This window comes from Tauraco erythrolophus, chromosome 13 (genome assembly GCF_009769465.1).
Source record: "Tauraco erythrolophus isolate bTauEry1 chromosome 13, bTauEry1.pri, whole genome shotgun sequence".
NCBI classification, from domain to species: domain Eukaryota; kingdom Metazoa; phylum Chordata; class Aves; order Musophagiformes; family Musophagidae; genus Tauraco; species Tauraco erythrolophus.
Window position 1 is genome coordinate 23,425,855 of NC_141477.1, and position 116,284 is coordinate 23,542,138.

Consider the following 116,284-nt stretch of genomic DNA (forward strand, 5'->3'; position numbering starts at 1 on the left):
AGGGAAATCTGCTGCCCCACAAACCTGTGGCAACCTGCAAGGCACACGTGGCAACACCCAAAATTGGCACCTCCCGCGCCTTAACGCCCTCACCGGCACCTCGGGGCACGCGGCCGGCTCCTGGTCCATGGCACGGTGACAACCAGGGTGCAAGAGCGCGTTCCCAGGGCAGAGCCGAGCTGCTCCAGCCCCGCTGCAGCCTTGGCCACGGCCAGGGAGCAGCTGAGCCCAGGACACCCGTTTGGCAAGGGTGACCACCAGCGCGGGCTTCAACGAAGGGCCAGCTTGGTGCCCAAGGAGCAGGGACATGGCTGTGGCCCTGCCTCTGCGCCAGGGCAGGTCACGGCACCGCAGTGACGGTCTCAGCTGGGACTTGTCTCGCTGCTGCCGACACCGACAGGATGGCTCTCCACTCACAAAGGGTCCCCGGGCCCCCCGAGGACTCAGCTGGAGCTGCTGTCCCGGTGCCAGGCAGAGTCCCCAGCGGGACACCTGCACGGTGGTGGCCCTCCTGTCCCCCATGGCACTGCCAGCACCAGCTTCCACGGCAACCCAAACCCCGGGATGCTCGGCCAGGCTCACCGAGGAGCACGGGTGATCCCCAGCTGCTGCCTGGTGGGCCACAGCAGCGCCCTGCCAGTGGATGGGACATCCCATCCCAGCTCCTCCATCTCCAGAGCATCTTTCTCCAGGAGGGTCTGGTTATCCACAGGCTCCCTTCCACACCACACACCTCCTGCTCCTCCGCGACCTGGCTCTGCCGCTGCCCGAGGGGTCTCTGCAGCTCCTGACCCAGCGGGCACCGGCTGCCACCAGCAACTCCTTCCCTCCCCGCAGCAGCACCGTGGTGAGAGGCCACATCCAGGCTCGTGGCTCCCTCCAAAACACGCAGCCATGGCACGGGAGCCCCTCAGCCGGCGGCCGAGTTCCCGCTCCCTGTGCATCGCCTCCCCGTCCCGCTTTGTCACCGAGCACAAACTGGTGCTGCCCCACACGTCCACCCCAAACGCTGCCACAACAAACACCACCTGCTTTGAAGAAGGAAGGAGGAGGTCACGGGGTAGCCATTTCGTAGCCATTTGCCACTGATGAGTCGCTGGCTGACATTTGTGAACGCTCTGGAAGTTCACTGCAAGGAGAGCGAAGCCCCGCGGCAGCGGAGGACGTGGGATGGAGCATCTCCTTTCCTGCAGCAGCACCGTAAGGAGGTGAGAAAAAGCAAGCAGCAGGGCCACGATTTGCCCATAAAAAAATGTTTATTCCTTGAAAATACAAGGCTCACCTGCAGCGACACAAGTGTTCAGAACATTTTTTTAGAAGGGTTTTCGTCTGTTTCCAGCGTCAGGAGCAAGGAGAGCAGGAGCTGCACCATGGGCAGCCCGGTCCCCACAACGGCTCCTTTCCCCCATCCCAGTGCCCGCACCCAAGGGAGCCACCCTCAGCAGCAGCTCCGGCTCCCAGAGGCACCCACTCCCATGGCTCCCTCTGGACACAGAGCAGGTTTGGCACCTGCAGCGGCATCTCACTGGCATCCTCGCTGTCCAGGGAGCCCATCTGCAGAACGGATTTCTCCTGGTGGCAAAGAGCACACAAGGTTTCAGGGAAACCTCAGTCCCTCTGGAAGGGCCTCGGTAAAGAAAGGCTGGAGCAGGGAAAAGCAGGACCCAGGACTCATCTGGCCCCTACTTGCTTTTACAGCACAGAGCCATCGCTCCGTAGGTCCCAGCTCCACTCCCTCCTGCTGCCCCCCAGAACAACCACCACGAAACTGCAGAAGATGGTCTCAGCCACACCAGCTCCTGCAGGACGGGTCTCTTGCTGGCCAAGGTGGCCTGTCCAAATCCCAACTCCCACTCTGCAGCAGGAGGACTAACGCACGCAGCACCTCGGCCATCTCGGCTGGGGCAGAAGATGGAGGATCCACATGGCAGCAAAGACACAAGGGGTGTCGATATGTCAGAAACCACAGCCGTGTCTGAGAACAGTCACGTAAGAATTAGGGCTTCTCTCCCCAGAAGGTGCTGGGATCAAGAGTCCAGCTGAAGTGTGGCTACACCAACGCACAGAGCCATTGTGCAGATGGAAAACTCCGACAGTCACAATCACAGAAACCTGGTGGGACAACTGGTGCAGCTGGAGCTCTGCAGTGGACAGCTGTAACCCCTTCAGCAGGGACAGGCGAGGGGGGGGCTGGTGTGTTACAGAGCATTTTGACTGTCCAGAGCTGACCATCCCCGTGGAGCTGGTCACCAGCGGTGCTCCCCGGGGCTCAGTACTGCGGCCAGCTCTGTTTGAAATCCTCACCAAGGATCTAGAGGAGGGGACAGAGTGCACCCCCAGTAAGTCTGTGGACAACGCTAAACTGGGCAGGAGAGTGCTCATCTGCTCAAGGGAAGGAAGGCTCTGCAGAGGGATGTGGACAGGCTGGATGGGTGGGCTGAGGCGTTTCACCCCACACCTCACCAACCTCTGCAGAGGGCTGGGGAGCAGCCGGGCATCTACCGAGAACACAGCAACAGCCTTCGGGAAGATTCAGCAGGAGAACCCCTGTGCTGCTTGTAGCACTTCCAGAAGCTCCGTCTCCAAAGCAAAGCGAGCGGAGAAATTTGGTGATAAGCCAGTACTAAAAGAGAGGTCTGATGGAGGCTGTCTGCTCCACCCAGATCCATAGAAAACGAGACACCCTTCCCCCGTAACGAGTTATTTACAGGCTGACTCTGCAATGCACGGACCACCAGTGGCACTGCCGGAATCACCCCCGGCTCCCGGTGACATCGCTGTCCTCTTAACTGTTAAACCATTAGTAGAGAAAACAGAATGAAAAAGAACAAATTGTTTGGCTCCGAGAACTCTGGGCCATCTAAATCTTTTTCTGTTCAAACATACCTCAGTTTTTAATCATAGAAATGGCTAAAAAAATGCCCCCCCCCCCCCCCCCTCCTTTTTTCTCCCTTTTGGTGGTTCTAGAAACCAGAAAACGCCTCTGTTGTTGCTCGAGGGGACAGGCTACGGCTGTTCTACCAGTAAAAAGAAGGTACAGAATGAGAGATTTGGGCACACAAAACACATACGACATTGGCAAAACATATTGTCAACACGCTTAAAAATATCAGACAGGAGCTTTTTTCACAAAATATATTGAACAGCACTTGCCCGTTAACAAATAACTGATCAAAGAAGCTGCAGAACTTGAAGTCTCCTCCAGTGCTGCTCTGGTCTTACAGTTTCACCTCCACATTATCCCACCCGAGCCTGTGAGGTGTGCAAGATCATCACGACGAACAGCAGCAAGAGGCATCCCAAATTTTCTCGGCGTACGTATCGTGCTGCTGTTTCCAGCTTCAAGTCAAAGCTCAAGTCATTTTCAATCCATCGAAGCCACAAAACTTCCACCTTTTCTCTAGGCTGGCCCCAACCCCACTCAGCTCCTGCCTGAACGTGTTCTGGAGTCGAGTCATGAGAACTTCTACTTCCGCAGTGCAAATCTGTGAAAACAGAAGGAAAACGTCCTAACAATGAAGACACCTTTGGTTACGGAAGCCCCGTAACGACTGGTGACGTCCAAGCTCAAACACATTGAACTGCTGCAGCACACCCAGGCCTTCCCTGGGCTCCTGCCCCAACACCCATGGCAACAGCCCTGGGACAGCACGAGTCGGGCTACCGTCACGCTTCGGAGTGAGACGGCTGCGGATATAACAAACACTGGAAGTAAAAGTTTTTTCCACTGCAAAACACAAGACAATGGATTAAAAACTCCCAAGCGTTGATGTAACAACAGCAAGTGCTTTTGCTGCTGCTGCAGGAAGAGAGCTCAGGTGTTGGGTCCAGAAATCAGGGACACGAGGAATTTATCGTGACATTCCGAACGGTCACAAACATCCACCTACAGCGCAGCTGCCGTGTCCCCAACGGCACCGGAGCTGCTCAGACGGAGCCGAGACACAAAACCTGGAGGTCACACAGCTGCAGAAAAGAAACCAAAACGCAGCAGGTGGATGGATTTGCCAGAGCAGGTGAGACCAGAGGCTCGTCGAGCCAGACTGTTTCAGGTGGTGACCCACGGTGGACAACGACCCACTCCCTTCCCGCCCTAACCGGACCCGAGTGCTGGCGCAGCCCCACGACATCGCTCTGCCCCTGTTGGAGGTGACCGGTGCCACGTTCCCAGCCCGTGCGCTCGGCGTTGAGCTTCCGCAGCACAGCGAGCGGAAGGAAACACGACGTGTTGCACGGTTTTCTCGCACAGCTGAGTCCCACTTCTGAAAACACAGGCAGAGTCACGCGTGTTCTCAACGCTGTGCCCGGGAGAGCCGAAACTAAAGGCGCTGCAGCGGGGCACGGGGCTGCCAGCGGGGCACAGGGCTGCCAGCATCTTCGCCCCACACGCCCCAGCTGCACCAGCAGTCGATGGCACGGAGGTGGGCAGGCCTGTGAGTCTGACTGCTCGGGCATTTACTAGACACAATTAAAGTTCAGCACATGAAAAAAACTCTTAAGATGCTGCAATTTCACAGTTTCAAGACACAGTGCAAAGGCTGTGCCTACCTGACATTCGATTACCTGCAACCGTTTTCCGACAGCAGCAGAAAAATTCAAAGTTTGTGATACTCACAAGAACTCAAGGCCCTGCTGTGCATTTGGGACTGCTCTGACATACGTTCAGAGCTCCCTGCACGATAACCTCACCACCTGCCGGTTAGGTAGGGCATTGGGGTGTATTTTTGGATAAAAACATGGCTATTTTCCAACAGCGCAGCACAACATGACATCCTCCCTACACGTTCTGTCGGTCTGCCGCAGCCACCGTCTGTATTTTTAACTCCCTTCACAGCTCCGAGCCTGCAGCTCCGTGGCTGCAGCACTCCCAGGGGCTGTGCTCCACGCCAAGCACCTATCGACCGTGCGCCCCCGCCGCGCTTCCTCCTGATGACGTTTCACTTTCACTCCTGCCACGGCGGATTCAGTTTCCCCGTTCTGTGGCGTCAAGCCTGATCCCACTTCATGGTCGCCGATACAAACCTGGATTTTCCAGAGGATGATCTTGAGGTGCTTCCACTACCGTCCTTGCAAACTCACCTTCGATTCCGACCTTCTCAAAGAGGCGTCGCATCGTTCTTTTGATTCCCTTGTTTTCTGTGTGCGCCAGCACGAATTAGTTTTCGGCTGGCACTTCGCTAGGGAGAAAAGGTTTCTACTTCCAAGAGCGCAGAGCACCCATTACCACCGGGAAGACAACACACATGGAAAATATGTTCACTGCTAAGCCTTCATCAGCGCGCGAGTGCGTTCCTCTGAAAGCCCTTCGGCAGCAACTGCAGGTCCCAAGTTTTCAAAACGTGCCCAAGGTGTGACACAGACCAAGAGCAGCCACTTTGCAGGATGGATCTGCAGGTGATCAATGTGCTCTTGTCACCGCGCTGTTCTGCAGTCAGCGCAAACAACGGTCCAACTTTTGAGAGACAGAGAAAGCAGCAGCGCAGGCTGGCGATGGGCTTGGTAAGGCAGAGGTCCAACCTAAGACACGAAACAGGGAGTGGACACCCCGGGAGGTGCATCATCTACACTGCCCAGCACCTGCGACGCTCACAGTGCTGCAGAGCTTCTGTAAGGACTGCTTCATGGCTTCCAACCAGCTCCCACCTTAACTGCTGCGCTGTCTGCTGGCCACTTTGGTGAGGCTGATGGGCAGGGAACAGGGAAACATTCTTCTTCCTTTCCTGCTGGCAGCTTCAAAAATCCAGGTTCTGCTCTCAAGTGCTCCCCCAACTCCTACCCCACCTCAAGCCCAGATATCTGCTAGACGTTAAAAGCCATGACCCCAACTAATACCTGCAATAACCAAGAAGGAGACAAAAGAGCTGAGATGTCACCTGAAGAACAACGGGGAAGACCTCCTTCCAAGCGACCAGGCACAAAAGACCTGTGCAAGTCAGCAGGGTGACGCGTTTGCCAACAATAAAAGCTGCAGAGGTTAAAGGATGCACTTTTCACAGGGCTTTTTTTCCACTACACCTATTGTAGAAACCTTTTCCTCACTGTCGATCCCAAAAAGGAAGTGTCAGAAGTCTGAGGAATGACATGATGGCATTTCTTTAGAAGCTCCAAAGAAAAACAAAGGCAGTTGTTCGCCTCAGACAAACTCAGAACGAGAAGATAAACTACTAGATGCCTTTAAAGGGCTGAAGTGAGCCTGAACACACAGGCCAGCGAGTGGCACTTTCTTAGAAATGGGAAAATTAAACAGTAAGTCACAAACAAAAGCAGCTGAGAGATCCACTCGCAAGAGACGATTCCCATGCTGGCAAGTCTCCTGCCCCGGGGCACGTTAAGGAAGACGACCAAAGAACAGTAGAGCAGAGGAGATGCTGTTTCCTTGAACCTTCAAAAGCCTTTGCACAGCACAGTCCCTCCCCAGTTCAAGTCCCTCCTCCCAGTTATAAGGAGTCCGAAGGCGGCGATGCACAGAAACACCGCAGGAAACAGCAGCTTCTTCTTGTACCAAGGAAGACACATGAGCACTGCTCTTGCTGCTGCCCTTCCGGACCCCTGCACCCCGGCCTCCAACCCTCCCCCAGCGCAGACCCCGTCAGCGGGGACTGGGCTCAGTGCTTGTGCTTCTGCAGCGCACAGCGCCCTCCTGAACATGACTGCGCTGACAGCATCAAAGCAGAGACAGAAAAGGCTCAGTGAAGGGCTACACGACCAGAAATAGAGGAAAAGTGCTCGGAGACACAAAAACAATGTGACTGTTCAGTTTAGAGAGAATCTATCCAAACAGTGGCATGGCAGATGTTACAATAAACAGCAGGGAGGAGGCGGGTTGTTTGCTCTCTTCTTTGGTGGTCATAAGGATAATGGAAACAAAGGCAGCCAACTTATCAGAATAAACAAAAATACATTTTAGATGGAGATTTTAACGATGGAATTCACTGCTGCAAGACACAGCTACCATCACAGCATTTTCCTGAACGACAGGCAGGATACGCAGGAACACCTGCAGTGAGAACATCAGCTTCAACCCTCTGCTTAGGGTAATGTTAAGCCGTAAAAGGGCTAAGCTAGAAGCTGGGGTGTTTCGAGCAACCTGATCTAGTGAAAGATGCCCCTGCTGCTGGCAGAGGGGTGGACTAGATGATCTTCAAAGGTCCATCCCAACCCAAATGGTTCTGTGATTTTTAGAAAGTTCACCCCTTCCCTTGCCCTCTTCCAGCAAACCACTGCAGTTAATAGACACCAGCTCTTACTGCCCAGCCCCGCACCGTCCCCAGGGAGGGAGCGAAGCTCTTTACCAGCCACACAGACCAAACACCCTCGGGGCACAAGCATCCCACCCAGGCTGGCTCAGGGAACTGGAAGTGTTGGGACACCTACTTTGCTGTCCAGACGCTGCAGGTAGGAACAGATGTACTCTATGCTTGCTCCAAACGGGTGCACGTGGAGAAACGTTGAAATTATTCCTGGAGAAAGGAACACCACAAATGTCATTCCCACGAGGCAAGAGCCAGCTGAGAACACCAGCCCTCTGCCACTGCTGGCACAGCACAGAGGGATCTAACTGGGCAGTGTGGGGTTCAAGTATAGTGAGGTTTGGCTCGTGGGCTGCAAAGGACACAACAGGTAACCAACGCAGCGGGTCAGCGCTTGAAACAGACCTCTCCTCCAGCTGGACCATCGAAGGTCAGGGAGCAGGAAAAGACAGAAGGCAAACGGGGACAGCAGCAGCAGCACGTGTGTCCCATCCCAACGGTTTGGCAGCACTCAGTTAAACAGAACCCCCCCAGGTCGCACCCTGTCGCAACGGGACTCCTTTCCAGCTCACGGCCAGGACTGTGTCAAACAGAGTGACTTGCATTTCTGACCACCATCTGCAGAAAAACGCTGTGCCTTTGGTCTGCCCCAAAGTCCCTTCCTTCTCAATGCAGAAATCATGATCTGGCACAAACAGGTCCATCTGGATAACAATAAATGATTTATTTTTGATGTCGTAGCATGCCACGTTGGGTTATTTTTCAATATTACTGGAAATCGGCAAGGGGAAAGGAAATAAAAAGGGTAGCAGACACACCTGCGGTGTATATCAGAGATCACCAATCCCTTTGTGAGCCATCACTTGGAAATTCTGGCAATACTTCTCATTCCATTGAGCCCAGCCTTCTCTCCCTGCCACCTTTCTCCATCCTCCCTTCCTCTCTGGCTACAATTTCTAGAGTTGGAAGAGCTTAATCTGCTCGTGGTCCATGGCACACCATGCCTGACCCAATGGTGTGCCTTCCTGCTGCGTGGGTCCACAAACATCATCCACACTGTGAGGTGCTGCGACGCTCCAGCTGATTAAAGTCCGAGAGCCTGTGACACTGCTTAGGGTCCCACAAGGCTGATTAGGCTCTAACCAAATGAAGACAGACCCTCCTCTGTAACTTACTACCCTCAGTGATGCCTCCCAGAAGACAAACTGCACTCCAGAACGTGCTGACCCGGACTGTCACCACACAAAAGGCCCCTTTAGATGTGTGTGGGTTTGACTGAGAGGTGCACAGCACAAGATTTCCACGTGAGCAACGCACAAGGTTAAACCCTCACCCCACCAAAGCTCGAGGGTTTCCTTGGTTCCAGGACTCCCACCTCCATAACCAAAGGAACAAGAGGCGGCCAGCGGGAGCTGTGAGGCCACCCTGAGGTCAGTCCCACTCAGTTCAGGCTTCCAGCATCGTCACCAAGCCCATCAAAAGAACTTACCAACTAACAGAACTTCTCGTTCAGATTTCACAGGACTGTTGCTCAATGTCTTCTCAACTGGACATTCCTTCTCCTGGCTGCACACACAAACTCTGGACGCACTGCTCTCCTGCAAAACAACCCACAGGGACCAGTGCAGGCACCAGCAGCACAGCAGGCACTCTTGCACATGGAGCAGCAGCTCGGTCAGACTCCACACAGTCTGTGTTTTTGTTTTCCTGTCTCTGTGAGTCACTGCACTGGCTGTGCTGCTGTAGCTACTGCCCATTTCGCTTCCAACAAAGCCCAGTTACAGCCACGCTGCTGCCTCTGAATTACCACGTCAGATCAAAAGCCCATGAAGTCAAGCAAGATGCCACAAAACACACCACCAGCCCTGGTCACTGGTAAGAGGCTGCTCTAGAAGAGCCTTATTATCAATAATGAAAGGGAAAACAGACTAGAAGGAATGCCTTGCAGTGACTAATTCAGATGCAGATGTTTATTTTTTAGATGCAGATGTTTATTTTTCAGATGTCTAAACAAAGGCAATATGATTAACCAAGGACCCAACAACTGCCGAGGGTTTAAGATCAGACTGTCCCTGACTTCAGTTTGTGGTACTGAAGCAAAACAGAATTTTGCATAATTTATTACCCCCAAAATAAACACAAGACTGCCAGTGATGCAAAGACTTGGTGGGTGCACTAAAAGCAGGACTTTCTATTATTCCTAAGTTTTCTGTGGAATTCCAGTGGTGAGAGCTACAGACAGCTATAATTGGAAACAGCCTCCAGTCACTAGTCAAACGGACTGGACTCGGGCCAGTAACGGAGACAGAATTAAATGGTCCCTCGGGTTTGCTGGCTCCTTACGCCAGTGCAGTGCGAGAACGTAAAGGTCTGCGGGGTGGAGACGGAGGCAGCTTCAGGCTGACGCAGGGACTGCCCCTCAGCCAGCAGTGTTATACTGGAAACACTGACTGCCTTCTCTTGGAGGTCCGACAGATATTTCTGAAGGTCAGTTGCAACAACAGTGCAACAGATTATCTTGCACAGCAAAACCCTTTTCTACTCCTCAGTGCTGCAAACGCCTGCTGTTCTTACAGCCAGCAGCTGCTAGCAAGGGATAACCTGATCATTTTGATTTGCAGCTAAAGACAGTCTGTCTGTGCCACCCTTATACACCCCACCAAAAACTGCTCATTTCACAACGACGTGTCATTACTTCCCTCAATAAGATATTCCAAGTAGCCGAGAAGAAACTCTTAGACTTACATTCCCTTGGCAATCCGCTGCATCTCTCTCCTTGTCCTCTTCGTCTGCTATGCTCTGCTGTGAACAGGTGAAGAACAGGAAAGATTACTGATGAGAGGCTGTTACTTCTGTTCTTCGGGCTCAGGCACTGAAGCTCCTGCACTCAAGATTACTGCGACACAAAGCCATTTCAGATACTAGAAAGACGTTCACTGTCTTCCCTAGCTCATGGCACGAAAACCTGGGGTCAAAGATGGAAAATCCGAGACAAGACCTGGCATGTGGCCCTATGGTCCTCAGTGAGAAGTGCTTGTACTGTTTCTGGCCTATCCTGCATAATTGTGTCTGTGCTATAGAGGAGAGGATGAAGTTTAGATTCGTGCATGGGTCCACAATCAAAAGAGAGTGGATATCACACCTGAGAACAAGCAGTATGTATGTATGTTTAGAACAAATCCAGCAAGCGTAAGAATATTGTAAAACTGGCAAAAGCTTTCAATTCAATAGTGGTTTATGGAGGCTGGAACAAAACACATCCCTAAAACGCAAATCTAAAAATCAATGTTAGATAATTGAGACCCTTTTTTCTTCTCTTCTAAAGCCCAGGTTGCAGAAAAACACATTTCAGCTGCAATATCGCTGTACGCTATAAAATGAGACAAACTTTTATTTATACAGTTGCTTATGTAGGTTGTCTCACTGGTACATGAAGCAATCAGCAAGTTCACTACTGATGTACATCCTCCAATTTGGCAGGAAGTATTTTCCTGCTTTCCAAAGCCAACTGCTCCTAAGCCAGGGCCAGGCATCTTCCACACCCTGTCCTTCGCTGTGCTCATGATGGACCATGAAATCCAGGGACTGCTTTTACTACTGAGAACAACAAGGACGCACTGGGACAGCACATACCTGCTCCTTCAGGTTTTCTAATAACGCTTCTATTTTTAGTTTGTCTTCTCTCACTTTTTCTAGCTCAGCTTCTCTCTTTTTGCATTCATCTTGTACTTTCAGAAGATGCTGGAAAGGAAAAGATAAAATCAGCTCTTAACCTGCCTTTCACCTCCTACTATTTAAAGAAAATAAAATGAGTAAAGGCTTTTCCATGAAGACCAGACAGATCATATTCAGAACTACTAAAAGGCTTAAGTACACAAGAAGAATAAATCCTTTCTACAACGTGCCTTAGAAACATCTTTGCCTATCAGCATACAAAAAAAACATGGCTTTATAAACACAGGGCAGTCATTCCATCTTCAACAAACCTTCACTGTCCCTGGAACAATGCATGTGCTGTGTGCCAGGCTGCAGGTCTGACCCACGTGAAAGCCAACTCTTCCTCTGCCCCAGTCTGGTTCACGCTCTGGCCGTACAAACGGTCAGCACATGGGACAGAGCGTGCTGGTAACCGGGATCTCACAGGGTTACGGGGCGGGGAAGCACAGACTCAGTGCTTCAAAAGTCACAGTGTGGTCAAGCAAAAGGCACACAAGGAATCCATAAGCTATGGATTCTTTCCCTGTGACTTATCAGCTCACACACAATCACTGTTTAGAATGTTGCGTGGTTTGGGGTTTTTTGGCAACACTGGAAGTGACAGAAAGTTGCTCCCATTTGCCAGTTTTGATCCCACTGAAAAACATAATGCCTTTGCTTGTGTTTCTGCTCCACATGACAGCCCCTTTGCCCCTGTCGCAAGGCTGTAGCTAGAGAAGAGCCCAGGCCCACCTTCTGCATGCCCTGCAGAGCCTGCTGGAGAAGCTTCATCTGCTGCTCCTTGGTTGTGTCCTCGTCCCTGCTCGCTTTGCCTTGCTCCTGCTTCAGCAGCTCCACCTCGTTCCGGTAGGCATCCAGCTGCCAGCGCAGACTGTCGTTTTCTTCTTTCAGGGCTTCCACCTGCGACACCAGCGCTGGAGAACGCGGCAGGCAGAGACCAAAAGTCAAAGGATCAGGAGCAAGAAGTCCCTGGGTGCTCTCCCCCAGCACACAGTTGCTCTGTAGCTCCCAGCCACTGAAGAGACAAGTACTTTGTTTATGAGCTGTAAAAAGTGATTTTACCTGATTCTTCTGTTTCTTTCATCTCTGAAGGATCTTCTATTTCTTCATCAGACATTTCCATTTCCTCCTCTCTTCGAATACCCATTAGTTCATCATTATGTATGTTACGAATTTCCTAAGGTTCAGAAAGTAGAGATGTTTTTGAATACAGATTACAAGGAACAGGCTGGTTGGATCGAAAGACGCTGAAATCTAAGTCTGCAAAATGCAACTCCATGATACAAGGGGAAATGACTAAAAAAAAAAAATCTGGCACAGACTATTAGATCAAGGACAATATCCAGCAGGAGTCAGTCAATGCTACTGGTATTACTGACTCTTCCATCTCCCTTCTACTCCTTGCCCCAGGGCAGACACCGAGCCGTGCCCGCAGCGTATTTCTCGGTGAACCCTCTCCCCTCATCTGCCCTGCCTGACATCCACACGCCTCTGCTACCCCCAGCACTGCCCACCCTCGTACCCTGGGTCACCACCTCGGGTCTCCTTGCTCGTAGCACACATCTGGAGCAGCAGCTCTCCACTGCCAGTGCTGGCCCCTGCCCTGCACACCTCAGGGTTGTGCCACCCTTACCCATCTCTGGCATCCTTATGCCCTGCCCTTTCCCTGCCAGGCTCCTGCCCCACGCTCTCCTGCTCAGTGCCTCGGTTCAGCCACCACCAACACGTATGCCTGACCGAAGTCAGCCCTGCCATGCAAACCGTCAGAAATTGTGCCAGGCTGTATCTTCTCAGGAGCCAACGGTGCCAGCCTGAGCTGGGACCAGACCAAACTAAAAGCACTACAGCTGCACCCCTGCACATACCCCAGAGGGGGTTTGACTTTGAGCCCATCACTTGACACTATAAATACGTGCAGCCCCCTGGGAGCCCCTTGAGCTCGGCTGTATGGCCGGGCAGGGACAGCTCTCAAGGTTACCCCCCAAGGCTGAGACAGCCCTTACCCAGCATCTGACACCTGTAACGAGGTAAGCGACATTTTACATTACACCTAAAAGTGCATGACATACTAGTAACATTTATATAGAGAGAAATACATATATAACTCCAGCTATAGCTCAACTATTAGAAGTGCAGTAAGTAGCAAAGTGTTTGACGGCCACCTACGCACGCAGCGGGGCCAGGCGTGGCTGGGCTGCACAGCCAGCTGTGCCACGGTGCACCAGCACCCTGACCAAGGACGAGCCCTGGAGAGGAGAGGAAAAGCTTTAGAGAAGTCAAATACTTGAGCCAGACCCTTCCTAAGCAAGGGAATACGCTGGCTGGGAGCTACCGTGGGGTGGTGGTTCACCAGGTCTCAAGATTCCACAGCTTCTTCATGAGCTGCCTGCAGCTATAGGACCTGCCTGGGAAGACCACCTCAAGCCTCCATTGATAAAAACAAACCCCTGGCCTGGCCTAACGACTCTCCAGCCCAGACCCACTCCCTGAGCTGCCTACTGGGCCTTTCTCCAACGTGGTGACCAACAGGATTAAATTCTGCCGAAAGCTGTACCAAGATGATGCATCTTGTGGGTCCACCTTCCTTTAAGAGAAGACCCTAAGCTGGGGGAGACCAGCGGGCTGAGCCCAGCAGCAAGTACTCCTGGAAGAGGTCTCACCAGAGGTCTCACAGCCTCTTCCCATCGGGAGAACTTACCTTGGAACAAAAGACAGCTCCAATGGAGAGAGTGCTCCCACCCCAGCCATAGTAAGCAATCTCAGTAAGCAGGAGAGGAGAGGAGCGCTAGGGCTCAAAGCAGAGGCATTATCTCAGACTCTCCATCTGGCTCATCAGGTGTAAAACGAAACAACAGCTCCTCCTTCAGCTACTGTGAAAGGTTTGACCCAGTGGGATTTGGAAAGAAAGTCCCAAAAGTGCAGTCCCATGGGGAGATCACAGCTGGAAACCTCCCAGGAAAACAGAATCATCTGGAGCTTTCCAACACTGTGAAGGATCAATCATCTGCTTTTTCCCAGACGGCCTCCAACCCTCCAGACTTTTCTCAGGCAGTGGCTACACGGGCAGGTGGCCTGCACGCAGCCAGCCTGGCCGTGACGCCTGCCAGCTTTGCCCAGATCTACTTTTAATGTTAAATATTCTGACAGGTCAAAGGCGACTTCTGGCTTTGCTGAGCCAGACGCGTCTTCCGAGTTTGTAATAAGGAACGTGGCACCTGGGAACACCACCGACCCACCTTCCCAACAGACAGGCTGTCTTTACCTCAGCTTTATTTTTTCTGACATTGTGCCTGAATCCAGTAAGATTTGGTAAGACCAGATAAGGGACTGAGAACTGTTCTTCCTCCTGCAGGAAGGGCAGTTGGAGTGGCATGCCTTCTCCTGCCAACCTCCCCCTTGTCGCCGCCTTTAAACCCTGCATTTCCCTGGCAATGGCACTGCACGGGACAAACACACAAACACAACAACACCCTCCCCAAGTTTTCCAGACTGGCCAGCTGCAATTATTTCCACCTCTCAAGTCTGTCAATAAAAACGTGGTAAAACAGATCTCGGCTGACACTTCGGGTTTGCTGTTTATTTTTTTTAACATCCCTCTAGAAACCCCTCTTGCTTTAACATTAAAAGCAGCAGAAGGCAGATCAATAATTATTCTCACTGTGCACCACGTCAGCCGGCGCACAGATGGCACCGTATCGCTACTGGCAGCACAAACACCAAGAGGAAATTCGTTACCTGCAACACGAGAGACGACCGAGCAATCCCCACCTCACGCTGTGAGTTAAGGTGGTGCCACCCACGCGAGCATCGCGCAAACTTAAAATCAATGTCCTGACAAGCAAGAGACCGTGCTGGAGGATCTAACACAATAAAAAAAATTACCAACCTCTGCTTGTTTGCACCACACGCTGATGTTCTTACGCTGAGCTTTCGTGAAATGGTCCCAAGCCTTTTGTTTGGAGGCAGAATGGTACACGGCCACTATCTGCTCGACTGTAGTATCAAATCAGCAGCCAAATATCATCCAGAGAGGGCGAACAAGAGGAGTAAAGGAGTAAAAAAGTGGAATCAGGCAGGTGGTTTGGCTAACCTTTTCTTACAACACTGTACGGCGCTGAAGCTACGCTCAGGAAAGGGACTCTGTGCCTGGAAGGAGAAGCGTGGACTTCTCCAGGACAGTGTCAAACGCTCACAGAGTAACGGTCAACCGGGAGAACGGCATCTGCTCTCAACTGGGAAAAAAGGCTGGCACACATTGGGCTGAAAAATATCCAAATACGCTGCGCAACGCTGCCGGGGAGCCTAGCAGGTACGCCCAGCTGGCGCTGGCTCTCTGAAACAGGGTGGTGGAGTGCAGCCGTGGAAGGTGGCACTTCGGGTGCTCTTCTGCCCAGGAGGTGCCATCCCACGGAACAGTGCCACAGCCCGAGCACCACCGCATCCCGTCCCTGCGGCTACGGAAAAGCATCAGCCATCAACCTCTCCTGTTCCTGAGGTTTATTCCTTCTATTTTTCTAGCAAATTTGCAAAGGTTTTTGGAAATACAAAGTTTCTCTCCTGGGACGGGAGCTCACCCAACAGCTGCAAGCACATCTACCCGATCTTTTGTTTGTTTGTTTGGGGTGTGTGTGGTTGGGCTTTTGTTTGGTTGGGCTTTTTTGGTTTGGTTGGTTTTTTGTTTGTTTGGGTTTTTTTGTCTTTGTTTTTTTTTTTTTTAAATAAATTGGGATGTTGTAGTAGGCATAATTCTTGCAAAATAAAATCAACTCTCTTCTACTTAGATCAACCTAAGAGCAGCTGAGATACCAGCGGGGGTTTATGGAGCGGCGTTGCATGCTACTGGCTATTACTACTTACTCCGCAGTGCTTACTGTATTTCCCTCTGGACCGTGTGCCCATATTTTTTTTACCATGAACAGAATTTTTAAAAAATAGTTATAATTAAAAAAAAAATAAAATCAAGTATCAAACAAGTAGCAGTCAAAATTATTGAATATAAACCCAGAAGTTAAGAATGTTCGCAACCTAGTCAAGGTGCTCAAGGAGACTTAGTACAATTGTGGAGAAGGTACTCTGAAAAGTACTAAAAAAAAAGGGAAAAATAATAATATTCAGACTTACTAAAGAAAGGATGTGTAAGAGGCAATGAATTGTTTGAGGAACTGTTATAAATCACATCTTGGAACAAATACAGCCCATGCCTCTTCCTTGATTTCATAGTTTATTAAAGTACTGGGATTTGAAAGAGCCAGGTTGGAAATGCTGTTCTGTAACTGGTTTTCAGTTCCAGTGACTGAGAACAGGGCGTTGGGAACACTCTGCTGGATCCTACCTTTGGCGAATAAATCCTCTACACTTGGCTCAGGCACCAGATCACCAGGAACTTACCTTGTCTGTGCACAGACGTGGAGTTGAAAAGATGACAGAACTACTAACAGACTATAATTAAAAGAGGAAAAAAATTGAGAATCCCTTCTCTCCTCCCTCTGATGTGGACTCTTGCTCCAATAAAAAGCACAACAAGAAACTTTTGCCAAGTTAACGACCTCTGCTTACAAATTAACTGTAGCTGCACAGAAGCAGTTGCTACTTCTTTTCCTGGAGCCCTTTTCGTGTGGCCTCTCCAGACTCTATGAATTAAGCATCTTCCCTACAACAACAGACAACCAACATCCACCGCGGAAACGCTACTCACACTGAACCAGAATCCCTGAGAGCGCAAGTTTGAACTTCTCTTTAGCTTCTTCCATCTCCTTCTCATGAGCCGCTTTCTCGTTCACCAGCCTGCGAATGTGGCTGTTGGCCGACTGGATCATGGAGTAGAAGTTGTTGGCAGTCCTCCTGTTCACTTCTCCACGCTCTATCCAGGTCAGCAAGGTCTGTATGGCTTCCAAGAACTTTGTGTCATCTGCGTCAGGAAAAGACACCTTTACACCACGGAAGCACGGGGCTGCCTGCGCAGCTTTGGGATCCTTCCCCTGGCACTGCTCTCTTTCAAAGGCCACCTTACTGCGGGCAGCTATCACAGTTCTTGGAAGCACGGCGTTACCTGCATACAGGCTAGACAAAGGAAGGCAGGTCTAACATCAAGCTGATGGACCAAACCATCTGTTAAGGCGTGACAAGAGGAGGACCAACTGCCAGAAGCCTACTGGAACACTTCCCATGCCTGTTCAGATGTACTCTCTCATGACAGAAAACATCCTCCAGCTCCAAGTCAGGCCACACATGGGTCTTAAGCTTCAAAGAAGGTCTCAGGACTTACACTAGTCCTTTGAACATGAACAAAAATGATTTGGAAGAAACTGTTGTACTCAAGTTTGGGTCTGTTTTTACAAAAAGACAATTGTGAAAGAGAGGTGGCTGGGAGAGCTGCTGCGCGCGGGCTGAGGGCTCAGTCTCAAACGGGCTCTGCCAGATCTAACGGCACCATCACCCCAGCTGGGCAGGACGGCTGCTGGAGAACACAAACCTCTGCCCAGCATCTGCGCAGGAGGGCGGCCGCAGCCCACGGAACCACTGACCTTTCAGCTTCTCAGCGACAACGCTGCACTCGTGGTCGGAGTAATGCACGACAGGAGGTGGGGAGGGCGGGCGGAAGCGCTCCTCTTCCAGCCTCCTGCGATGGCGCTCCTCCCTCGCCAGCATCCGCTGCTTACACTCCCACTCGTACAGATCATCCCGAGCCTGGGCAAAATCCACGTGCAGGCGCCCGGTATCCTTCTTGTCAGTGCTGGAGCCCAGCCGGATGCGATAGCCTGGCATGATGACAGTGCTCAGACAGGACAGGTGACTTACCTCCGGCTCCAACCACCCACCAGTGCCCACCTCTCATTCCTACAGAGCCAGAAAGCCCCTGAACAGGAGGGTTTACCAGACAGTTTAGTGCACAGAGAGCGACGCTGGAAAAGGAACCATCGTCAGGGGGTTTGCTGCCATCTGCCTGTGTTTTGCACGTGCTAGGCGAGATCTCACGTGGGCTGCTGCTCCTCTAAACACCAGCACGTATCGGGTCTCAAATAGCAACTGTTGAATTGCACCTAACCTCTCGGGCTGTGGGACTAAGCCCAGCTGTGCACAAGGGGAAGGCAGAGCTGCCTCGGCTGCTTCCACACTTTCACAAACTCCAGCAGCTGGGGATGGGAAGGGGGGAATGAGAAGAGAGACCCAGCCAGGAGGGCAGTAGACGGATGGTGGTAACCTTTGGAACAGCCCCCATCATCTGATGGGAGTGGGAATAAGGTCAGCAAACGTGCACGTCCACTGTCTGGGAACTCTTCTCACCAGCACGGTTTGCAGGACTCCTTTTCTGGAGTTTCCCATCAAACATGCCAGAGGGCTCTCCGCCGTGACCAGAGAAGCACAGGCAGGGTGCCTGGAACAAAGCCTGAACTACGGAGAGACTTTGTGCAAAGAACATCCCAGAAACAAGGTTTGCGTGTGGAGGACACCGACGGCTCTGCACATGACCACGGCTTCGGGCAGGAGGGACCATACGCAGAGAACACCTACAGCTACAGGGGCTGTACTGGCTGTGCAAGGGGTCACTGCAGACACAGCTCTTGCTAACGGGGCACTGCCAGCCCAACTCGATGTTAGCGAGAAGCAATGCTCGGTCACTCAGAACAGGCTACAGAAAAGTTCCCACTATTTTAAACAGCAGAGAGTGTTTTCCTCACTTATCTCAACAATCTCATCTCTCTGCAGAGAGCGTGGGCTTTGGAGGATTTTAGCACGGAAATACAAAGTATTACTGTGTTTTTCTAGAATGGTAGATGGCAGAGTCAGGTGGGGAGCCCAGGCTGCTCAGGGCAGATGTAACCAGCACAGCAAAGGCAGGCTTGGCTGGAAACGCTCAGTCTGCAAACACCAGCCGTGAGGTCTCTGTCCCCCACAAAACAAACCTCTTAAAACCCCACAGATGCAGAACAGGGGCTCCCAAGGCAAAAGCAGCTCAGGTGTTTCAGCTCTGATGAATAACAGGGGAAAAAATACTGATGAAAGTCAAGCACACTATCCAATTAACAAGCGATTGAGAGCAACTGCCAATTTTTGTAGGACCCTTAAGCATCATCTACAGCATCTGCTGGACACTTATCCAGGTAAGATGGAGATGGCCTCTGATCGTACCTCATCCCAGTATTTTGTAGAGGTCTGCGGTACCCAAGGTAACGAAGCATTGCTATCCTTCCTATCAGGAGCTGTTTTCTCATATTTAAGCAGAAATGCAATAGCAGCAGAAAAAGAGGTGAACTGGCACAACACAAATCTTCCAATTGCAGCAAAGCCTATCATGATAACTATTAAGAAGTCATGACACCCCTGCCCCAGAATTTTGGGCTGCAATCTGAGACAGAAATACACCTACCAGAAAGATACAGTGCCTTGTCCACCATGAACTCCTCAGCGAAGCGGATATGACAGAAATGCTTCTTACTCTTCCGAATAGCTATGACTTCCCCACACTGCTCAAACACCTCCATGATGATCTGCTCGGTCCCGTTTTCTGGCAGCCCTCCAACAAACACCGTCTTGCATCCTGGGGGCCTCTCTCTTGTTGCTGGAGGGGGAAGATCTGAAAAAAACAACAAGAGAGAAAGCAGAGCAGGTCAGCCGGGTTTGTCAACACACATTCCTTTTACCTTCCCACCTCCCCTTCCCAGCTTCCTCCCAACACACACCTCGCTACGGCGCGCTCGACTTTACCAAGCAGGTCTATGGCATTGCTGAGGTGCTACATGAGAACGAGCACATCTACCAGCCTGTTTCAAGCAAAAGATCTCAGGAGCCCAAAGCCTTCCACACTCCCATACAGGCAGAAACATGACAAAACATAAATAGATGGTTACGTGGGTTCGGTGGGAAGAGAGTGCAGCTTTTGCAGTGAATGATCTCCTTCACAGCAGGCATGTCCGGAGGGATGGGAGGTGGGACTATCCCCAAGCCCGGCATCATGGGGTTGATTGGAGGGATTCCAGTCATCATCCCAAGAGCAGGATCAAAATCTAAACAGGGAGGAGAATAAGAGAGTCAGGTAGTGGTATGGGCTCACAGTAACTGTTTATTCAGATGGCACACAGAGTACTCTCCCCATGTGTGCCAGAGAAGATCAGCTGAATAAACAACACCAGAGAGGGAACATCACAACACAACTCACTAGAACTTTAGATTTGTGCCCTTAAAACCACTTTTTAAAAAACTACCTCATTGTTGATTGCCTCAGCCAAATAAATTTCCTCTGTTCAAATAAACTACTTCCTTTTCCACTCTGTAGACACCATCTCCCATCTAGTGTCAAAAACACCCCCAGTAAGGTTTATCCACATGAAGAAATCCGTGGCATATGGAAACAGAGTAAAACCCAACCCAGCTCGGTTTCATTATGTAGTTCAGCAGTGCAGACAGCTTGTGGCACAGGGTCAAGGGCATCACCTTGCACTAGGCAAGTGTACCAATTTCAGCAGCTATGGACGTGCCAGAGTAACTCTGGGTAAAACACACAGAAGCATTTCAGGAAACACCTTGCTGCATGCCTTATCCTGCTTAACTCGTTTCTAGGCTGTAGGTAGCACTCTGACTATACCTAAGCAGCATTTTACTTTGATTTTGCTCTTAGATTTGCCTCTAATGCCAAAAAAAAACTTAATAGATCTGTCAAAGGAGCGGTGGTTCATCTGTCCACAAGCCAAGAACCTCAGGGAAGCAAAACCTGTAGGCAACCAAAATGGAAACAGCATGCCTGGATGGCTTATGAGAAGGCTCATGAGGCAGAGGACGCCAGCAGCTAAGCCGTAAGGACCACTGGCACCAGCAGGGCCAGCTGGTGCTGTCGAGGCGAGATCTCAGCACGAACCCCCTCCCGCAAGCGCACAACATCTCTACCCTCCACCACCCCTGCTCTCTGCAGCAGCTCCGAAGAGCCAGGCAATGCCCCAGTGCCACGGGATGCCACCACGGAACACGCAACCCCGAGCCCTACAGAGCCTCTGAATCCGGCCGCTCGCTTCAGATGCGGACGGGCAGAATTAATTTTGCAGGGCACAGACGGACAGAAGCGAGTGGCACAGAGGCAGCATTTTCCTTTGATCCCAGGCTGGCATCATTTCAGATGATGCCACTCGTATCCCCAAGGCACACCAACACCTTTGTATTCCTCTCTTCACAACCGCTCCTTACAGTGATCTGGAGCCAGACAACCTTCAGTGCCCAGATTGGATGCTTGAGTTCGGTAGATGAGTTTTGTTTTCCTTTGTATTTTGAAATAATTCACCTGGGGCTACGCTTGTGCACAGTTTAGGCAGGTTGTGCCACTTGGCTAATTCGGATTTCCTTGCACGCGGTGCAAGTGCCGCTGTTCGTTCAGTGTCACACACAGGGTCACAGTAAAACAGATCCGAGGCAAATCCTCGGCCAGGAAACAGGCGTTTCAGAGGAAGGCACAAGAAATCTTCCTGAAGCCAACTGTGAAATACGGATGTCGGGCACTCTGTTCCTACAGGAGCTCTGTAACAAATCCTGGATAGGGTGACCCACCCACGCACAGGTACTCTGGACCACAAGGTGGACATTTCTGGAGCAGAATTACCCATTAATTTCTGCCATATTCATTTTACTGCCCTACTGCTTTCCTTTATCTCCCTCCCCCTCTTCCTTTTAAGCAGTTCCAGTTCAGTTACCCAATATCACTGGTTTCCTGAACTCTGCGTGGGACCCTCCTCCTGCTTGTCCACTGCAGAGTATCTGGAGGTACCCCACAATAACCATTGTTTGCATCAAAAAACACATATCCTCATTTCCTCTGAAACCAATCATAAACCACTGGCCTCTAAGTAAATCACTTGCAAACATCAATGCATTTCAAACACAGGTTATTAGTGTTTGCGTATGCAGTAGGCATTTATCTAACTCAACTGAAATCGCTTCTTCCCAAAGACATGTTTTGAAAGAAAAGGTGGGCACGGCCTGGATAAGCTCACATACCAGGCAGGAGGGGCTGTCCTGTCATCCCCATGGGAGCCATCCCCAGATTGTTCATCGCGGTGGCCCACGCAGTTGGATCTGACATTGGCAAGCCCATCGGAATGGAGTCAAGGCTTAGATTTCTGCCACCATCTGCTGAGAGGAAAAAAGTGATTAAGAGCTTAGTGTGTATCTTAACTCTTCTGCAGGGCACACGCTGCCCAGCAAGGCTCTGCAGTAGCAGCATCCAAAACCAGATCTGAACCTAACACATAGGAAAGAGCCAAATGAAAAAAAAAAACCACCACACCACAAAAAATAACCCAGTTCTGTCTGTCTTGAGCAGACAACATTTTAGAGAAGCAAGGTCTATGAAAACACTGCCTTCCAAGAGCATCTAAACCAAGATTTATCCACTACAATCAACAGCCCTCAGGGGCCTTAAAGGAACACAGGTTAAAGGTAAGGGGAACGCTTTGATTCCTCCCAAGAGATTTATGAACAAAGGACAAACATGCAGCAGGTATCAATTGCCATAATGGCACTGAATTTAACAGAGATGGCCAGTCTGTTCCAGCAGAGAGAACTTCCACTGCCATTCTGAAGACGTTTCTCTTAATGAAGCAAAGAACAACATCGTGCTGCTGACGGCAGCAGCACCAGTGCTATTTACTCAGGGTCTGGCAGAGTTATCTGCAAGCCAGGTGGAGCCACGAACATCACACAAACATGTGGCTTAATTAAGCATTTGAAACTTCTTCAGTGATTTAGCTGGGTCAACCCATGCCCTTACATGGTTACTTCCACGTACCACCGAGACACACGCTTGTTCTTTTTGTTTGCACAGGTTTTAGCTAGAGGTGCCCAAACGCAAACATATCTGACTTCAAAAAGGAAAAAAAAAAAACACTTAGCACAAGGTTAACTGCACAGGAAAGAAAAAAAAAAATCCACAAACCCAAAACACAATTCCAACAGAAATTTTTTTTCTTGTGGAAAACACACAGAAGGACCCATCCCGTTCAAAAAGCCAACAGCCAGTGCCCAGGGCATTCTTCTGCTGAGGGGAACGACAGAGCTTGAGACTGCTGCCCGGATCAGTGCAGGGACTCCCAAAGCTCTCCAGAACATGTCAGCAGGAGGAAATTTATTGACCATTTATCTCACCCTGCGAGCTAATGATTCAGTATTTCCATTTCCCAGCCCGTTCCACCACTCCTCTCCCCTTAGCTTCAGACAGGGGACGTGAGATCAGTTCACCTTCCCGAGATGCCACCTCTGCACCCCCAGTGAGAAGTCTCCCTCCACACTGACCCATCTCCTGCATAAATCTATTGGGACCGGTGTAGAGATTCCACAAAGCTTAACAAAAAAAACCCAAACCTGCAAAAGCTGCTCTTGTTTCACACAGAACCAGCCATGACCACTCACCCAAAGCCACGCACGGAGCCACGAACACCAGTCTGACTGCCAGCAGTACCAGAGCACCACTGGTACCTGCCCCCGCCTCCGCGTTAACACCTTGCCCTCGCAGTTGCTTTCGGTCTGCACCCACGTGGATGCCTTCGCTGCTGCCAGGCACCGAGCAGCTACTCGGCTCACCTGGAGGAACGTCTGCTCGCTTCCTCTTCTTGCCCGGGTCGCTGCCATTCTCGGCCGGGCTCTCCGACACCCGCGGGCCAGCAGCGCTGCCCAACTGCAGAGACTTGTCGTTGCTGGCGGGAGCGAAGGACAGATGGTTTAAGCCTGAAAGAGCAAAATACACTCAGAGACTTTCCTTCAACTGGTTCACGATGCTCCAGGATCACAGTAGAAAGAGAAATGCCCGGTCCCAGGTGGAGGAGCTGTGCCTCCTGCTTGCCGTCCCCAGCGACGCCCGATCTTAACGTCACACTGACACCACTTCAAACGTTCCTCTCAGACACTAACCCCAACACCCCCACAAACCAGATATCCTAAACCAGGGCTGCATCTCCCCGTGTTGCACAGGATTTCATGTTTGGGAACTCAAGAGGCCCCATTCCCAAACACGCCCATCCCAACACAGGACAAGTTATTTCAGTGTCGAGCCCAAGTTCCTCTCCACCAGGAGAGAAACTCAAGTGGGGAACCAGAACAGCCACCACGGGGAGCAGGAAACCTGGATTTCGGTCTCTGCTCCCATCTCCTCTCCTGTGAGCACCCTGAGTGCAGTTCCAGGTGTCTGTAACAGCCCTGAAGCCCAGTGCTGCTTCCCAGCATCATCCTACTACAGCCAACTGGTTGCTTAAATAGTTACAGGATCTCCCTAGATGGTCCTAGTCGCCCAGTAATGAACATCAAAAGATTTATAGGAAAACTCAGGGAGGAAATAAGTCACAGAGGAACAGCGCTTGCTGACGTCGTAGTTGACACGGTGGAAGTGGGGAAAGGAGTAAGTTTTTTTGACACAAGAGGCATCTGAATGAGACACGTGTAAAGGAATGAACACTTTGGGTTATCAAAAAAGACACATTTGAGGAAATGCTGTTTGGAGGTTTTTGTAAGACCACAAGAGACCATTTCTAAGCAGGAAAAAATAGAGAGAGGTCGTGCCCAGCAAAGAAACAGGGAGAACAGAAACGGGGCATTGCTTCTTCAGTTTTCTAATTTTGGATGAGAACAAAGAACCAGAGCTCTGCAAGACCTTCTCTACAAAGGTGCTTCCCAGCAGCTTGTCCCCAGCATGCACTGGAGCACGGGGCCATTCCTCCCCGAGGTGGGGGCACTCTCATCACAGGAGCTGCCCAGGGGTGACAGTGACACCATTTAAAGTTCAGTGGAGCACTTTTTGGGAGAAGCCAAGTGAAGCCCAGTGTGAGGTCAACGACTGCCTGAAGGACGAGGATGCGTTCGGCTCGGCATTACATCAACAAACGCACTTCTCAGCACCAACGGGCACGCACGACCTGCGAGAGACGTGGGCAAAACCCAGCGAAAGCCTCAAAGACAACCAGAGACGCTGCTGGAGGACAGACTGTGGACTTGCTCCAGCCACTTCACGAATATCCCACTTCCAGAAAATTTATTATTTATGGGCTCTCCATTAAACGTAACCAGATATGATCTCTGACAGACGCAACACATGATCCCTAGACGTGAATGCAGCAATATTTTTTTGTGCTGGTACAAATTCGTGGTGTCAGATTAATGCCCAAAGGTGCCCACAACGGGCGTGATTAAGGCACCAGCAATCCAGACCCGGGCTCACTGTCTCCTCGAGCCATGGCTCAGGTCACCCCTTTTGAGAGGCCACACCAAGATCAGTAAAAAGGTCAGAGCTAAACCCCTCGATTTGTTCCCACAGGAGGATTTGGGTTTGTTTTCGACCTGAAGCCACATAACAACGCTCATGCCTTACAGAGCAATCCTTAAAAAGCCACGCCGGCACACGAGAGCATGAGCAAACCCCAAAATTATTATATTGCTGCCAGATTTCCAGAACAAGCAGTTGACTTTCCTGTAGCCTTCTTCCCAACGGACACCTCGCGTGCCAACGATGCGTTCTGAGGCAGTGCCGAGGCAGAAGGGATTCCTTCCTGTGATTCCCTGCATCAGGATGTAAGATTTAAAGAGGATTCGATGCCTTCAAATCACGCTTTGTGTCCAAAAACATTACCAAACTGCAGGAGGAAAGGAGGGAAGTTTGTGTGTCTGCTGTGAAACTTCATTCCAATTTACAGCTTTTTTTCATCCAAGCCAATTTTTTCCCAACACAGGAGCTGGTTTAGCACTGCCCTGCCCGTTTGCTACGCTCCTCCACAGCGCCTAAACCTCTCCAAAAGGCAGAGCAGGACTTTCTTGGTTTTAAACACTTACCACGGCACGCAGAGCACACGGTACAAGCGCTCTGGAAGAGAAGCGCACAGCCTCAGACTGGAATTCCACAAGTCACAAATATTCAGAAGTTACAGAAAATGGAAGTTGATGAGATCACGAACCGCAACATATTTTTCCTTGCAGGCACAGGCTGGAACCCGAGCAGCTCCCTCACAAGCCGCAAGCAAAAGTGAACGTATTTTCTGGGTAGTGTTGGCCAGAAACAGCGCTAGAGAGAAGATTCCCAATGCACTTTAGAGTAAGGAACCCCTCCTTACGTCGGATTTTCCACCCTACGACTGTCAGAAGCCACGGCCAGCAGCCACCTTCAGAGCCCACTGCCTCTCTTCCATCATCTCAGCCAACTGCCCTTCAGCTCGAGCTCCAGCCGCATCCCACCCTGTGCAAAGAACGGGCACAGAAGGAAGCTGAAGCTGCAGGAAAGCTGCTCTCCCGGGCACAGCGCGGGAGAAAAGCCGACAGAATCAGGCGGTGCGACCATGAGGCACGAGCACTTTTCCTTCATGCTGACCTCAACGAAGCATCCTTGGCTATTTTGAGCAGGTCTGCTCAGGAAGGGACCACCAGCACAGGAGCAAGCCTCAGGCTTTCACGCAGTTTTACTGAGGCTCTGCAGCCAGCCGGGAAAGGCAGAAATCTGCAGATTCCTGCATTTGCAGTGAAATGCTGTGCAGGAGGTAAGGGCAGGGAGGAGGAGAAAAATTAGGGTTTTCAGTGTCAGACCAATATCAGCATTTCTAGAGCGCCACACATGGCACAGGCATTAGCATGCCCTTCACCTCCAAGCACATCCAGGATGTATCACCAGGGATTTTCAGAAGAGTGAATTTTTAGGAGCAAGATACCAGGAGCTGCCATAATGCAGTGACTAAAAATTATAAAATAAAAAAAAAAAAAAGAAAGAAATTGACCTGGACTAGAAGATTCCTCACTAGAAAAATGGATCAGATATGGGGAAAAGGTGAAGATGCTTAAAGATGAGCAGAAAATGCCCATCAGGATGCCCTCTCACACAGCAGCTGGCTGCTGCAGGTGGTTTTCACCTCTGGAAAAAGATGCTGAGCTGTGTCTCACGGGAAGGCACACGGCGATCTCCTGCTCTCCAAAACAGCACGGAGGATGCCCAGCCCTGCCTGTCCCGTGGGTCGGTTCGGATTCGGGCCTGTGCTGATGCTAAATATGGCTGTGGCTTTCACAGCACACGTTTAGAAAGGGCCTGGACAGAGAGAGGAAAGATCTCAATGTTCCAGGCATAAATCAAGGGAAGTATCTACCCTCGCCGGGTCCCGTGCCAGACCCTGGACAGGACTTCATTTTCCAGCCACCAGTCCCTGCTAACAGAGCTGGGTGGTTTGCCTTAATGACCAGTGAAAAGAAAAAGCAACCAGCAACAGTGAGCAACGCGAGGGGAGAAGCACCATTTCACAGATCGCTCCTCCACCGAGCGCTGAACGTTCTGGCTGCCCGAAACGCGGGTTTGTGCCAGGCTCCTACCGCTGTACCAGGAAATGGGAGCCCCACGGGGCTTCCGCTGCGGGATTTCTGCAAAATCTGCCCTGCTGGGTTCACTAACGTTCAGGCAAAGAAGGACAGAGCTGTGCCCGCAGCCTCACGCTGCTTGAGGGGCACGGGAAGCAGCTCACCAGGGCCCGAGGGACCCACACGCTCCGACAGCGGCCACCACTGCTGCCCGTCGGACACTCAGACGGTGTTCTTGACATCCAACTAGTTGCTACGAAGCAGAAGCCGGGACACAAACCTCTGCCCCGTAGCTCAAAGGAAAAACAACCAGTAACGGGCACTCTGACACCTTCGCACACCTCAAAGCATGTTAATCTCACCCTTAGAGCCCGCGTAGATTGTGCCCGCTCACTGATCTGCTCATCGAGAGGAACTCCAGAAATGGGCTGACCCAGACTTTGCTATAAATACGGATTTACCTCTTGCCAACATTGGCAAATACATGAAAAAGTATTGCCCAGCCTGAACAGGGGCCCCTTTTCTCTTCCGCACGTTCAGAAATAAACTGGGCCCCAGGATACGACCTGCCACCTGACTACACAGCACTGGTTTTAAGCTCTAAAGAAATGCACTTTAGCAGAAACCAACGCAGACGGCATCTGCAGTAACCCATGGGAAAGCACAGAGAAAAAAACAGCAAGGAAGGAAAAGCAGAGAAGACACTGAGGCTTGGAAGTTACATTTTGACACCAACCATTTGCTTGCTGAGATTATTTCCCAGGTTCAAAGGCTCCTGTTGGGCTTGTGCACGCTTTGCTACCGTACTCCTGGCTTAGGTGTCATGGTCGGAGCTTTATAATCACCAGTTTGATCCAGAAGCTGGCACGCTGACGAGACCAGCGGACTTCTGAGAGTTACTTCTGCCAACTCTTATACAGCCCTACCCGCCAACACCACCAATCAAACATCACTGGGGAAATGCACTTTTGGGAAAAGCACAGAAACCCCACACTTTACCTGCGCACTGCACAAGAAACACGGCAGGATGCTGATCGTAGCTCAGTATTTCAGCCAGCTCGTTCATTTGGTTGGAAGACAGAGTCCGGTCGAGCTCCCACACTCAGCGCAGCTCCACGCAAGACTCCGAGCTCCAGCTCCGAGCACAAAAGGAACGCTGGGTCCCGATGACGGTAAAACTGCCAGGCACTGCCCGCGGGCAGGCAGCGCCAACCCGGGCGCTGAGAGCGCAGGCTGGGACTGGAGCTGGCAAACAGCGGCTGCATGTGTCACCATCAGTCTCCAGGGACTGACACCAGTAAGCAGATTCTGGGATGTGGGAGACGGACGAGCAGGTGGAGAAGCGATTAGCAGCCAGCACATCTGAATTCCCACGGGATTTCAAACGGCAGTGCTTCCGAGCGCTGGAACGCCGCTAAACAAACCCTGTTTGCACGCCTGAGATTAGCTGCCTTCGCACGGAAAGGCACAGCTCCAGTCATCCTTGATGGCAAGGGGCACACCGCTCGCTTTCCTTGACTGGGGAAGCTTGCACTCAAAAGGAATATTAACTTCAGGCAAGCTAATTGTTCTAGCAGGGCACTGTGGGGAACAAAAAAAAGAACGAAAGAAAGAGACAAAACCAGTCCCTCTCTTCCCTGACTCCGAAAACAGCACTCAGCAACTCCGAAGGGCGCTCTGCAGCGTTTCCAAGCGAATGCCGTATTTCCATAAATAATGTGGAGTAAATATCCACAGCAGCACAAATACAGAGACCTGATCGAGCATGTCTGAGCTGTGCTGCTTGCTTACAGTCAGAACCCAAATAAACGGGGGAAAAACATCCTTTACCAGTGTGTGCACCCAGACCCAGACCCCAACGGTCAGTGCCTCCCTACGGGCCACCCTCCCCGACCACCCTGGCCGTCACATGGAACTACTGCATGTTCCACAGAGTGCTTCTAGGGCTCTCGTGTGGCTCTGACAAACCTCCTTCCCTCTCGACACAACGTCTACAAGTTGTTTTGCGGTAACACCAGGATTTACAGGGCATGAGCAACTCGTTATCCATTGCCTGGGCTGCAGCTCCGGGCTCCAAAGGGACATGCCCGACCCCGGGCAGCTCACTGGTCACATCCCTCCCCATCCCACCAGCCCCACTCGCAGCACGCCTGGAGAGCAAGACCTGCTGCTTCGTAAAAACTGCCCAAAAAAGCTCACATTTTCCAAAAGGTATTCCTGAAAGGCCAGGAGAAGAAACCTGTCCAGCAAAGGGACGCAGGGTTAACTATGCAGACCTACTGGGGGAAAAAAAGGAAGAAGAAAAAAGAGGGAAGTCCCAAAGAAAACTCCACCAGAGTCAGCAATCAGGATCATCAGAAAATCCTACTGCAAAAACCCGGAACAAAGGGGAATTGCTGCTCCCAGACGGGCAGTGCCAGCGCGAGGACCTGACCAGCTCCGTCTTGGTCGAGAGTGGAGCAGCTGGACGCAGTGGGACAGCGCCGCTTTGGGACGGACGTGTTGGCACCATTAGAACGTCAGCAGAAAAGTTGGGGATTAGGGGAGAAATCTCACACCATCTTTGGAAGGTGCATGGGATGCCGCTCCAGCAACACCTTATCTTTGGAATTACATGGAGATCGAGCTTCACACAAGCTCAAGTCACCCACACCAGAAACATGACCTTAAACTACGAAACCCGACCTTGCAGTGCCTCAGGCAGAGCTTTCAACAACTTCACACAGAGGGGTTTTAATCAAACATAACAAAATCCCTCAAACAAAACACTAAGAAACAGCAAACCCAACCAGTCAGCTTCCGGAGCGGGGAAGCGGTGAAAGGAGCAGGAAGGAACGCAAGTTTGCCGGACAGACTCCGGCCTCAGGCTGCCTTGGCGTTTCACCCATCATCTCTCAGCCCTGCTGCAACATTCTGCAGGCCAGAGAAACACCGTGTTTGGCTACTGCAGTCGTGCCAGTGGCGTGTGCGGGGCTGGACCGCACGTGGGGTGGGGAGTCAGCCACCCGAGGACCAACGTGCCCGTGCAACGTGCCACGTCAAAGAGCACTAATTAACTGGGACAGTAAGAAACACGTAAACGTAAAGAAGCTCGAGTGCAACGTTGAAGGAACTACACAAACGCGTGCGTGCACACACACGTGAGCCACAACCGAAGGATGGTTATGGAACGGGGCTGTGGGAGTCACAGCCCACTGGTAGCTGTGGTTACTGGTGCGAGCGGGCCCCACGCTGACAGAGCTGCTGCCCACGTACGGGCTGGCAGGTGCAGCCCGAGCGGAGTTACACCGCGGGGCACGGAGCCTGCCTGGCGCTCGGAGGAGAGAGAACCGGCCCCATCCCACCACCACCACCACCCCCCCCAGCTCCACCCCGCCGCCAGCACCACCCCCGGCCCTGCCCCACCACCACCACTCCCAGTTCCATCCCACCACCACCACCACCCCCCCCAACTCCACCCCACCACCACCACCACCGCCACCCCCAGCTCCACCCCACCGCCACCCCCCCTGCCGCGGTTTCTCCCGCCCCTCCAACCCCGCCACTCCCGGAGCACCGCAGCGGCCCCACAGTCGCTCGGTTCGATCGGTTCTTTAAACGCGACTCGCTTCTCCCTCCCGGGCCGGCCCTGCGGCACTTCACCCGCAACCGGCCCGGGCACCCCCCGCGCGGAATGAGCCCCCGAAACCGCCTCCCCGCCGTCCAAAGGGCCCCCGGCGCGCGGCGTACCGGAGCCACCGCCAGCAGCGGGCCCTGACGCTCCCAGGGCTCCCGCGAGGCTGCCGGATGCGCCGCTCCGGGACACCCCGTCGGTGCAGGCCGGTGCGCGCTGTACCGGACCGACCGGCAGGCCCACACCCCGCCCGGGGACGGTGGCGAAGGCCAACAGCTGCGGCCGCCCCTCCGCTCTCCCGCGGCGGGGACCCGGCGGGAGGGCCCGCCGAGGCGGAGCGCACACCGGCCCCGGCCCCGCCGCCGCGGCCCGCTGAAGCGCTCCGGGCCCAACCGCAGCCGCCGCCCCGCTCCCACCCTCGGCGGCGGCCCCGGGCCGCGAGCGCGGCAGGCTGGGCCCTGCCCAGCCCAAGCCGCGTCCCGGCCCCGGCCCCGGCCCCGGCCCCGGCCCCGGCCCCGGCCCCGGCCCCGGCCCCGGCCCCGGCCCCGGCCCCGGCCCCGGCCCGCACTCACCGCCCGCCGCACGCCCGGCCCCGCCGCGGTCGCTTCCCGCGAGCATCCGCCCCGCCCACCGCCCCCCCCCGCGCTTCCGCCGCCGCCCATTGGCTGCCGCCTCGCTAGGGGGCGGGGCTCGGCGCGCACAGCACGCCGGGACGGTGGCGGCCTGCGCATGTGCCGTGGCGCCGGGCGGGTCCCGGGGGCGGATCCCGGGGCGGATCCCGGGGGCGGATCCCGGGGGCGGATCCCGGGGGCGGATCCCGGGGCGGATCCCGGGGCCGGATCCCGGGGGCGGGTCCCGGGGGCGGGTCCCGGGGGCGGATCCCGGGGGCGGGTCCCGGCTCAGCCCCGCTGCACCTGCCGCGTTCCCCCCCTCGCTGTTCTCCCCCCGCCGCGGTCCCTCCGCCACGTCCGCCCTCTGCAGCCCCCGGGGCACCGCCGAGCCCGGCCCCGCCGTCTCGCAGAGCCACGGCCGCTGGAGAGCCCCCGCACCGGGGGCTGGGGCGGGCCGGCGGCCCTGGCTGCCCGCAGCGCGGTGCCCCAGCCCCGGTTCACCGGCTGCAGCCCCCGCCCTCCCGGTCACCGGAACGGAGAACAGCGCGGCGGCGATGCGATTTATTCAGCTGAGGGTCGGCAAGCGGGGGGAGCGCTCTCCATCTTTCCCTCTTCCCCCCGCGGGCAGGGATGAGCCGCCGCTCCTCGCCCCGTGGCCCCTCCCGGAGCTCCCGGTGGGTGCGCGGCGCCCGGTGCCGCCGGGTCGCTGCGCGGCTGCAGCGGAGCGGTGGCGCGGGGGAAAGGATGCTCCCGCTGGCCCGGGCTATCCCAGCGGGATCTGGAGCTGTCTTCCCGAACCGCTCCAGCCCGCGAGCTCCTCGCCCAGCCCCGGGCTCGGAGAGGCGCAGGTCAGCGCCGGTGCTCGGTATAAGGGGTCCTGCGCCGCAGCAGGTGCTCCGTCCCAGCCCCGGTGTGTCCTCCGCCCGCACAGGCGCTCGCCAGCGGTGTCTCCTCGCCCACCCGACCCCCCCGTGTCCCTGTGGCACCCGGGAGGCTGCCGGAGCCACGGTCCCGCTGCGGACGGGGATGCCGTGGTCGCACAGGCCAGCGCAGCCAGGGCTCGGGCTCGCGTTGCTGGCGCTGCTCCGGACCCGCGGTCTCGTCTGGTTCTGCGCTGGGCCACAACCGCTGCCAACCGCTGGCCCTGCTCCGGGGCTGTGGCAGCGGAGCCGCCAGTCGGGAAGCAGCAAGAGGCCCCCACGCGCCAAGCCTCTGCGCGGGTACCCACCCACCATGGTCCCTGCGGGAAGCACGTCAGAGGGAGCAGAGAGCGGCTCCAGCATCACCAGAGGCTCAGTGAGGACAAGTTGGCTTCACGAAGCGACGGCCGGTGGAGCTCAGGCTCCACGGGGAACAGGCCACCAGCACGCCGTACGGACAGACGAGGTGTTGGTCCCCAGAAACACATCAGACTGGATCCACCTGCGAGGCATCAGCCCGCCCCCAGAGCCAGGACTGCTCTGGAGAGGCCTTTCCTCAGGCTCGTTCCCTGTTCCCGGCCAGGAACAGCACGTCCCGTGTGACGCTGGGGCTCCAGCCTTTCCCCGCAGCGGTGGAGCCACAGGGGGCCTCTTGGTTTGGGGTTTTTCTTAAGGCGCTTGTATTTTTGCCACTTACTCGAGGACCAAGGCAGGTTCTGGACGCACACTGGAGCCTTGAGCCTTCATGTCTACTGGTGGGACGAGTGATGGAGGTGGAAACAACCGCTGTTTTATGCACAGCACCCTCATTTCCAGATTAGGGCACGTTCTCAGCTGGGAAACCTCTTTCCAGGGAAATATCCTGCTATGTGGGTTACATGGACGTGATTTCATGAGAAGCAATTAAATATCACCATGGCCTCTGGCAGGGCCAGCAGGCCGGCCACCGCTGCAGCGTGCCGGGATGTGCAGAAGTGCTCCTCTGGGATCAGTCAGCGTACAGGGACCCTTGCAGCCCCAAACCCAGCCCTGCAGCGTGGCGGGACACGGCAGCCCTCCTGCGTGGGGCTTTCCCTGGCTCCACGGCAGCTGTTCCTCCCACTCCTTTGCCGCAGCTCAGCGTTCAGCCAGTTACTCATTAACTCACTTTACAGCCCAGGGCAAACAGCGACCACACGGCCCGTGCTGCCCTGCACCCTGCCAGGCGTGCAGCTCCCGGGGCTGCTCCGCGTTTGCCGTGCCAGCTCCGGCGCAGACACAGCGGCTGTGAGGCACAGCGGGAGCCATCTCGGTGTCCCCGGTGCCATGGCACAGAGCCCAGACCCAAACCCCTCGCCTCTGCCTGGGGTGGGCACAGCCCAGAGCAGGGGCAACCCCGCCACCCCTCCGGCTGCAGGTTTGACTGCAGCAGGGGACGGGTTTGGGGGATGGCCCAGGCTGCGGCTGTAGGATCACGAGGTTGGTTTAAGAAGGGCAGCGACTGGGACCGCTTCTGGTCCTGGAGAGATTTAGGACCCGCACACACCTCCCAGCCTCTGTCACCTGGTCCAAGAGCCAAGGGGGACAGAGCCACCGCTGTGCCAGCAGCCCTGCCGTGGGCACCTGGGACTCGACACCCAGAGAGCTGGCACTGCGGGCAGGTGGATCCCAGACCTGGGCAGGAGAAGCCAGGCAGCGATGGGGGAAGGATCTTGGCCTGTGGAGCGAGCGCTGAGGGTTTGGTCCCAGGAGACACAAGGCTGCTCTTGCTGAGGGTCTCCAGGCAAAATCTAACGCGTGCCACACGCCAGCCATTTGGGGTGCCTGGAGCTGGTGCAAAGCGGGCTGTGCTGTGGCCCTGTGGGGCGGTGGGCAGGCTGGAATTTGGCCATGCTGATGCCTGGGAATTAGCATCCAGACGGGTCCCACCCCGTCTGTGGTCTCCTCCACAGCTGGCACGCCCCGAGTTCACGGTCCCAGCGCAGGAGATAAGCTGGAAAGCCGGTGCCAGCTGCTCCTTACCGTGTCAGTCCTGGAGCCGCAGGCAGGACACAGTGGGGAGAGACTTGGTGCCTCTGCCAGGGAAACGGTGGCCGTTCCTCAGGTGAAGGAGAACTCTCCTCTTCACGCCCGCAGCCAGCTGGGAGAGCTGCAGCCGCACGTCCTTCTGCCAGTAGGAGTAGAGCAGGGGGTTCAGGAAGGAGTTGCACAGCCCCGGCAGCCAGAGGTAGTTCTCGGTGACTTTGGAGGGGAAGCACTTCGGACAGACAGTTTGCACGATGCTGGCGATGAAGAACGGCGACCAGCACAGCGTGAAGCACCCGATGAGCACGGCGACGGTGCGCATGGCCTTCATGTCGCTGGTAGTGCGGGATGGGGGGCAGCCCCCCGCCAGCCCGGCGTGCTCCACCTCCCGGATGTGCTGCACGTGCACAGAGGCAATTTTCAGCATGTCGCAGTAGAGATAAATGAAGAGAAAGAGCGCTGGGAAGAAGCCGACGAAGAAGACGGTGAGCATGTAGGCAGGGTGGAAGACTCCAAAGAAGGAACACTTGTCCTGGACAGAGACCTGAAAGTCTGGGATGAGGACTGGGAGGAAGCCGATGATGGCAGCAACCAGCCAGAGCCCCACCAAGCGCACGCCGACCCGCAGGCCTGTCACCAGCTGGATATAGTGGAAAGGCTTCCTGATGGCCAGGTGCCTGTCGCACGCCACCAGAATCAGGGAGAGGATAGAGGCAGCAGAAGAGGAGGTCACAAAAGCCATTCTCAGGACGCAGAACATCTGGGAAGGATGAAAGGACTCGGAAAACTCATCTACGACCAGACCCACAACAGTGAAGCCAACCATGGTATCCGCAACGGCGAGGTTAAGGACAAAACAGAGCCCCTTGGAGCCGCTCTTCTGGATGAGGCGGAGGAGAACGATGGCCACCAGCGCATTGGCGGTGATGATGAGTGAGGCCAGCACAGCGAGGATGACTCCCAGGACTGAGAAAGCCATGGCTGTCCCCTGCGGGGCACAGCCCCCGGTCGGCGTGTCCCCAACACGATTCTAGGGCGTCCCTCACCTGGGGCTTCTCGGCGGCGGGCAGCAGCGCGCGAGCCCCTCGCTCTCGGGTGGTGCAGCCAAAGGCCGGGGTGCAGCGGCGTCTCTCAGGCTGGGGAGCAGAGCTCTGCCGAGCAGCTGCCTGCCGGAAGGGATGGGTGCGCTCGCAGCGCCCGCTGTGCCCACAGAGGTCCCTCCCCTCCAGCCGCGTTTCCAGACAACCCTGGAGCAGCGGGGTGAGCCACGAGCACCTGGGCAGGAAGCTGCCACGATGGCACACGGGGTGGTGGGCACCCCCCAGCCAAGCCCCGAGGACCCGAGCAGAGCCAGTGCCCGTCTGCTGTGGGTGCTGGTAACAGGGAACAAGCCACGAGAGCTCCCAGCCTCGCTGGCACGTGTAGGTGGCACAGCTCGTGGGGCTCCTGCGGGGTCAGTGCCAGACCCAGGGCAGCCCCTTCCCGCAAGGACCGAGGGAACACCACGGATCCCTCCTCGGAGCAGCAGCCATAAAGGTGACCTGGCTGTAACAGGGAAAAGCACCGACAAGAGACGTCTGCGAAAAGACAGATGGAGAAAACGTCTGCCAGCCCGGGAGCCCGGTGCAACCCTGGCAGGCGCAGGAGGGAGACTTCAACGCCCTTGGTAAGGGCATCTGGGAGCCCAGGGCATCCTCCGTGAGCCCAAAACAAAGAAACTCCCCACCCTCCCCAGGGACCTGCCAAGCACGCCGCAGTCCGAGCAGCTGTCCCAGGAGCTGACATCCTGTGCCCACCTCTGGATCCACGTAACAGTACCCGCTGCCTCCCCAAAACAATGCCCCTCTCTGCCCGAGAGCTGCCCCTGCGCCAGCGGCTCCGCGGCACCCTGGGGACCGGCCCGGCTGACCGCAGGCTCCGTGCCGTGGGGCATCTCCAAAGAGAGACCTCATCCACCATCCATTGACCTCGCTCCTGGGAGCAGCTCAACGAACGGTGCCGTAACGCTCTGAACGAAACACCTCCCCTGCTGCAGAGAACCTACACTAATACTGAACAGAAAGTTAAACATTATATACACGCTCGCTTGCTTTCCCAATCGGATTTACCTTGCCAGCAGTAACCTGGGACAAAGGAATTCAGGGAAGCAAAGCCTCCACGTCCTTGTGCGTCACAGAACACCACCAACCCCCTGCCGCGTCCTGGCGGTGGGCAACCCCCGCGGGCTGCGACCACGGCTGCTCCATCCCTTTTGGCACAGCGCCACGAGCCACCTCTCCTGCCTCGTGAGCCGGAAAAACCCGAGGTGCCAGGAAAAGGGCAGGCTCAAGCCTTCCTCTGCCAAACAGTAACCTGAGGAGCGCGGCGGGCGGGGGGAGGCTGAGAGCAGGACCCCGGGCAGGACACGGCACTGCGGTGGGGAGGAAGGATGCTGCAGATGTACGAATTGTCCCACCTCCCCAGGGCACCACGGGACTTCCTGCAGGACCATTGCTCAGCACCAGCGATGCCCCAGTTTGAGCCCACAGCTGGTTCGTCAGCCATCACCGGCAGCAATTCCTCCTTCCCACCACACCACTTGGTATTCCCACTTCCCCGAGCCCCAGTTACAGCCCCAAATACTCCAAATCGTGGCCTTTATTAGCCCCTGACAGGCATTTCCCTTTTACCCCGCATCAGCCCAGCTGCTCTGATGGCTTCCATGAAGGACTTAACCAAAAGCCGCTGGAAACCCAGATGGACCAGATGAACTCCACATACTTGCTGACTCCTTCAGAAACCTCCCAGCAGATTTGAAGTCCGGATTCCTCCTCGTCCTCATCCATCAGCCAGTGGCCCTCCCAGCACATCACAGTCATTTACGTCTCGAGTCTTCATCAGAGTTTCTACCAAAGTAGCAAAGACTTCCCCAACGTGAGGAGAACTTTAAAGGAGAGGCTACAAGCAGAGCTTTGCTCTTTTCATCCCCTGGTGCCCCAACCGCTCAGGGTGTGGGCCCCCCCGCTGCTCAGGCTCATTGAACACCCGTCCTACCACCTCCTCTGCCAACGCTGGAGCTTGCCCGGTGGGGCAGCGTGGGTGGCCAGAACGTTAATGGACTGCAGTTCATGCACCTCTCAGACGGACTCGCATTCACCCACCACCGAAGTGTTTATTTACTTTGCAATATTTAGAAATCCTCTTCAAGAGAAAAGCCAGGCGAGGCGCGTGGACCTTGTCCACTTTCAACCCACTGCTCCCCGTTTCCGGCAGCTCGGAGGCACGGTGTGACTGCGGAAATGACCCCCCCAGCCTGCTGAGCTGCGGCCCTGCAGTAACACCCCTGTTCAAGGCGCGATTTGCGTCCAGGAGCTTCTTGGAGCCGCCTTCGCAAAACCACCAACAACTCTCCCTCGTTTGTCCAGGCTGGATTTGGCTGGGCGTCCCTCCTGCAGTTGCAGAGAGGGAATCTCAGCTTCCAGCACCCCCAGACAGGCAGCGCTGCCGCGCGTCACCAGGGACCTTCACCCAAACTACAGCCCCCGGTACAGAGGAAAGGGAGCAGGGACGTGGGAGCTGCTTGCTTTCGTAGCCATACACGTTTGAAACAGAGACAAGCAGAAGAGGATGACCCAAACATCTCGCTTGATGCTCTGCTTAGCACTGGCAATGTCAGAGCCACCATTTTAAGGCGGTGGGACACCCGAGTTCAGCTTTAACCACATTAACTTGCTTTAAAACCACATAAACGGGAACGATGGAGGCGAGAAGGCGAAGAGACTGTGGTTTTGCAAAACTAAGCTGAGAGTGCAACACCGTAATTTTCTGACGCTAACAATTAAACTTTGTTTTAGAAACGTTTCTGTTGTCACGAATCCTCAAGATGGCTTTTATATATACATGTATTTGGGGAAAAAAGACAGATCTATATATAGATCCTGTGCTGAAACACCAGCTTCTGTTCTCTCCAAGGGCACCATCTGCTCTGGCAGATACCTGCAGTAAATCTGCACGAACACAAACTCGAGCCACCCAGTCAATAAATAATTTAATGAGGTTACAGCTCTGCAAGAAAACACGACAGCACCCCTTCCCAGCCTCCAGCCTCACCCCGCCGGCACGGCAGAAAAACGCACGCGAGCCGAACAACAAACCACAGCTGCACCAAAAGGCCTCTGGAACGCACGGATCTTCACAGAAGATATTGCTCCAGGCCCAGACACTGGTACACTGTCAGCACTTGCCTCCGTGGGAAAAAACATGCAGCACCTCCATCAGCCTCCCAGTTACACCTCAGCCAGATCATGCTCCAGGGACCATGCATTTAGGGGAGGGGGAGAGCCCAGACCCACATGTACCAAAACATCAAAACATGGGATGGTGAAACGAAGAGGAAGGCTGCAGCAAAGCGCTCCGCTGCGAGTCCTGAAGATGACTCTCGTGGAATGAAAACAGCTGTCAGAAGGGAAGTCGCTTCAACTGCTCGTATGTGATAAAAAACTGAAGGGAACGTCAAGGAATTGGGTTAAATACGTGCGGCAGCGGTGCCGGGCCTCCCGGCACGACCTGGCGAGGCGGGGCAGGCAGAGCACCAGCACGGCACAGCGGCAGACCAGCGCGGGAAGCCCCTCTTCCAGGCGGTGCCAACTGGTCTGCACAAGTGGCAGAGAGAGCTGTGGGACCAGAGCCACCAGCAGAGCGAAGAGGCTGACCCAGAGGCAAACCAGTCCAGGGCTCTAACCCCAGACCGGGACCTCCCCAGGACAGGGAGTCCGCTTTGGGCTGCCATGGGGAAGACAAGGAGGTGCCCCATCAGGGTGTCAGCTCTGCACTTCCCTTCACAGCCTGGTTTTCCCCTGCCTGTCCACACCCATGACCTCCCGGCAGCACACCGAAGGATACGATGATGTTCCAGGGACCCAGTCGAAGCCAGTTGGGCCAGAAACCTTTATAGAGTGCAAAGAAGCCCTCGCTCTTCCACGTCTGGGAGGAGAGAAGAAACAGATCGATTACGAGACACACCAGGTCCACACTCTGCCCATCTCCCCAGTGCCACGTGTGACACAATGGACCTTTACGGCCGCTGCAGGCAGCAGACCGGCAAGTGGAGATGCAGTTAAGTTGTGTGAAGTGTCACTGACAGTACGTGAACCGAATCAAGCTGCACCACCCACAAAGCTTTGCCCCAGAGAGTTGGAAGGGCACTCGAGCCGATGGCGACCTCAGGGAAGTGACTCTAGGCCCTTCTCTGGTTTGTATGAAACACTCAATTCTGCTGCTGTAGCATCTAACGGCTGTATCAGCGGCGTGTGGCACCGGCATCTGGCCAGCCTCCTGAAGACAGGGATTTGCCCACGTCTCTTGCCCCCTCACCTTCACAAGGCCATCCAGAGTGCCCTTGTAGAGCTCCGTGCTGCCCACTATTGCCCGCTGGTTCATCATCCGTGTCCGCACCACGTCCACAGGGTTGGAGGCAATGGCCCCAGCCAGCCCGCAGGTGAAACTGGAACTACACACACCAAAACAGGAGAGAGGAACAGCTCTAACACGGCCGGCCCGGCTCCAGCAGGACTTGCCGCAAGCACAAGAGAGGACCTTTCTCTGGATTTTATGAAAGGCATCGGGCAATAAGCATTCGCTGCGCTACCTGTTCCCACCCAAAAACAGGCGGCGGCAGGAGCCGTACCAACCGCCTCAGCACCCCAGAGCTCGGGGAGGGGAAATGCTCAGCGTTGTCTAACCAGACCCTCGCCAGAGCCCACCGCTGGGTCTCCACGGGCGCAGCGTCTCCGGGTGCTGTCAAGGTGACACAGACCTGAAGGCAGCCTCTTGGAAGCGCACATCCTTCTCACCAGAGCAAACATTTCTTCGGGGCGGGGAAGGAGGGAGGAAGACCAAAAGCAGCAAGAGGGAGCATGGAACTGCTAGCCTCCTCCCTCCACGTATGGTCTAGTGCTTGTCACCTTCAGCCCACAGCAGGCAACCCCAACGGAAGCACTGCAGCACCTCCAGCTAAAGTGTCTGCCAGAAGAACAGGAAAACGTAGGTGAAAAAAGACTTTGGGAGGTCTCTAACCCACCCCCTGCTCGGAGCAGGCTGACTTCAAAACTCGGTCAGATTGCTCAGGGTCTCGGTCAGCTTCGCGAGCCTCAGTCCGTCCCACCAAGCTCTTACAGCAGTGGCTGCAAGCTGGCAGCGTCTGTTCAGAGGAGGACCCGGGACTGGAGCAGCTCTTTCATCCGACTGCTACAGGGAGTCACCCCCCCCCAACTCCTGCCTTGCTCATACCAGGGCACAGACACGGAGCAACAGCGTTTCACGTCGTCAGCGAGCTGAAACCAAGCTGACATTTCACATCACCAAAGGATTTCTGCCAGGCTCTTTCTCCACAGAGGTCTCTCCAGGGATACTTGCTGGTCATTCGGAGCTGCTCCAGCGGACACAGCAGATCCCTCGGAAGTACCAAGCCTGTTCTCTGCAGCTCCAGAGCACTTGCTCTATAAACAAGTCTCAGCCCAAATCCCACCTTGCTCCTCTGCTTCGCACACCCCTGCGCAGCCTGGAGAGTGCAGCAGCTGCGGCAAACACTCACACGAAGTGGGCGAAGATGGTGTCGCCCATCAGGCCCGACAGGATTAAGTGCTTCTTGGTGATGTCGTAGACCGGCAGTTCCACTCCGACCACGATGGCGGCTCTTTGAGCTGTTGGGACAACACCCTGCAGAGGACAAACACCAGTCACGAGCACAAACTGCTGCCTGGGGCCTGCAGCTACTGCAGCAAAACATCTCCCCAGCTTCCCCTCAGGGGCCTTTTGCTGCCAATCCACCCTGTGTCCTCCTTGCCCCATCTTGCAGCTGTGGCCCTTCAGGCAGCCCAGCTCCCTGCCTCCCAGCTCTACTCCAAAGCCAAGGAGCATTCCTGCACTCTGGCAGCGTCACTCCAGACAGATGAACTACACAGCAAAGAGGCAGGTAAACTGTCCTGCTCGCTGCACGCAGGGTCACTTCCAATGGGCTCCAAGACACACCGGACTGAGCATCCTTCCTAAGGCGGACCATGGAGAGGATCAGCCCCAAATTCAAGGGACGCTCCCGTATTTGAAACGTTACGCACACCAGCTTCAGTCCTGGAAAGCAGGTGTGCCTGGCCCAGAGCAGACGTTGCCACGGCACAGACCCCGTCTCTACCACCCATGTGCTTCTGTTTGTCCGGTAACCAGAAGCAGAACTTTGCTACTACCCTTGGTTCACAGTTCTCTTCAAGAGCTGCACCTGGGCGTAGCAAACGAGCCGAGGAAGCTGTTAGTTCTGCTACTAGCTGTGGCATTGCAGCAGCGGGTGCTCACCCTCCAGAGGCCTCGGGTACCCTCCTGCTGGTAGATGTCGATGAAGCTGCCAATCATGCCACCCTGGAACAAACTGCCTTGAGCCTGCATTCGAATCTGAAAGAAATGCCGAGAGTCAGCGGGATGACATCAGCGGGATGACATCAGCGGGATGACATCAGCGCCTGCCCCGGAGGGCAGAGATACCAGCCCAGCGGACCTGCTGGGAGGAAGAGCAACAGAGCAACTCAGAGCAGCCACCGCCACCCACGTGCCCGCTCCCTGCAAACCACACCGCCAACGGTGACGGCCGGCAGGAGCCGGGACAGCAACAGGGTGGAGCACGGTGCAAAACTCAGACAAGACAGAGAAGGGACAGGCGAGGCCTTCCCACTCTGCGAGCAGCCCACGGAGGGTGATCTACACATGGAGAAGGTGGGAAAGTTCTCCAGGCTCTCTTTGCTCAGAGCAGAGCTACCTGATCCCAGCAACCCCGCAGTGGGGAATGGAGGGGACCAGGCAGTCCGCACCGGGCTCTGGTCACTCCACGTAGCAGGCAGCGAAGCACCGCACAGCGACCAAAGGGAAAGGAGCCGAGAAGGTCCGACGAACAGCTGGCTACTGCCCCGCTCGTCTCGCCCGGCCAGGACAACAGCCTCCACCCCTTGCCGTAACCGATTTCAGGATCTTTAAAAGCTGCGTTCTTCAAAATCTGCCTACTGCCCTGGGCTTCTGTTCCCCTTCATAAAACCCCCAAATTAGCAGAACCGCTGGCAGCAGCGGCTCAGGGAGCACCTCGCTGCAGCTGGGAGAGACGCACCTTCAGTGGAAAGCAGCAGCTCCCACAGGTCAAGCCACAGCCAGCCCGGAGCTGCCTCTGGCCACGGACGCTCCTTACCTTCAGCACATCCGTGGGATTGGCAAGTGCCGAGGAAATCACCCCCGAAACCACTCCGCAGATTACGTTGATCAGCAACGTTTCATCTGCAACCAAGGGAAGAGAGTCAGAGCCTGAAGGTCTAAAGAGGAGACGCGCAGACTGCGCTGAGCGAGCGAGAAGCACTGGGAAGAGCAGAGAAGCCCGGCTGGCAAATCCCAGGGTGAAGTGGCAGGGGCAGAGGCTGGCCAGCGACCACCAGCCCCCAGCACGCCTGTCCCCGCGCCTGCCAGGGACCCAAAGCAGCAGCTGAAACGCTCGGCAGCAGGCTCGCAGGGAGAAGCGGGTCTCCCTGACGCGTCTCGCCGATCAGACAAGGAAAAGACTGCGATACGTGAAAATTTTGAACAATCATCTGAGATTTCAGCGTCCAGTGATGCGTTTCTCACGATGGAGACAAGCCAGGACAGAGGAGACAAGAGAGGGACAACCCAACACTTCTCCAGGCAATCTGGCACCGATTCATTTTGATCTGGAGCCCCAGCTGGCCACGCTCGGAATATGCAGCCACCTTGAGAGAACACGGAACAGGCCCAGGCAGAGAAAGTTAGATGCAATTAGTTCCCGGGGGTGGGTGGGATAATCCACGACTTCCAGGCCCAGTATTAGGGTGATGGTTACGTTGGGAAAAGGCACAGCCCTTTGCTGGTACTGACCACAGCACTTCCCAGAGGAGACCGGGCCACTGGCTGCCCCAGGCCTGCAGGGAGACAAACATTCAGAGAGCGGAATTCCTGACTGGGAACGCTGCGGCAGGCAGCGGGGAGACGTGCAGCCCGGCGCACGGAGCCACGCACTGGGACGGGCGTCCCTGGAGAACAGAGCAGCCCCTGGAAAGGAGCCGCGGCGCTGCCCAGCCCTCTCGCTGGCCGGCACGGAGCACCCGTCTCGCCCTCCCAGGGCGGAATGGTGTTACCACGTTCCCTCGTGTCACACCAGGGTTTAAAACTGCGCGTGCAGATCCTGGTGCTCCCCCAGCCAACGCTGCCCCGCTCTCCGGGCAGGAGCCGCAGGGGCCCTCACCACCAGAGGTGCACGGGTCAAGAGCGTTCTGTGTCCCATCTCCACGGCCGGAGCCGAAGCGGAAGAGCCGGGCAGCACAACGCCTGCCCAGCTGAGCTGCGTTCGGGCACACGGACTCAGTGGCTCCAGCGGGAAGACGGGAGAGACACACTACCGAAGCCTTCAACCCACGTGCCACATCTGACAGACAGATGGGACGTGATGTCTTCCCCGAGACTAATCGGAACCGACAGACGAGCCGGGCTCAGCGATAACTTTTTTTTTTTTTGGCTTTAACGTTGCAGAACAGAGATAAAGGCTTGGCAGGAGGGGGAGGTGTGTGGCCAGGGGCTGTGGGCAGTGCCAGGCACAGCACGACACACATCTGTGCTGAAACCTATCCCTGCCATTACTGTACGAGCAAAACCACAGTGCAAAATAACGGGAATCCCATTTCTGTGGGAATCTCTAGCTGGGAAGAACAAAGGAAACGAGCCAAACCGCCCAGCACAGAGATCACGAGGTTTCACGCCGCACCGAGCCGGGAGGCGCCTCCGCCGACACCGACCTTCCATGCGATCCACGAACAGCCGCTTCAGGCTCTGGTAGATGCCGATCTTGATGGTGCCGTAGGACGCCTGCCGCAGCAGCGCCGGGGCGATCCTGGCCGGGGGACACGCGCGGGTCACCCCCGTCACCACCGAGCTGCCGGGGCCGGGGCACCCCGCGGAACGACCCGGGCTCCCCGCGGAACGACCCCGGGCTCCCCGCGGACCGCCCCGCGCTCCGTCCGGCGCGGCGGGCCGGCATCCCCGCTCCCGACTCGGGAGCACCGGGAGCACCGGGCCGCCCCGCGGGCGGCGGGATGCCGGGATGCCGGGGGCGGCGCGGCGCGGCGCTTACCCCGAGTAGAGCGCGCGGCCGCCCTCCTCGCGGCAGATGCGGAAGAGCGCGTGGAACATGCCGCGGTACCGGACCTCGCGGAAACGCGCGTCCGCGCTCTGCCCCTGCACCTGCAGCCGCGTCTTGGTCAGGTCCACCGGGAACGTGCCTGCGGGACAGCGGCCGTCAGCGCTACCGACACCGCCCGCCCGCGCCCCCCCGCCGCCGCCGCCGCCGCCTCACCGAACTCGGCCACGATGGAGGCGAGCCCGCCGTACACGAAGGGTTTCCAGTTCAGCGCGGACATGGCATGGCGGAGCGCGGCCGCCGGCGCGCCGGGACCGACACCGACACCGACACCGACACCTGCCTCGCCGCTGCGCGCCCGCCCGGAAGCGGAAGCGCGGGGCGCGCGCCCCCTGCCGGAGCGCGGCGCTGCGGGGGCGCGCACCGGGACCCCGCCGAACCGTCCCCCCCCCCCCGCCCCAGCGCCTCCTCCGCAGCCGCCCAGGCCCAGCCCGGCTCCTCGGGGGGTGCCCCCCCCCCCCCCCCCCCGGGAAGCTCCGTAAGCACCGGAAACCGCACCGGATCCCGGCGGGAGTCGGTGTTGCCCGGAGCAACCAGATCCAGCTGGAAACCGTCCCCTCGCCCCCCCGCTCACCGCAACCCCTTCCCGTGCCCGCCCCCCGCCGCCCTCGGGTCACGCCGGACCGAACGCTGCGTGAAGGAAACACGTGCCCGCTCCACTGACCGGGGGGCACCAACGCCGCTCCCGGGGCTCTCTCCCGGTTAACGGGTCACTTTTATTAAAACAAACCAAACTGCCAACACCCCGACACGGCAGCGCATCCCGCGGGCTCCGCCACAGACACCGGGCGGGCTCAGCACGCACCGCCGGCACGTGAGGCGAACAGGACACCCCCCGGCATCTCCCTGCAGTGCCCAGGGGGCACCCCCACCAGGACGGAGCAGTTTTGGGGAAGAGTGCATCCCGCCGCTCCCAGCCACCAGCTCCACGCTGCGGCACGGGGTCCGGCGCGCCCGCGAGTCCGACGTGGCAAGAAGGGCTGAAGGAGGCATCAAAACCCGCCCGGGCGCGCGGCACGGGCAGCAGGAGCCAGGTGGAAGCTGGTGGAGGCGAACAGTCCAGCTGTGGTGCCCACAGCCACACACGGAGGCTCCAAGGCTCCAAACTGGGGCGGGCTCGGGGCCCCCCTCAGCCCCCAGTTTGCACCCAGATCTCAGCAGCAGCTGGAGCCCCTCGCCGAGCCCCGCTCCCCGTGCCTGGGATGGGGCTCCCGGGCGCCGCGCTCCCAGCGCTCCCGGGATCTGCCTCCCTCGGGACAATCTTCTCGCCAGCTGCTGCGCCCGTCGCCCTTCCTGCCAGCCTCCTCTCTCTTCTCCCTCTCGTCCCACAGACTGCTTTGGCCCCTCTGGTCCTGGCAGCTCTTCTCCCCTCTTCTCTCCGAAGGCCTCTGGTGCCTCCGCTCATCCTCTTCTCGTGGCGTCCTGCTCCCAGGCTTCCTCTCGGAGCCCTTCCAGGGCTGCTGGCTCCCACTGGCACAGCGCTCGTAGGCAGGGTCCTCCTTCTCCTTCTTAATCTTGATCCGGGGGTGTGCCTCCTCTGCCAACACCGCCCGCTTGGCAGCCCGCGAGCTCTGCTTGTGCCGCTCTGCTCTGCTTCTCTCTGGATCTGAAACACAACAGTCATCTTCCAGGATGGACAGTCTGGCATCAGCTCCCCAAGCCCTGCCTGGCACCCCACCACCTTTCCAACTCCCCCTCCATTTTAAGTCCTCCCCCTCCACCCAAGCTTCACAGCCTGTTCCCCTGCTCCAAGAGATCCTACCCCACTTCTAACCCCAAGACTTTCCTGCTCCAGCCTGAGCCACCCTACTTCCTCCTTTAACACTGGCCACATCAAGTCCTTCCCAGCGAGGCTGCCCTCAGGCGCTGCCACACAGCTGGAGCACCAAGCGCTTCCCTTTCATTCTCTTTTCTAACATCCAGGCAGGAAGAACATCATCAATCACTCAGGGGAAATTGTCTTCTCCAGACCCAAAGACTCTTTTTCCTCTTCGTGCTCTTTCACCTCTCTCATTTCTGTGCATCTCCTGGAACATCATCTTGTCCCAGCTCTTAGTTTTGTCACCCATTTTCTTTCCTCCAACCCTTCTCTCAAACTGGGACTCCAGCCTGACCGACAGGCCCCTCTGCCCCGCACTAAGGGCCCATCCATCTCACATCCTCCTCCACGCAACTTGGTGCTGAGCTCCTCTCTCGCCCGCAGGCAGGAGCGCAGCAGACAGGTCCCAAACCCCAACAGCACGAGGGCTCAGCTGCAGCTACACGGTGCCCCAAACGCCCGCTGCTAATGCCCGTGTGCCGCAGGCAGAGCCCGGCTGGGGGAGGAACGGCTCCTCTGCACACCGTGCCGCGAGCTCCAAGCCAAATTCCGAACGATGGACACCCCAAGGACACCGCACCTAACCGGCTCATCCCGAGAGCCACAACCCATCCTGGATGGGTGCCACCTGGAATCGTCAGCAAGTCACAGTAAGCAGCTCCTCCCGCCAGACTCTGCTTCTAACACTCCGCGGACTCTGACAAAGGTAACTTTTTAGGATCTCTGCTGCACAGGTGGAAAAAACCCCACGGGCTTCTCAAAAACCCATCAGTACAGCTGCCCAGGCAGGTCCTTTACATGGCACATCCATTCGAGTTCCATTTGGATGTACTCTACGTTCTTCTGCTTTCTTCGGAAAGATACAGAGCCGAATCCCGCGGCATTGCCCGAGAACAGGAGGTACTCGCACCCTCGGACGGTTTCACTTATGCTGAGGTTTTAGGTCTACTTTCATGGAATAGTTGGGGTTGGAAAGGACCTTTACAGGTCATCTAGCCCAATCCTCCCTGCTTTCTTTGGCTTCCGTTTCCAGCCACAGATCCTTATCCGGATCTGCTGGTTTTGTGTTCTATTCAACTCAGTTATCTTGCGTAGGCCACAGAACAGTCATTCCGTACACCTGCAGCGCTCCAGTCCCACAACAGCAGCATCCACGTTTTGAGATCAGGTAGTGCTTTTCCGAAACCTTCCCCCTCCCCATCCCGCACAGCACTGCTCACCCCTGCAGTAACCCTGCAGCCTGGCAGGCTTTTTTCCAGGAAAAGTGCTATTATTGTCTGGAAGACACAGCTCTCCAGAGGCTGGGGGAGGGCAGTCACAGATAAGGGCACTCAGATACCCCTCAGGAGACCACGAAGTAAAGCCTAGACATCAGGGATGTGGCTCTTTCCAAGAGTTCCCCGAGCAAAGGACCCTTGCGAAGCCAAGGGCTCTGTGCAGACGCTCCCACCCAGGGGAAAGACTGGCACGAACACACCTCACCTTTTTGCTTTTTTAAGGGCACATCATCATCTTCCGACAGGGAATCGGATGACGTGTGAGGGGGCGTTTTAACTCCGCAACCCTTTGCGTGCAGGGCTTTTGTGACGTCATCCAAGTCATCGGAGTCTTTGGGGGGCCGATAGTTGGCCACGTGGTCCACGCGAATCGTCCTTGCTTTGATCTGCGAGGGGAGCCGTGCTGTCAGCCAAGGCACAGCCCAGCTCCCGGGGCTGCCGGGGCTCCCGCCCGCCGCGAGGCAGCACCTCGGGCGCCACGGCAAGGCCGGCCGCCCGCCGCACTCACCTTGATCCCGTTGAAGTTGTCAACGGCGAGAACGGTGCTCCTCTGGTCCTCGTAGCACAGGAAGCAAAAGCCTTTGGACTTCCCGGTCTTCTTGTCCCGCACCAGGTTGATGTTGACGACCTCCCCGTACCTGCAACACACTCTCAGCACCGAGGCGGCGCCAGCGGCGCGGCGGGCGCGGGGGGCGGCGGCACTTACTGCGAGAACACGCAGATGACATCCCCCTCCGTCAGCTCGTAGTGCAGCCCGCCTGCGGGAACGGAAGGAAGGGGGAGAGGGAGGGGAGGGAAGCGGCCCGGCACCGGGCGGCCCGGCCGCACCGCCCCCCCCCGGCCCGGCCCGTACCGATGAAGATCCAGGCGCTGTCCTTGTACTCCGCGTGCCACGACACCGCCTCCTGCACGCCCAGCTCCGCCTCCCGCGCGTTCAGCTCGTTGATCAGCTTCACCTTCGTCAGGGGGCTGCGGGGGGGAGGGGGGCGGCGGCACCGTCAGCACCGGCGCCGAAGCGCCCGCGCCCCCCCCCGCCGCGCTCCGCCAACCTACTTCATGGTGGCGCCGCCGCACACTGCGCATGCGCGCGCGGACGCGCATGCGCTCCGCCTGCCCTGCGCCCGAGCCGAGCCGAGCGCCGCCGAACGGAGCCGAGTCGGGCCGGACCGAGCCGAGAGCTGCCGAGCAGGGCCGAGCGCAACCGAACGGAGCCGAGCCGGACAGGACCGAGCCGAGAGGGGCCGAACGCGGCCGAGCCGGGCCGAGCCGGGCCGAGCCGCGCAAAGCAACACCCAGAGCTGAGCGGAGCCGCAGAGACTTTATTGGGGTGACCGTGACAGGGCGCGGCGCAGCGCGGCTCAGCACGGGCAGGAGTTTTTGCTGCTGTTGGCACCGTGCGCCGGCTCCAGCCGTCGGGCCGGGCCCGGCCGCCCCTCCAGGTCCCGGCAGAGCAGCGCGCGCTGCGCCTTCAGCCGGCACGCCAGGCACATGAAAATGGCGTCCACGTTCTGGCTCTCCTGAGGGTCCTTGGCCGAGGTCTCAAACAAAAGCATGTTGTGAGCGTCGGCGAACTTGAGGGCCATGCTGGATGGCACTTGGATCAGGTCTTTCAAGTCACACTTGTTGCCAACGAGCACCCTGGGCACGAGGGGGGGCACCGCGTGCCCGTTGCACTCCTCGATCCACATCTTGAGGTTGGTGAAGGAGGTCATCTTCGTGACGTCGTAAACGAAGACGACGGCGTGCACGTTGCGGTAGTAGTGCTCTACCATGCTCTTCCGAAACCTCTCCTGGCCGGCCGTGTCCCACACTTGCACCTGGGAAGCAAAGCAGACAAGAAAGCAGGCTACAGCAGCGCCGAGTGTCCCCCCGAGGCAGGGCCGGCTGCCTGAGGAGCAGGCTGGCTCCTTGAGCTCCCGGCAGCAGGATGCAGGAGGGCTTCCCGCTCCTCCATCCTTGACAGCAGTGCCACAGCCGCGAGGCAGGGCGCCGGCGAGGCACGCCTTGCAGGGAAGGGCGACCTCTTATCAGACAAACCGGGATCGATGGATGAGTTACACAGGCTTTCGGGCTATGCCGACAGTGCCCAAGGCGGTACAGGCCGGTGCACGTGCTTGTGTCATCCAAGCAAGCAAGCCCAGCTCATCTCGTAAGAGAGATCCCGGCAGCACTTTCATTCACTTTCAGCACTCACGGGCGAGTGCAAGGCGCTGCACAGCGTCTCCCATTTCTCAGCCACTGCGGCTGATCCTGTGTACTCCAGAGAACTGGCAGCACACTTGTCAGCAAGAGAAGTCCCTGCTTGATGACTTACCTGACTTTGTAACACCTTGCCAGGCAGCCCTCCTACAGCTCTCCGCTGCTGGGCTGCTCCCTGCTTCTCATCCTCTTCCCGATGCACTTGACCACCATCCCCACCACAGAAACGAACCGCACAAAGCACTTCTCATTTCACAAACGTTCTTGCGCCAGATCAGGACATTTGTCCACCTAATCCTACGCCATAAAAGAGAACCCCGACAATTACACAGCGGTATGTACAGAGAAGTCAGGGTAAAGAGAAGAGGAGGAGAGAGAGCTACCCCTTGTGTGAGACAGGAGCAGGAGGGCACGGAGCTCTGGGGATGGGTAAGGAGCCAACTGAGAGCTTGTGCGTGAGGACTAACGAGCAGATTGGCACGGGTGATGTTGTAGGGGGCATCTGCTACAGGCCGCCTGACCAGGAAGAACGAGTGGATGAGGTGCTCCACAGACAGACAGGAGCAGCCTCATGTTTGCAGGCCCTGGTCCTCATGGAGGGTTTCAACCACCAATAGCTGCTGGAAGGACAACACAGCAGGGCGCAAGCAATCCAGGAGGTCCCTGGAGAGCACTGATGACAATTTCCTGACCCAAGTGACAGAGAAGACAACAAGCTCCTGGGCTGGATGAGCGGACAGTGAGCAGATTGGAAACTGGCTGAAAGTCTGGGCCCGGAAGGTAGCGATCAGTGACACAAAGTCTAGTTGAACGCTGCTAACTAGCAGTGTACCCCAGGGGTCAGTACTGCGCCCAGTCCTGTTCCACATCTTCATTAATGATCTGGATGGTGGTGCAGAGTGCACCCTCAGCAAGCGTGCAGATGACAGCAAACTGGGAGGAGCGTGGCTAGGCTGCGAGATGGTTGTGCTGGCGTCCAGAGCTCCCTGAAGCGGTTGGAGAAGGACACTGACAGGAACCTCAGGAAGTTCAACAAAGAGAAGTGCCGCCAAGTCCTGTCCCTGGGGAGGAACAACTCCAGGCACCAGGACAGGCTGGGGACCAGCCAGCTGGAAAGCAGCTTTGCAGAAAAGGAGTTGGGGGTCCTGGTAGACACCAGGTTGAACACGGGCCAGCAGTGTGCCCTCGCAGCAAAGGCGGTGAAGGTATCCTGGGCTGCATTAAACAAAGTATTGCCAGCAGGCCAAAGGAGGTGATCCACCCCCTTGACTCAGCGCTGGTGAGGCCATGCCTGGAGCGCTGTTTTCAGTTCTGGGCTCCCCAGTACAGGAGAGGCATAGGTAGGAGAGAGCCCAGCAAAGGGTCACGAAGATGACGAAGGGACCGGAGTGTCTCTCCTATGAGGAGAGGCTGAGAGAACTGGTACTGTTCAGCCTGGAGAAGAGAGGGCTCATTGATACATCTTACCAACGTACATAAATACCTGAGAGGAAGGTGCAAAGAAGATGGGGCCAGGCTCTGTTCAGTGGTGCCCAGTGACAGGGCCAGAGGCAGTGGGCACACTCTGAAACACATTAAGTTCCCTCTGAACACCAGGAAACACCTGTCACCATGAGGGTGACTGAGCACTGGCACGGTTGGCCAGGGAGGCTGTGGAGCCTCCATCCTTGAAGATACTCAAAAGCCATCTGGACATGGTCCTGAGCAACCAGCTTCAGCAGGGGGTTGGAGCAGATGACCTCCGGAGGTCCCTTCCATCCCACACATCGTCTGTGATTCCATGGGTTCTGCTGGCCCTTGTAGGTAACGTCCTACGGCCTGGCTAAACAAGTGTCTGCAGTTAATCCCAATCACCCCATACCCCGCTGAGACAGCGCCTGCCCCACAGTCTTTCAGCGTGGAAAAACGCTGGCAAAGAAGAGCCTCTGCTCTTTCGCTTCCCCGTCGCTCTCTCCAGGGCTGTTCCGTCTGGGCAGAGCAGGAGAGGGGCTGTACCTCTCCCACCTCTCACCTCCCGTCTTGAGCGCGTGGTCCCAGGAAAAGGTCAGTTTGCCGCGCTGCCTCCCACTCCTGCTGCTGGAGCACAAATAGTACCCAAAGGCAGAAAGCCTGGCAACGTTTTCAGGCCCGTGGCAAGAGGCCAGGCTCCGTGCCAGCCTGCGCTACAGCCTACGCCACCACAGCTCTGCGGGGTGGATGGAGCTGGGGAAGATGGGGTGAAACGAGCACCTCTCCTCTCAAAGGAGAGAGAGAAAAACGTTCATGGGCAGTTTAAAAGCACAACTAAAGTTCTTACTCACTACCAGTGGGTCTGATTTCATTGCGACTAGTCCCTCAACTTTTGGTCGTCCATCTGTCAGCAAAACAGCAACGTTTGCTGCCACTGGAAATCAGTCTTACACTTGGATGGCTGCTGGTGCTGAGCCCCCAAACTGGGCTCCCCAGGCTGCCTCCCACCAGCTGCTCCAACACACCAGCCAGAGCTCTGCGGGCTCAGGCCGATGTGTTTCTTATTACGGGTATGGCGCTGGCCTCCGTACAGCAAACCCGTCCTGCTCTGGTTCTGCTGAAATCGCACCTTCCCCGTGCTCCTGGCAGCGGCCCTCAACACCAGCATCACAGCTGCCAAGCCCACGGCAACCAGCTCCCGCGAGCTGCTGGCCTTCCAGCGCCGCCACCGCCAGCCTACGACCATCTGCTCGCCCGAAAACGCACCGGCTTCTGCGCGCAGGCCCTTCCCCAGCTCCCGCAGCTTCGCCTCTCCTTGGTGCGGCTTAAGCTGGAGGCCACCGCGGCGCTTTAGGACGCGGTGATGCCGGAGAGCGGGACACGGCAGCATCTCGCCCAGCTCCCGCGTCAGAGCGCCGGCGGCCTGGAGCAAACGGCACAAATAGCAGCAACGCAGCAGCGACGGGCTCGGAAAGCGTCTCCGCAACGCGGGATGAGAAACGGCACCCCGTGCCCTCCGCGGGTCCGACCGAAAGCAGGACAGCCCCTGAGAGGGGCACGGGGTGCAAAGGCATGGGCAGGGACGGGGGTAGGGACAGGGGCAGGGGCACGGAGAGGGAAGGGGGTAGGGGCAGGGGCATGGAGAGAGGCACGGATGGGGACAGGGACAGGGGCAGGGGCACGGGCAGGGGCATGGGCGCCGCCGTGGCCCACCTTGATGCGCTCCCCCTCGATCTCCACCGTCTTCTCGCGGAAGTCCACGCCGATGGTGGCCTCGGTCTTGTCGGGGAAGGTGCCCCCGCAGAAGCGGAAGGTCAGGCACGTCTTGCCCACGTTGGAGTCTCCGATCACGATGATCTTGAAGATGCGGGTCTGCACGTAGGGCTCCAGCGAGGCGTCGGGGCCCGGCGGCCGCCCGCCACCGCCCGCCGCCATCCCGCGCCGCCGCCGCCTCACCGTCTCATCGGGCCGCGCCGCGCCACGCACCGGCCACGGCACCGCCCCCCGTACCGGCACGGGCCCCGCCCCCCGTACCGGCACCGGCGCGGCCCCGCGTACCGGCACGGCCCCGCCCCACGTACCGGCCCCGGCCCCGCCCCACGTACCGGCACGGCCCCGCCCCACGTACCGGCCCGGCCCCGCCCCACGTACCGGCACGGCCCCGCCCCACGTACCGGCCCCAGCCCCGCCCCACGTACCGGCACGGCCCCGCCCCATGTACCGGCCACGGAACTGGCCCGGCCCCGCCTCGTGCACCGGCCCCGGCCCCGCGCACCGGGACGGAGCCGCCTCCTGTCCCCGCCAGGCCCTACGCTGCGGGGACCCGCCTGGGCATGGGGACCCGGTGGCGGCCCCTCGGCGGGTGAGGGCGACACGGCACCGGGCTCAGAGCCCCGGTGCCCCGGGCCAAGCGGCAGATCCGGGCACAGACCGCCCCCGCAGCCCGGGCATCCCGCCGGCTGCCGCCCCGGGCAGGCTGCGGGCCCGCAGGAGGGAGGGAGACCAGTGCAGGGGCCGGTGGTGGGAACGGGGTGCGGCAGGGCCAGGCGCGGGAGGGCAGAAACACCCGCACGCGCAAAACCCGAGAGATGCCAACCCACCCGCTCCCGCCGTGGCTGGCGATGCCGGAAAGGCCCTCCTCATGCCCGGCTCAGCAGCTGCTGCCCTCACCCCTCGGGTGTGCACGGCCTGGGCAGAAGGGTCCCGCGCAGGCGGCACACGGATGCTCCGGCACAAACGGAGCTGCCCACGCCGGTGCTGGCGAGGGGACGTGTGGCAGCTCCTGCTGGAGATGAGCTGGGCCTCCAGCCCGTCTCCCCGGCTTCCCAGGGCTGTGACGGCACCTCCACCAGCTGCTGCCAGCATCAGAGATGGTGGGGAACGGGATGGGGTCTCTCTCATCCCCATCCTTTGCGGGTGAGGGGCAACAGGTGCCCCTTGCTGTGCGGGGAGCCAGCACTCACGGCGTGAGGACGCGGGGGTCTGCAGCCCCCCGCACGCACACAGGGACGGCAGGAGCGAGGGCTACGAGGCAAAACTGCACAGGGGAAGAGAAATGCCACCGTGGGATGCAGCCGGAGGGACCTGGCTTTCTTCTCATGGGCAGCCTGGCACAGGTCAGCCAGCAGGCTGCAGCGCAGGGATGGCATCACGGAGAACCACGAGGGCAAGACACGGGAGAAGCAGCACGGTCTGCCCTTCCCTCTGCTGCGTCCGCAGAGACCCATGTGGCTCTGACGGGGCTGCGCTGCTCCTGCTGCCCTGGCAGCATGCCCAGGCAGCTCCAAAAGGGATCAGCGTCCCCTAAAAACGGCCTCCGACACAAGACAACTCCTGCAGTGCGGGCACTTGGTGGGCACTGGAGGAGCCAAAGGCTGGGAAGGATGTACCAGTGCTCCCCAAGCGGTCACAACTGCCCCAGGGCATCAGTGCTCAGCTCCTGCTTCCAGCAGCACTGAAATGGAACAAAGAGGGTGCGATAAACCACACAGCCGGTGGAAAAGCCTCACAAAGTTGAGTCTGGGCCTGAAACACACTCCCCTCCCAGTTTTGGCCATGCCTGCAGGCCCGTGCAGCTGAGACCTCCCTTTCAACCATGAACCATCCTGTCCCATGGGAGTGCCCCCAGTAGGACAGCAGAGTCACGCAGAAAGGACCCTCCCCACCAAGGTTCACCCAGACACCAGCTGAGCCGAGGTCTTGGCCCACAAAAGAAGCTCAGCTGATGGACCAAACAGATCCATTCGGACCATGTCCCAGAGGTGACACCAGACCACTTCTGACTACCCACAGCCTGGCCAAAAACCTGCGGGGTTTGGTCAAGACGAGGACATGGGCTGCAGAACTGCCGCTCGGCCCCCTCCCCGCGTGCGTGGGCGACACCGGGAACGCCCAGCAAAGACCCGTTCTCTGCTCAGGGTGTTCCGTCCTCCCGGAGACAGCCTGAACACGGGCCTGGGGAGGGATTCCCGGAGCGAGGAAGCTGGGGAGCTGCTGTCCCTGGAAGAGATTGCTGAGCAGGCTGGCTGCCACGTTTGTGTTCCAAACGTCCTCAGCAGGGCACCTGACCCGCTCCTCACACCGGAGAAGACAAGGTAAAGGGAGAAGATTCGAGGCACTGGCAAGACGGCTCTCCAGTGGAGCCCCAAGGCTGCACAGGAAGAGTTCCCTGTTTTAAGGGGATAAGTATTTGCCTCAGCTGCTTTTTGTGTCCCATAAAATATATCGGGGGAAAAAAAGCAGCAATATTCACACCCTAGGCTGCATCTTCAGTTCACTGTGACCAACTGGGGTGCTCCTTCAAGGGTGTCACCCGACAAGCTTTCCGAGCTCTTAGCCCTGCCCAGGCGTGCCTGCTTCCCACGCTGGGCAGAGACCCGTGCCAGTCACCCAGGCAGGACAGCACAGCCCCTCGCAGTCTGGCTTTCCACTCGTCCACCTTATGCCACCACCAAGAGGCGGGAGGAACACGCTTTTAACAGACAACATTTTCCCGGAGTTCCTAGAGGCTTTTATTTACAGAAGGTGTTTCCCAGAGACTAGAGCTTCTTGGTTTCTGTCTGGTGCTGTACCGGCTTCTCTAGTCGGTGAAATAAGACGCCGGTGTCAGGTCCAAGCTGTCTCCCTTCAAAGGGACACGGCTTCCCGTCGTAGCGTGGCAGAAACGTCAAACTCGAGAGACCTCTCTCTTCTGGCTCAACAGCCAGCCTGGCAAGCAGCTTCTCCGCAGTGTGTGGGATCACGGGTTGCAGGAGAGTCCCATAGACACGCAGGCATTCCAGCGTAACGTGGATGATGGTGTCAAGCCAGAGCTGCTCTGCAGGGTCTTTTCGGTCGAGTTTCCACGGCCTGTGTCTCTGGAAGAAACCGTTGGTCTGCCTTACGCACAGCGCAATACATTCCAACGCCTTGTAGATCTGGAAATCCTCAAAATAACCAGCCACCTGCAGAGGCAGAGACGCCACAGACGCCACGAACTCATAGTCCTCAGCAGAAGCCCTGCCCGTGCCTTTCCCCTCCCTGTAGTCCAGCACCTTGGGAAACAAGACTCTGAGAAACGCGGGTAGGTGTTGCTGGGGTTAATGCTGAGGGCTGTGGAGCGGTTCAGGAGCCCCCCGAGCGCATCCGCCAGCTCTGCGTTCACCAGCTTCACCACCTTCTCGTCGTAATAGTCGCAGTCCCGCTCAGGGACCCCCTGCCTCAGCAGGAAGTACCGAAACCCGTCTGCTGTGAACTGCCCGACGCAAGCAAAAGGGTCCACCACGTTGCCCAGGCTTTTGGACATCTTCTGCCCACGGACAGTCCAGTGGGAGTGCACCAGATTCGCTCCGGGGGGGCCAGCCCTGCCGCCATCAGCAGCGCCGGCCAGTAGACAGCGTGGAACTTGAGGATGTCCTTGCCCACAACGTGGTGCACAGCGGGCCACCACTCGTCGTGGGTCTCAGGGTAGCCCACCACGCTCAGGTAGTTCACCAAGGCATCCACCCACACGTAAATGGTTTGTGTTGAGTCACTGGGGACAGGGATGCCCCACTGCAGCCGGCTTCTCTCACGAGAGACGGACAAGTCGGGCAAGTCCTCTTCCAGCCAGCGGAGCACACGCTGGTAGAAAGGGTCAGGGGAGATGGCGCGTGGGTTGTCCTGGAGCCACTTCTGCAACGGCTCCTGGAACGCCGAGAGCCTGAACATGTAATTCTCCTCCTTGGTCCAGTGCACCTGCGAAGGCAGGAGAGAAAAGAATCACGGCCCCAACGCTCCGCAAACAGTTTTACACTTTGCACGCAGCGTGCTCAGCGTGGAGTTGGTTGCACGCTCCCTGGGTGTCTGGGCATGCTCCCCGCCACGCGCAGAGCCCCTGGTATCCTTCTAGGACTAGTGGGCAGCTCCTCTCCTAAGACACCACCTCCCTGGGCTCCCCGGGACAACGTGCAAAGACTTGGGCACGTAGTTCTGCAGTAATAGTAGAAAACCACGGAAAGATGGAATGACATTGTTAGTGACTGCCTTACTACCCATCCTGGTGCGTGCCTTTGCCTTTCTCCCAGCTCTGTGTTCCTCTTTTTCCCCGTTTAAGCATTACTGCATCCCAGTTGCTAACTTTGCCAGCCCATCATCGTGCTGAAGTGCCGACAGCGCTCCTCCCACACGTTTAAATTCACAAAGTGACACATCTGGCTAAATGGATGAAAACTTTGTGGACAGAGACGGTAGGAGTGAGCTGTGCAAAGGCACTCAAGAGGTCTGCAGCCACGTCAAGCACTCTCACTTTTAAGGCTAAATAAGGCCCTGCGATAAGAAACTGTTGGCTTTGGCGTCACGCAGGGGAGTTTCAGTCCCTGGCACTGAACCCAACAACTTCTGAGCGAGCCTGAAAGCGCCTGGCGCTCCGGACAAGCAGAGAAGAGCCCAGCACACCTCAGGAATAACCAGTCCCAGTGGTACGGCAGTGCTTTGTGATGTAACTGAATTTACCCAATTTCAGCAGCAGCCAGTAGCAAACACCACCTTTGCTTACTTGATTAGAAGGTCACCCCAAAAGAAATATTCTTCCCTATGCAAATCATAAACGAGTTACACAAAGACGTTTCAGTGCCGTGTCCTGTCCCCCCTCCCCCTCCAATTCTTCATGTTTTTCCTAATTATTTCGTTTATTATTAAGGGATTATTTTCATAATCTCTTTTAGTTTCTGGGTACCAGCTCTCAGCACTCTGTCCAGAAGTAACACTTCACACAGAGCCAACGCCACGTCCTCCATCTGATATTCCCTTTTACACAGCCCAGTGATCCTTTTGGTAACAACTCAGGATGCAAAAGCCATCCCAAAGTGGGGCCTTCAGCCATTTCTTCCAAAACGCCGACCAAGCCTGGTGTTTGGCTCTGACGAGCCCACCTCACACCGTCTGCCAAGCGCTAAGAGCTGAGCCACCCGTCAGCCAGGCCCTGCAGAAAAGGGGGCTGGCAGGCCAGCGGAAAGCCCTTCAGTGGGAAAAGGAAAAAGAGATTAGAAACAGGCAGCAGTAGTAGTAGTAGTAGTGGTGGTGGTGGTAGTAGTAGTTTAGCCCGGCCGGCAACTAAACACCACACAGCTGCTCGCTCACCCTCCCCATCCTCTGGGAATGGGGAAGAGAAAGGGGAAAAGGGAAGGAGACTCGTGGGTTGAGATAAGAACATGTGAAATAATAATAAATTAATATATATGTATGTATCATGATAATATTATACACAAACAAGTGGTGCACAGTGTAATTGCTCACCACCCAGGGACCAACGCCTGTCCCGTCCCAGTAAGCGATCCCGAAAGAGGTAAGTCCTGACACCGCAATCCTGGACAAGCGAGAGGCAGGGAGAGCACTGAGAGTCCGAGAGCCCCTGGGAGGGAGTTCCCAGGAGAGCAGAAGCCCTTCTTCCTGCTCGACCCTCATCTCCACACCGCGCGCGATGTCGCACGATACGGAACGCTGCACTGGCCAGCTCAGCCCTTGATCCTAAGCCCAAGCTCAGATCCTCGGGGCAGTTGTGGCCCCTTTCTCCCGGCCATGCCCCCCCCAGCCTGTCGTGCTCCTGCATGTGGCAAAACCACTGCAGCTGCAAAGTCCTGGATGTCCCTGTGCCAACTACAAACACCCGTGCGCTGTCACCGTTCTTCTCAGAGCAAACTCCAGACTGGAACCAGAACACAGAGCCCTCTGGCTGCTCCAGAACATGAAGCCCTTCTGGCTGCTGAAAAGAAAACTAGCTCTGTCCCAGCCAACACCAGGACACATCTCTCTCCACCACCTTGCAAGACCTTCTCTGCACCACGCACACGACCCTTTCTCCTGGACGGTCCGATACGCAGCTAAGGCAGGAGTTGCTCTCAGGGAATATTTGACTTTGAAGCTTGCTGACTCTGTTTGAGATCTAAGGAACGATTTCTTTGCCTGGAAACTCATCTTCTCCCCGACTCCGTCAGGCGCTTTGTCAAGAGATATTCCTTGCCAGCACACCCCTTTCTGCGTGCACTACAGCTCCTACACCCCAGCTGGGTACAAACGCCACCAGAGCACAACCCCCACTTATCCCTGACGCACGATTATCTGCAACTGCTGGATGAAACCTCGTAACTCCTGGCGCCTTACGGAACACACCGCGGCACAGAGGCTCGGGGTCGGGTGCCACGCTCCTGCTCACGCTGCTGTTCTGTCATCAGGCTGGAGCCCAGGCAGACGATGTGATGGTGTTTCACAGAGGGCCAAAACCCACGGAACACCATCAATGGAGAGTATCCAGGGGCCGAACGGAATCGCCCCACGAGATAAGTCCGAAACTCCAGACACCCAACGAACACCTGTACCCTCCCACACAGCTAACTTCTTCCACCGCTGCTTTCACACCCCGCAGCAGCTGAACCCGTCCCGCGCCACACAGCTCAAATCGGCCGGTGGGGCTTTGGGCAGCTCTGCCTTCCACGGACAGATACCACTGGAAGCACAGAGTCGTTCCATGAAATGCAGGCGAGTCTCAGCTGACGGGACCACAAAGGGCCACAGGAAGCACTGAACGCCCCCAAATTTGGCCACACCAGAGCGCGCGGGGCTCCTGCGGAACAGCCGCCCGGGCCGGGCCGGTGCCGTTACCTGGTGGCCGCTCTCCGCGCACACCGCGCGCAGGCGTCCCTCGGCATCCCTGCGCTCGGCGACCTGGCTCTCGGGCACGAAGCACTCCTCGGCCGTGCAGTACCAGCCCTCGTACGCCCCTCGGTAGAGGGCCCCGCCGTCCCGGAGGGCCGCCCAGAACCGGCGCACGGCGCGCTGGTGCCGCGGCGCGCTGGTGCGGGTGAAGTCGGTGAAGGAGACGGCGGCGCCGGTCAGGGCCCGGCGGAACAGGCCCGAGACGCGCTCGCAGAGCTCCGCGGGCGACGTCCCCGCCGCGGCGGCGGCCTGCTGGATCTTCAGCCCGTGCTCGTCCGGTCCCTGGAAACGGCAGAGGGGGCGGGATGCGGCGGGGAAGGGGCGCGCGGCGGGACGCGGGGGCCCCGGGACGAGCCGGAGGGCGCGGGGAACTGGGACAGCCCCGCAGCCACGGGCCGGCCCCGGGGAGGGGGGTCGGGCCCGCGGGGAGGGGGGGTCGGGCCGCGGGGTGCGGGTCAGGCGCCCGCGCTCACCCGTGCAGAAGCGGCCCGGGCCGGCGCCGCGGAGGCCGCGGTGGCGGTGCAAGCGCGTCAGCCAGCAGGGCGGAGTAGAGGTGCCCGATGTGCGGCGGCCCGTTAACGTAGAAGATGGGCGTGGAGAGCAGGAGGCGGCGGCCGGGACCGGCGGCGGCGGTGGCGGCGGCGCGGCGGAGCGGGCGCGGGAGGCGGCGGGGCGGCCGCAGCATGGCGGCAGCACCACAGAGACGGCTGGGCAGAGGGGCCGCCCGGAAGGGCCGGCGGAGGGGCGCGGCGCCGGCGGCCAATGGGGAGCGGGCGGCGGCGCGTGCGCCGTTCGCGCGGCGGGGCCGGGAGCGGCGGGGGCCGGGAGCGGCGCGAGGGTGACCGGGGCCGGCCATGTTCCGCTGCCGCGTGGCCGCCGCGCGGGGCCTGGCGCGCGCCCTGCGCCCCCTCAGCCCCGCGCCGGGAGGCCGCGCCGCCGCCGCCGGTGAGCCGGGACCGGGGCTCCGCGAGCGCGGCGGGCGGGATCGCTGCCGCTCGGTTCCGCCCGGGCGCTGGGCCGGGGCGGCCCCTCCCGCGGCGCCGGGAGGAGCGGCCGCCCGCGGAGGCGGGTCGCGGTCGGGAACCGCGGGTTGCCCGGGCTGCAGCGTGCTCGGCGCCCGTTAGGCGGGCGGGCGGCCCCGCACCGCGCCGCCGAATCAGGAGGGAATTTGACAAAAACGCGGCCGGCGGCGAGACCGGCGCGGGGCGTTGCTTTGCCACCGGCAGCCGCGCTGGAGAAAACCGGTGGGGCGGTGGAGCGGGCCCGGGCGCGGAGAGGGCGGTGCGGGTGCCGGTGCCCGGTTCCTGAGCGTGGGAAGGAAAACTTGCGCGTTTTGGGAAGCGCTCGGTCGGATGGAGCGATCGGGTACTGGGGTGCCCGTGCGGTTGCGCGGGTCTGTGTCGCAAACGGGCGTTTAGGCGGGGAGCTGAAGGGGGCACGGCGGTTGGCACGGCGTCTCGGACGGGGTTCAGCCCTCAGCGGGGGTTCGCCGCCTCCGGTGGGATCACGTTCTGCAAAAAGCCGGTGTTGGAAACCCAGCGCCGTCGCCACGATCCCCGCGTGGACATCGGGCGGAGAGAGGCGGCAGCCCGGGGCTAAACACGTTCTAGCGCTGCGCAGCGCGACGCCTTCTTCGTCCTGCCCGGTGCTGGGAGATGCCTTCATCTGGGCGGGCAAGCCGTGCGGCTCCTTCTCGTTTGGGATGCCCTTTTTGTCAGCAGAAGCCTCCTGCTGCTGGTGGGCAGCTGGGACTGGTCAGTCTGGAGAAGAGGAGGCTCAGGGGGGACCTTCTCGCTCTCTACAATTACCTGAAAGGGAGTCGTAGGGAGATGGGGGTCGGTCTCTTCTCCCACGTTAGGAATGACAGGACGAGAGGGAATGGCCTCAAGTTACGCCAGGGGAAATTTAGGTTGGATATCAGGAAAAATTTCTTTCCAGAGAGGGTTGTGAAGTATTGGAACAGGCTGCCCAGGGAGGTGGTGGAGTCCCCATCCCTGGAGATGTTTAAAAACTGTGTGGGTTCGGAGTTGAGGAACACGGTTTAGGGCCCCTGACAGTGCAGGGTGAACAGTTGGACTCGATGATCTTGAGGGTCTCTTCCAACCAGACGATTCTGTGATTCTAAGCTGTGTTGGCAAAGGCGCTTTTTGCTGGTGTAACCACACTGCTGCTCGTGCTGGTGAGGTGGTGTCAGCCTCTGCCTGCAGAGCAGAGCAGAGCGCATAGAACCATAGAATCGTAGAGTGGTCTGGGTTGGAAGGGACCTCAAAGATCACCCAGTTCCAGCCCCCGTGCGCCTTCAGACCAGTGCCTGCTGCCGGCAGAAGCAGCCTGGAGAAAGGTGTAAGCTCAGCAGACGCAGTTCCTGCACGTCCCTGCTGTGCTCCCCCAGCCCTGTGTGGCTTCGAGGCCCCTTCAGCGGGAGGTGGCCGTGCTGTTCCTGGCAGATGTTCCTGCTGTTAAGCGTTCCGTTGCTCTTTGATCTTAGGGATGGTTTTGGTGCCCACGACTGCCTGGAGCCGTTGGTTGTGGCAGAGAGTAATTCACGGCGGTCGCTCCGATGTGGCCCTGGGCTTTCCAAACACGTTTCAGAAGTGACTTGGTCTGTAAATTTCAAAACATGACTTTGCATTGACGGTCTTTTTGTGTTTTTTTCTCTAATGACTTGTGTTCCTCAGGCAAGTTGTTGCAGCGCTGGAATGCTCCCGTAGAGCTGCGGATGAGCAGACAAGTGGCTAGCTCCGCGGTGCCCGGGGGCGGAGGCGGTAGTTCGGGCTTTGCCCTTGTTGTGGGCTTGTCCGCCTTAGGAGCGGGCGCCTACGTAAGTAGAAAGGTGGTTCCTGGGGAGAAGCTGCCCCACATCTCTCCTGTCAGGCACTCGCTGCGTCCCAGCTGACTTTACTTCTTGGCTTTTTGTCTCTGTAGCTATTTCCTCCTTCAGAAAACCTCCAGGGGAGCTGGCTGAACTGGTTGGAAATTAACTTCTTATGATAATTTCTTTTTTAACTGTAATTTCAGTTACCTTTTAGCTCTCTTTATAGTAAAGGCACTCGTTTTCTACATGCTGTGGCCAACCACCACTCTCTCTGTTGACTCGTATGTGGTGGTAGCACATAGTTCAGAGAGTGGGCTGGCATATGCTTTTAGCACCAAAATAGACCATTCTTTGCCAAGTCTCAATTCACAACATCAGTGTTTAGCTTGTGTGAGTCTACCAAATCAACCCCAAATTGCTGAGCAAGCATTTATGTCCTGCTCAAAGATTCAAAAGGACAAAGCTTTTCAGCCTGGCTTGGAGAGTAAATCACGTTCCCGTACGGCTGAGGAGTAGCAGCGTTACCTACGAGTGGATGGGTCCTGAGTTTACATCATACAGATCTTTGTTTCAGAATCTCTTAGAGGATCGTATTCATTAAAAGTTTCAAGTCCTGATTTTTCTCCTAATGAAACTCTTCACATGCAGAAGGCTGCTGGGAAATACAAAAAAAAAAATCAAAACAGTGCATGAAGGAAAAATCTTTTCCTACTCCCTTAAATATTCTTTAGTGTGCCCTGCTGTACTTTCTGTGACAAACAAGGTAACTGAAATTGCAAAGCATGTTCTGCATTTCCCAAGATCTGTTTAATCAAGAGTCCTCCTTAATACTCTGCTCTTTCCCTCTCTTCTCTTTCATGCCTGTCTTCACCTACAGTTTTGCAATGTCATCATCTAAGATGCCCTTCTAGATCCCTGACGTCCTCAGGTGTTCCTGGCAAAGCTGGCAGCAACCTCTTGTTGTACTTAATTGTAGGAGGAACAGTCACTGGGACAGGAGCTTATGTAAGATGCTGAAATAAATGTGGTTTTTTGGGTGAGAGGGTGGAGGGAGGGAGGGAGCCTTTCTGTGCGTCGTACCAAGGTGGCCATTTAAGCAAACCATCTTTGTGCTCCCTGCCCTCAGCTACATAATTTCACGGGACGTTGTTAAATAATGCAAGTTTGCAAATTTGATGTTCTCAAACAGTGTAGTTCTTAGTGGGAAACATTGCCTTGGAATTAACTTTTCCACGTCAGATAAATCTAAAACCAAAACTGGCCGTCTTCGATTCGTAACCATCAGAAAGGCACAAATTAATGAACGCATCCGTTGTGATGTCAGTAACGGTGGCACAAAAAACACAATCCCCCAAGTGGAAGTGTGCTAGAGGGAGGACAGGAAAACTTGTCTAACTGATTTCCTTGGAGAAGAACACAACAGTATCGCTCAGTTGCCCGCAAAGTACCTCGCTGTGGTTCTGACTAGAAAGAACTTGGCATTGTCCCTGTGGTAAAATTTATCCCGAAGCCCTGATTGGATATTCACATGTATATCGTAGTCATTTTTCTCTAAGGGCTCAGATTTAATTTGGACTCGCTTAAAAACTTCAGGGTTCTGCTTGCAAAAGCCGAGGTGGTTCTGTTAACCCTGACTTTTACATGTTCAAACAAAAAATCTTCCTCTCAGTTCTTTCCAACACTGATAAGTTCTTGTGTTCTGATGCTTTTGACATTGTTTCCGTTCCCTGGCTGTGCTTTTGTCTGCCTGTGCTCTTTCTCATTGCTGGCATTAAATTCCTCTGTTTCACCCTATTTGCTGTGTTGTAAAACACCCAATTGTGAAGATTGGACAAATGCAAAATGCCTACGGAGTGAAGGAGAGTTCAGTTCCCCGAAGGAATTAACTTTTGTTCAAGCGTAGCTGGGGTGTCGTAACGCTCGCTGAGCGAACGGCAAGTGGTTTGGCATCCGCTGCAGCGTCACCTGCCGTGCCTTCACGTTTAGGTGGCTCTTCTTTCTTGCTGGAAAGGTTCCAGCTGTATTATTCTTTCACAATTCGAAAGACAGCCGTGGGATAGGCAGTCGTGTTTCAGGCTGTCTCTATAAACAATGTGAAATGAAAGTTTAACATCACGCCCATGTGATGGGATGACTAGCAAGGCTGGGTTTGGTCTTAAAAAAATGGTTTGCTTCCCTCTGGTTTGTTAACCTGCTGTGACCTGCTTCCAGCAGTCTCTTGGTCTTTGCTCCTCTACATTATCAATTTTTCTTGGAAGTTAACATGATGTCTTAAAAGATGTTCCCTCCTTGTCCACGCCACTAAATTGTATCCCCAGGACATGCAGGCTGTACTCACCTGCATCCCGAGTTTAACAGACAAATAAACAGAAGGTCAGCATTCAGACACGGGGATCCTGTCACCTGGAACAGCCGAGCCCCCGTGTCTGGACAGCGCTGCTCAGGTCAGTGGTGTTACCTCTGCTGACATCCTGCCTCTCCCATCTGGCCTGAAGAAAGCCCGTGAGGTTGTTTGCTCGTTCTGCCCAGCTGCTCTCGGCTTCTGAAGCCGGGAGGTGCCTTTTGCCTTGAATTTGTCTTCCTCCTCTGCAGCGTGTGTTGTGCCGCGTGCCACGGCTTAGCTTGCCAAGAGCCTTGGGGTTTGTTTGACTGCATTTGCTTTGTTGTATCTGGTTCCTCCTGAAACTGGTGTGCAGCCCAGAGGCCAAACATCTGCAGGAAGGTGGGTTGCTTGCTTATGGAGAGCAACCAGACAACTGAGACTCACCACATCATACGCAGAGCAGATCATTTTTGAGTGTGTTCCTCCTGTAGCTATATACACGTACCTTTATGGGTGTGAGGTGTATTTTGGTCCATGTGCTTTAATTGAAAGCAGATGGCTTTTCTGAGCAAGCAGGAGAGACAAAAGCCCGTCGGGGGGTAGAAGCAGAATGGTGCCTTGATGCTGTAGGATATACGAGGTGACTATCTCCTTGTCTGTCTCCAGGTGTACAGAACACTGAGAGAAAACAAAGAGCGGTTCACCAGCCGTGTCACAACGATAACGACGCGATCTCAAGACAGTGAATCGCCTCCTTCCGGTGGGTGCCAGCCTGCTGGTTCTAGGTTTGGGTATGGTCTTCGTACGCTGCCAACTCGAGACCCCTAAACCAGATGGAACAGAGCCCTTCTGAGCACACAGATTAGCCTAAGCTGCGCCTTCCCAGCGCTGACCCATCTCGGTGCGTTCAGCTCTCTGTGAATTCCCACGCCCTCCCAGTACAGAGCATGGTGCTGGCCTTCCGTGGCCCAGAACAAGGCTCTGTGCTACGGACAATGGTGAGGATTAAGTGGGTTGTCTCTCAGGGCTCCTTCCTGCTGTTTATGCCTTCAGTGATAAATGGAGAAAAGAGTTAGCCCTGCTTTTGGCTTCTACCCTTAAGCAGCCTGGTAAAGACACTGTGATTCCAAAGGGATAGGACAGTCTGCCAGCACAACACCCTCTGTGCTGTGCCACGTCGCCATCCCGTGCGTGGCGGGCCGGGCGTGCAGGAAGTGTCGTGCCTGGGCCACAGGTAGAGGGAGGAACTGGGACAATTGGTGAGGCTCTCGATGCTTTGCAGGCTGTGTGAGGACCACAGGTCGCCCACTGAAGATCTCTCTTAATTTATGAGATCTCAGACTTCGTGGTGAATCCACGTTTCCGGAGGCTCCGTCCCTTTGTAGCGCAGAGCCTGTTCATCCCGTGGGCTCCGTGCGCCAGCCCGAGTGCAGCGTCCGGACCGCAGCATCCGCGCAGTTAGTTCGCTGAGTTAAGGCAGTGTCTTCTCTTTCAGACACAGATGCTGCTTCTGGGGGCACAGCAGGTGAGTCCTGGTGGTAATATTTAACTGACTGGTTTATTCCTGCGGACGGTTTAACTGCATGTTGCTTGGAAACAGGACCTGCACGTGGGAGGAAATGCATTCTGGTAGGAACTCAAAAGTTGGTCTCCTTTCAGAGTATAATTACAGAAAAATACGCCTTGGCATTTTGGGGAACTTTGCTTCCCTATAAACTGTTCACTGAATGGCCAGTGCAGAGTTTTGGTCTTGCTCACAGGGTGATTTGTGTTCTTAAAGACGACAAGCATCAGGATCAAACACTTTGCAGTTCGTATTTTCCAAATAATATTGAAAATTATTTTCTGATTGGAATAACACCCAGGCCATGTCGCTTCTCGTGGTGTACTGATAATCTTTGGCCACATCCCTGCTGCTAGCTCAGCAAACCGTCACTCGCTGTAGAACCTGAGCGTTGGATCTCCAGTGCTTGTTTGGCCAGAGTAGAGGCCAAGTGCGTTTTACCATCCCGAGTCTGCTGAACAGAGAATGGCTCGTTCTTACATGGAGCTTCTGAAATTGTGTATTGAGAGCTGGAGATGCACTTTGCAGCCCCTTCACCCAGCTGCGGAAGCGTGAGCAGCGTTCTTAAACAGATCCGTTTACAAAGTGGAGCTCTCTGAGAGTCTGCTGGGCAAGTGGCACCTGTTCAGAGAAGGCCTGAAAGCTGTTCCCAGGCTGCCCAAACGGTGGGCTTTCAGGCTTGTTATGTAGCTCATTCTTACTGGTAACATCTTCAACCAGAGGAACGTAGATGTGCAGTAGAGGAGCTAAAGCCCTATGCGCTGCTGGCCTGCTCCAAAACTCTGAGTTTGCCGTTGAGCTCCGCTGTGCCGATCTAGCTTAGAAAACATGATTTGCTGAAATCTGACGGTTTGATTGATGCAGGGAGCCAGCTTTGAGTAGAGCAGCAGCAGCATGGTTCTTGGGAGGTATACTGGGGTGGAAGGGAAGGGGAGGAAGAAGGTGTTTGAAGGGCAATTTGCCAAACGGAGGCCGTATGTGAAAGGCATCCGGTGACATACTGTGTTCCTTGGGGCTGGGCTGCTTTTCCTGCTGTATGTGCAGTAAGCTGTCCAATCTGTCACCTGCAGCTCCGGGAGCTCGCCCCGAGGTCCCATCTCATGTTCCTTTCCTGCTGATCGGTGGAGGAACTGCTGCTTTCGCTGCTGCCAGATCCATTCGGGCTCGTGACCCTGGTGCCCGGGTAAGAGATGCCGATGCCCTGCTCTAGAGCCCAGCTGTGTGGGTGACAATACTGTGCTTGCTTCAGAGCCTCTCTAGCGTGTTCTGGCATTTGCCTGGCGTTCGTGCAGCTGATATGTTTGATGGCCAATTAAAGGTGCTGATCGTGTCTGAAGATCCTGCCCTGCCCTACATGCGTCCGCCTCTTTCCAAAGAGCTGTGGTTTTCAGATGATCCAAAGGTGACGGAGACTCTGCGATTCAAACAGTGGAACGGCAAGGAGAGGAGGTACGTGTCACGTAGCGAGGGCGAAGGAGATCGTTTAGTGAAAAGTTGACGATGATCCAGCTGCTCTTGTGAGAGAGGCACTGCAGAGCTCCAAAGGAGCCTGGAGCGCTGCGTGGCCAAATCACGGGGTCCGTTTCTGTGCTGGAGTCTGCAGCGAGGAGCCCTGGGGTGTGCGTGTGCCTGTGCGTTGTCACCAGGCTGGGGAAGGAGGGTCACAGCGTTGCACGCTGCGTGCGGAGCTGGCGTGGTGGTTTTCACCGGGGCAGCTGGCTGACTGCCTCGTGGAGGCCACAAAGCTCCGCGCTGTAGGCTGCGAACTCGCGGAGCGTGGCTTCCGGAGACGCCGAGATGTTCCAGCCAAGTCAGCCCAGCGCTGCGGAGCAGACTGGAAGGTGTGGCAGTGCTGGCAGTCGCCAAGCAGTGCTGCTTCACACACAGGAGTTGGCTCAGTGCTTGATGCCTCTTGATTCTTGCTGGGATTCCTTAGACGTACACCACCACTGGCAGGAACCCTGTGAAATAAGTTCCCAGTAAAGGCGAGGGTGTAGCTTCCCAGTTCAGAGCAGAGCTCCAGGGACCCTGGCTGACATTTGATCCTTGTGACTTTTGTGGTAAAGCCTTACTGATCTAAACCCTTGAACTTCGACAGTATAAAGACCCTAATTCTTAAAACCAGATAAATAAGAGTTCCGGAGCTCGTTACGGATGCTCAGAGTTGTCTTTGCAGCGTTGGTAATTGCTGAGTAGCTGGTGTCAGAGAAAGTGGAACCCCTGTGATAATGGAGCTTTTTTCAGTATCTATTTCCAGCCGCCGTCATTCTATGTGCCTGTTCGTGATCTGCCTTTTGTAGAAAATGGTGGAGTCGCGGTTCTCTGTGGCAAGAAGGTGGGTACAGCACTGGCTGTTGTTCTGGCATCACACGGATACGGTTCTTCCCAAGCAGAGCCCGTGGTCTGAGCTGAAACCAAACGACTGTAGATGGTGGTGTGGAGGGTTGGCTGAGGAGGAGGATGCGTACAAGTTTGGGAGGAGTGTATATGATGAAGCAGGGACTATGTGAGTCTTAAGGACAGCATGAGTGAGGTTTGGAAATGGGAGAAGCTGTAAGGAATAGCAGTGAGCTGAGGGAAGGATGAGTTTAGAGTTTGGGCATGGGACAAGCATGCGTAGAACTTAGAGACAGGGTGTGACCAAACAGGAACTGGGAGATAGATATATCGGTCAGAGGGTGAGGTAAGGAGAGCGGAGTGATCCAAGTAGTGGGTTTTAACGTGAGCAAGAACATTGCAGAGGCAGCAGGGAGGTGTAAGTTTATGGTGAGGCTTCTAATGTATTTGCTTCTCAGTTTTCCGTATGTTGCTAAGATGAGATTCCAGCACCTCCTCTTGATGCTGAGCTGCAGCAGATGTCTGAGTCCGTTTCCTAGACTCGGGTCTTGGGAAGATCAGCCTGATCTATGACGGTTGCCAAAGTTGTCTTAATTCCTACTTCCAGTTTTCCCCCACCCTGCCCCCCCACCTTAAAGGTGGGAGAATGCCACTTCCGAGTTTGCTGCTGCGGTCAGTAGCCCGGGCAGTTTGACTGGGACGGCCTGCGGCGCACGGGCGCGTGAGCTCCTGCTTGTTCCGCTCTGCAGGTCGTGCACATGGATGTTCGAGGCAACACCGTGAAGCTCAGCGACGGTACCCAGATATCCTACGACAAATGTCTCATTGCCACTGGTAAGTCGCTCGTTGTCTCGTGCGAGGCTTTTTGTTTCGGTGGCGTTGATGCGACAGGGGAGGTTCTGCAGGATGTGTCCCACGCTTGGCGGAGCAGTCACGTGAAGGACGGTCACACAGACAACCACGCCGTCGGGTTTTTCAGCCGCTTCGCGTCAGCCCGCTTCTCTGGGACTTCCCAAGTTCTGCCCTCTGAAAATCAGCAGGGAAGGAGCAAAAGTGACGTCCCGAGCAGCTGGTTTCAGGAGCTCCTGTGCAGCCCAGCCTCTTCAAACCCTGCCTGGAGCAGCAGCAGGCAGAACAACTGGCTCTTGCTGGGGCAGAGCGCTGCTCCAGCATCCAGCACCGGCACTTCTGCAGCGCCCTGGTTACCGTGGAACTGGCTGTCTGCAGTCAGTGGAGCAAGGCGTGCGGCGTTAGGTCTTTTCCCCAGGTGTCGGGTCATCTGCTGCTCACACAGAAGGTCTTTGGTGTTAAAAACTCAGACAGCAACAGGCAGTAGGGCGTATTGTAGCAGTCTGGAAGGCACAGTCTGGATTAAAGATAACTTTGCGTTGTCTGGACAGCCAGTGACGTGCCCATGGTATCATTAGTCTCTCTTCCTTTCCTTCTCTCTCCCCTTGTCCTCAGGTGGTTCCCCGAGGAACCTACCCGCCATTGAAAGAGCCGGAAAAGATGTGCAACAACGGCTGACGCTGTTCCGAAAGGTAATCTCCTGCTGCTCCTCGTCCTGGGTGAGCTGGAAAAAATCAGAGCCACTACCACTATTTCTGATTTTTTTAACTCTTCTGCTCGGGGTCCAGGACAGCCTTGCCTTGGCAGCTGCTTCCCCCAGCTGGTAGCCAGGAGTCCATTTTTTTTTTTTTTAAACTTTTTTTTCAATTTCCCTCCTGCATGACTCTGCGGCACCTTCCAGGCCTTTTGAAAACACGAGCCGTGTACGGTCTGCAGGCGGTTTGGGCTGTAGGCGCTGTGTGTGTTCAGGACCATGAGCAGACGTGGGAAGCCAGCGTGGTACCCAGCCTCACGTGCCCACGGAGTCAGTGTGTGCCACGGCTCTGCACACGTGGGCAGGAGATGGCCTTTGGCCTGAGACGGGACAGAAACTGCCCTCACGCTCTGAAATTTTAGCTAAGGATGAAATCGAGTGTTCATGTTAGCTCTTGGATGGGCTTAAACAGTTTGATGAGCTACTAAACTGATCTCCATGCCTTCTTCCTGGCTTTTCTTCGCTTTCGCCCTGTGCCTTGGGACAAAGTGATTAAAAGACATGGAAGTTGGTCAATGGTCTTCTGGTTTTCCCTGTAGAGTTGCTTTTTGTTGACATACTCTGCTTTCTTGAAAATACGGGACTTGGAACAGGCATGTGACCTTCTCCTTAGTCTAGTTCAGGGAATGAATCAGGAATGAGAAGCCATATGGGAGCTTTCTGCTCTGTGCTGGACTTCCCCTAAGGTCTGGTCTGCTCAAGTCGGGGAAGGGAAAGATGGAGGCGTGAGCTGTGGCGTCCTTACAGCACCGTAAGAGCTGTAGTACATTTGTGTCTAGGAATTTCATTGTAATTTCTCTTGAAAGTTAGGGAAAAATGCAGGAATCTGAGATTGCCTGGACAGGGAAAAGCTTGCACAAACATGAAGCCAGAGAATTTTTCCTGTGCAATAGACAAACAGGAGGAAGGAGAAACTTGTTTCCCTTTCTGAGTTGGAGAGAGAGTTGCTTTTATCTCAAAGGGAGAAATTGGAGAAAAATATCTTCCGCTGCCATTCCTGTTTGAGGATGCTTGAAATGGGAACAAATCTCTTTCAGATTGAGGACTTCAGAAGTCTGGAGAAGATTTCAAGAGAAGTCAAGTCCATCACGATTATTGGTGGTGGTTTTCTTGGCAGCGAGCTGGCCTGTGCTCTGGGAAGAAGAGGTAGGTGTGCTGCTGCAGGCAGCTCATCTTCACCTGGTGGCCTGACATGATAAACTTCTTTTTCATTCCCCAACTGCTGAGTTCTTGCACGCGTTTGTGGTTTGCCTGGAATAACCTTGACGCACACGCGTTTTGTTGGCAATATGGCCTGAGCTGGTTTCCCATTTTCTCCCTCGTTAGCTGTCAAGCAGCCCCTGACCACAAAGGTTTTTGTGAGTTGGGCTCCCTGGAAGCTCTGCAGGCCAGTGCATGTTGCAAAGTCATTCCACCCTGTAAAAAGTTGTATTTGCTCTCTCAGAGCTAAAAGCCACCCTAAAACCATTATTTCAAAGAGGCCGTGAGCAACTGGATTCGTATTGTCAAGTGTGTGCAGCTTTTTCAGTAGCGTCTTTATGGTGATTTTTCTAATAAGGGAGGTTTTCCCCAAAATATTAAGCACTTTACTCAGAAGTCTGCTATCTGTTATCCTGGAGTTTGCAGGTGTATGTGAAACAGTGGTCAATCACTTTATGACTCCTGTGGAAAATCTGGGAGCCAGTTTTGGAAACTTCTGTCAAGCTCCTTGTGTAAAGTAACGCAAACACTTGTGTCCTGAAGTCTTTGCTGCTGCTTTTCATCCCTGGGTTGTGAGAAACCTGCTCTTGCGTTTCCTTTCAGCACGAACCAGAGGCCTGGAGGTGATTCAGCTGTTTCCAGAGAATGGCAATATGGGCAAAGTCTTGCCTGAATATCTGAGCAACTGGACCACAGAGAAAGTCAGAAGAGGTGAAGCTGCACTTCCGTGCTCCTCCTGTGCAAGAGGCAGAGCTGTGGTGGTCAGGCCAGTGGTGGTTGTGTAGCTCTTCCCCAGGAAACACAGCGCTCCGCTCGTTTTGGCAGCGGAGTCTCGGGAGGGCCGGGTCCCTCGCAGGGTGGCACGGGTGCAGAACAGAAGGAGTTAAGGTTCTGGCAGCTTGGGCAGCAATCTCTGGCTTCTTAGCAGTTCCTCTGGGAGAGCCAAGCAAACGCGTGTCGATGCAGCCGAGATGTTTGCTCTGGCTGTTCCTGCACGAGCGATCCCTAACGCCGTACTGGCGAGTGATGCTAACGGCCTCTGGAATTTGGAACAAAGTTGTCTTACGCTAACTGCCTGTTCTCCTCTTCCGAGTTGCTCAGCCTCGAACGGTTTTACTCCCGGCAGCCTCAGGCAGTCACCCCAGAGCCACTCTGGGAGAAGGGTTGTGTAGCCCCGTGCCTTGTGCACGGCCTTTTTGAGGCCACCTGCTGTAGTGTTTAGCTGCTAAAAGTCAGTAAGGTCCGAGATTCCTTTTTTCTATTTGCTCTATTAAGTGCAGAATATATTCCTGTGCCCCAGAGAAGGGCAACAAAGCTGGGGAAGGGTCTGGAGCACAAGTCTCATGAGGAGCAGCTGAGAGAACTGGGGCAGTTTACCCTGGAGCAAAGGAGGCTCAGGAGAGACTTTCTCGTTCTCTACAGCTGCCCGAAAGGAAGCTGGAGCAAGGTCGGTGTCGGTCTCTCCTAGTGATAGGACGAGAGGAAATGGCGAAATGAATGGTTGCACCAGGGGAGGTTTAGATTAGATATTGGGAGAAATTTCTTTACTGAAAGAGTGGTCAAACGTTGGAACAGGTTGTCCGGGGAAGTGGTGGAATTGCCGTGCCTGGTAGTGTTCAAAAAACGTGCAGATGTAGCGTTTCAGGGCATGGTTTAGTGGGCACGGTGGTGTTGGTTTGATGGTTGGACTTGATGATCTTAGAGGTCCTTTCCAACCTTAATGATTCCATGATTCTAAGTGGAGTGGGGATAGGGGGGGAGGAGGGATATGTTTGGGGCTGCAGATTGCAGGGCCTGATAATCCACAGGTCCGAGTTACTTTCTTTTGTTTATAGAAGCTGCCCGGTTGGATCCCTGGGTCTGGCTGTGACAGAGCAATAGGTAGAATGTCCCTAGTGCCCGAAAACCTGTCTTGGGGAGTCCTTTTGGATGTGACCTTGTCATCACCTGAGACACGTACCTTCGGTTGTCATTGAAGTAGCTCTTTCACACTTCCCTGGCTGGGATTCTTTCCCCTCGTGCTTCACTCAAAACCGTACTGGCACGTGTAGAAAAGATGAGGTGGTGTCTCCCTTGGTTCCTGGCCTGGCCCCTGCTCTGCCTCCCTCGGTTTGCACCAAAGATGCCTCCTTCAGCTGAGATCTGTCTGCCCTCAGCAAGCAGTTGTGCTTCCTGTGTTTGTTTCCAGAGGGTGTTAATGTCATGCCCAACGCTGTGGTCAAGTCTGTCTCTGTCTCTGGCAATCGGCTGGTGATTAAACTGAAAGATGGGCGAAAGGTAAATAGAAAAGCAGGGAGAGGGGAAAGTTTGCATGGACATTGAGAGAATTAAGGTAGTAATTGTGAATTCCCAAACAGGTGGAGACTGATCATATTGTGGCTGCCGTGGGGCTGGAGCCTAATGTGGAATTAGCAAAGTCAGCTGGGCTGGAGGTGGACTCCGACTTCGGAGGCTTCAGGGTGAACGCGGAGCTGCAGGCGCGCTCCAACATCTGGGTGGTGAGTACGTGCAGAGGAGTCTGTCTGCTGGTTGTGCTGGTGCAGTTGGAACGCACCGAGGTGCCAGGGCTGGTGTCCTCGATCAGGTGAATGGGGCAAAAACCAGCACGTGGTGAGACCGAGGGTGCGGATCCCCCGCGTCTGTTCCAGCTCCGTTCCCGTGGTAACGGCCGTGTTTGAGTGTTGATGCTGTGTGAGAGGAGTTGGGGTCACCTAAAGATAGCCCGGGCCACGCTGCTGCGTAAGAGCCCCTTTGGTGGGAGCGGAGACTTGGATTCCTCTGCAAAAACGCACCTGATGCTGTCTTGTTTTTCCGGAGATGGGTGAAAAACGCTGAGGAATTGGGACTTGTGTCACCTGGGAGTGGGATAAGGTGGTGATGTTGGAGATGTGTCAGGAGACGTCGGTTCATCGTTCCGCTTTGCTCTCTTCCCAATGCCTTTTTCCAATTTATACTTTCAATGTCCCTGTTCAGTCCTCACTGAATGCCTCTCTCTCAGGCCGGGGACGCTGCCTGCTTCTACGACATCAAACTGGGTAGGAGGCGCGTGGAGCACCATGATCACGCCGTGGTGAGCGGAAGACTAGCTGGAGAAAACATGACAGGAGCCGCGAAGCCCTACTGGCACCAGTCCATGTTCTGGTAATGCTGATTTCTCCGTTGGGTGTTTCTCGTTTGGGCACGCGGCAGGTTCCACAAGCTGCACCTCGTGAAGGTTTCTGTTTCCTGAGCGTAGTGAAACTGCTTCAGCAAGTGCCTCGTACAGCTTCTCGTTCCCAGAAGCCCAGGGAACGGGAGGGCATTTGGGCGTTCGCCGCTCTGCCCTGACCTCTCTGAAATGTTTTTCCTTCCTGCAGATCCCAGCTTCTCCCTCAGTGAGTCCCACTCAGCCAAGCAGGTAGCAATAAAGGGCAGCCCTGTGCTCAGAGCAGGCTAGTTTGCAGGTTGGACTTAGCAGCAGCTTTTCTGCTACAATTATCTGAAGTTCCCAGCAGAATCTGTGGGTTTCGGTTGCGTTGCACCTTTGCTGATCAGCTAAACTGGTGCTTTAGGAGCAGGGCATCGCGGCGTCCAGGATGGTACGTGGAAGTTTGTTGTTTTCCAGAGAGAGGTATCGAGAAAATGGGCAGTTCTGCTGTATCTTTTTGAAGTCTTTTTAAAAAAAAAAAAATCCCAAAGCCTGTTAGCTCAAGATCAGGAATTTAAAGTTGGCAGGAGTTTAAGTATGAGGAAGAGGGGTTTACTTTTCTTGGAGAAATCCCCTCAAAACCAGTAATTTATGACTTGCTGTCATTTACCTGAACATTTGGTCTGTGCTGCGTGGACTCTGGACGTAGGAGAGTTTTTGAACAAGAACACAGCAACGTCCCTTTCAGCCGTGTGCCTTGCCTCGGGCTACTCCGACCGTGACGCACAGCGGTTAGCTGGGGGACTGCGAGTGGCAGGTTTGTGGTTTGTCGGCAGGTGTTACCTCTGGGGCTCTGCCAGCCCCCACCGGGTGAGACTCCTCCTCTGCTAAAAAGCTGGCACGTGGCAGGAACTCCTCTTGCATTTTTTCAGGATGTTCAGGATCCCTCCTGAGCTCTGACTTGGCCGCTGCTGGGTGCCTGCTCTGGTCACTGGCGTGTGTTCCTCACCAGCCTGGGCTGCAGCTCCAAGGACGCTGTTGCATCTTCTGCAGCCAGGAGGAAATGGCCTGCCTCTTGTAGGCAGGGTCTGTACCTTGAGTTAATTAGTTAATTAGGAGTTCATTACATTCAACTCAATCCAGCTGGCTAATAATGACTGGATGCCATGATTCCCCCTTTTTGTTTTACAATTTTTGTTTTCACAAAGGCTTTACGGTGAGCAGAGACCCGGCCCATTCATCCAACTCCAGCACGCTTCCCTCCCGCGAATACCGCGTCGGGGCTTGCGGCTTTACCTTCTTCTCCAAAGGACTCTCGCTCGGGCTCCCGACTCCGGCTCTTTTGGCTCGGGCTCTCAGCTCCGGCGAGGGAGTCGGGGCTTCCCAGGGTCTCGTAGATGTATCACGTCGGGGTCACCAGTTGTTGCGACATTCCTTGCAAACCTGCCATAACCTGCTGTATTATGAAACGCGTTGTTCAGGGTTGCTCCATTTGTGCCCGTGGCAGATAGCCGGGCGCTATGGGTGATGCCGCAGGACGTGAAGTTGTGGAAGACCAGGGTGCCATGCCCGGGAACGGTCCTTGTGGTGTCTGGTCTGGTTGAGGGGCCAATGGCGGAGCAGTAGGAAGAACACGTTCTGCTGTATTGGCAAGAACCAAGTAGCTGGTTGAGATGATTCTGTATCTCTAACCAAGTAGCTGGTTGAGATGCAGAAGAAGGGGAGGCTGTTGGGGCGAAGGGTAGGGGACGCTCCAATGCTTTGTCTTGTCCAGAGGAGTATTCCGGCATCAAAAAATCACAAGGAGGACACTTGGGTTGGACGTAATCTCGCAGGGAGGGGTAAAGCTTCTGTGCAGTCCCCACAACTTTCTCCCTATCTGAGGACGGCAGAGGCACAGCTGGTGCACTACCCGTGGTCAGTCCCCTTTCAGATAACTCATCGTCCCCTTCAGAAACTTCACTTGCAGATTCATCAGAACCTGGCGATTCTTTTTCCTTCCTTTCTACCGTCCATTTCTGCATTACATCATATACAGTTCCCCAAATACGTAGCAGACCGGTCAGGTTCTTACGTCCAAACACTGTTTCATAGATCAGCTTATCCCCTAGCTGCTTCCACGCTTCTGAGCTAAAGGGGGTGTTGAGGTCGGTCAGGCATTCATGCTCTGCCGCCCAATCTAACAGCTCACAGAGAGCTTCATCACTTATTTTAGCCCCTGCGATTGTCATTGCAGGTTTAAGAATGGAAAACATCATGCTTTCTTTTGTGGAGCTTTGTCCCATCATTCTAATTTGGTGTTCATCCCTTGGAGCCCCGTGTACGGAAGCACGTACCTTCAGATCTTAGTTGCGGCTGGATCACGTCAGGGTCACCAGTTGTTGCTCACCGGCCTGGGCTGCAGCTCCAAGGACACTGTTGCATCTTCTGCAGCCAGGAGGAAATGGCCTGCCTCTTGTAGGCAGGGTCTGTACCTTGAGTTAATTAGTTAATTAGTTCATTATATTCAACTCAGTCCAGCTGGGTAATAATGACTGGATGCCATAGGCGTGTTATTGGTATTCCTTTCGGTAACCCCACTCTGTGCTGGAGGATTCTGGCCAGGCAGGTAGTGATGTACCTACAGAGATTCCCAGCTTGCTTCATGAGGTGCATGGTTTCCTCGGCACAGCAGGGGACACTTCTGACACATTTTACTTGCTGGGCCCCAAACCACAGCTGCACTGACTCCTATAAGCACCGTACTTCAAATTCAGCAGGTGCCCAGTTCAAGGAGGTGTTACAGCAACATGTTCTTCTCTTCGATCTTCTTTAAATGCTCTCTCTGAAACACGCACTAAACACTTGTGCTGCAAAGTCTCGTGCTGTAACTCAGCATTGCTGGAAGTTTGGTCAAATGGTCTTGTTAAGACCTGGAGGAACACTTGCTTCTGCCCCAACCCCATCTCCAAGGCACGTTGGCGCGAAGCAAGCAACACTGGAGACTTTTGCAGGTGCCTGACTGCGTCCTGGTAGTCACGCTTGAGTGCTGAGGTGACGTGTGACTTCCTAAAGGCTCGAGATACACGCAGCTCTTGGAAGCCACCCAGCTTCCTTCAAGGGAGCCGGCCATAAGTACTGTAAGTTTTTGTTCATTGAACTGATTTCTTCTGGAACTGGTGGCTTTAGAGTTGCTGTGTCTTGGCTCCTTGTTCCACGCTCGTCTGTGCAGAAGAGACCAATGTGTGTGGGTCAGCCTGTGTGCCGCGATCTCTCACACAACCCTGCCATAAGGCTTTGAGGGGGGATGGAATTGCCTTGTGTTTGTCTTATTAATGCTCCAAGTGATTTGTTGTTGTTGTTGTTGTTGTTGTTGTTTTTTTCCACTCCACGCTTCATTCCCAGGAGCGATCTAGGTCCGAACGTCGGGTATGAAGCCATTGGCCTTGTTGACAGTAGTTTGCCAACAGTTGGAGTCTTTGCTAAAGCAACAGCGAAGGACACGCCGAAAAGCGCGACGGAGCAGTCAGGTAGGACGATAGTCACGCTGGGGGCTGCCTGCCTGCGCGAAGCTTTTCCTGTCCTGCTCCGTGGGGTGGCCACAGAGTCAGGCTGATCCCGCCGCAGGGCACCGGGAGGCGTCCATCTGTGTGCGTCTTCTCTAGGCCAAGCTTTAAAGGCTGGTGTAGATATTAAAATGTGATTAAAACGTAACATTCCTTCAAGAAGACACGATGTAACTCACTTACCAAAATCAAAACACTTTCCCCAGTGGAGGAAATTTCCACTTAATTTCCTCGGTAGCAATAGAACGATGGGGTTTTGCACGGAAGAGGTGGTGCGAATCGAAGCGCGTTCGGTTCGTGTGTGCTGCCTGGAAGACACAGGCTGTTCCGTCTTTGGCATTTGGTGATGGAAGCTGGGAATTGTCAGCGCTGTGTTTCGTGTTAGGATTGCTTCGTTCTCGCGTTACTGGAACGTTAGCTGGGTGCAGCTCCAAGGAAAACACCTCAGTGCCTTGCAGAGCCCTGCTCGTTAGTCGGCTTTCGCCGGCGCAGACAAGGAGCTGCTGCTTTCTCCTGCGCTGCATGGTTGATGTCTCGTGTCTTTGCATTAGGGACAGGCATTCGATCAGAGAGTGAAACAGAAGCAGAAGCCTCAGAAGTTCACATTTCTCCAAGCTTTTCTCCAACGCCTCAAGTTCCAAAGCAAGGGGAAGATTACGGCAAAGGTGTCATTTTCTACCTCAGGGATAAAGTTGTGGTAGGAATCGTGTTATGGAACATCTTCAACAGGATGCCTATTGCTCGAAAGGTCAGTACAGGACTCGTATGCTGAACAGTGAAGCTTGCTTAGATGAGAGATTTTCTTGTGGAAAAATCAATCTGCCAATTTAAAATGAGGATAAATAAATGCAGATGCTCTGTCTGGAGCAGAGCTGTGCACTATCCAATGGTAGCCCTGTCTCGGGCGAATTATAGATGTTCTTGTGCTTTTCTGCACGTTGTTCAAAGTTCTTAGAGAAGCACCTTGAATCAGGTTTGTGCTTCCAGCCCGGCCTTTGCATGGCTGCAGTCTCGGGTCTGTAGTAAGTACAGGCGAGACTCACACGCGACGAACATCAGAGCGAAATTCCTGGGTTCGTGCTCCGTTGTCAAACGTACAAGTGTCTGACACGGTCTTAAACATCATCATCCTGACCACAAAGTCAGGGTGAGAAGCAGCCTTGAGTAGGTGCTTATTCTGTCTCCATCCCCCATGGTCTGTCTCCATCCTCCAAGGTAAGATCAGCTGTACTGAGGTCATTTTTTAATATCTTTGGAGAATTTCAGTAGTTGAAACGAGGAGAGTGATTCCACACTGTTCCCAAGTGATCTGTCCCACTCTGAACGATTCTTAATGTTGGATATTTCTGCTGGTATCTAATCTGAGGCTTTCGTGATGTGGTTTAAACCTGTTACTTCTCCCATCTCCATAAAAGAGAGATCCTTTCCTTCCTTCTCTTAGCAGCCCTTCCTCTAAATCAGAGCGCCGAGTAGGTACGAGATCTTGGCTCGTTCTCTAACAGATGGGTTTGCAAGGTTAAGCCACTTACACCGGCTGCTCTAAGTGCGAAGAGTCTGGCTCATGTTCTCAGAGTTGAGACTAATCACTTTTTGAAGATACTTGTTCTCCCCAGCTGTAAAGAGAAACCCAGACATCCTACAGGGACAGTGAGGTTGGTTTTAATTCCAGCCATTCCTGTAGGCAGATGATGCTACATTTAAGTCCCGTATAAATCTGGCCGTGGTGAGCACTGTTGTCATGTTGTGGGCTGCGTTAAGTTGGTGAGTGGTCATCAGCAGAGCTTCAGAGAGGACCTGAGAAACTCATCCTGCTGGCTGGTGGCCACCTACAGTCTTGCAGCACTGGCTGTTTGTAGGATGTGCAGGTTTTAATGGGTTTTTTCTTCCTTCAGATCATCAAAGATGGGGAGGAGCATGATGATCTCAACGAAGTAGCAAAGCTTTTCAACATCCACGAAGACTAAACTCCAGAATGGAGTGAGTAGGGCAGCGGGGACACCCCTTCATCTCACACAGCTTCCTCTGAGTACTTGTGAATACTTCCGGCCACCTGGAGTTCCCAAGTTTGCACCAATAAAGTCGGATTGTTGTAAGTTTAATGCCTCTTCCTGCCCCCGCGCGTTGCCGGTTTCGAACGGGGAGCGTGCTGCCCGCTGGTCTCAGTTCTTCCCCGTCTCGACCACGCCGAAGCCTGCGGAACCGCCTCTTCTCCTGCAGCGCTTCCCAGCTGCGGAGCGCGCGGTCCCGCTGCGCGGAGGCTCTGCTCCCGCAGCACGTGCTGCCCGCGCAAGGAAAGCACGTCCCGACGGGGTGAAACCGCGCGGGAGGCACCGGCTCCCGTGGCAGCTTGCAGGCGAAGCTGGGTGCGTGTTCCAGCCTGGTGGCCGGTGTAAGATGGGGTCTGGAAGGAATGGGAAGAGTAAGGAGAGAGGCTTGAAGGAGATGAGGGACTGAATGATGAGAGTGATGGCGGCGGCACGGCCGTGTGGGTTTGGAGAGCACAGGCTGAAGTGGGTGGGGAGATCCAGTCACCAGTGATGCTGGAGCCAGGGGTGTGGTGGTGTTGGGAGCACGTTCTCCAGCCGCCCTGTGGAACGTGAGTGCTTTCTGTTAACGCTGAGCTCTCAGCTCCGCGTTCCAGGTGAACGGGATGCAGGAGCGGGCCGCAACAGTGCACGGCGGGGTGGGAGTCGGTGGGAAAGGTCGTGTTTTGCTGTGCACTTGGAGCCAGGTTGATGCCTTTGGCACACGAGGGGAAGGGTGTGCAGCTGAGGGTCTGCCCCTGCTTCCCCTGCCAGGAGTGTGGAGTTTAGTTGCCAGCCGGGCTAAACCACGACAGTCGGGGATAAAAGGAGGACTGGGGAAAACATGGGCCGTTTCCAGAAGGAAACGGGAGACCTGGTTACCCAGGATATGGAGGAGGCTGAGGTACTCAACGATTTTTTTGCCTCAGTCATCACTGTCGAGTGCTCCAGCTGCACAGCCCAAGTGGCAGAAGGCAAAGACAAGGACTGGGAGAATGAAGAACCGCCCACTGTAGGAGAAGATCAGGTTTGAGACCATCTAAGGAAGCTGAAAGTGGACAAGTCCATGGGACCTAGAAGTGTTCAAGGCCAGGTTGGATGAGGCTTTGGGCAACCTGGTCTAGGGGAAGGTGTCCCTGCCCGTGGCAGGGGGGTTGGAACCGGATGATCTCTGAGGTCCCTTCCAACCCAAACTGTTCAGATTCAGTAACTCCCCCAAGTCTGAGAAGGCTCCGGGCGGTGGCACCTGGAGCTGCCAAGCGCACACAGGACGGAGCTCTGCAGCGGCTGGGGGCATGGGGTGGGGGGGCCTGGGGCTGCCCGGAGGGTACCCGCCACCTCCCCTTGCCACTGCACAGCCTGGCACCAGCGCACACGGAAACCCGCTGGCCGCAGCTCTCCGACCCGGGACGAAGAAGAGGCAGGAGACAGGGGGCCTGATGCAGGTTTTTTCTGTACATCAGTGTTTTTGACACCACAGCCTGTTGCTGCTTATAATAAAACAGAAATCAGAAAGAGCAACCAGAATACACACCCAAAGGCAAAACCCTCGGCTTAAACAAGGTGCTGCCTGGCCCCCGGGGGGGGGGCGGGGCTGGCGGCCGGGAGCCCGCGGGGAAGGGTAACACCTGCCCTGGCTGGGAAGAAACACAACACAAAAAAAACCAAACCAACAAAAAAAACCCACCCAACGCTCCCGCTGCGGGGCAGGGGAGAGCCAGAAAAAACGAGATTGTCCCATCCTCAGTCCTGTTAGCACCTGTACAATAAAACTGTACCATCTCCCGGGAGCGGAGCAGCCCTGCCCCGTGCCCGGGCGGTGGGCGCCGTGCCCGCTCCCTCCCAGAGAACTGCTCCTGGTGGCACAGGAGGGGCGCGGGGCGAGGAGGGGGCTTCTGCGGTGGCGAGAGACCCGAGGTGAGGAGGAGGGGGACAAGCTGCCGGGAAGCGGGGGGTGTGCCTGGGGGGGCCGCGGGCTGCACCTGCCCGTGCGACAGTGCCGGAGAGCGGCGCAGCAGCAGGACTGAGGTGCAGGAAGGAGCCCGGCGAGAGGATGGCGCAGCGGGGCGGCTCCGGTGAGCACCTTCAGCAGAAGCCGGCTCCAAGCGGGGGGAAGTGACTGTCCCCAGGCTCCCAGCCTGGACAGCCGTGACTCCCCCGGGTCTGCGGCTCCGGGGCTGCTGTGCCGGGGGGGAGCGCCGGCCCCGGGGAGTGCTGGAGAGGGGCCGGGGGAAGCCGTCGGCCCCCAGCCCGGAGCTCACCATCACAGTGATACAGACTCAGCAAAAACAAAGGAAACATTACAAATTAAATACTAATTAAATAAATACTATGGAAGACGTTGGGAGGGGGAGGGCAAACAGAGAGGCGCAGTTCCATGGGGTCAGGCGGGGAGGGGCAGCGGCACCCACCACCCCTGGCATCGGCGGAGCCGGAGGCGTCGCTGCCCCACGAGCTCTGGCTCACGCAGCCCCGCGGAGAGGGCTCCATCGCCCGCCGTAGCTGGATGGGGCCGACAGCTGCGACCGCTGCCGCTCGTCGTGAAGGGACCCCGGGAAGTCCGTGGAGACAGGGGTCCTCTCCCCAGCCGGAGGAGACCCTGAAAAGAGGAGGGCTGGCTGGCCAAAGACTCGGGTCCCTGCTGCTGGCGCTGAGGGGGCTGCTTCCCGTTGGTCCTTATTATTGCCTCGTGATGCAGGGAGCGATCCGTCCCCGTCAGCTGCTCCAGGGCTGGTACTCCACCGCCGAGCCCAGCAGCTGCAGCAGCTCGGGCTCGTAGTGCACCAGCTCCACTGTCTCTGCCGCGCCCTGCGCCAGCTCGGGGCTCTCGGGCACCTCCTCCTGCGCCAGCACCTGGCTGAGCGAGACCTGGCGCTGGAACTCTGCCTTGGGCAGCGTGGCGATCTCCAAGTGCGGGAAGCGAGCCTGGAATATGCGGGAGGACAGCTTCAGCCGCTTGAGCACGTCGGAGAAGAGGAACCAGTTGCAGGGCCTGTGAGGACAGCAAGAGGACGGTGGGTTAGGGGCGGAGGGCTCCGTGGGCACGCTGCCCACCTCGCCACCCGGCCCTCCCCTCGACGCAGCGCTGTAGTGAGGTCTGGGCACTGTGCTCCACGCCATCCTCCTCCGCAGGGTCCGGACAGACCAGACGTGCAGGACTCGGGCTCAGAGACGCGCCGGGGTTCGATCACGGCTTTGCAGATCGCGTCTTTTTAAAGCACTCGCAGCAAGACGGGGCGTCAGTGTGAGAGATGCCTTCAGGTGTCCCGGCAGCATCCCCCCCCAGCAACAAGCCACATCACGGGCTCCATTTCCCAGCCGGCTGTTTCTCCTGGGTGTTGTACACGTCCCTTTGGATGGGCAGAAATTGGCAGGCACAGAAACTTGCTAAACAGGGAAGTGGCACTTTTGTTGCTGCCTCTTCCGAGCCGCCTTTCCCTCACTGCAGTCCAAGCAAACGCAATGGGCACAGTGTCACAGGAGGTGCAGCACGGAGCACTGCTCCAGTGCTGTGACCTGGTTTAGCCTTCCCCGGGATGGAGGCGAAACCATCTACTCAGACCCATCAGTGCAAGCTGCTGCTGACCACTGCTGGAGAAAAACAGGGCTGGGAGCAACATTTGAAGGAGGAGAGGAGAGAGGGAAGCTTCCTGACAGGCACGGTGCAGGGACACCGCGGCAGGATTGCATGGGGAAACCCCTGACTACATCCCCCCGCTCACTGAGGACAGACAGGTCCATCCCAAGGGATGCAGTGGGGCTTCCCCTGCCATCGCCCAGCCAGAGCTCTACAGGAACACAGGGAGTAGGACCCTGAGAGCTGCACGTCTCCAGACACTGTCTGTGTTCCTGCAGGACCCTGCCTTCAACCCAATCCTGATCTGAAGGAAAACAACCACCCAAGATACACAAGCTGCTCTGCACCTCAAGGAGCTGAAATGGCTGCTGTCCTGTCAGGGATAAAGGCATCTCCTCCTTTGGCAGGTGGCTTTGAGATCTATGGGACACAAGGGCAACTCTGTGTGACCCGTGTCCTTAGCACACGTCAGCTTGGGCTGTCAGAGTTTCTCAGGCAGCATGAATTTTCCATGTATGAACATCTCACGTTATCCCTCACCTGGAGGACAGCCTAAAGCTTTCTTGTAGCGCCGCTATCCTCACGAGCTCAAGGGCTCTGTTCTGTGATCTCCCCCCTCCACCCCAGCATTAATGCCTCCCAAATGCTCTCTGCTCCAGGAAAACATACTCACCCCCGAGAGACTGACACTTGGAGGTTATAGCTGGGAAGCAGAGGCTTGTCTGAGAACTCAAACATGAAGTTGTCTGCTTCTTGCTCCTCTTCCTCCTGGTCAGAACTTCCTGGAGGGTTGAGCAGAAGATCGCATCCAATGCTATCTTTCCCCTCTGCAACAAGCAAAACAGACGTTGGCATTGCCCACAGTTCCACACCAGCCCGTGTTCATCAGTCCCTGGGGAACAGCTCTGCCCAGCCGGGCCGGCTCCCACCGCGACCTCGCGTGCACCTTCCCACGACGTCACAGCAACCACGAGAGCCAAGTCCCAGGGGCTCCTCCTGCTCTCCTTCCAGCCCCTCGTCTCGGAGGACTCTGAGTGAGCACTGGGTGCTCTGCACAGCGAAACTCCACCCAGTGACCCCGTTAAGGCAGAAAGAACATCCTATGTCACAGCAGCTGCCTTCAGGCTTACACTGATGCCACACGTGAGACGAGGCACTGCCTGTTGGCAAAACAAGCTGTAGTACAGGATGACTCCAAAATCTTCCAGAAAACAGAGTTTACACAGAGAGAAGTCAGACCAAACGTGCTGGTGAGCAAATAAACCAATCACGCAAAAGTTCAACACCGTGCACAAGAGAAAAGGCTGCAAGAAGGTCTGATGGTACGCTGCCTGAGAAAGCTCCACACTGCTCTGCGAATAACCGCGGCACCCAGCAAGAATGTTATAGTAGAGAAACAACAGCAGATGACAAGAGACATGGGCTCAAACAGGGCCTCAGGAAAAAAAATGAAATAATTTCTTAGTCCTGCCCAGGGGAAAAAAAAAAGTCCCTAAGAAGCAGAAAACCAGGGTGCTTAAACCGTCACAACTCACTGCAGAACAGGACAAAAAGAAGCAAGATGAACACTGGTCTGACATCACTGCTAGGCAAAGCTCAGATGCCACCACGGAAACAACTCAAACGTCTTGAGCAACCCAGGAAAAAGGAATTAAATGCATTTAATGTGGCAACAATACGGCCCGATGTCCGTCCTGGAAACTCCTCTCAGTCCCGGCCGTTAGCCGGAGCGAAGGCTGCGACAGAACAGGAACATCCTGTCCCAGCGCGGAGTGACGGGGGGACAATCAGGCACAACAATGCTGGTCCCAGGTGCAGAACGAAACCCTGGGGTGAGACTTGGCGTCTGGAACTCCAGCAGCATGAAGCGCTGATGACTTTACCATACTCCGACCCCAGGGATCCCACACCCTGGCTTCTCTCGTTATCCTTTGGCCCCCAGAGACTCGCAGACCTGAAGGAAAACGCGGACAACGTTCCTGCCTCAAAGAACAGAAACAGATCGGGCAGGGGCCTGGGATTTCTCCTCCACCCTGAGGGACATAAAATGCTTTGTGCTTCAGCTGGTGGATCTGAGGGAAAGGGAAACTTCGAAGGACTGAACCAGAAGTGTTTTCCGCTGAGCTGCTGTGCTGCCCGAGGCAGCTGGGCGCAGCTCGGTTACCCAAGAGCAGAAGCAGGTACCTCCCAGCCCCGGGAGCATCTGCTCTGGGTGACCTGAGGCGACTGCTGAAGGTACCTGTGCCCCAGGGGCTCAGCATCACTGCAGGAAACCAGCCCCTTGTCTCAGGTTTGGGGATCTTGCTCTTCCCTTGCCAACTCACGCTGCGCCCTGCAGTAGCACCTGGCAAAGCACAGGTGACAACGGTCCAGCACCGCCGTCCACTGCTGCTGTCAGCTGAGCTAGGCGCGGAGGGAAGGAAGTGACGAGACGTCAGGGCTCTCCAAGGACAAGTCCTCTACCAAGAGCACCTATCCATACGTTTCTAGAAGGATGTCAGAAATGAGGAAGGTGAGCACCTAAAACCAACAGCCTTTTAGCTTGTTTGCATAAATTAACCAAATCTTCACGAAGGGCTTGAGAGAAGGGGCTGATCTGCTCTCAGAAGTGGTCGAGAGGGACTCTGCCGTTTGCCACAGGCCCACGGCTCGATCCAGAACATCTTCATTCATGGACCCTGGGGGAACTGGAGCAACACAGCGAACCATTTGTGGACCTTGTGCCTGCGTCATTTCAAGAAAACTTCTAAGCTGGTAACCACGATTGTCAGGAAGGGACAGTAAAAGGTGAAAGTCATGCCTTCACTGGCACGGTAAGAGGAGAACCTCCCCTGGATGAAAGCCTCCTCTCCAAAGCAGAGGAGAGGGATGGGCAGCTCTGGGAACCTGGGAGTGCAAGACTTCTACACCTTGAAGGAGTACGAATGTCCTCTGCCTGCCTCGGCTTTATCTTGACGACTGGATGGCAGCGGAGTAACAAGAATCGCTACAAGAATAACGTGCTCCGGGACTGAGAGCCAAAGACCCTCAGGAATCCCCAGCAGCACTCGGAGTCCAGCCTTGCAGGCTGTGCTCAGCCTACTTGGAGGGATCCACACGTGCCGCTTCCCAAAGAAAAAGGCCCTTTCAGGAGCAACTCTCGGCACGAAACATTACAGCAGGATCTCCAAGACGTGAGTCAGGAGGGACGGGACGGCGTTCGGTGAACGACGCGCCGTTACGCAGCACCACTGCTCTCCGCTCCGCTGCTGCGAAGGAGCTGGGACAGAGCCAACTCACCCAGCACCGAGCTGCTGTAGAAGTCCCACGCCGTTCGAGGATCCCCATCCGTGCGCCCCTGGAGATCTGACAGGTAATCTGAAGGGAAAAAACGGAGAGGGTTAATGCTTATCAAAGCATGATCCATCGATCCTTGGTGAGCGACTTCACCTCTGCTGCTTTTCCCCACTTTGCATTTCGGCGTTCTGGCATGAAGGGTACCCTGGCTCAGGGGAGGACAACGCCACCCTGGCCCTGAGAACATGACATAGAAGCTGAAAAGGGAAAACAACAGACGACACTAAGCGGGTTGGAAAGAAAGGTTCTTAGGTTTTGTCTTGAGTTCAAAATTACATCTCCAACACTCGCACGTGTAGTTAAGCCTGGAGGAGCACAGACAGACAGCTGGCAAGCAAGATTTTTTAAAACTGGACATTTTCTGCCTTGTATCTATCTGGGAAGCACCGCTGCTCTAGCTGTCTCTTCCTTGCTGTTGTGCAGAAACCACAACACTCCCCTTGCTTCTACACAAACGGCACGGGAAGCGGGCACGCGTCACTTGGCCACGGGGATCCAAAACGGTCCTTCCTGACAACGGCAGGCAGGCAGCGTAGGGCAGAGCTGCTTTCCAGTAGAAGGCATCATCACTTGGCAGCAGAAATATGCTCACTCAGGTTACGCAGCAGAACCAGGAACTGTGGAACTGTGTCTCCAGGCCTCATGCACAGCCCTGCCTTTAGTTGTGTGACCACAGCGTTGCCACCTCCACGCACATTAGACCGAAAAGCGACTTGTATCTCATTTGGAAAACAGTACACAATGCCACAGTTAAAGGTTGGGTGGTAAAAACACACACAAAAGACGGGACAGAGCTAAAATTATCCCGTCATCTACTGCTCAAGCACTTCTAAACCCTTTGACACCCAGATTTGGTCCCGAACGCTGCCAGACAGGAAGGATGGAAGCACTGCCGCCCCCGGGCTTAGCACCTACCGCAGAGGAAGCGCTTCATCACTTCGCTGGTGGCCAGCTTCACAGCTGTCTGCCCAGAGTACGTGGCCAGAGTGGGATCAGCACCGTAGGAGAGTAGAAGCCACATGGTTTCCAGGTTGTCGTTTGCTACTGCGTCGTGGACAGGCCTGCAAGGACAGAGGCATTGGCAGAAAAAGAAGAGACTGGAAGAGTGTGCAAAGCAAATGCTCTGGTTTGGGTAAAGACAAATCTAGTGATGACCTACAGCTCGTCCTGAAAAACATGCCCCACTGCCTGCCCCTGCCCTTCTCCGTGCTTCCCCAGACGTTCCCCCCTCGCTGCCTTGCCTCGTGCCGTCCTGCGCGCTGCAGTTCACGTTGGCGCCGTGCTCCAGCAGAATGTGGAGGATGTCGATCCAGCCCCGCGCGCAGGCTTCGTGCAGAGCCGTGTAGCCGGCGTTGTCACGATGGTTCACGTCGCTGCTCTTCTTCTGCAGGCAGTACAGCACCACGTCCTACAGGAGGGAGAGCATGGCTGCACGCAAACCCAGACAGGGCAGGGCAGGGGACAAGGCAGAACAAGGCACCAGAACCCACCTTGTAGCCCAGGCGAGCTGCTCGCTGCAGAAGGGTCTCCCCTGCGTTTTTGTTCACAATCAGCCGCCGAGCTCCAGGGGGAACATTCTGGACCACGGGTGGTTCAGGGGAGCTCCCTGGGCTGACCTGGTGGGACTTACAGAGTGCCCACAAGTCCTGGGGCTTCTTCAGAGGGCGTGTTTTGGGCTGGTTCCAGCAGCCTTTCCCCTGGAAAAGAAAGGGATGCAACTCCCTGGCACACGGCCATGGCTTACTAACAGGAGTCCCCTTCTCCCTCTTCTCCCCACGAGTGTTCCCCTCATCAGCTCAAGCCATACCTTCCCCTCGTCACAGATCCCTGCCAGGTGTTTGGTTTTACATTTGCGTTTTCCTGATGGTTTCTCCAGCTCCTCTTGGACAGGAGAGCTGTCTGAGTGCTCCAGGAAGAAGCCATTCCGAAAGTCTGAGTGTCCTTGAGATTTTCGGGGGGACGGGGAAAGCCTGCTCCTCAGCCGTAGCTCTGTGCCTTTACCCTGCCCGGACTCCTTCTGCTTCCGGTACCTAAAATCTAAAGGAGAAACGGGAATGAGGAGCTTCTGTAGGTCCAGCACCGAAGGCCAACAACCCAGGTCGCTGCCACCGGGCAAAACAAACTGCCCGTCCTCGATGGTCGCACTTCCAGAAATCCAGACCCACGGAGGAGGCACTGCAGTACGCAGAAGCAGGGCGAGTCCGCAGAGTCTCTCCATCAGGGACGGACTCAGCACGGACACAAGATGCCCAACGACAGACAGCAATCCTGGTGTGAAAGGCCAAGCTACTGAGAGCTGGGACTTGCACACAACTGCCTAAGGCTTTTCCTTTGGTCTGGCAGGGAGCCCAGTACGAAACAATCCAGCCTGCCAGCACGCTTCCCAGCAGTTTGGTAACTCCCTGCTGCCGTATGGCGCTGCCCTACCTGTAAGGCTGAGCAGGACTCACGTGGGGTACCTCTTTGAGAGACAGAAGAGCAGGAGGTATCCCCTTCGAGCTGCCTGTGACCAGTCATCGTTTTGCTGCGTTCAACACCAGACCTCACGCCTCCCCCGTAAGTTAAGCAGCACATTAAAATTCCAGTTAATGCGCATCCGGGCCCTGAAACAGTAACATCCCACAGCCAGGGCACCACAGCGAGCGATGGGAAAACACAGTATGGAATGAGAAAGGAAAGTCCTGTGAACAAACAGCCCCCCAGACTTGTATGATGCTGTACACCTCCCTCTGCGCAGGTGGTCAGTGCCGGAATAAAACCGGTGACATGGGAAGAGCCCTGGGCAGACCAAGGGACAGAGCAGGTCCGTGCACAGCTTTGCAGAGCCCGAGTCTCTCCAGCCTGCCTCTCTCCACAGCTTTGGACACTTTGGGAACAAGGACTTCCCTTCGTTTGTAGGTGAAGAGCCAGGAGCTGCCCCAGTGGGTTAGTTCAAGGGATCAAGAGGATAAACTCCAGGAATTAAACTTTACACCTGTTAGGGACACTGCTGTCTCCAGTACCAAGGCAGGTTTTGTACATCTCCAGGAGCAGCATCTTCAGCTTCCACATTATGCTGAGACTCTAGATTCTCCATGTCAAGCACCACACATAACTTCCACTTATGTCTTGCTATTGCTAGGAAGCAGGGGCCATGGATCTTGCACAGAAAAATTCGTTTGGCCAAGATACCGAGGTAGAGTCACACATAAAATCTCAAAGCAAGCATGTCTCAAGTACTGTTGTGCTGTTCTGGTCTCCACATCTCAGGAAGAACAGAGTGGAAGGGGAGAAAGGCAACCAAACCAACTGAGGGGTGAAGAAGTCACCCTACAAGAGAGGCTGGGACTCCTCACTCTGGAGAGGAGAAGGTGGAAGAGGATGTAACCAAAATCTGCAAAAATCATAAAGGGGTGGATCAGCTGAGTGGAGGAATCTTGTTCAGCCAATCCTGCAGCACAGACTTATGGGCACTTGAGGAAACGAGTAAAAGATCCGTCAAAAAACAGACAGAAGGACGGACTTTGCACAGCAGAGAGGGACCCGCAGCGCTTCACTGCCACCAGAGGTGGTGGAGGCAGACGTTATCAGCAGGACCAGAAAGGATTTGGGCAAATTCACGGACAACAGACCCAGAAAGGAGCTGTGGAAGGCCTGGGTAGGGACAGCCCCAGTTCGGCTGCTCCGGACGCTGGGGAAGCCCGGGAAGCGGCCGTGCTGGAGCGCCAGCCCTGCAGAGCCTCTGCGCGTGCCACGGCCAGGAGAAAGCTGCCAGACAGACCGTGCCACAACGCGGCACGCTGGGTGCGCCTGGGCACGGAACAGGAGACATCTCCTTGCTCTGGATAAAGCGGAACGCACCCACGAGACATGGCCTGGGGGGCAGCTCTGCCTTCCCACCACGGCGTTTGTTTCTAAGCTCGTGCACAACTCTCAGCCTGCAATTAAGCGGAGTTTTAGCCACGATACTCGCCAAGAAGCCAGCCCACGGCAATCACTGGCCTGCTGTCTGTTCTGGAAGCAATCACTGGATGGAGATTTCTGCTGGGCTGTCTGTACCACCGTCCTTGTCTTTTTTACAGCACTGCAACACTTTCACACTAACCCGGGACAGCGTACAAGGACTCGAGATGCTCCTGCCCTGATACCCCATTCCTTCCGCCAGCACCCAGGGGCTCCGTGTTTCAGAGCAAAGCAGCCCATCGCTGCGGCGTTACACATGCCCCACGTGGCAGGACACACGTCTGTGCCGGGGAACACCTCCCCAGCAGTGACCAGCACCCTTGGGCTGCGGAGGAGACGGGCAGGGCACAGCACGGAGCTAAGGAGAGTCAGGAACGGAGCGAGGAAGAGACGGGGCTCTGACTGGTAGGTGAAGAGGAAAGGGGCATAATACTGACGTGCCAGCCAACGTGCAGTGAACAGGATGGGCCGTGCTTGCCAGCGGCACGCTCCGGCAAACCCCAGGGCGCCTCACGGCCAGGACACAGACAGACCAACCTTCGGCACCCGAAGGAGGAACGTTGGGAAGGACGTGGAAGAAGCCCGGCTGAACTGCGATGGCTCCATCTCCCTCTACTTCAGCCAGGAATGCTGAACACTACTCCCAGGGGCCCATGCTTGTCCAGAAATATTTCACTGTGCTACCTCGTCCGATTCTCACTTTCCCACGCCCTCTGTCTTAATCTGAGGGTAAGATCAGTATCTAATTAGCTCCATAAACTGCTGTTTCCTACTCCAAAATTTACTGTAAATATTTCTGATAGAAGAGCTGATCGATTGAAGCAGTCCACGCTGTGGACATCAAGTCATTACTAATGATGGAGTCTCATCATTACAAAAAGGAAAAAAAACCACCAAAAACCCGAGAAAAAATCCCACACACAACGAAAAAAAGCAACAAAACAAAACCAAAAAAAAGTTGATCCTCAGCCTGGTACCAGAAACCCCTTCCCAGATTGTACCTGCTTTGGATTTTCGCCTCCTGTAGGGGAAGCCCACTCGCTCCTCCTCTCGCTCAGTCAAATATTCCCCTGTCTGGTACTTCCGACTTTTCTGTCGTCTCCTTTTCTTCCTTTTGATGTGGCTGTCATCTTCCTCCTCCTCGTTGGGCTCCCACAGCTGCCTGGGTGATTCCACTCTCCAGGGCAGCTCCCTGGTCCTCCTTGTGTAACAGCTGCTCCTCTCGGACAGAGACCTGTCCCTGGCCCTGCGGCTGTGATAGCGTGATGTCCTGTGGGATTTTCGCAGCTTGCGACGTTTCAGGGATGTCTCTTCCTCCTCTTCCTCCTCCTCTTCTTCCTGATCCTCCTCCAGCAATGGTAAAATCTCCTGACCGGTCACATCGCACTCTCCCGTCACACCAGCAGACGAGCCAGCGATGCTTCCTGCAAGAAAGCGGGATTTCTAGCCGACAAAAAAGCCAAGAGTATTTACAAGAAGAACCCTGCAAGGCAGGACAGAAGGCAGGGAGAGGGCGACGCAAAAAGGGAAACGCTCACAGTCCCCCCAGGACTCCCACCTGGGTCCCCTGGCACCAACTCACCCGACTGACTGCGCGTCCGGCTGCTCAGCACCACCGGAATGAAATCCCGAAAGTTGTTCTTGGGCTTCTTCTCAAGGTAACCTGTGGGGACAACCGAGCCTTGGGAAAATGTGCCACGGATCCGTGCAGGCGCGTCTGCTGCCTGGGAAGGGCAGTCCAGCGCCACGCTACAGCTCCAGTTTGGATCCCAACCCGCTGTGGGAAGCCGCTGGCTCCAGAGGCCGCTCAGCTTCGGGAGAGCAGCGGTTTGGCCCCACGGGCACCAGGAGCCGCTGCAGCCCGACCCGGGAAGAACAGAGGGCCATTCACACGGGTACCTTCCTCCTGGCTGTCCCCGCGGCACGCCGGAGATGGGAACTCCGTCTTCGCCGGCCTCCTGCGCTTACGCTTCAGCCTGAGGCTGTCGTGATCCGGCGCCGATGCCAGCGCGGCGCGGCCCTCCCGCTTGCCGAGCTCCCGCGGGTTGTCGTGGTGCTTTCGCCACTGTGAAGGGAGGACACGGACTGAAGCCTGAGCTGCCGACGGACCGAGCTGGAGCAGCAAAGGAGAAGGGACACTCGTCACCCTGCTGCCCTCCAGCATTTTTAACACCCCAGATCTGGTTTTGCTCCAGATAACCTACGGACACGGATACACTCATCCACTGCCAGGGAACGCCAAGGAGCACGGGTGGAAAGCCCTGTGCACCCAGCTGCCCTGCTCTGCGCGTGCTCCCTCACCCCCACCCTCACCTGCTCACTTCTGCCATAACCCAGCAGTCCCAGCCCGTCCCACCCACCTTCCGGCCGTGCGCGCTCCGGCTCCCCGCTTTGCCGGGGGACTCCTCGCCGTCCTGGGCTTGGCACTTCAGTCTCTTGTGGGCCTGCCTGGCATCCCCATCGTGCTGCCGCTTCGACTTGCAGCGCACGCTGCCCTCCTGCTTGATTTGGCCCGCTCCTTTGAGCTTGACCTCAGACACAGCCTGGGGAGCCGTGCCAGCTCGCAGGCAAGTGACGGAAGAAAACGACACGTCGCACTCCACTCGCTCCTTCTTGACCCTGCACAGATCCACCTGGCGCGCGCGCTGGAGGGGCTCCGCAGCCGGGGGCTCCTGGGAGCCTTCGCAGCCCAGCTCCTTGCGTTGGCTCTCCGTGGGCACAGCGGGCACCTCCGGAGTCATTCGTAGGCTCTGCTGCCCAGCCGCGGGCAGATCGTGCGACAGATACGCCGCTAACACTTGGCTCTTGGGCTTTGCATCCGACTGTTTGAGGCTACAGCTCCCCTGGGGAGCCTCAGCCTGTGCACTGCCCTCCTTGCTGGAGTCAGCCCCTGGCTGATCGCACTCTTGACTCTTCTGAGGGTTGTCCAGCTTCCCCTTCCCCCCTTTCACATCCAAAGCACTGGTCTGAAGAGCTGGACCTGCATCCAACGGGACTGGGTTGGCCGGCTCCTCGTAGAGCTTGGGCAAGGCCCGGCAGCTCTTGCTCTTGGCTGCAGCTTCCCGTTCCTGAGGTGGGAGCCTGGGCAGCCCCTCCGGCAGGCTCTGGGCGGCTGTGCTGGACTCTGTGGGCTGCACGCTCGGGAATGTCGGGAGCTCACCTGCACCAGCTGGCTTGCAGGAGCTGTTCTGGTTTGGGGGCAGCTGCCCCGTCGTGGTGATGCCAATTGAAAGCACAGGGGTTTGATGATAAGGAGACCAGCCGAGAGGCAGAAGCTGAGGATTGGAAGGTTTTCCATTCATGGGGCATCGCGGGTACACACTTCCCTGGCCGGGATTCCAGGCGGAGATGTCCTTGGACTGGCACAAAGGAGCTCCCGGAGCAACTCTGCCATGAATAAGTCTCCTGGCAGGATCCTGCTGCTGCCCTTCCATGCTGACCTGGTTGGCTTTCTTCCCACAGGGAACCCCGGCGCTGCGAGGCTCTCCCTGATCGACGATGGAAATAGGCTCCTGCTTGGGAAGGTGGCGCGGGTCCCTGCTGAAGCTCACGCCGGGGTCCTTGCTGAGCAGCAGCGAGGCAGGCACCGGGTTGGCGACGCCGACGTAGGTGCCCGGAATGGTGCTGATGAGCGTGGTGTTCTTCACCCAGGAGCCCTGCTCGCCGTTGCGCAGGAACTCGGGGAAGATGACCAAGGGCGGGGTGGTGCCGAGACACGAGGTGACGCTGCTGCCCGCAGTCTGGGCCGCGCGCTGGGACTTGGACAGGACGGTGGTGAGAAGCGCTTTGCTGCTGGTGTGCACGGGCGTGAGGATGGGCATAGGAGGTGTTTTGCGTTGGCTCGGCGGAGGCAGCTTCTGACGATTGGACTTGGAGGAGAGGTCGAGGGGCATCTCGCTGCACTCCGGAGAGGAGACCATCTCACGCTCCAGCTGTGGAGGGGACTTCAGGGGAGAGAGTGAAGTGGCAGCCCCCGGTGCGTGCGGCTCGGGAGCTGCCGGGGCTCTGGCGTGCGCACCGGTGCCGGAAGAGGGAGCAGCGTTCCCGCACGACGCTGCCGGCGGAGCTTGGCTGGATGAGAGGGAAGAGCTGGCAGTGGACGTGGGAGCGCCCTCGGCAGCTGCCTGGGCACCGCTTCCGCCCGAGGGCGAAGGGCAGCTGAGCTGATTCACCTCCACAGACACCACTTTGGCGTCTGAAGCCAAGGGTCTGGTGACGGAGAAGGTGTAGGGGTAGGAGCGCAACTCTGGGGAAGCGATAATGCCCGGCAGGCAACGCTCGTGTAGGTAGGAAGGCAGGACGGGGAGGGTGAGCGTGGAGGAGACCCCCAGGGTGGCGGGAAGCGTGGCCACGCTGAGCGGCTGCCCGCAGCTGGGCGGCGGGATGTACACCAGCGACTGACTCGGGCTCAGAACTGCCCCGGGCTGAAAGGACAGGGGCATTTTTTGCATAGCAGGGGCCTGAGACGTGGGAAAGCACACTCTGTTCAAAGTAAAAGTGGCGGGAGTGGAGGCAGAGGTGCTGCAGCTGGAGACAACCACAGACAACGTCCCTTCTGCCAGCACGCCTGGCCCTTGAGCTCCAGTGCTCGGGGTGGTTTTCTCCTTCCCAGCAGGCTCGCTCTCTGGAGCCACGGAGCAGGCTGGAGGAGCATCGGCCTGCTTGTCGCTCTGAGGATTCGCAGGCGTCCAGGCAGCATCAGCACCACCGCTCTCCTGCTCCGCCGCTCTGGGGGTTGCAGGCTCCTGCCCTCTGCCATCCCCCTGGCTTGCCAGAGGGCCCAGGGCATCATCTTTCACAGTCTTTCCCACACACTCCGGGTTTGGGTTGGGATCAGGCAGCTGCTCTTCCAGCTTGGGCCCAAGCTTTTCCTCCACCTTGCCATCAGCATCCAGCCCCTGGGCACTGCTGCCACCACCGCTGACTGCTGTGAGCTCCACCTGCAACGAGGAGGAAGAAGGTGTTCCTGAGAGCTGTGCAAGTGGTGCCTAAGGAAGCAGGCAGGACCTTATCTCTGCCCCCTCGGGACACAGAGGCAAAAGTGGCAAACGGCTCTTGCCAAACTAGAGCGTTGTTTTGCCCTCACTGCACTTTGGTGCACCTCTCTTGAGAAGAAGCCAGCACGATCTGCTAGGGTAGATGCTCTTGCTTGGCCTGTTCCATCAGGGAAAGGCCTTCTTGGACCCAGCCACGCACGCAAGGAGCTCACCTTGGAAAGGCTGCTGCTGACGCAAAACTCTTGAGACCCCAAGTGCTGGGAGCTGCTCGTTTTAGACTCCTCATCAGAAAGGGGGGCTCTCCTGGCCGAGGAACAAGACACAGCGTTACAAAACCCCAAGATACCCTCCCAGCATCCCACCCCTCCCTGTCCCCGCGTGGGACAGCGGGGCGGCTTGCAGCCTGCCGCAGCGTGCCTGCTCCAGGTAGCCAGCTCCTCATCGCCATGTTACATGGCGGGTACCTGCCACTCAGACTGAGGAGCTCTGCTGTCCACTGCAGTCCTGCCCCTCCCGGAGCTCTGCCTGCTGGCGAGCACCTCCTCACACATAAACGCTTACCCTACGGCTCCTACGGGCCTGACAGGACTTTCTCCATGGCCCAGCAGCTCTGTGCACCTTCCTTACTCACAGCCACTTTGACCCTCCTGGTCTCACCACGGGCCAGCCCAGCCACCCCGACTGTGCCGCACACACCTGCTCCTGTCCCCTCCGCTTCCCGTTCTGCCCCACCACACGTTTCCAGCCTCATCCTCCTCTGCGCCCCATCCTGCTTGTCTCTTCTTCCACAGGCACCTCCTCATTCCTGTTCCCCTCTTTCCCATCCACTCTTACTCCCTGCCCTGGGACCTCCCAGCCCAGCCCGGCTCTCCTCCAGCCGCAGGAGGAGATGCCCCTCCGGTGCCAGAGCTCCTCGGCCCGAGCTGTCCGTGCCGGAGCAGCGGTGCCTGCAGCCCCCCTCGCTGCGCGTGTCCCGGGCTGCACGCTGCACCCTTTGGCGGACCGTTCCTAAGGGGAAAGCCTGAATTCGGGAGAAGGATTGTGAACTCTGTGGAAACAGGGTGCACTGAGGAGACAGCTGTCCTTACGATCCACAGAAAGAGTGGGCAGGAGACAGCGCTCGTGTGCTGGGTGCCCGGCCCGGGACACTCCCGTCCCGGCGGTTTCGCCCTGGGGTTTTCCCTGGTCTCCGAGGGGCGTTCAGAGGAGCTGCGGGTGCCGGGATAAAACAGCTCACGTTTAGTTTCTGCTGACGGCGTGATTCCTTCTGGATTTGCTCCCTGACGCCCCAGGCTTTCCCAACAAAGTACCGGACACGAGCTACGGCAGGAAGCTTTCTGCTCGGGCTCCCGTGCCCCCGGCACCGGGGCCCCCTCCGCGCTGCCGCAACAGCCCCCCCGACCCTCCGGGGCCCGGCCCCTCCGCGGGGCTCCAGCGCTCCCGCGCCGGCCCGGCAGCCCGGGGGCTGTCCCCGGCGAGCGCGGGCCCCGCCGCAGGCCGCGGCTGACCGGGGCCGGGCCGCCTCAGCGCAGCCGCCAGCGCTCGGCGCGGCCGCAGCCCGGTGCCCGCGGAGCGGAGCGGGGCCGGGCCGGGCCGGCGGGACGCCAGGGGGCGCCGGAGCGCAGCCGGCGGCCGCGGCCCCGCGGGCGAGCGGCCCGGGCCGGACAGCGGGGCCCGGCGCGGACACCGCGCTGCCTCCGCCCGCCCTCGGCTGCCCGCGGGGCGGCGGGACGGGGACCGGAGCTGCGCCGCCGCCGCCGCCGGGCCCGGGCCCTGCCAGCTGCCGGGACGGCCACGGGGCAGCCCCGCTGCGCCGGTTGCGGCCTGCCCGCCCCCGGGCCGGGGCTCCTCCATCGCCGGCGCGGCCGCGGCACGCAGCACCGGGGACCGGGACGGCGCGGCCGGCCCGTGCCAGCCGCCTCCCGCCCGGCCGTTATCGGGGCCGGGAGCCGCGGGAGAGCGCTCGGCCGCAGCCGCCCGGTTCGCTGCCGTGCTCAGCCGCCCGCCCTCGGCGTGCCGTAAGCCGGGAGTCGCCCCGAGCGGTCTCGGAGCGGCGGCGGGCAGCGCCGTCCCCAGCCCTTATCTGAGGGGCGCACGGCGGCCCGGCGGCTGCTGACGGCGGCAGATGATCCCCGCCCGCGGCTGCCCCGAGCCCGTCTCAGCTCCCCGTCCAACCGCTCCTCGACGGCCCTCACCGCCCAGCGCCTCCCCAGCCGCCGCGGGCAGCCACCGGCACGCGCTGCCTTTGCGCCCGAAAACCTTTCCTGGCTCTGGCAAACGCGGCGAGCAGACGTCGTAGCCTCAAGGAAGCCACAAAGCGATCAGTTTCGAGGAGGAGACCCCAGGGGTGCGGGAGGAAAGGGGCGATGCGAAGCCACGGGGCAGGCCAGGAACTCGTCTTGGTCGATTCTGCCTCCCAGCCACTAATCCTCCCTAATCTCCTATTTGGTGGCATGTCACAACTCTCCCATCTAATCATTTGGTCTGCACTAACCTTCCCGGGTCACCGAAAGCTCTTCTTAGCAGCTTGGCTCACAGTGGGTCAAGCTTTTTCCTTCCCACGGCAGCTAAGAGCACACGTCTGGTGAAGCCAATAGCACACACAGTGCAGATGACTCGGCCTCATCACCCACCAACGCCGGGGAGGCAACAGAGCTACGCGCAGCCGATGGTTCCTCTGCAGAGACCTCCGGCACACTCGGAGCGCAGGCCCTCCTCGCTGGAGCACGCCATGTGGGAACCGTCACAGAATGCCACCATTTGACCACACATCCATCCCCTCCCTGCAGCTCTTTTGCACCTCAGTCTGTTTTACAACCTCGTAAGAACAGACTGAGCCAGCACCGGCTCCCTTCCCGTAGCCTCTCCAGATCCCTAGCTCACTTTCTCCGCTCTCTTCCTCCTTCCCCCACCACGCTGCCCACGCACCTCACCTCTCCTCGTTGAGGCCACACATGCGAATCCGCTCTGTGCTGGTCCAGTTGTGCACCCCACTATAGAGAGGTGCTGTAGAGATCATGACAGCTGCTCGTCACCAACCGGGACCTGCTGGGGCTCGAGGGGCCGCTCTGCCTACGAAAGAAAAACAGAGGATTGGTGACTCTCCCCAGGACGCTCGTGTTCAGCTGTGCTTCAGAGATAGTCCTCCCCAGCTTCGCTGCCAGGCACATGGGGTACGACGCCGGAGATGCTACACGTCTGTCCGGAAGAGGGGTGGGAGAAATCAGCAGCGCATTAAACAACTTTATTGCCAAAAAGCCTGTGGCTACCGTGAGAGTTTCACACGGGCGTCTTCACACATATTTACATCCCTCGAAAGATTCCTCCCCTTTTCCTCTCCCTCCAGAGGGACGTGCAGCACCGGGTAGCGAGCCACAAGACAGAGCTCTGCCCACGATGACGGTCTGTTAAAACGCTGACGTCCCCAGGGCTTCCTAGGACTTTCATAAACCAGCACACAGCGGGTTCAAAGCGGAAAGCCTCAAACAAGGAGGCAGCAGGGGGACCCTGGAGGGGAACAGTGCTGTCGGACGGTGCCGCAAGTGATTATCCCCTCCCTCTGTCAGGAAGGAGCTGGTATTCAGTGGAGTTACGGGTGGAAAACAGGAGGAAATCCAGAGATCCGTGAGCATCCAAGACGCACCGTCGGCTGGGTGGAGCTTTCGAGGGAGAACGTTGCAGCCAATCGTGCCACGCTGGGTGTGCGAGCATTAAGGCAGCTTTGCTGCTCAAGTCGTCTCAGGGAAAAAGCGACGAAGGAAGAGAGGATCTACTGTGCTAACGAGTGGACTCGGTCAAACCGAGTAGGACGGACTGCAAAAGGCAGAGAGATGCTCTCAGGGAGGTTCTGGGTTCAGAGAAATACCAAACACCCAAAGGTACGGCAGGCACAGAGCCACGGCAACGCTCTCGGTGCAGCGGGTGAGTGGGAAGAAGCTGAAAGCGACACGTGATCCCAAATCTCCGTCAGTTTTCCTTTCCCTGACAAACTCCTGGCGACACAAGCTCTGAACGGGACGAGAAGCAGCTTGCACCATCCGTTTACGCTGAAACGAGCCGCGCAGGGATGTGCCGGCCAGCGGCTCACGGGACCGAGCCGTGGAACTGAATGGCTCCTCTGAAGGCAGCTGCTGCCCAGTATCCTCACCTCCGCCCAGACGTGCCAGTGGGGATCCTCCAGACAGAAAAGAAGGGCCGGGCACGGGGCAAGGCAGCTTGTTTGCAAAAAAGAAGCGACAGCCCCATCCGCACGTACGAGGGCACAAGTGAGCAAACAGACCAGCAAATCAGAGGTCAGGAGAAGAGGGGGAAACCTGCGGAAAGACACACTCTGTAGGATGGGAGAAATACCTCCCGGCGAAGGGGGAGCCGGGCAGATGCCAAGACAGAGAGCAGGGTCAGACCCGAAGAGAATGAGAGGTGGCTTGGAGCAGGAAGGGGAGGAGTCTTTCGATGCTTGGAGAGAAATGCAACATAAAGGAAATAGGGGAACAAACAATCTGCGGGGATTTCACCATCTTAGGCTAAACTGAAAGAAGGGGAGGAGAAAGGTTCTGCCCCGGAGCACAGCGGCAGGACAGACGGTTCGGGAGGAATCAGAAGGGACCTTCCCTGCAACGGGGGACAGGGATGCGCACGGCTGCACGATGTGGAACAGGAGTTGGAGCCGAGCTGAAGCCTCAAAGAAGCACAGATGAGGCACGACCCGAGAACAGGTCTGGCAAGAGGAAAGTGATAACAGGGTGGTGCGAGGCGCGGGGAGAAACCGCACGTTTCGAGTACTCAAGTAAGAGCTGGTCAACAGAGGAGGCACGACGGCCGCGAGAAGAGAGCCGGGAGGACAGAGCAACAGAGATAGACACTGTTTCATGAATTCTTGGCCTCTGTCCTCTACGGACGATGTGGGACACGTGCCAAAGACAGGCATTTCGCAGGGAACGAAGAAGAACGGAACGAGAAAAAGGATCAAGATTTCAACTAAGCGAAGGAATAAAACAACAGACGTGGTCTCAGACACAAACCAGCGCAAACGGCAAAAGAACAGCGTCCTTAAGGAGACGGAGCAGGAAGTTTGTTGAGACACGCAGGGATGAGCAGCCTCCCGATGCAGCGCCGAACCAGAGAGTGCAACTGCAGCCTCCCTGGGTCCAAATACACTTTTAGTCGAGTCGACACAAGGAAACTGAGCAAATCTCTCATCTACACTGCTGCAGCTTGAAGCGACTTTAAACGGATGTAATTAAACTAGCAGGAGCCCTTGGAGAACACAAGTAGGGCACGGTTTCACACGCATGTCTTTGAGTAGAAGAAGCTGTTGAAGAAACTGTTGAAGCCCTTCTTTCCCCTCATCCCTTCAATCGTGTCACTGACACTGTGAGGTGTCCTGGTGAACCTGACCAGGGGATTGATCCCTGTGTGAAACCCTTTTTTTTTTTGCCCTGGCTGTACTGGTTTTAACCCATAGTAGCTCCTAGATCACGTTCACCAAGAGGAAGAGAGGGCACAGCCTGGCACAGAATCTGCTTAATCCACTACGTCTGCCAAAGGAAGCGTATATGAAACCTCGGTCTTATTTTGATTTAGCTAAATAGGTGCCCAGCCAATTCTAATTAACTCCAAAGAACGCTACTTTATAACAAAATAAGAATATCAACACCGCCTTTTGCATTGAGAAGCTCGTCGTGTGCTATTAAAGCTCCTTCACCTCTCAAAACAAAACGTGCTTGAAGAACTGCGAACAAGAAAGGTGCCCAACGCCTTCACCTCCAGCAAGCCCTCAGCGAGATTTTCAACGAAGCTAACGTGGTGAACTAAAAGCAAGAGGTTTTTTGTTCATCAAGACAAAACCTCTCATTGTTTTGCAAAGGGAGAGGATGCTACCCTGCAAACCAGTCTCTTCCAGGCTCCAGAAGAAGCAGAGCAGAAGCCGTGTTCCTTGCAGTAAAACCATGCTTTTGCTCAGGTTGGCGATGACTTAGCTACGCGCGGGAGTTCCCTTGGATTAAGTCAAGAAATTATTCCCCCTTCTGAAATACTGCTACACAGGTGACGGAAACAAGTTTCCCGAGATGAAGTTCTTCAGGAATGGATATTTTCTGATAATTGTCTCTCGACAAATCCTCCTTGCACTAAAATCCTAACAGCGCCAAGACAACCGGAGCTTCAGCGCAGGCCGAGCTTGGGACGGCGGGACAGGCTGCCGTTGCCTTCCCTGCCAGCTCCCAGCCAGCTGAAGGGAATTAAGCCCACGTAAGCTCCGCGCTGACCCCCGGTAAAACCCTGCCTGCTCCCCAGCTCTCAGGGACCCCAACTCGCCTTGCCCGAGGGAAGGCTTCCTCATTAAGCTTTCCGCTGCAACGCTGCCCCTCGCACTCGCGCCTCCCACCCCAGCGTTAACGAGGCAGAGGGGTACAGGAGCTGAGAAGCAGATTCCCAGGCTATCCCCATCCCGCAACAGTCGTTCCTCAGCCGGACCAGTTCCCTGACCTGACTCAAGGCTCGGCTTCTCGAGCACTCGCGCTGGCAAATGCAGACAGCGGCTTCTCTGGGCTGCCACCCAACCGCCAGCCACGGGGAGCAAAGCGGGTTTTTGCCGGAGGGTTTGGTGCTGTCGGTGTTTGCCCTAACACGTCACGTCTACGTTGCCACCTGGTCTAACCCAGTTTCGCACTGCTTCGACCACCCCAGCCAGAGCCACCATCTTCTGCAGTTGTCCACCTCTGCGCAGTTGGGGTGGACCCGGACCCACGGGTACAGGAAGGGGCTTTCCCCCGTGCCCCACAGAGACAACCTGTGCCAGGCACTTCTTCACGGTGCAAACGCATTCCGCTTCAGCACCGTGCTGCCTTGACCCCCCCCAAAGCTTTTCACGGATTTTCCTGCTCTGCACGTTTCCGAGCACTAAACTGGCTTGGATTTCCAGACATTCACCTTTCCTCTCCCCCATCCCAGCACACGAGCTACGCGCCAACAGGTCGCCACTGTCTCGGCTGCACCCTGCCTGGGCAGGCACGAGGTGATGGGTACCAAAACACCAGCAGCCAGTCTCCTAAAATCCGCCAGCGTGAGGCTTCCGCTGCCTGGGCTCCGGGCAGGCATGCCATCCCTGACACAGGTAGCAGAGCACCGCGCAACGGCGTCCAGCAAAGGCCTGACGAGCGGCAACGCGCGTCGTTGGCGGCAGCCGAGGTTCAAACGATGGCACAAGCTCCCCCAGGGCAAACAGCAGCTTCACCGTTCCCCGCAGCGCGAGCGGCAGCCACGGCGCGACCCTCGCCAGGCCAAGGGCCAGCTCCGGAGACCCCGCCGTGGCTCACGTCGGCGGGAACTCGGTGCAGCTCGGCAAACAAAGCGATGCACGCGGCCGGGCTCCGACGTGGTAAAACACTGCCCATCGGCGGTGCCTCCTTCCGCACCGGCGGCGCTCCCAGCCGCCGCGTTAAGTGGGCCAGTGGCACAGAGGAAGGAAAGGGAGACCTTCCAGCCTTAGGGTACCGAAAGGGAGAGAGCCCAACGCATCCCTCTGCGGCAAGAGATGGGCAGGATGCCGTGGCTCGCCCTGGCGAGGTGCCACACGCCTCCTATGGCCGGGGGCACGGCAGAAGGCCAGCAGGGATGCACTTTGACCCTGGAAACACACCCGCCGCAGATACCTTTGTAACTTTAATTCCCAGAGAGCAGCAAACCTCGAAGACAGGGTTTTTTATTTCCCCCCCCCCCCCGGATGGCTGCAAAATACAAAACTAGGTCGGCTGCTGGAAACTCAAGCGGGACTCGCCGCTCGGAGCACATCGCCTGCAACCCGGCTACTTTGACGGGAGCGAGAGCAGCGGAACGGGCAGCACGTGCCCCTGCGGCTCTCCAGCGGGGCTCGGATGGGCCAGAGGGAACGGTCGGCATCAACAGGAACGGTCTCCGCTTGCGATAGTTTGTTCACTTTGGCAATCTTCGTTGCCATTAGTAACACAGGCAAGAAATTATATTTGTTTTTCTGCGTGATGTCGGGCGCCCATTTGAGGTACAGAGGTCCAGAGCGAGCGCCAATCCTGAGAGCTGCCCGAGATGCCTTAGCAGGGATTCAGCTCTGAGCATTGCTTCAGAAAACCCCTCGAAAGCAAACTGCTTGCGAAAAATGAAAAATTAAATAAAAAAAATAAACTACAAAAATCATGACGGTCCTCTCACAGGACTCACAACGGGCATGAGACGCAGCAAGGGAAAAATTTCCACGAGAAAACTGAAAATAAGGAAACAGTTTATCTTATACTATGTCACTACTCAGGCGGAGGTCAGAAACTGTAGCAGGATTGCCCAGGGACAACTGCCGTGGAACAAGACGCAGCGCGGCCAGGCCAAGCCACCTCCGCTGCCCGTCTCGGCGGGAGCCGGTGCCAGGCACAGGGTCCGGCCCGCGCGGCAGCCTCCGGCTCCGTTCGGGTTCCCCCGGCTGCAGGACCGCTGCGGAGCTGAGCCAGGCTTTGCCTACACGCAGTAGCTTAAGCTGATTTAAAGACACAGTAACACCGCAAGTAATTATAGATACTCGGTGCGATGAATCGGAAATAAAAAAGAGAAATCCCATCGCCGTCTGGAAAAAGACAAAAAAAAAAAGTTCGCTGGACGTTGGGTACTCCTTTCAGGATGAGTCCCGGCTGTTGGCCAGCCCGTGTCACAACCCTCACTCACTCGAGACAACCAGACCGCCCCCACAAAAGCCCACTGGCGCGGATTTTTAAGGACTGGAAAATCCAGGCACTGAGGGCGGGTGGCGTTAAAAAAAAATTGTATTGGAGAAGGTGCGTGTCGTCTGAAACAGTGCGCCCGGAGCGCAGCCTCCCGTCCCCGGGAGACGAGCTGGCACGCCGGAGCGCGGGGATCCCAAGGGCAGGTTCCTTCTGAAGGCCAAACCCCACCAGAGTCTGGTCTCCGAAGCCCTCCCAGAAACACCACCTCCCAGAAACAAACACCACCTCCAGGCGCAGGTGACAGCGACAGAGCTGGTGCCCTCGATGGGCACCATGCCGCCTCCAGTGCCGCGCTGGCACCCGAACTGGCTAAACCCAACGGCTGGCGACAGCGAGGAAAAAGGCAGGGCGGGGAAGGGAAGCCTGATGCACACATGGCAAAAAAGATGCAGATGCGCTGCCAAGGGCGCGGATGCGCTGGCCCTCCCCTCGTGCAGATCCCCCCTAACTCCGGCGGTGGCCAGCGAGGACGATGGTGCTGGAGAGGGGATGCTCTGGAAAGAGGAGAAACTTGCTTCCTCTTGATTTTAGCCTGGGAGACCTTTTCCCGGTGCTTCTCTGAACTGGCTTCACCCGCACTGGGATGAAGGCACTGCTGCCGCTCGCCGAGGAGCCAGCAACAAACCTCCCGAGTACCGACACTCCATCGGAGGAGTTTTGGTTTCCTCCCCGGTGAGGGCGGCAGGAAGCGCCTCCTGCCCGGTCCTGCCGCTGCCCGACATCACCCCGGGCACGGGCGGGGGGGCCCGGCCGCCCCCACCGCACCCGCGCTGGGCTCGGGGGGCCGCGGCGCGGGAGCGGCAGCGCCCCGGCCCGAGCCCACCCTGACGCCCCGGGACCGGGACCGCCGGAGGGGTCCCCCTGCCCGACCCCCTCCCCGCGGCACGTCCCGCTCCCCGAGCCCGAGCCCCGCGGGGGCGCGGCACGGCCCGCGGCCGGGTAGGGCCCCCCCTTCCCCGGCCCCGCCGGCCCCCGAGGCCGCTCCGGGGGCTTCGCCCCGGCGCCCCGCGGCCGTGCCGGGGGCCAGGCCCCGCGGCGCTGCCCCGCGCCGACTCCCGCAGCCCCCGGCCCCGCCGCCCGCCCCGGCTCAACAGTTGCCCCCGGGGCCGCTCCCCAACGGAGCGCGGCGCCGCCGCCGCTCGCCCCGCAGCCCCGGTGACCGCGGCCGGGCCCCCGCGCTGCCGCACCGGGGCAGCCCCGAACATGGAGGTGGCGGCGGCGGCGGCCGCGCTGCCCCCGGGGAGGGCTCTTCCGCCATCGCCCGGCGCCCGGCCGGCCGGCACCCGGAGCTGCTGCCGGCGCGGCCGGCCCCGGGCACGGCGGCCGCCGGGGCAGGCTCGGGCCACGCCGCCAAACTCCGCGAGCGCCCGGCGCCACCGTCCCGCCGCCAGCGGCCGCCGCCCCGCGAGCGCTGCGCCCCGGCGGCCGCCCCGCCCCGCCCCGCCGCGCGCCCCGGGACCCCCCGCGCCGCCCCGGGAGCGGCAGGTGCCGCCGGTGCCCGCGCCGGAGCCGCCGCGCGAGGCAGGGCAGCGGCACGCCGCGCCGTCGCGGGGCACGGTGCGGAGCCCGCCGCCCGCCCGCTGCCCCCGGCCCGGCGCTGTCAGTGTCCGCCGGCCCCGCCTGCGCCCCCGCCGCTGTCCCGCCGCAGGACGCTGCCCCCCCACCCCGCACCCCCCGCACCTCCTCCCCGCGCCGCCCCGCCGCCACCCCCGGGGGTGTCCCGGGACCGTTTCCATGGAGACCCCGGCCGGCCGGGCGAGGGGTCGGGCCGCCCGCTCCCGTCCGCGCCCCCCCCCCCGGCCCCCCCCTCGGCGGTGGGTGCGGGGCCGCGCGGGCCCGGGGTGCCCGGGCAGCGGGGGCCGGGCGTCCGGTGCGGGGCGGCGGGGCGGAGGGGGGCGGGCACGCACCTGCTTCCCGAGCCCGGCGGGCGGCGGGGGGCGGCGGGCCGAGGCGGGCCCCTGCCCGAGGCGGCGGGTCGGACACTGGGCGCTGCGAGCGGCGGTTCGGCGGCGGCGGCGGAGACACTGGCAGCGGCAGCCGGAGTGTGAGGGCGAGAGCGAGCCGCCGCCGCGGGGGCTGACGGGAGCTGTAGTCCGGTAGCCGCCGACCGGACGGTCGCCGCGCCGCCCCGAGGACTGCGGCTCCCGGCGTGCCGCGCGGCCAGCCCTGCCCGCGCGGGGGGGCTGCGCGGAGCCAGCCGAGTCCGGAGAGGGAACGGGCGGGCGGGGAGGGAGGGGGCTCCGCGCCCGGCACAGCCCGCGGGAGGGGGCGCGGGGGGAGGCCGCTCCCGCCCGGGGAGGGGCCGCACCGCTCCGCTCCGCGGACGGCACCTCCGGGCGGCGCGGCACGGCACGGCACGGCGCGGGGGGAGCCCCACGCACACACACACACACACGCCGCACACACACGCCCGACCCCGCGCCGGGGCACCGGCGCCCGCACCGGGGAGCGGCGCTCGCTCCGCACCGGGGGGAGGAGGATGGAGGAGGAGAAGGAGGAGGCGGCGGCGGGGGCGGGCGCTCGCTCCACGCCCGGGCAGCGGCTGGGCGCCCGGCAGCGGGCAGCGCTGGACGGGCAGCGCCGGCAGCGAGCGCGGCGCCCGCAGCCCCGGTGCCCGCCGCCGGGCGCGGCCGCGGGGGGCTGCCCCTGGGCGCAGCCCCGCCGAGCCGGGCCGGGACGGCGGAGCGGGCGCGGAGCCGCTTGCCTGGCCGATGTGAGCGCGGGGCCCCCCTCCCCGGCGGCGGCGATGGCGCTGCGTGCCTCCCCCCCCCCCCGCCCTCCGCCCTCCCGGGCCCGGTGCCTCGCCGGGCGGGCAGCGCTGCGAAGCGGGGGCGGCCCCGGGCGGGGGTCGAGACGCCTCCCCCGCGCCATGCGGGGCACCGAGCAGTGCGGTACGGCACGGCGGCTGGAAGTTTCTCACCGGCCCTTGCCCGCAGCACCGGGGCCCGCAGGCCCGGCGGCGGCCGCGCACATCCCCCCCCCCCACCGCGGTGCCCGGCGTGGGGCGGCCCCGGCGGTGCCCGGCCGCGCCCCCGGCCTGCTCCGGCCCGACCGCCTCGCCGGGCCCGCCCCGCACCGCCCCGGCGGCTGACAGCCTCGCCCGGCCCGGGGCTGCACCGCCCCCGGCCCCCGCACGGGCCTCGGGGACCGGCGGCCTCGCAGCGCCCTGGCGCGGCCCCTCTGTGCGGGCACCCGCTGCCCGTCCCCGGCCCTGCCACGCCGCCCTGGGCCGTGTCCCCGCTGCCCGGGCCCTGCGCAGGCACCGCCCCGCTGCCCTCTCCTCTGCCCCGTTGCCTGACACGGGCAGCGCTGCCTGCGCCCGGCCTCTCCCCCAGCCCCTCGCCCCGGCCTTCTCGGCGCTCCGGCCCCGCCGCCCCGTCCGACGCCTCCGGCCTGGCCGCTCCCCCCCCCTGCCCCCCGCGCACCGGCAGCCCCGGCTGCCGCCCGCGGGGAAAGTGGGGGGGGGGGGGGGGGGGCGCGGGGCTCCACGTTTCTGCGCACTACGGACGGGCAGGGAGGAGGGAAGGGCTGAATCCTGCCCCCGGGTCCGCGGGGGGGACGGTGCAGCGCGGGCTTGTCCCGGCACACCCGGGCGAGGCAGGGCCCGTCCCGCCGGGAGCAGCGGGCGGGGGGGCGGAGGGGTCGCGGTGCCACCGCACGGGGCCGGGGGAGGCAGCGGCCCCAGGGCCAACCGTTGGGGCCGGGGGCTGCGCTGGGAGCGCAGGGCGCAGGTGGGCAGCGCCGCGGATCGCGCCCCGGCCGGGCTGCGGGGTGCTGGAGGGTCAGGAGGGGTTTGGGGGGGGGGTGGTGCTGCTCCTGCACCGCGGCCCCTGGCGCCCGCGGTGAGTCGATCCACGGTGGCCGGGCCCCCTCCCCGTGCCCGTGGGGTCTGCGCTGCTCTGAACCCCTGCAGTGGGGTGCTGCTGCTCCAGGGACTGCGCCTGGGAACTGCTGCTCTGCCCCGGTGCCCATTTTCTGCCCCGGGTTTGGCCTGTCTGACAGCACAGTCTCTTCTCAGCGTGGCACGTGCGATGCCCAGGGCCTTCCAAGAGGTGGGATGATCCCACAGGGCGCAGGTGACCATGGTGTCCTCCCACCTGGCACATCTAGAATGGCACCCCGATGTCACCTGCTACTGCCAGGAGCATCCTCTGCAGCCTCAATGCCAAACCTCTCCTCTGTCTGAGAAGGGGAAAAAATACCTTATGAAAGGGTCAAGCTCTGCTTTTTGCCAGGCAGGCCGCAACATCCTCGAGCGGGAGACGGCGCGTTCTCCCTTTGGGGATGCGAGCACGCACTGGGAGCGGTTCAGGGCACGGGTCTGCGGGCAGGATGGTGCTGAGCGTGCAGCGTGTGCGGGTTGGGGCGAGATTTGGTAACTGCAGGCAGCGCTGCAGAGGGTGGCAGGGTGAAATGCGGGGGGCTGGCAGCACTGGGGAAAGGCGGAGATCAAGGGCTGAGCAGAGGAAGGCCAGCAGGGAGAGAACTCTTCCTGTGGAGGGGAGTAATTCGGTTTCTCCTCCGTTATGTCTGCACCTTCTCCTACCTGTTGACTCCAGCCAGGCTGTGGGCAGAGGAGATGCTCAAAGAGGCGTTTCGGAGGCTGAGTGGATGGTTAGGAAGCTGGGCTGGCACAGCCTCCAACAGGCACACGACTGGCCCTGGGTTTATAAGGACCAACCTTATTTGCATCCTGGTGCAATTAAAACCAGACAGTTTGAGTCATGGCCTCATCCTGCCGCTGCCCTCGCCCAGCCCTGCAGGAGCTGCACTCAGGGATGCCTGGTGCTGGCCAGGAGGGCTCTGCATCCCATCAACGCATCCTCAAACACCACTGCTCCTTCCTGGTTTAGTGAGAACCTACTAAGGCTTTAACATCTTCAGGATGGGATTATTTGCACCCAGGGGCTTTAAAAGGTGGTGCTGAAAAATTCTGTGGCTCTCACATTAGTGTTCTGAGGAAACAGGAAAGTCTGGGGAAGAAGGAGCGTACCTCGTTGGAGAGCGTGGTTAATCGGACACCGGTCATGGGCTAACTTGCAGAAAGGCCAACATGAATTATCTATCGATATGCACCGCGAAAATATGATTGGGAGCGCTCACCAGCAACTTCTCAACTGGAAGAAGGCAGGCTGCCTGCTGCTGGTGGAGCGGGGGGCTCGTCTGAACTCGCCTCCATCTCAGGGACACGTCTCCTGGGAGCCCACCCGGCCGTGGGCAGCACGGGAAGTGGTGGGCAGCCCTGGGCTGCTGCCTTGCCTCGGTGTTTCCTCCGTGCTGCCTGCCTGGGCAGCAGGACTCCTGCCAAACTCCGCCGGTCCGATGGTACCCGAGTGCTCTCCGAGTGCTCAGGGTGGTCCCCGGACCTAAGGGGCTGTGTGTCCTCCACCCGCTGCAGTCCCCTGAGCCATCGGGGCTCGAGCACTCGGCTCCAAACTGGCCTGCAGCTGATGTTGCTGCTGCTTTTGTTATCACTGCTTCATTTTCTTTTTTTTTTTTGTTTATTTCACCACTTCCCTCTCATTTTTGGGCAGGATCTGCGTTGCTCCCTGCTCCCCAAACCAGCAACAGATATGCGTTCGCTAACACACCCAGCCAAGCACCGGCCGCAGCAATGCTGCTGGTGCCCAGCACGGTCTCCTCGCTGCCAGGCCGCGGCTGGGGAGACCTGAAACCCTTCTGAGCACCGTTTCGGTCTCTCTGTCCGTCCCCTAGCAGCTCTCCACCTCTCCAGCTGGGCTGGTAGGCCAGGAGATGCAAATGGATGTCTCGGGTTCCGCAGGGCATCTCAGAGCCTTCTCCTCCTGCAAGGGTGGTGGCAGCTGGTGGCAGTGAGGATGGCTTGTAGCTCCTGGTGCCCAGAGAAGAGAGATGGGAGTGATACCTTGTGCTTGCTGTGATGCCATGTCCAGCTGTCCGCCCCACGGGGATCCTGTCACCAGGCTGGTCCTCTATCGGAAATCCCAGCTTCGGAGCTTGGGCGCCCCTGGGAAGATGGAGCTGTGGCTGAGGAACCAGCCCTGAGGGGATTTCCCAGTAGGGCAGACAGGGTGTCCGTTGCCACAGGGTCTGGTGATCTTTCTCTGGGTTTGTTGGGGCTTTTCCTTCTGCTCTGAAGAAGGAGTGTCTGTGCTGCTCCGTTCATGGCGGACAGGCAGCTCACCTGGGTTTTCCTGGCGTAGGAACACCGATGAGAGGCATCAGCTCACTGCGGACCGTGTCTTCCTGCTTTCCACAGGCCATTCCCACTCCAACCACAAACACTTCTGCAGCGTGTTCGAAGGTGCAGCTAAAAGATGACAGCTTGGACGGAGCAGCTGCCATCTCTTCCTGCCTGCTCACGCCTGCGGGACAGAGGACAGCGGGCAGGAAGGCCACGAGTCCTGCCGGGGATGCCATGGACCAGGCTGCTGCCCGCTGTGATGCTCTGCGGCCCCTCTTCCCCCGCTCCCCAAAGGGCTTTGCAGCAGGGACTAAGAAGGGACGTGTGATGGAGTCCCACCTCCCGTGTGAGAAACTGAAGCTCTTTGTTACGAGCTCAGAGGTTGACATTTTGAGCCCAGTCACTGGGGCCAAAACAATGTTCCTTCTGCGTTGGGAAGGGGGTTTCACAGCTTGAGGCTTTGGGTTGCTTCACCTCGCACCTTCCGTGGGCTCCACGGGGAGCTCAGGACTGGCCTCTTCTGCCCCGCATGCTCCAGAGGGCTTTTTTGGGACTGGCTCCGTGCTGGCTGGAGAAGCGTGGGGAAATGAGGCACGGCCTGCGGTGGGCCGTGCGGGCAGGAGTCAGCGGTCAACACCTGCCTCTGCCGCTCTCCTCCGCAGCAGCCCCGGGAGAAGCGCTGGGCTGGGGGACACCGCTGAGGGTCTGGGATCACTGGGACGAGGTGAGGAGGAACCGTGCCGTGCCTGGGAGCCGAGGGAAGAGCCGGCGGCTTGGGCAGGAGCAGGCAGGGCGAAGGGGTGGGGAGGAGAAGGGTGCAGCGGGTGAGCAGAGCTTGGGGTGCCCGGGGAGCCCCAGAAAACACGCGAGGAGCCCGGCGGGGCTGGCAGGGGAGGGTGCCCGCAGGGAGCCCTGGCCCCGCTCCAGCCGCGTTCCCAGGACCGCATGGCAGGAGCTCGGGACGGCGGCTGGCGGCGGGCACAGCTGGGCCTGGCCCGGCTCCTCCGCTGCCCCGGGGCTGCGGCTCCGCGTCCCCGGCCCCTTCCTGGTCCCTCCTCCAGCCCCGAGGCCCCTAAGCCCGGCTTCGGGAGCCGCCGGGGGCTCCTAATTGTAACCGGAGACAAAGGGAGCCGGTCTGTAACCGCCGCGCTGCGTCTGACAGCCCGCGCCGGGGGCCGCGGGCAGCGCTGCCGGCCCCGGGAGCGGCGGCTGGAGCAGCCCCGAGCCGAGGGCTGGAGCGGCCACCGGTGCCCACCCACGAGCATCACCCCCCCCTTCCACCCGCGGCTCCCGGTGGCGGCTCCGCGGCGCTGAGCCGCCGGGGCGAGGGCTGCGGGGGGCCGCGGGGGGACCCGCCGGTGAGCGGAGCGGCCCCCGGGGCGGGACGCGGGCGCCCGCGGGAAGGTCGGGCCGGGAGCGGCGGCGGCGGAGCGGGGAGCGCGGAGCGGGCCGGGCCGGGGCGGCCCCGCGCGGGTCCCGGCGGCACTTCCGCGCTCCGTGCCCGCCGCCGGGCTCGCGGCTCGGCGGGGTGTCGCCGTGCGCGGAACGAACGGCTGCGACCTCTGCGGCAGCTGCCGTCAACGAAGGCGCTTCTGTGGCACCGGCCGGGGGGCACGCACCGCGCGGCCGCCTGCCGGGGCGACCGTCTGTCGGAACGGCCTCCGCTCCCCCCCGGCTTTGCCTCCAACCTGCCCCTCCAGGGACCCTCATTCCCCCCCCCGGAGGTTTTTTGGTGCTGCGGCTCTGCCGGGGCCCGGCCAGGCATCCCCCAGCTCCGGGATGCTGCTGGTTCGGGGCTTGGCTGGTTTCCCCAGGTGCGGGGGTCCAGCTCGGTGCCCCGATCCCTGCCCGGTGGCCCTGACATGGCTCCCTGGCCCCAGTATGCCCCGAACATTGCTGTGGGAGCTGCAGGGTGGCAGCCGGGACAAAGTCAATCAGGATGATACAGGAGTTTCCCCTTCTCCTCCCCAGGCAGCTGGGGACAGACAGGGACCCATCACCTCCGGGAGACCCAGAATGTGACGTTACAGCACGACCCGAGTGACCAGGTCCCCATCCCAGATGGGTGACAAGACTGGCAGCTGTTCCAGCCCCAATGACTGTTCAAAGCCGGCAGCTGCCGGTGTCCCACCACCCGTCACCGAACTCAGGGTGCGATGCGGTTGGGTGCCACCACACGCTGCCCCGGGAGCTGCCGTGGGCCCTGGCCACTCATCTCTGCAGGAATGGCCCCGCTGCGGGTGCGAGGGTCCCAGCTACAGCATCTCAGTGGAAATCTCTTGCTCAGGTTGTGCCGTGCTGGATACGGCATCTCCATGGAAACCCTCCCGCTCAGGCTGTGCGGGCTCCGGAGATGCCATCTCCACGGAAACGCGGCTGCGGCGGCTGTGCAGGCCGGGATGCGCTGGCCGGGCACCGCGTGCCCACGGCGAGAGCGTTGGGGGTGCCCGGGGTGCCCCTGGCTGCAGGATGATGGAGGAGAGCTGGACCCACCTCCGAGGGTGAAGGGGACCCGCGGGAGCAGGGGACGGAGAGCAGGCCACCCCTGTCCCCGGCACGGGGGCAGAAGGGACAGGGCAACGTGGAGGGAGTGCTCCTGTCCCTAAAATACCGACACAAAATCTGCCCCTCCTGCCTCACCCTCTCCACACTGTGCCAAGCAGCGCCTCCTGCCCTCCGTCAGGTTTTTGGGGGACTCACCCCTGCTCCCACCCCAGTGCTCCATCAGGCCCGTTCTGGGGAGGACCATTTCCTACTCCACGGGGGTCGGAGGCGTTCGGGGACACAGAAATCCCCTGACCCCAGTGTGCAAGGCTGCAGGACCCCACCGACAGCCGGGGAGTCCCATGATGGACCCGGTTCTTGCACTCAAGTCCAGAGGCATGGGAAGCCAGAGCGCCAAGATTTCACCCTCGGAAATAGCCCAGATGAAATATTTTACAGGTTATTTATAGCCTGCTTAAAAACAAAACAAAACAAAACAAAACAAAAAACACTACAAAAAAACCCCAACTACCAAAAGCCTTTTATTTGTTGATTTTAAATCTGCCTTTTACTTTCATTCAGCTCCCGCTGGTCTCCCAGGATGGCGGATGCTGGAGCCCAGCTGCACCAGTGGCTCCCAGGCGGCTGGAGCGACCCTTGGGCTCGAGCATCGGTTCTCCCTGGCTGGGTCCCTGCCCCGGGCAGCCACACCAGGAGAAGCACAGCCCCACCGTGGCACTGCCCGTCCCTGCCCCGCTGCCCACGACTGCTGCCGGCTTCCCCCGTGGGTGCCAGCCAGGCCGGGCTGCCCGGGCCAGGAGCCACTGCTGCCGCTCACGGCCGGGATTAGCCACCGCTCCCCGCTGGCACCGGGAGCAGCTCGGCTGCCCTCGCCGAGGCTCCCAGCTCTGTAAGCCGGGCTTTGACGCAGCCGGGAAAGTAGGCCAGTAAGAGCAAACTGCAGCCGCTCGCAGCCCTCTCGAGGGACGGGGGGCTCGTGCGGCCGGGGAAGGCGTGCGCGCCCGCACGGCGGCTCCCCGGGGTTACCGTGTGGCTGAGGGAGGCGGCCGGCGAGGAGGGGGGTTTTTCTCCCGGCACCAGAGCTCCTGGTGCCCACCGACCCACACCATGTGCAGAACCCGAGGCCAGCCCTGGCACCACACTGGGAAGGGAGCCAGGCTGGAGCATGGCATGGGACGGGCAAGGATCAGGCCAGGAAAGTTCCTGCGGGGAGCCGGTCCCCAGCCCGCAGCAGCGCCTGCTCCATGCCAGGGCCCTGCGGGGCTCCCCGGCACGTTTCCGCCCCGCCGGCGATCCACCACCCCCCTGCAAGGGGCTCCCCCCAGCCACAGCTCCTGTCCCCCACTCCCCACTGCCCTGGGAGCTGCCAGCGGGCATCCCTGGCATCCCCCTTTCCTGCAGCAGTTTGCAGACCTGGAATTGTTTTTTAATTTAAAAAAATCCCAAGCTCTGGCATTCCCACAGCAATTTTTTTCTGCAGGGAATCCAGAGGAACAACTGTTGCCCTTTATGCGGAAGCGTGAGCAGCTCCAGAGGAGCCGGTGCCAGCGGGTGAGCTGCCCCAGCAGCCTGGAGGGGCCGGCACGGCAGCACCAGTGACCCCACTGCACCTGAGTCCCTCCTCTAACATCCCCAGCAGCTCACGCTGATGCTTCCTGCGTTTTTTTTTGAAGCATCTCGATACTGGAAGCCCCAGTTCAAGCCCAGCCCAGCCCAGTGCTGCCCTTCCTCACGAGATGCGGCACATCCAGCTCTGTGACTCGAAGCTGGCTGAGCATCAGCCGTGGTCACGCTGCAGGACCCACCAGCCAAAATTCGGAGCGAGGCAGACTCCGGATGGAGGGGCCACGTGCCAGCAGGTCCCACTCGCTGCTTCAGATGGTCCCAGCTTGTGACAGCTGCAAAGCTGCCGGCTCTGCCGAGCCCTGAGCTGGTTTCAGAGCTGGTGACCTCGGCCCTCTGCAGGACCCGCACCCCACGGAGGGGCTGCCCTGGTGCCATCATTGCCCCAGCCCCGGCAGGAGCATCGCCCCGGCTCTGGGGTGGCTGAGGTCCCAGCCCAGCCTGGGGCAGGGCCAGAGCCCGCGGGGCTGTGCAGCCCCTCCTCGGAGGTGCAGGGCACACCGCACGTGCCCGCAGGCACAGCGAGCCGCGGAACACAGTCCTTTGCCGTGGGACGGGTCAAACGTGGGGACAGAGGCCGGAGAGGCGGGGGGGACTCCCCATCCTTGCAGACAGCCGACCGGCAGGACACTGCTCTGAAGCCCCGGCTCTGAGCCCGAAGCCAGCTCTGCTCTGACCGCGTTGGGCCTCGACGCCTCCCGAAACCCTTCCCAGCCCGGGTACCCTGAGCATCCCAGGGCTGGGAGCTGGGGACGTGATCCGGGACAGCCCATTGTGCCCAGCCGGGCACCGTCCCAGCGCTGGAAGGAAACAGGCAGAGC

At 57.8% G+C, this 116,284-nt stretch overlaps 8 protein-coding genes across 12 annotated transcripts; 1 reads left to right on the forward strand and 7 right to left on the reverse strand.

The window, feature by feature from the left end:
* Positions 1-2,937: 2,937 nt before the first annotated feature.
* Positions 2,938-23,672, reverse strand: ENOX2 (ecto-NOX disulfide-thiol exchanger 2). 2 transcript variants are annotated; one of them, XM_086619661.1, is made up of 14 exons: positions 23,529-23,672; positions 21,948-22,079; positions 19,817-19,972; positions 19,336-19,542; positions 17,492-17,725; positions 16,663-16,875; positions 14,854-14,960; positions 12,030-12,144; positions 11,700-11,881; positions 10,884-10,991; positions 9,996-10,052; positions 8,740-8,848; positions 7,375-7,460; positions 2,938-3,485 (listed from the first exon to the last, which is right to left on the reverse strand). In XM_086619661.1, the coding sequence occupies exons 2-14, from the start codon at positions 22,042-22,044 to the stop codon at positions 3,354-3,356; spliced, it is 1,803 nt and encodes a 600-aa protein (XP_086475787.1). In that variant the 5' UTR covers positions 22,045-22,079; positions 23,529-23,672; the 3' UTR covers positions 2,938-3,353. The 2 variants fall into 2 exon arrangements, with proteins under 2 accessions (XP_086475787.1, XP_086475786.1); XM_086619660.1 differs by having other exon boundaries at positions 21,948-22,082.
* A 10,740-nt stretch (positions 23,673-34,412) lies between these two features.
* On the reverse strand, positions 34,413-35,390 carry GPR119 (G protein-coupled receptor 119). The gene has a single exon (XM_009988855.2). The coding sequence runs from the start codon at positions 35,388-35,390 to the stop codon at positions 34,413-34,415; it is 978 nt and encodes a 325-aa protein (XP_009987157.2).
* A 3,035-nt stretch (positions 35,391-38,425) lies between these two features.
* SLC25A14 (solute carrier family 25 member 14) lies at positions 38,426-44,879 on the reverse strand. 2 transcript variants are annotated; one of them, XM_086619879.1, is made up of 9 exons: positions 44,781-44,845; positions 44,559-44,706; positions 44,224-44,318; positions 42,615-42,700; positions 41,738-41,833; positions 40,983-41,107; positions 39,764-39,899; positions 39,293-39,373; positions 38,426-38,890 (listed from the first exon to the last, which is right to left on the reverse strand). In XM_086619879.1, the coding sequence occupies exons 1-9, from the start codon at positions 44,842-44,844 to the stop codon at positions 38,849-38,851; spliced, it is 873 nt and encodes a 290-aa protein (XP_086476005.1). In that variant the 5' UTR covers position 44,845; the 3' UTR covers positions 38,426-38,848. The 2 variants fall into 2 exon arrangements, with proteins under 2 accessions (XP_086476005.1, XP_086476004.1); XM_086619878.1 differs by lacking the exons at positions 38,426-38,890; positions 39,293-39,373 and having other exon boundaries at positions 39,857-40,411; positions 44,781-44,879.
* Positions 44,880-45,315: 436 nt separating this feature from the next.
* Positions 45,316-48,782, reverse strand: RBMX2 (RNA binding motif protein X-linked 2). Its single transcript, XM_086619876.1, has 6 exons — positions 48,774-48,782; positions 48,574-48,689; positions 48,427-48,478; positions 48,229-48,358; positions 47,926-48,106; positions 45,316-46,230 (listed from the first exon to the last, which is right to left on the reverse strand). Exons 1-6 carry the CDS (start codon positions 48,776-48,778, stop codon positions 45,779-45,781), a joined length of 936 nt encoding a protein of 311 aa, XP_086476002.1. The 5' UTR covers positions 48,779-48,782; the 3' UTR covers positions 45,316-45,778.
* A 296-nt stretch (positions 48,783-49,078) lies between these two features.
* Positions 49,079-53,303, reverse strand: RAB33A (RAB33A, member RAS oncogene family). The gene is made up of 2 exons (XM_086619880.1): positions 53,082-53,303; positions 49,079-49,537 (listed from the first exon to the last, which is right to left on the reverse strand). The coding sequence occupies exons 1-2, from the start codon at positions 53,301-53,303 to the stop codon at positions 49,079-49,081; spliced, it is 681 nt and encodes a 226-aa protein (XP_086476006.1).
* Positions 53,304-55,868: 2,565 nt separating this feature from the next.
* LOC104372634 (methionine--tRNA ligase, mitochondrial) lies at positions 55,869-60,894 on the reverse strand. Its single transcript, XM_086619921.1, is given in 6 exon segments — positions 55,869-56,366; positions 56,402-56,687; positions 56,690-57,083; positions 59,985-60,316; positions 60,509-60,557; positions 60,559-60,894. Coding segments are annotated over 6 exon segments (1,857 nt in total). The 3' UTR covers positions 55,869-55,906.
* On the forward strand, positions 60,893-80,651 carry AIFM1 (apoptosis inducing factor mitochondria associated 1). Of its 3 annotated transcripts, XM_086619926.1 has the most exons (17): positions 60,893-60,983; positions 62,717-62,859; positions 65,843-65,936; positions 66,672-66,701; positions 67,811-67,923; positions 68,059-68,189; positions 68,985-69,075; positions 69,827-69,911; positions 70,542-70,618; positions 71,718-71,826; positions 72,484-72,591; positions 74,069-74,157; positions 74,238-74,378; positions 74,879-75,021; positions 78,392-78,516; positions 79,104-79,300; positions 80,445-80,651. In XM_086619926.1, the coding sequence occupies exons 1-17, from the start codon at positions 60,893-60,895 to the stop codon at positions 80,514-80,516; spliced, it is 1,839 nt and encodes a 612-aa protein (XP_086476052.1). In that variant the 3' UTR covers positions 80,517-80,651. The 3 variants fall into 3 exon arrangements, with proteins under 3 accessions (XP_086476052.1, XP_086476053.1, XP_086476054.1); XM_086619927.1 differs by lacking the exon at positions 66,672-66,701 and having other exon boundaries at positions 65,843-65,954; positions 67,820-67,923; XM_086619928.1 differs by lacking the exons at positions 62,717-62,859; positions 66,672-66,701 and adding an exon at positions 63,731-63,858.
* A 2,628-nt stretch (positions 80,652-83,279) lies between these two features.
* On the reverse strand, positions 83,280-107,098 carry BCORL1 (BCL6 corepressor like 1). Its single transcript, XM_086619504.1, has 14 exons — positions 107,080-107,098; positions 99,362-99,500; positions 96,641-96,731; positions 93,792-96,371; positions 93,331-93,496; positions 93,014-93,094; positions 92,433-92,855; positions 89,297-89,526; positions 88,980-89,186; positions 88,731-88,897; positions 88,405-88,550; positions 87,433-87,510; positions 84,827-84,980; positions 83,280-83,568 (listed from the first exon to the last, which is right to left on the reverse strand). The coding sequence occupies exons 2-14, from the start codon at positions 99,445-99,447 to the stop codon at positions 83,292-83,294; spliced, it is 4,686 nt and encodes a 1,561-aa protein (XP_086475630.1). The 5' UTR covers positions 99,448-99,500; positions 107,080-107,098; the 3' UTR covers positions 83,280-83,291.
* Positions 107,099-116,284: the final 9,186 nt, after the last annotated feature.

Bases quoted from the DNA above. Each gene is read 5' to 3' on its own strand.
- ENOX2 (XM_086619661.1), bottom strand. From the start codon at position 22,044: ATGGGCTTGCCAATGTCAGATCCAACTGCGTGGGCCACCGCGATGAAC. The intron at 8,849-9,995 runs GTAAGTCTAAGA...GTTGTTTTGCAG, and splicing joins CAGCGGATTGCCAAGGGAAT to GAGAGCAGTGCGTCCAGAGT. The intron at 7,461-8,739 runs GTAAGTTCTTTT...TCCTTTCTCCAG, and splicing joins ACGAGAAGTTCTGTTAGTTG to GAATAATTTCAACGTTTCTC.
- GPR119 (XM_009988855.2), bottom strand. From the start codon at position 35,390: ATGGCTTTCTCAGTCCTGGGAGTCATCCTCGCTGTGCTGGCCTCACTC.
- SLC25A14 (XM_086619879.1), bottom strand. From the start codon at position 44,844: ATGTCCGCGCTGAACTGGAAACCCTTCGTGTACGGCGGGCTCGCCTCC. The intron at 41,108-41,737 runs GTGAGCACCCGC...TGTCCTCTGCAG, and splicing joins GTACCCGAGGCCTCTGGAGG to GGTGTTGTCCCAACAGCTCA. The intron at 39,900-40,982 runs GTGAGTGTTTGC...TGGTGTGTGTAG, and splicing joins ACCATCTTCGCCCACTTCGT to TTCCAGTTTCACCTGCGGGC.
- RBMX2 (XM_086619876.1), bottom strand. The intron at 48,479-48,573 runs GTACGGGCCGGG...CCGTTCCCGCAG, and splicing joins CAGCGCCTGGATCTTCATCG to GCGGGCTGCACTACGAGCTG. The intron at 48,359-48,426 runs GTAAGTGCCGCC...AGTGTGTTGCAG, and splicing joins GTCATCTGCGTGTTCTCGCA to GTACGGGGAGGTCGTCAACA.
- RAB33A (XM_086619880.1), bottom strand. From the start codon at position 53,303: ATGGCGGCGGGCGGTGGCGGGCGGCCGCCGGGCCCCGACGCCTCGCTG. The intron at 49,538-53,081 runs GTGGGCCACGGC...TTTGCTTCCCAG, and splicing joins TCGAGGGGGAGCGCATCAAG to GTGCAAGTGTGGGACACGGC.
- AIFM1 (XM_086619926.1), top strand. From the start codon at position 60,893: ATGTTCCGCTGCCGCGTGGCCGCCGCGCGGGGCCTGGCGCGCGCCCTG. The intron at 66,702-67,810 runs GTGAGTCCTGGT...TGTCACCTGCAG, and splicing joins TGCTTCTGGGGGCACAGCAG to CTCCGGGAGCTCGCCCCGAG. The intron at 75,022-78,391 runs GTAATGCTGATT...CTTCATTCCCAG, and splicing joins TGGCACCAGTCCATGTTCTG to GAGCGATCTAGGTCCGAACG.
- BCORL1 (XM_086619504.1), bottom strand. From the start codon at position 99,447: ATGATCTCTACAGCACCTCTCTATAGTGGGGTGCACAACTGGACCAGC. The intron at 88,898-88,979 runs GTGGGTTCTGGT...TCCCTCCTGTAG, and splicing joins CAGCTCGCCTGGGCTACAAG to GACGTGGTGCTGTACTGCCT. The intron at 84,981-87,432 runs GTGAGTTGGCTC...TGCTTGTTGCAG, and splicing joins CTACAGCAGCTCGGTGCTGG to AGGGGAAAGATAGCATTGGA.